The sequence below is a fragment of the Pseudonaja textilis genome, chromosome 2 (assembly GCF_049901715.1).
Source record: "Pseudonaja textilis isolate UNSWEBS1 chromosome 2, rPseTex1.2, whole genome shotgun sequence".
NCBI lineage: Eukaryota > Metazoa > Chordata > Lepidosauria > Squamata > Elapidae > Pseudonaja > Pseudonaja textilis.
Window position 1 is genome coordinate 17,501,001 of NC_141991.1, and position 143,605 is coordinate 17,644,605.

The 143,605-nt window shown below is 41.9% G+C and overlaps 7 protein-coding genes across 11 annotated transcripts in view; 3 read left to right on the forward strand and 4 right to left on the reverse strand.

Annotated features, from left to right (window-relative positions):
* The first annotated feature begins 1,146 nt into the window (after positions 1-1,146).
* On the forward strand, positions 1,147-27,910 carry LOC113449360 (neural proliferation differentiation and control protein 1-like). The gene is made up of 9 exons (XM_026720430.2): positions 1,147-1,219; positions 4,409-4,561; positions 12,360-12,473; positions 15,873-16,088; positions 17,286-17,352; positions 17,613-17,697; positions 19,038-19,114; positions 22,302-22,395; positions 26,783-27,910. The coding sequence occupies exons 1-9, from the start codon at positions 1,147-1,149 to the stop codon at positions 26,846-26,848; spliced, it is 945 nt and encodes a 314-aa protein (XP_026576215.1). The 3' UTR covers positions 26,849-27,910.
* A 26,741-nt stretch (positions 27,911-54,651) lies between these two features.
* On the forward strand, positions 54,652-78,943 carry POU5F1 (POU class 5 homeobox 1). The gene is made up of 5 exons (XM_026720406.2): positions 54,652-55,299; positions 68,893-69,004; positions 70,280-70,410; positions 75,092-75,256; positions 78,564-78,943. Exons 1-5 carry the CDS (start codon positions 54,652-54,654, stop codon positions 78,849-78,851), a joined length of 1,344 nt encoding a protein of 447 aa, XP_026576191.1. The 3' UTR covers positions 78,852-78,943.
* Positions 78,944-84,018: 5,075 nt separating this feature from the next.
* On the reverse strand, positions 84,019-91,553 carry TCF19 (transcription factor 19). Its single transcript, XM_026720424.2, has 3 exons — positions 91,188-91,553; positions 87,655-88,291; positions 84,019-85,914 (listed from the first exon to the last, which is right to left on the reverse strand). The coding sequence occupies exons 1-3, from the start codon at positions 91,459-91,461 to the stop codon at positions 85,680-85,682; spliced, it is 1,146 nt and encodes a 381-aa protein (XP_026576209.1). The 5' UTR covers positions 91,462-91,553; the 3' UTR covers positions 84,019-85,679.
* Positions 91,554-95,347: 3,794 nt separating this feature from the next.
* CCHCR1 (coiled-coil alpha-helical rod protein 1) lies at positions 95,348-121,432 on the reverse strand. 4 transcript variants are annotated; one of them, XM_087923362.1, is made up of 19 exons: positions 121,291-121,432; positions 119,331-119,566; positions 119,005-119,111; positions 118,001-118,208; positions 115,634-116,138; positions 114,493-114,635; positions 114,278-114,398; positions 112,966-113,076; positions 111,773-111,922; positions 110,614-110,724; positions 107,721-107,827; positions 104,320-104,432; positions 101,161-101,233; positions 99,352-99,482; positions 98,190-98,399; positions 96,836-96,937; positions 96,287-96,438; positions 96,104-96,209; positions 95,348-95,539 (listed from the first exon to the last, which is right to left on the reverse strand). In XM_087923362.1, the coding sequence occupies exons 3-19, from the start codon at positions 119,072-119,074 to the stop codon at positions 95,439-95,441; spliced, it is 2,514 nt and encodes an 837-aa protein (XP_087779488.1). In that variant the 5' UTR covers positions 119,075-119,111; positions 119,331-119,566; positions 121,291-121,432; the 3' UTR covers positions 95,348-95,438. The 4 variants fall into 4 exon arrangements, with proteins under 4 accessions (XP_087779488.1, XP_087779491.1, XP_026576204.2 ...); XM_087923365.1 differs by lacking the exon at positions 119,331-119,566 and adding an exon at positions 120,251-120,343 and having other exon boundaries at positions 119,005-119,091; positions 121,291-121,431; XM_026720419.2 differs by having other exon boundaries at positions 119,005-119,091; positions 121,291-121,427.
* A 3,511-nt stretch (positions 121,433-124,943) lies between these two features.
* Positions 124,944-127,355, reverse strand: LOC113449351 (uncharacterized). Its single transcript, XM_026720422.2, has 2 exons — positions 126,878-127,355; positions 124,944-125,443 (listed from the first exon to the last, which is right to left on the reverse strand). The coding sequence occupies exons 1-2, from the start codon at positions 127,353-127,355 to the stop codon at positions 124,944-124,946; spliced, it is 978 nt and encodes a 325-aa protein (XP_026576207.2).
* A 12,050-nt stretch (positions 127,356-139,405) lies between these two features.
* Positions 139,406-141,451, forward strand: LOC113449358 (uncharacterized). Its single transcript, XM_026720428.2, has one exon. The coding sequence runs from the start codon at positions 139,406-139,408 to the stop codon at positions 141,449-141,451; it is 2,046 nt and encodes a 681-aa protein (XP_026576213.2).
* A 2,091-nt stretch (positions 141,452-143,542) lies between these two features.
* Positions 143,543-143,605, reverse strand: part of LOC113449356 (zinc-binding protein A33-like) — a 16,461-nt gene continuing 16,398 nt past the window's right edge. For both annotated transcript variants that reach the window (XM_026720426.2, XM_087923366.1), the window contains exon 7: positions 143,543-143,605. This exon is cut by the window's right edge and continues 1,613 nt beyond it. The gene's annotated coding sequence lies outside the window, so the exon portion shown is untranslated.

Genomic DNA, 143,605 nt, shown 5'->3' on the forward strand with positions numbered 1-143,605 from the left:
CAGAGTCTCTGTTCCTATAGATCAGGGGCTCTTCCAACTTGACAGCTTTAAGACTTGTGGCCTTCAACTCCCAGAATTCCTCCTCCAGTCATGCTGGCTCAGGAATTCTGGGAGTTGAAGTCCACAAGTCTTGAACTTGCCAAGGTGTAGATCAGTGGTGGGATTCAAATTTTTTTTACTACCGGTTCTGTGGGCGTGCCTTGGTGGGCGTGGCAGGGGAAGGAGACTGTAAAATCTCTATTCCCTCCTCTCCTGGGGGAAGGTTACTATAAAATCCCCATTCCCTCCCCACCCCACTAACCTGCTTTCCAGCTCCGTTCTCCTGTGCAGGGCAACAAAAGAAAACCCAGCTGATCAGCTGGGACTCGGGAGGCAGAGAATAGATGGGGGTGGGGCCAGTCAAAGGTGGTATTTGCCAGTTCTCCGAACGACTCAAAATTTCCGCTACCGGTTCTCCAGAACTGGTCAGGACCTGCTGAATGCCACCTCTGTTGTAGATGTATTACCAGGATGCTTTTAAAATCCCATGGGGAATCTTGAAAACTTTAGTTCCGAAATGCAGCGTGAACGCTACCTTAAAGTGGGACCGTCCACATCGGTATAGGGACGTTGAGATTCTAGAAAACATTTACACAAAACGCTTGATGTGGGCACCAAAACGTACAGTGAGAACATCACATTATGGCTTCCCCACCCCCCCACCTTTCTTCTAGCCAAGATAGTAACTGGACGATTCCCAGACCTCTAATTGCCCAACGGTGCATCGATTTTAGTTGGATCCATTACATTTAGTAAAAGCTCATCCAATTAACTTGTCGGTCTAAAGCTACCCGCGCATCTTAATGTCTCCTATACCTTCCCTCCTTCCAGCGAGCGAAATGTTCAGGGGCATTTGTTCTTCCGTCTAATTCTCCATCCTTATCCACCCCACCAGCCCTCCCCATCCACCCATCCATCCATCCATCCTCCAATCCTAGGTGGTTCATTCATAAATATCCGCAGTCCCTCCCCACCGGCCCGGCCAGCGGGTTCTTCTCTCTCGTATTGGGCTCCCTGCCAAGAGCTGCAAAGGGGGCACAGCCCGCTCTCCAGCTTACGACTCACCCTACCCCCCCCCCGATTCATTTATTTCTTTGAAAGGCGACGATGCTGAGCCAAGCCACGGGATGGCTGGGATTTTTCGCCATCCTGGCTACTACAGGGGCCAACTGGGAAGCAGGTGAGGGGGGTGGGGGCGCCTGCTTGGGGTGTGGGTGGGGGGAGGTGGGGTGGGGAAGGGGTGCGACTTGGGGGATTCGGGAAGAGGAGAGGGAGGGGAGTGACCGCCGAAGGGAGAAGAAAGCAGGGAGATGTAAGAGCAGAAGGGGGAAAGGGGTGGGGAGGTAACAAAAGGAGAGAGAAATGGTCCACTCGGAGCGGAAAGGCTACGAAAGAGAGAGAACGGGAAAGCCTTGGGATGAAAGGATAAATGGAGGAAGGGGAGAACGGCAAAGCCTTGGAGTGAAGGAATAAATGGAGGTGGGTTGCTGGTTACTTGGGTTGGGTGGAGAAACAGAATGCCGTAGTTTCGACCTGGGTTGGGTCCTAGGATAAGAAGAAACCGAGGCTTCCTTGTATCTTGCTTGGCTTGAACTTATTCAGCTCATTTCTAAGAGAACTAATGTTGCTTTCTTCAAATCCACCACTCCGTCCACACCACAAGGACCCTGTCCTTTCAGCGGTGTGTGATAAATCGATTCGGGGCTGGATTGTGGAGTCCTTGATAGGTTTCTAGAAATTGGTCTTGGCTCCAAAGATTTGTCTCAGCTGAATTGTTGCTTATTCCCCCTCAAGAATTCTCTGCCCTGGAGGAAGCTAGTCTTTCCTTTCCAAAGGTCTTAAGTTTCTCACCAACCTTCATCATTATAATTCAATGGGTACAAGGCTTGGTGGTAGAACAAAAGCTCATGACTCACCCATTACATGCCACCTTCCTTCTCCATCCAAAAGCTCTTTGTTCCACTTCACAAATTCACCCATTAGTAAGGACTAGCCACTTTCCTCTTTGTTTTTGTTTTTTAACGGAAGTACTTTTTAACACATGGATGATCGGGGGATGTTCAACAGGTGCAGCTCATGTCTATACGAGGGTGCCCTGCTAGCTGCCGCTGGACTAGTTTTATTTCTGCCTGAGGAAGCCCACAACAGCCCTGTAAAAGGGATGGAACGAAGAAAGCAACCTTATCTCATGCCCATCCTGATCTCATGCTCCAAGGTTTAGTTATCAATGGTACCGATCCTCCTGTATCAGTGCATACACTAGTATTAAATGGAGAGGAACGCAAATATATTTTTCAAAGGGGATCTTTGTTTCAAAGGAGCTCCTGAAGAGAGAGGAAAGAATAAAACCGCAGCTTATTCAGCGCCGGTGTCTCATAGATCAGCCTCTCTCTCTTGTTGCAGACTTTTAGGGGAAATTATCTTTTTCTTTTAGTGGGATCAATCCAGCCAGAAAGGATCGCTGTTAAAAGAATGGTGCGCCCTCTGTTTCTTCAGTCTCTTTTTGGATACAGTTCAAAACAATGATTGGATGGGACTGAAGTCATAGAACATTGAAAATGTAGAATAATAGAGCTGGAAGGGACCTTGGAGGTCTTCTAGTCCAACCCCCTGCTCAAACACAAGACCCTATACCATTTCAGAAGGAAGGTTGTCCAGTCTCTTTTTAAAAGCCTCCGGTGATGGTGCACACAGAATATCTGAACGCCAGATGTTCCATTGGTTGATGGCTCTCACTGTTAGGAAATTTCTTCTTAATTCTCGGTTACTTCTTTCCTCGGTTGGTTTCCATCCATTGTTTCTTGCCTTGCCTTGCCTTTTAGTGCTTTGGAAAATAGCTTGAGCCTCTCATCTTAGTCCCTGATTCTACAATATTTCATAAAAAGCTGGTAGTAACGGTGTACCTGTCGTGGAGGTGAGAAAGGTGGGGAATCTGACCTTTCAGAGGTGAGACGGGTGGGATGCCAAGATTTGATCTTTCAAACATTCAAATTCTGGAACGTCTTTTCTCCTGGTAGGATTATCCAGTACAAGTAATTTATTCTCCCGGGGTCTGAGGAAAAGCTTTGCCTTGTCACGCATAGCATGATTCAAGATAATGCAATTGTTTATTTTCTCTTGACACTGTTTCCACATGTCGTCTAACCTTGTTTGGTCAACCCAGGGAGCTCCAATATTTGAGGGGCTGCCACAGAGAGGAAGGGGTCAAGCTATTTCCCAAAGACCTGAAGGTCAGACAAGGAATAGTGGATGGAAACTGAACAAGGAGGGATTTAACCTGGAGATATGGAGACATTTTCAGACAGTGAGAACAATCAACCCATGGAACAGCTTTGCCTTCGGAAGTTGTGGGGGCTTCACCACAGGTGGCTTTTAAGAAGAGACTGGACGGCCACTTGTCAGAAATGGTGTAAGGTCTCCTGCTTGAGCAGGGGGTTGGACTAGAAGACCTCCAAGGTCCCTTCCAACTCTGCTATTCTAAATAAGTCTAAATAAGTCTTCCTATCCTGATCCTTCCACTTCTATATGGTGTCACAGGGAATAGCAATAGCACTTAGACGTATATACTGCTTCACAGTTCTTTACAGCCTTCTATCAACATATTTGCCCTCAACAATCTGGGTCCTCATTTGAAAGACCTTGGAAGGCGGAAGGCTGAATCCACCTGGTTTGTGCAGGTTGAGATTTGAACGGCCAGTCAGCAGAAGTAGCCTGCAGTACTGCATTCTAACCACTACGCTACCGTGGCTCTTATCAGGGGGGAATGCCTTCTGGAAGTTCAATACGGCCAGAAATGGGTCTGTTTCCGGGCTTCCAGAGCGATCTCCGGAGCCCGGGGAGGCTGTTTTCGCCCTCTCAGAGGCTCAAGGAAATCCTCCGGAGCCTGAGGAGGGCAAAAACGCCCCCTCCAAGCCGTGGTGCAGGAGGCCAATTAGGCCACTCCCACCCTGGTCACGCCCACCCAGCAACTGGGCAGAGAACCCACCGCTAAAATTTTTGAAGCTTAAATGTCAGGGTTCCCGAATGTCTGAAAATGGGGAAGGAGTTGGAGGTACTTTGGACTGAGAGTGAAACTTGTTGGCAAAGCACAGAGAACTTCAAGGAATTGGCCTTCCTTTCTTAAAGCTTTGTCCCTAGAAGGCAAAACCATGAAAGTGCACCTCGCTTACTTGGGCCAATGCGATGCAGGGGAATTCACCGAAGAAAGCAATGATCTTGGGATGAATTCAGAGTAAAAAGGAAAGCGGGCCAAGATCGGAAACTGTGGAGAGACCCTGACCAACATTCGGACACGAGTGAATGGAGGGCACCAATGTCATTATCCTTAAAGCAAAGTGTTCCCCATTCCTTTGTGTGCTCTTTTTGGCAGACCCCCTGTGCCCTGCCAGGTACAAGATCAACTGCCTACTTCACCAGCGAATGGGCTGCGGACCAGATGGGGCACCAAGTTGTGGCTCTTGCTTCCCCGGTCACGAAGAGGATGCCAATGGAAACTGTGTGCCGAAAAAAGGCTCTAAGCATGGTAAGTCCTGTGGGGTTTGAAAGCTCGAAGGGTCAGCAGGGACGGAGTTTTCCAAAATTTTACTGGGAAGAGCAAGGCAACCTGACCAAGAGGTTCATGACAGTGAAGAGAACATTCAACCTGGAGCTTAATAAAGGGCGTAGATTAGCAGTAGAACCTAACTTTCAATCAACTGCTGCATTAAAGGAAGAAAAAAATAGTAATGAGGTTTCTCTGGAGATGCTAAAATCCATTTGTGGGGATCGTAGTGAAACTGATCGGGAAAAAGCATGGGAAAGTATATCTCTCCCGCACTAAATCATGGAATTCCAGTATTAAATTGTGTGGGTGCTCTTAAATTATGTTGAAGGATAAGAGCTCTGATGGTAAAAATCTTCCAGAGTCATGGATTGTTCTCCTACGTATCTACCATAGCCATTTCAGGAGAGTAAGATTTGCCACTAAACAGAGCATTCGATTCTGTGTCGTTATTTTGGAGGTATTACTTCTGAGAAACAACAGAATGACCCAGGCAAACCAGTAGTGGGAACAGGACTGAAACTCAACTTCCTGCCAGTTTCTCCATTGAGTTCCCTTTCCTCACGTTTCCTGCTCTCTCTTTCCCTTTCCCAGTAGGTAAGTGACTGCTGCTAGGTGTGGTAGGGAGCAAAGGATTATGAGACTGGCTGGGAAACTGTCACAGAGCATAGAAAATGAAGATAATGTGACTGCAGCAGCAGCATAGCAGCGCTCAGTAGCAGTTAAGCAGCCACAGATTTCCCAAATATTATTCCCCAGAAGTCATGGGTCCTGGATTTTGGAGATGTTCTGTTTGAGGTATCCTGGTTCAAAAATTGTTGCTATCAGGAGTGAAACTTGGACAGCTACACGCCTCTTCATTTCAATTTGCTGTTAGACTAAGTAGGGGGACCTAACCTAACCTAACCTAACCTAACCTAACCTAACCTAACCTCTGTGATTCCACTGAAGACCATGAGAGCCTGAAACTTTTTCAAGGACACTGTAGCAGGTGTGGAGTTGAAGCAGACGGTTCCCGTAACAAAGTGAACTTGTTTACATGGGCTACATGAGAGGTTGGGGGGCTTTGGCTGGGGAAATTATTGTTTAATTCTATGAACTGGTATCTGGGAATCTCAGAGTTAGTTTTGCTTTGACATGACCATGCAGTGTATTCAATAAACAGTAAGATTTTCGGAAACGGAATGAACCTAGAATTTTATTTTTTCTCAAGCTGGAGGTGAAATACGTGTTTTGCTATGTTAAAGGTCATGGCAATGAGAGTTTAGTGGTATATAGATATATAACAGGAATGGGAGATTTAATTTAGAGTAGTAGTTAAGGCAACAGGCTAGAAACCAGAAGACTGAAAGTGACCTTGAGCCAGTCCTTCTCTGTCAGCCTTAGGTGGAAGAAGAAGGGAATGGCAAACCATTTCCAAAATCTTGCCAAGAAAACTACAGGGACTTGTCAAGGCCAGGAATCAATCCCCTCAAAGGCCCAAAACAAAACAAATAATTTCTCTTAATTTTTAGCCACTGTGGTTCTTCTTTACTGTAAACATCCAACATTCTCTGCATCTCTTCTGTACATCCTAACTCTCCTTATTTTCTCGCCTTTGTCCTTTGAAAGACATCATATATTTTAGGAAGATGGCCTAGACCAGGGGTGTCAAACTCAAATTCATTGAGGGCCACATAAGGGTTGTGTTTGATCTTGGGGGGGGGGGGGGTGTTAGGAATTGATAGTCGCCTAACAGTTCGATTGGAAATATATAAACCAGGATAGACATTTAATACTGTCTCTTTAAGGGAATGCTAAAATTGTAATTGGGTGTGGTTCCTCAAACAGTGGAGCCAGGTGGAGGGGGTGGAGCCAGAAACCTGGGTTGTTTAGTCCTGTTGTTGATAGTTGCTAGTTAGTAGATGTTAGTAGATGTTCTGATGTTCACTGTTTCCTGAATATTTCCCTATTGACTGTTGCTGATTGTCATTATTCTTGGATTGATGTGAGTCTATTACTGAACTGTTTTTGATACTGGACTTTGATTTTGGATTATCCCTTGACTGAAAAACTGACTGCTTTAACCGGGTATGACTTGGACTGCTTGTTGGACTTTGCTTAACCGTTTACTAGAAGTAAAAACCTACATTTTACTATACAATGGATCTGTGTGCTGGTTGTGTGTTATTCCTCACCACTCTCACTACGTCTCTCTGTGTGTACTCATTCTCCTAACAGGGAATTACCTCAACAGGGGGCATGGCCAACTTGACGTCACTTGTATTGGGTGCACTTGTGGAGGCCTGAGTGCTCTGCCACTGAAAACGGGCTCTCAACCTTTTCAGCTGTGACAGCTTCCTGCAGCCCTCTGCCAGCAAAAATGGATCTCAGGAGGGGCGCATCCAGCCCTACTAAGCTCCATTTTACCTGGCAGAGGCACAGTGGGCTGGTTCTTCATTGTTTCCAGGATGGCTTGCAGGCCAGATCTAAGCACTCCACAGGCTGAATCTGGCCCCCGGGCCTCTGGGCTAGCCCAAAGGGTCATGGAGGGAGCCAGAGAGAAAACAGTTTGTGGACAAAAATCAAGAGTCACTAAGCCAGCCCCACCTATGTTTCAGTTCCAAAACATCATTCAAAACCAGTCTGTAGGTTTTAGAGAGAAGAGCAACAAAGGTGATTAGGGGAACGGAGGCTAAAACATACGAAGAACGGTTGCAGGAGTTGGGGACATCTAGTCTAATGAAAAGAAAGACTAGGGTGATATGATAGCAGTGTTCCAATATTTGAAGGGCTACCATTCTTCAAAGCACCTGAGGGCAGGACAAGAAGCAATAGATGGAAACTAATCAAGGAGAGAAGCAACCTAGAACTAAGGAGACATTTCCTGAAAGATCAGGGGAATGACTTCCCTCCAAAGTTGTGGGTACTCCATTATTAGAGGCTGTTAAGAAGAAAATGGACAAACATTTGTCTGAAATGGTGTAGCGTTTCCTGACAGAGCAGGGGGTTGGACTAGAAGACCTCCAAGGTCCCTTCCAATTCTGTTATTTTGTTAATGTCAAAAATCCAGAAACAAAGCAGGGAAACTGAATAGGCTTGCAATTTTTACATGGTTGTCTTCACAGCTGAAGGTCAACATACCTGTGTGAACAGTTTACAGTTGGAAGTTTTTGGCCATTAGTATGCAAAGTGGGCTGGAAAAAAATGCTCCCAGCAACCATCTTTGCCTCTGATCATGGCTTATAAAGTGTTCCACAGCGAGCTCCTACTAGTGGTGTTCAGAGCTGGTTAGGACTCTGACACCCAAAGAGATTTTCTCTCCAAGTGATGACCTTGCAAATCTGTCACTACGCTCTCTATACCTCCACTTGGAGATTGGCGTATTATTAAAAGGTCAGAAGCTACTGGTCAAGATCAGAGAACAGGAGTTGAAAATTCTGCCAACGTTGTAAAGACTGGATACATTAATTTTTTTCTCTGATCTAAGCCCTGAGTCAAAGCAGGAACAAATGAAAACTCTGTATTCTCTTCCTTTGATTTCTGTCTTTCTTCCAATAAAAAGGGGGCTGTTTTGTGGTGGAAGGAGAAGGGTCTACATACCTCTTTATTTTTTATGAAGTGATTTTATATTGCTTGTCATAACTCATCACCATCATCATAAAATGGGCAATTTTATTTCCACCAGCTAATAAAAGAGGGCTCGGTGAAATTAACTGCCCAAGAAAAGGATGAGTGGTTGAATTTTTGTGTGTGTGGTTTTTTTTTTCTATACTTAAATTTCATCATGTTCCACTCGACTTCCGTTCAGATTTTTAGTGGTAAAATTTCTGACAAGAAGCAGGTACATCTCAACTTAGGTGCACAGTGCCTTCAAGATAGGCCAGAATAGGAAATTTATGAATGCTAATGTTATAAGGTTACGGTAATACAATCCTACAAGTCTGAATACATTTACACCCTTTCCTCCCCTCAGAAGAACTAGGGAGGGTTTTGTCAGATAAGCTTTTTCTCACATTACAGGTCTGTACCAGACTCCGATTCTTTTATCTGACACTTGTCTTGATTGCAGCTGTTCCTCCTGTTCCTTATGGCTGTTGTCAACTCATAAAACATTTCTATGGCCATTTTATAGCTGCCAACAGAAAGCTGGGGGGGAAGGGGTTTGAAAGAGGAGTGCAGCAGCTTGGAATTGAAGTGCATTCCATTCATAGTTTTTCAGAGATTGTAACTAGGTGACTGAAGTTTTTACCGAACAAAACTCTAATTGGAGAACATGATTGATGACTCTTGGCTATGGATGTGTTTCGTTGGAGAATATGACTTATGATACACCCAGAGGGGTGGGGGAAAACCAAGGTCAAGGGTGACAATGAATTATGTGTCTAAGAGTCAGCTACACCCAGGTCATGTTAACTCCCAATAAATCCTGTTTAGTTTTGGAAGTTTGGCTCGAGACTCATGATTTAACTGGGGAAATTGCAGGAATCCTGACTGCTATTGCTTCTGCTCGACCCAGTATATATGAACCCATTGTTTAAATCAGGGATCTGCAAACTTGACGACTTTAAGACTTGTGGACTTCAACTCCCAGCATTCCCAAGCTAGCATAACTGGCTGAGGAATTCTGGAAGTTGAAGTCCATGCATCTTAAAAGTGTTTTTCCAGTGAGACAACCTGGTCTACCCAAATATGGGATGGAGCATACTGCTTTTGCTTTGCTTGAAATAGCTATACTAGTCTATTTCTTTCATGATAAATTTAAATTGCATCTTAAAGTTGTCAAGTTAGGAGACCCTTGATTTAAAGGCACACAGTATCCTGGCGAAACTATTGCCTTTGTTCCCCTGTGTTTAACCAGGCAGTGATTTGCCATGGCTCAAACAAAATTCCAGAATTTTTCAGCCACAATGTACAGGTAGTCCTGGATTTATCACCGGTCACTTAGTGACTACTCAAAGTTACAATGAACCATCCAAAAGCTATTTACAACTCAGTTCTGAAGTGCCTAATCCGAGAGTCATGTGACTGCAGTTTGGGTACTTGGAAACCGGCCCACATTTATAGCTGTTTGCAATGCCCCACAGTCACATGACTGTGATTTACAATGTTTTTTTTTTCTGTAAACCAACATTCACTTCTGGTTTCTCACAAAAAATGCCCCATAGCAAACGATGGCTTTGCTTAACAACTGCTGCTGCAAAAAGAAAAAAAAAAGGGTTGTAAAATTCACGTTGAACGGTTTTACAACTGTCATGATTCAACTGCCAGGCTCAGTTATGATTGTGAGTCAAAGACTTCTTGTTAGGGAATATCCTGTAAAGGCTGACTCCTTCCACTGTAACATTTTCTTGTGACTCTCATATCTTTCAGCTCCTCTCTTCATTTCCTCTTGACTACACACCCAACTGAGTAGAGATCTGGTTTTATTACTTAACTCCCTTTTGCAAACATCATGATTCAAAGCAGTGCAGCAGGCTAGCAATTAGTGTGATGAAGAATTGTTACCATCTTCATCGTCATTAATTGAAAGGGGCCTTGGAGGTGTTCTAGTCCAACCCCTTGCTCAAAGCAGGAGATCCTATACCAGTTGTGGCTAACCTTTTCGGCACCGAGTGCTGAAATGGGAGTGCGTGCGCACACATGCGTGCGCCAGAAACCGGAAGAGCAGCACCTGTGAGAGCACCGGAAACCGGAAGCTTAGCTTCCTGGCATGCGCATGTGCACCAGCCACCATGTGTGCGTGAAGACCAGCTGGCTGGCACACGCATGCACTCTGGGGAGCTGATCTTCCAGTTTCCAGTGCTCCCATGCATGTGAAGACCAGCGCATCCACGTTAGAAACTCAGAAGAGCAATGCGCAATGGCTGGCATGCCCGGAGAGATAGCTTTGCGTGCCACTTTCAGCACTCACGGTATAGGTTCACCATCACAGCCCTATACCGTTTCAGTCAAATGGTTGTCCGGTCTCTTCTTAAAAACCTCCAGCGATTGGAGCCCCCACAACTTCTTACAGCAAACTGTTCCACTACTTAATGGTTCTCACTGATAGATAGTTTCTCCGTAATTCCAGGTTGCTCCTCTCCTTGATTAGTTTCCATCCATTGTTTCTTGTCTGGCCCTCTGGTTCTTTGGAAAATAATTCAATCCCCTCTTCTTTGTGGCAGCCTCTAAAATAACTGAAACACTGATGTCACGTTCCCCCCTAGTCCTTCTTTTCTCTAGATTGGCCATGCCCAATTGCTGCAACTGTTCTTCATATGTTTTAGTCTCCAGGCATCTTAGTTGCTCTTCTGGGTGCTATATCATTTCGGACAAATGGACGTCCAGTCTCTTCTTAGAAGCCTCCAGTGATGGAGCAGCCACAACCCCTGAAGGCAAGCAGTTCCATTGGTTGATTGTTCTAACTGTCATGAATATTCTCCTTCATTCTAGGTTGCTTCTCCCCTTGATTAGGTTCCATCTGTTGATTCTTGTCTTGCCTTCTGGGGCTTTGGAGAATAGCTTGACTCGCTCTTCTTTGTGGCAGCCCTTCAAATCCTGGAACACTGCTATCATGTCACCCTAGTCCTGTGTTGGTGAACCTATGGCCCATGTGCCGGAAGTGGCACGCTGAGCCACTTCTGCTGGCACACGAGAGGTCACCCGGAAGAGCCCCACTGTACATGCGTGCGCGCCACCGCCGCTTGACAGCTGATTGTCGGTATCTGGCATGCATCACTGGGGAGGTGCGTGGGAAACACATGCACAGGCGCAGAGACGTGCAGCGTGGGTGGGGGGCTTGCATGCACAGAGATGTGCGGTGTACGGAGGGATAAAGCGTGCATGCACTAAGATGCACAACACGTGGGGGGTGATCGCTTGCGCATGCACAGACGCATGGCGCGCAGCAGAGGGATCATGTGTATAGGCGCAGGTGTGTGGTTTGCAGCCGGGCGCATCGCACACGCATGTGCAGAGGGTGTGGGGGGCTCAACACGCATTATCTTCTGCGCACGTGCAATTATCGGCACGGGAGCCGAAAAAGGTTTGCCACCACTGCCCTAGTCCTTTTTGACTAGACTAGACAACCCCAATTCCTGCAACCGCTCTTCATATGTTTTAGCTTCCAGCCCTCTAATCATCTTTGTCGCTCTACTTCAAGGGTGGGATTCTACCAGTTCACACCTATTCGCTAGAACCAGTTGTTAACATTCTAAGGAGTTAGAAGAACCCGTTGTTAGAAGAAATTACTGGCCTAATCCTGTAAGGAAGGCAGGAAGGAAACATTCTGATGTTGCTTACAGAAACTGCCTCTCCATTAACCCTTATTACATTCTTGGCAGGACTAGACTTCCTGTCTCAGGAACTTCTCTGGAGTTTTTTTCCCCTCCTTTGCTGGTACTTTGCTTGTGTGGAGTGACCATTCAAAGGTACAATGGCACTGAAGAAAGTGACTTATGACCATTTTTTGCACTTATGACTGTTGCAGCATCCCCACAGTCATGAGAGGCCAGGAGAGGAGATGCCTGCCTCAATGTGAGTGATATTGAGTTGGCATGCCCAGCCAATAACATGACCACCAAGCCATGTCCACCCAGTCACATGACCACCAAGCCATGCCCATCACCTAAGCCACAGCCACAGAACCGGTTGTTAAAAAATTTGAATCCCACCCCTGCTCTACTTTGCACTTTTTCCAGAGTCTCAACATCAACATGATTCTGAATGTCAAATATTAAACCTTTGTCTTGCCAGTGTTAGTGTAGTATACGTGTGTGTTTAGTGGCTTCACTTCCCTTCTCCATTTCCTCTCTTTCAGAAAGCAAACTCAAAACTCAGAAGAGACCTAAAGATTTGCCGGGCCTTTTGCGTTACCTTTTGGCTAAGCATGAAAAGGCATTGCAGCTGTCCACCATAGAGACCACCGTACCTGGTATGTAAACGCACCAACTCTTGTTTCTTTCCACAAAAGGGAACAAATTATTTGGCGTGTTTCCAGATTTTATACTATTTCCTTATCTAACGCAAGTAACAACACCAGGGACCTAATTCTCTTTAATAATGTCAAACAATCAAGCAGATTAATGAAGGAGCTCCCAAGGAGAAAATCACACACACACGCAGACGCACCCAGAGGTGATATTCAGCAGGTTCTGACCGGTTCTGGAGAACCAGTAGCGGACATTTTGAGTAGTTGGGAGAACCAGCAAATCCCACCTCTGACTGGCCCCGCCCCCATCTATTCTCTGCCTCCCGAGTCCCAGCTGATTGGCTGGGACTTCTTTTATTGCCCTGCACAGGAGAACGGAGCTGGAAAGCAGGTTAGTGAGGCGGGGAAGGAATGGGGATTTTGCAGTATCCTTCCCCTGCCACGCCCACCAAGCCATATCCACCAAACCACGCCACGTCCACCAAGCCACACCCACCAAACCACGTCCACCAAACCACGCCCATCAAGCCACAACTACAGAACCAGTAGTAAAAAAATTTGAATCCCACCACTGCACGCCCCCTAATCCTGGCAGGGCAAGTGTCTGTATACAGATAGTTCTTCACATACAACCATTCCTTTAGTGACCGTTTGAAGTTACACTGGCACTGGAAAAAGTGACTTATGCCCATTTTTTCACACTTACAACTGTTGCAGCTTCCACATAGTCATGTCATCAAAATTTACACACTTGGCAACTGGTATGCATTTGTGATGGTTGCAATGTCCCAGGGTGATATGGTTAGCATTTGCAATCTTCTCAAGCCAGCTTTCAACCAACAAAGTCAATGGGAAGGCCAGATTCACTTAACACACTTAACAACTGTGGTTATTAACTTAACAACAACAGTGATTTACTTAGCAACTGCGGCAAGACAAGGGCAAATGTCTTGATTAGCAACAGAAATTTTGTGCTCAATTGTGGTCATTTGTGGTCAAGGATACATGTATAAGATTAGAGTCCACTTTGCATTCTTTTCTGAGTATTTGCATAATAACGACATGCCTTGGAATGATTCATGTTTCAAGAGATTGTTGGGTCATGTGGCACCTTCTGAGTGCCACTGTCATGGAAACTTTGGCATAGAATTTGGATTGTGTTTTACCCCATACCTCAAACTACTTGGCAATGTCTATTTTCCAATAAAATTTGGTGCAAAGCATTCCACCCACTCTCTAAAGCATTCCACTCTCTCTATATATATTTGATTTCCCTGCTCTTTGACATTTGTACTGCCTGGGTAAGTTTGAATATGTGTTATGATTTTATCCACTATCTATTTTTATCTCTTAGCTGTGTTGGAAAATGAGATCATTTCCAGTCCAAATTGCATCCAGCATTCTCCCAGTCACTCCCCGCATCCAGATGAGAACAAGCATACAACCTGTTCAGTTCAGTATTCCTTAGGCTTATTGATTAAACAGCAACAAATGTAAAATAACAACAACAACAACAACAACAACAACAACAACAACAACAACAATAATAATAATAATAATAATAATAATAATAATAATAATAATAATAATAATAGAAGTATTTGAGAAGCGAATTGAAAAATGGAAAAGCAAAGCTATGCATGGCCAATACCTGAAAAGTATGGAAGGCAAAGCTGACCAAAAGCTTACTTGGAATTGGCTAAAATCAGGAATACTGAAAAAAGAAACTGAAGGCTTTTTGGGTGCTGCTCAAGAACAAGCCTTAGCCACAAATTGCATGAAGGCAAAGATTCAGCATGACACCACCAACAGCAAATGCCACCTCTGTAAATGAGAAAGATGAAATAGGTGACCATTTAATCAGTGGATGCAGCAAAATTTCACAAACTGACTACTTAGAACGCCATAACCGAGTTGCTAAAATCATTCACTGGAAACTATGCCAAAAGTTTGGATTTGAGTATAGTAACAACTACTGGGAACATCAGGTTGAGAAGGTTCTGGAGAATGAAAAAGTCAAGATCTTGTGGGACTTCAGAATTCAGACGGGCAGGCATTTGGCCCACAACATGCCTGACATAACAATAGTTGAGTAGAAAAGGATATGGTTCGTTAACATTGCAACACCTGATGATGCACGAATTGTAGACACGCAAAGTATCGGGACTTACAAATTGAAGTTGAGCGACTCTGGAAAAAGTTGCTGGAAAAAGAAATTGTGTGTTATCCCAATTGTAATTGGAGCCCTTGGAGCAATTCCTAAAGGGCTGCCTCGCTATTTGGAAATCCTGAATTTATCAGACTTGAATAGCCTGATTTTACAAAAAAAACACCCTACTTGGGACAGCTTATATCCTCCGACGCTATCTTAACAGTTCCTATGTGCTTGGTTAGGACTTGAGCTGTTAAGTTACCAACCAGCCCCAAAGGCTGTGAATCTCACTAAAGATTAACTAATAATAATAATAATGACAAAAGGATAAAAGGCAGGGACAATAAGGAAGAGGGAAAAGCATACTAGCTACAGGCAAGAATTTACATTCTCTCTCGATCAAAAGGCACAGCATTTTCCACAGCAATGTTTCTTAAAGTTAGTGATTTTAAAATGAGTGGACTTCAACTCCCAGAATTCCTTAGAACTGAAGTCTACCCATTTTAAATTTGCTAAGGTTGAGAAATCCTGTTCCAAACCCACAGAAAACAGTACCTGAGAGTTTGCATAAACAACCCTGAAGGAAGTGGCCTTTAGTTCTTCCAAGATAGATGGACGGACTGAGGGAGGGAGGGAGAAAGAGAGAGAGAGAGAGAGAGAACAGCCAAATAGGAATAGAAAGTTAGACACCAGGCAATCCCACTACTATTGTATATCTGGAGGAAAACAACTGAATGGATGGGGATGTGTATTATTTTTATTATTTTTCTTGCCTAGAGTAAAATTGGCTCATAGACTAAAGACAGAATGTCACACTTGGCAGTTCTTTATCATCTCTGAGCAACATTGCTAACTGGACTGAATTTCCAAAATGTTTAGAATGGCTTAATGCAGTGGTGGGGTTCAATTTTGTTTACTGCCAGTTCTGTGCGCGTGGCTTGGTAGACGTGGCAGGGAAAGGATACTATAAAATGTCCTCCAGTCAGAGATGGGATTTGCCGGTTCTCCGAACTACTCAAAATTTCCACTACCGGTTCTCCAGAACTAGTCAGAACCTGCTGAATACCACCTCTGGCTTATTGCCAAATTTTAGGCTTAGTTCTGCTGCTGGATTAATGAAACTATTGCAAAGACTTGTCCCTCAGAGAAATTTGCAGGATCTGGTACTAACTAAACAGCACCGAATAGAAAGCAGGCAGAAAAAAAAAAGGCATTCTTTAAAATTAATGTGTTTTTATTTTATTTTACAGGCATTACTGAGGTATTTGAACCATCCAGCTCTCAGACTGACTTCCCAACTTCTCAGCCAACAAGTGTCTCCTATTCTGGGAACACTTCTCCAGTTTCCTCTCAGTCACATGAAATCACTCCAATTTCAGCCACCACACCACCAAGGAGAGTGAGAGTGGACTTCAAGCAGAGGTCGCGTCCTCCAGTTACTAACATGAATAAAGCTGTGACGCTTAGTGAGTAGACTGACTGATTGACCATAGGAAAAGAACAGGCAGAGTCTGGGTGGTGGTGGTGGTGGAGTCAAAACAGTAATCAGCCAAGACTTATTACATTCCCGTAAGCAGTCTAAGGAGAGCCACGGTGGCGCAGTGGTTAGAATGCAGTGCTGCGGGCTACCCTCTGCTGCCTGCCAGCTGCCTGCAGTTTGGCAGTTCAATTCTCACTAGCTCAAGGTTGAGACTCAGCCTTCCATCCTTCCAAGGTCAATAAAATGAGGACCCAGATTGTTGTGGGGGCAATAGGCTGACTCTGTAAACCGCTTAGAGAGGACTGTAAAGGACTGTGAAGCAGTATATAAGCCTAAGTGCTATTGCTATTGCTAGGTTTAACCCATCTTGAATTCTGTTATCTCTTACCTAGCACCAGTTTAGTGCTGACCATTAATTGACTAGATCCTTATATATAGGCATGAGTAATAAATCAACTTAACTAGATCTTAACGTGTGGTCCAGATCAGTGATGGAATTCAAATTTTTTTTACTATTGATTCTGTGGGCGTGGGCATGGCTAGGTGGCCATGGTCATGTGATTGGGTGGGTGTGGCTTTTGGGGGGCAGCACCACCCCCACCCCATTTTTGGGCCTTCTGGCCTCAGGGGAGCCTCTAGTGGGGGCGTTTTTGCTCCCAGGAAGCTTCCCTGGGGCCCAGGAAGGCAGCAAAATGGAGGAAGGCTGTCAGCAAAGCTGGCCGAGGAATTCTGGGGAAGTCCACAAGTTAAAGTTGCGAAGGTTGGAGAACCCTGGTTGGAAGACCTCCAAGGCCCCTTCCAATTGTTATTCTATTAATACCATGGTTTGTTCATCCCTGTAGGTAGGGACACATCACGACGTTTAAGGATCATTTCCAGGGCCTTCATGGCTGCTCTATCAGCTGCTAGCCTGCAGTAGATTTCTTGACTGCTTGTTTACCATGGATGGTTGATCCTGAATGGCAGAAGCTATCTAGCACTTTGGTGACTTCATTGTCAATTCTAAAGCTGCTTTTTGCACCTGTTGGCATTAGTTTAGTCTTCTTTAAGGAATCAGAAAAGATGGGGGGGAAACGAGAAGAGCTGAATGGTGAAATGTTCATGTTTGCAAAGCTAGCAAAGTAGTATTTTGTCGTATCCTTGCGGGTCCAACACTCAAAAGAGTTAATTGTGTTCCTTTCAGCTCTTGTGGTCATGTGCACAGTGACAGGAGTCTCTGGATTGGTGGTTGCAGCCATTTGCTGGTACAGGTATGAATCTGATCTTCCCCCTTTTCATATATTGTTTTTCCATTATTATAACAATCATTATTCTCATGTTTGACGTGGGAGAAACTCTGCCCATGCTTAGTAAATTCCTTCGTTCCTTGTTTTCCCCATTGTTGAGGGTGAACTGGGCTGCAGATTTAATGATGTATGAATCAGGAAAATGAGAACAATGCACTGGAGTTATTCATATTTTTTGTTGCTGCTGCTGTATTTCACTCAAAACATCTATGATTAATTTGCAGGCTTCAGAAAGAAGTGCGTTTGGCCCAAAAGATGGCATACACAGCTACTCGAGGGAACCAGTACCGATACCATCAACCCAGTGCAGTATGTTGGCTTTGCAAAATGGAATTTGTTAATGAAAGATGAAGACCTCGCTTCTAGGACCTGTTAAACTGTAGCATGTTGTGTGAAGCCAGCCTTTATGGTCTGGAAATCATAGTTCATGTTGTATCGTATGAACTCAACCAAATGGGGCTTAGTAAATCGTATTCAATAAAATGGGGAGGAGGAGGAGGAGGAGGAAGAGGAGGAGGATATTCTAGTAGTCATTGCTTTCTCATAGTTTTATTAATTTATAATATGACATACAAAAAGAATAGAAAAGCAACTATTAGGGAAATTAGGAACGAAAAAAGGGAAGTGGATAGTGGGGCAAAGTAAGGGAAAAAGAAAAAAAAAAGACTTTTGACTCATTTGGTACAGTAAAATAAGGCATTAAAGATCTACCCTCAACTTTTTACTTTTTCACAATAATAGAAACTAGCCATTTCTGTAACAACAAATCTATCTAATCAATAAAACCCAAAATCAAATTTTCCAGAAAATATTCTAGTGGTCATGACAGTTGGATAATGTCCCAGAGATCAGAGTTAGGTGTCAACTCATAAAATATTGTCTCCGAAGTATTCTGCCAATTTGTGGCTCCTCTGAAGGACCAGAGTGTATAGGGATTCTGGGATGTAGAATTTTGTCCCTTTCCACGCTAGGTCATGTCTTTTTGTTAAGATGTGTTGATTGTCCCGGAACCAACGGTCTGCTAGCAGTTCGGTTTTTAATTTCTTGCTTAAGTCGTCTGCGGGTTGGTCTTGCCGATCACGGCGTTGTCATCTGGTCAGCAGCTATTTGAGTAGGAGGGATGATGGCGTTTATGACCTCTTCCCTTTTGCATTCATACTGGAGCATGCGAGAAGAGGGCATAAGCCAGAAAGTTCTCCCCCCACACCCCCGGGATATGTTTTAGCATGAAGTAGAATCGGTTGAAGTAATCCTGACATTAGGTTGAATTGGTATTATTGCCTACAGGCTCCAAAAATCAGGGAAGACATATTAAGCCTCTTCTAAACATTTTTTTCTTTATTGTTCCTCACCCATAGACAGAAATCTTGCCAACTACTTGCACCCCAAGACATATATTCCAGGAACAGTAAAAGAGGAGCGGCTTTCACCCCTTTTCTCCATCACAGGCTATTTTAAATTGTTTTGTCTGTTGATTGTTACTCTGGCATGTACCTCCCTCCCTCCTGGGAATCCAGACAACATTCCATAATAATTGTCTTGCTCGTGGGCTTTCAAAAAAGACATTGGGTTGGTGGTGGATGCTTGACTAGATGCTCTGCCTGATCTCATGAGGGTCTCCTTAATCACCTCCTGTTCATTTTTCTCAGTATATGGATTCCAGGCTAGCACAGTCTTGTCAAGTTCACCACTATCAGCATCGGAAGAAACTTCTTACTGGTGAGGAGTAAGTGTTCTTTTCTAGAACTTTCCCTGGAGGTGGGAGGGAGTGGAAGAGCTGCGAGAAACGGAGCAAGTCCCAGAATTTGAAAGACCGTGGCTGCTCGGGGGAGGACAAGGGAGAGATGAACTTTGATCTCTCTCTTACCTCAAGAGAAAAGATCTCTAGGTTGGTGATATCTTTAAAAGATTTGATTCCAGAGCTGGGAAAGAGATTCCTTGCTGAGCAGACAAACACATGATCACTTAGGAGACACTTAACCTCAGGAAAAATTCACTACTTCTAATAGGACTGACTGACTGACTGACTGACTTTATAGGTAGTTCTATCCAAAGCGACTGTCAAACCATAGGTGGGAAAATATTACAACATGTGTTTGCACAATGGTGCACACTCCGTCACACACAAATCTCCACGCACACCGAAGATATTTAAAAACACTCAAGCATCATTTCCTCCTTGTCACAGAAAAGATCTCCCAACGCTGAGCAGACAAACACATCATCATTTCAGGAGACACTTAACTTCAGAAGGAATTCACTATTTCTGATAGGATTCACTTAGTTATTTACTTACTTACTTTATAGGCTGCTTTATCTAAAGTGACTGTCAAACCATAGGCGGGAAAATATTACATGTGTTTGCACAACAGTGCACACTCCATCACACACAAATTACACGCACACCAAAGATAAGATGTTAAAAAAAACACACTCAAGCATGCTTTTTCCTTGTCACAGAAAGTATGTTCACTCCCTACCCTGTTATCATTAGCCGTCTTTGACCTGGAGTAGTATGTATCCAGTGTGCAATACTTAATCACATGATTTGAAATTTATACATTTGTTTAAAATTTGAAATGTTTAAGAAAGTGAAAAAAATTAAAACCAGCATAAATTAGAACAGTTTTTTTCCAAAAAACAATTGAAACAACATATTCGTAGTAGGAACTTCTTTGTTATACCGCTTTCTAATCAATGTTTATATATTAAAAAGTGATTTTACTTGAATCAGCTCCTGCTCTCGTGCACAAATGGCCAGACCCCTATGCAGGTAGTCCTCGACTTACGACCATAAATGAGCCCCAAATTTCTGTTCCTATCTGAGACATTATATGAGCTACTTTTCAAGCATCCAAATTTTGATCGCATGACCATGCAGATGCTGCAATGGTCATGTGAGAAACTGTCATGTCACTTTTTTCAGTGTCATCATAACTTCAAACCATCACTAAATGAAATGTTGTAAGTCGAGGACTACCTGTACTATGTTTGGGGAGATTGAGGCTAAGTAGTCTAATTGCTTAGTGTCTCCCACACTTATATTTCCTCTATATTTCCCTGCTATCTGGGGATGATGGAACTAGGGGATTCTAACTCCAGTTAAGGCAGGGTGTAGACCAGTGATGGCTAACCTTTTCAGCTTGGTGTGTCGAAAATTGGGGAAAAATGTAGCCTTCCTCGGGTCGTGTGTCACTTCAAGAAATATCAATAATTTGGTAATATTTGCAGCCCTAATAAAGGAAGAGTTATATTTTTAATATATTTATTATATTTATTAGTTCAAAAAGCTAAAAGTTTTGGAGATTTTTTTTTGAGGGTTTGCATGGTGCTCTGTGAGGATGGTGAGAAGCAAGAACTGCAAGAGGTGCTATGGAGGCAATTAAAGCTTAGAGGAGCTGGAGAGGGGCTGAATGCTGCAGACTAGACATCCAAGCATTTTACAGTGGGAGAGGAGAAGGGAGAGCCACAAAGACAGAAATGCAGATTTTAGTACTAATTGCACTTACAGGACAGCCACCCGATGCTGCTTATCGTGAGCACTGTGTCTGGTTGTTGTGGTGCAGTCCTCCTGCGATGTTTATGACGGACTGGGCTGGGGTGATCACACAGGGCTGTGAAACTCGTCTCCCTGATCTCAGGGCTGCAGGTGCAGGATGTGGGGATCGGAAGGCCATCTTACAGGACTGTGAACCTCATGGATCTCCTTTCCTCCTGTAGCGTTCCTGGGGTAATGAAACTGACAAACCTCAGTTTATGGAGGTTAAAACTCGTTCTCTGCTGCAAAGATCTCGCGGTAGCGGTGACACCACGCCTCCACGCAACAAGCAGGGAGCAGGGATTGGAGCAGAGCACAGGCAGCCTCTAAATGTGCAGGTTTTCCCCACACCAACAGGCGTGTCAGTCAAAGTGCCTCGGCGTGTCACGAGTGACACGCGTGTCATAGGTTAGCCATCACTGGTGTAGACAATAAGGAAGGTGGCCTTGTTTGAGCTATTGTAATGGAATCTGTGGACGGGAAACAATCAGATAAGAAAGGGAGGAGCCGCCAGTGGCTTCACAGTCAGAGAAAGACACTTAGGAAAGACTCACTTGAGCGAATCAAGGAGTTAAAATTGGCAGTGGGGTGTTTGTACTTTCACACTGGCAAGACTCTGTCAAACGTAGGTTACCACAAGGTAGATTTTGCTCATCTAATGTGTTGACCTGGCAAGGCTGACAGATAGACAGGAACCTAGGCCAAAGGAGCTGAAACACTTTTAAATCCAGAACAACAAGGCAACATTTGGAAGTACCTCAGACAGACAGAGACAGACAGACAGACACACACACACACCCTAATTCACTGGAGTACAAGAAGCAGGAGGAGCTTCATCCCAACCAGACTTGCAAGATTCTGTCACTGTGGTTGATCTCAATAAAAAGAGCTTCAGCCTTCCTGTGAAATTGACTACTTAGTCTGGTCTACCTGATGAAGCTAATAGATGAAGACATGGCTAGTCTTGTGAAGAGAAGAACCAGGGGAGACATGATAGCAGTCTTCCAATATTTGAAGGGCTGTCACAGAGAGGAAGGGGTCAAGCTATTTTCCAAGGCACCCCAAGGCCAGATAAGGAATAATGGATGGAAACTGAACAAGGAGAGATTCAATCTGGAAATAAGGAGAAACTTTCTGACAGTGAGAACAATCAACCAATGGAACAGCTTTGCCCTCGGAAGTTGTGGGAGCACCATCACTTGAGACCTTCAAGAAGAGATTGGACTGCCATTTATCAGAAATGTTGTAGGGTCTCTCCCTTGGGCGGGGGGTTGGACTAGATGACCTACAAGGTCCCTTCCAACTCTGATTATCTGTTGTGTGACTCTGTATCTCTTTAACATTCCATCACTTTATCTTGTGTCCTTCTCCCCAGGAGACAATCTCCCAAAACAGTGGAGCAGAACCCTACAGAATCAGAGAGTGAAAGTGGAGACTACACTGTATATGAATGTCCTGGATTGGCTCCGGTATGTATGTATGGATATATGTATGTATGTATGTACAGCTAGTCCTTGACTTATAACAGTTCGTGTAGTGACGGTTCAAAATTACCACAGCTCACTGAAAAAAAGTGACTTATGAATGCGTTTCACACTTACGACCACTGCAGCATCCCTATGGTCCTGTGATCCAAATTCAGGCGCTTGGCAACAGGCTCGTGTTTATGATGATTGAAGGATCGTGGGGTCAGGTGATCCCTTTTTACGACCTTCGGACAAGCAAACTCAATGAGGAAGCTGGATTCACTTAATGAACTTTTTCCTAAATTAATCATTGCAGCGATTCATTTAAGAAATGCTGCAAGGAAGGTCGTAAAATGGGGCAAAGCTCACTTAACAAATGTCTCATTTAGCAAAAGAAATGTTGGGCTCAGTTGTAAGTGGTAAGTCAAGGACTACCTGTATTGGTATCCTGCCTTTATTATTTTTAGAAATAACTCAAGGCAGTGAGTTGAGTGAAATATTTTGGCCACTTAATGAGACGAGAGGACTCAAGAGAAAAACCCTGATGTTGGGAAAGATTGAAGGCAAAAGGAGCAGGGGATGGCAGAGGATGGGATAGTTAGACAGTGAAATTTGGGGAAACTCCAGGAGACAATGGAGAACAGGATGGCCTGCCATGTTATGATTCTATGGGGTCACAAAGAGTCGGACACGACTTAGCAACAGAACAACAACAGCAAGGTGGTGAACATATCTAACTCACCTTCCTCCTCCTCTTTTCCCCACAACAACAACCCTGTTGGGCTGAGAGAGAGAGAGAGAGTCACTACCCCACGATCTTCCATCTGGCTTTAATGGCTAAGGCGGGTCTTGAACTCATGGTCTCCTGTTTTCTAGCCTGGATCCTTAACCTCTAGACCTATGATGGCAAACCTATGGCATGCAAAACCATTTGTACCGGCACGCGAGCTACAGGCAAACTTACCTCACTGCACATGCGTGCACCTCACAGCTGATTTTCGGCTGGTTTGAGGCCTTTCTAGGCCTCCCAGATGCTTGAGGAAGGCTTCTGCAGGTTTTGCAGACCGAAAACTAGGCCCATTTTGCCACTTCCTGTTTTTCCGGAAATACCGGAAGTGATGAAATGGGCCTAGTTTTCGGCCTGCAGAAGCCTTCCTCAAGCCTCTGGGAGGCCTAAAAAGGCCTCAAACTGGCCGAAAATCAGCTGTGAGGCACAGTGCAGGTAAGGGGGTGGGTGGGGATTGCGCATGCATATGTAGAGGGCATGAGGGTGCTGGCACACGATATGTAGAGGGCATGAGGGTGCTGGCACACGAGCGCGAGTGTGCCAAGCATGTGCACAATTATTGGCACAGGAGCCCAAAAAGATTAGCCACCACTACTCTAGACCAATCAGGCTCTTGTGGATATGTACATTCAGTCTGTGCTGAACAACAAAGATGATTTCCAACAGGCTGTGGGAATGTCCCATCTTAAAAACCTCTTGCTGCTGGAGGCAAATCATCACCCCTCAAAATGCACACCAGTTTATTTTGACACCTTAGAACAGGGGTCCCCAAGCACCGGACCGGGGACCAGTACCAGTCCGTGGAACGTTTTCTACCGGGCTGCCGGTTTGCTGGGTGCCGCCATCTTGTTTGACGAGAAAGTGCTTCCGGGTGAGCTTTTCCGGTTGGAAAGTGGCATTTGGGTCCTGAAGGAATCCTCGCGCCTTAGTTTCATCGAAGGGGGCGGCTTCAAACGAAACTAAGGCACAAGGATTCTTTCAGCACCCAAGGCAAGGTGAGCCAAGCGACCATCCCGAAGCCGTCCCGAAGCGAAGCCCATCGACAAAGGCACAAAGGAGGAGTTGGAAGTGGCGGGGAGAAGCGGGGAACGGCTGGCTGGCCGGTCACTCGGCTCGCCTTGCCTTGTCATGCGTGCTGATGCTGGTACCAGGCCGTGGATCATTTTATGATGCCAGAACCGGGCCGTGGCACAAAAAAGGTTGGGGGCCACTGCCTTAGAAAATCCCACCTTCCAAGCAAGTAAAATATTAGAGCCCTAAGAGAGAGATGAAATCATCGCACAATAACCAGTGGTCTATCTATCAGTAGACCACTATCAGTATCTAATGCTGCCAAGTTGCTTGCAAAGCCCACTTTCATTTTAAGCAAGATCAACAAAAACTCTTGTGGAGGGCATTTTGGTTTGTGGTTGATTGGCCTGTTAATCCCAGAGCTTTCCATGAGTTCGTAAAATGTATTAGTGAAGTGAACAAGGTTGTGTCTCCCCGCCCAGACATTTTACAAGGGTTTGGTCAGAAAATCCTTCCAGGCATGTTAGCTTCTTTCACTTCCTATGAGTAGTAAGATAAGTCAATGGGGAAGTCCACTTAACCATGTTGTTCACTTGATAGCTGCCGTGATTCACTTAACAACTTAACAACTGTATCAAGAAAGGAAGTAAAATGGGGTAAAATTCACCTAACAACAGAAATTTTGGGCTCAGATGTGGTTGTAAGCCAAGGATTACCTGTATTTGCAATAATGGGAAGGGGTATACAAAGATAGTAAATATATAAATTATACCCTTTAATAGCTTTAGTTCAGCAAGACATATTCTAGTTACCTGAGTGAATAAGCAAGGCCCACATTTTACATAATCTAGATAAGCGGTGGCAACAAAGCCCCAGGTATGCTGCTAAACAATAACAACTGGAGTGGAGACACACCTCTGCAGACAGTTCTTAGCCAAATTGCTCAATAAGCAGTCGATGCGCTTTTGAGGCTACCCTTCATGCAATTTGATCGGTATTACTTGAATGAGTTTTTACGTTTTAAATTGTTCTGGAGGCCTTACATCTAACAGGCACTAGAATGACTTTCAAGAGAATGATTATACCGGACTGAATTTTTTCTTTGAAAAATTTTTAGTAATGTGTTAACTTTATCATACTCCCTTTGAGATTGTTGGGATATGTTTTGCATTGACTTCTTAACACACTCCAGTTCTCAGCTCCCCCTACCCCCAATGCATACCCTTAGGAACAGCCGAGAAACTATTCCTAGTTACAAGGCTATAAACCACCATTCATCCACCCTTTCATTCAGCCTTCCGAAGTTGTGGGTGCTTCATCACTGGGGTTTTTTAAGAAGAGACTGGATAGTCACTTGTCTGAAACGGTATAGGGTCTCCTGCTCAAGCAGGGGGCTGGACTAGAAGACCTCCAAGGCCCCTTTCCAGCTGTTCTGATTCTGATTCATCCATCCATCCTTTCCCTGCCTATTTCTGCAGACAAAGATCCTGTCAGGGAATTGTGCAGCAAGTGTCCAAATGAAGTCGGAGACCCTAACATGAATTTGTAGTTTTATATAAATAGATACATTTGACATTTATATTTACAGCAGGCAAGATAGACAGGAACACAGGAACATCACGCAGTAAATCTAAACAGCATACAGAGCACATGGAAGAAAAAGGCGGGAAAAAGGGGGAAATCCCCTGCCTATTTTTGCTGATAAAGATGTGCTGCCTTTTAAGCATTGTAATAGTAAATAGCTATATACAGAGATAGCCACAGTTCTAGAGGAATTAATTGAATATACCAAAACAGTTAATATGTATAGGTGGAAAACCTTTTTCTAGGTATAGCCAGACCTTGGTAAAAAATATTTTAAGCCTTTGAGGTAGTTGGAAGCATTGTTATGTGTGAAAGCAGTACTGACACAATGTTTGATTCTCTTCAGATTTTCCCTTTCCCTTTTAATAAAATAGAAGCATTAAATCACATCTGTTTTTCTAATTACTTTTGAAATAGGGGGAAAACCCCATCATAATTGGACAGTTTGCCATCAGTTTCAATAGCTGGATTATGGATGGCCCCAAGGAATGGAGAAGAGAGGTTGGGGATATCTTGCCTGTGAATCACAGGTTGTGGAGCTCCAGGTTATATACGTTTCATATGATAAGAGTTCAGAGTTCAATGTTACAAAAGGATTAGCAAAAGAAGTTAGTCAGAGTTACAAAAGGATTAGCAAAAGAAAAAAGGAAAGAAAAGAAAAATTTCCCTGCATTGGAAGATAAAGTTAACCTAAAATATTTTCCTTTGAGATGCTATTGTGATATCCATGGGAAGATTATTTATTTTTATCCTGCCCTTATTATTTTTATAATTAATTCAAGGCAGTGCACATACCCAATGCTCCTTCCTCCACCTCTTTTCCCCATAACAACAACCCTGTGAGGTAGGTTGGGCTGATCTCACTGCTTTCAAAGGGATGTGTTCAAACCTGTAGTTTGCCTCTCCACTGATGGAGATGGCAATGTAATAGACATTGACCCAAATCTTGCATTTTCCCCTTTTTTAAAAGAACGCTTTGATGAATTTAGTGTCTTTTTCTCTTTTCAGAGTGGAGAAATGGAGATCCACAACCCTCTTTTCGACACCTCAACCCTCCACCGATGTCCCCCCTAATTACCCCCCTGTTCTCCTTCTTCCTTCATCTTATCTTGCCATCTTCTGGATCCACGTAGGAAAGAGTCAAACTTACAAATGTCCCCAAAGTGCCGTGTGTCCATCCTCTTCCTTTGAGGGAAGATCACATCCATCCCACCTATTCCTATATCCTCTTATGCTAATACTGAGGGAATGCTTTCAGGCTTTTAGGAGATTTTCTATCATAGCTTTGCTTCAGTTGAAGGTCTTCTGACAATGAACTTTTATCCTGGAAGTTCCTATTATCGTTTGAAGATCTTGATTCAAGCTCTCCTGATGCCATCAACTCCTGAACTGGAAGGGTTTGTTACTGTATCCAATCTAGCTGTGGAGATTTAAGGAGCAGAAGACTTCATTTGTCATGTACAAAAAGACAATGGAGAGGCACGCTTAGAGGTCTAAGCGTGGCCCAAAGCATTTCGCTCATCAGTGGTGTCCACTCTTTCCTGGATGAGACATATACATACTCTATATAATATACAAGCTAGTCAATTTGTCGTGTCAACAGAGGCGGAAAATCCCTCAAAACGCCTCCCCTCGGCAATAATATTAATAATATATAATTTGCTGCATTTTCATAATGATAACTTAAGTCTCCTGCCTCCCTTCGCTCCATGGTTGGTACAGCCCTTGTCCCACTCCAGTTGCATAAGTCATTTGGGCGCTGTTGCTGGATAGATATCATTTTAAATGGGGGGGTGGGGAAATGCATACTTCTATTTGAGGCCACCTGTCAAGCACTGGGGAGATCAGGAGATTCAGGCAGTTCAAATGGGTATAAAGATGTATTGCAAGCTAAAAACCTGGCCAAGTGACCGTTAAGGGAATGTGCGGGAGTTAAGAAAGGAATTCAAGGTGGGTTGGACTTAGATCTCTTGTGGGCACGAAAGGACTCATGACTTATGACGGTCTGACCCCTCCCTCAGGCTCAGCCTGGTCATCTCCTACACCACCATTCCTTCTAGATGAGCTTTAGCTTGCAAGTTCAACAAAACTGGGGCTAAGGACCCGATGGTTTTTATTTATGTATGTATTTATGAAACCATGCTGTTGTTTTTAAGAGTCTCAAGCAATGAATAATGCTGAAATATTCCATTTGCAACCCAGCAGCCAAAACATAAGAGAAGCAAGACTCACCGTTCCTGAAGTTCTCTCCACCCATCCTTGAGCCAGCTGAAAATGATGTTTTTCCTCTTCAACTATCTGACAATCACAGAGTGAGGCAGCAGATGCCCTGCGTGGTTTGGATGTCATGCACTCCCTATACAATATAGAACATTATATATAGACTATTATATATAGATATATAGAGTATATCCTAGAGCCGGAAACGACTAGCATGCATGAGTGAGGGGAACCTTTACCCTTTAAACATAGTAACACGTATAGCCATCCAAATCTTGTTTGTTTATGGCTTCCTCTGCAGACCTGACTTATCTTAGATGTTGGGGTCATTGATCACAAGACCAAGAGATCACACTAGTCTTCTCTACAGACTTTGGGATTATATAAAGGAAGGAGAAGGAACAGCAATAAGATGTTTCTGCAGAGGGCTTCATTTTCGGGACTGCAAACAAACTCCCAAAAGTTTGTTAGGGACAAGATGCTCATTGAAGATCATCCCATCCCCAACACATAGACCTAATCTCTCCCACTGTGTGTCAATGTGCTGTTTTTTCTTATTATTTTTCATCCACTGGAGTCAGACGGTCAAGTCAAAAGGAGGATTTGGAGGAATCCAAAACACTGAAAGAACTTTTTTTTTTAACCGATTCATGTCTCTGCCTTGACATGATCGTTCCTTTGATCGTTCCAAATTCCTACTTCGGATGTGTATAAGTCCTGGGACAATTGAATTCCCATCCTCTTAGCTAGAAATTGCCATGAAATAAGTTTTCATTTGTAATAAGTTTTCATTTTCATGTGCTCCTTATGAGAGCCCCGTGGATGTGTTTTGGGGTCCGTGCCTCATTTTGTTGCAACTTTGTTATGAGCATCAGGAACATAGCACTCAAGGTACCCTAGATCAGTGGTTCGCAACCTTTTTGGCTTGGTGGCTCCTCGGCAGGGGGAAAGGGGATGGATCCGTGTGAGTGGCAGGCGCACGCATCTAGTTCCATTTGCACAAGCGATCGGTGCAAGCACAAATGGAGCGCTACCTGTGAGCATGAGCGCCTGTTGCTGGTGCAAGTGGAGCTGCGGGCACTCATCCATTGCTTGTATAGCCTGGTTCCCAATGGGATGCAGCCTGGTAATGGGCCGCAACCCGGGAGTTGGGGACCCCTACCTAGATGGTATAGTATCAGATACTATAGTGTCTTTTTCATCCCCAAAGACCTAGATAGCAATTGAGCAGTTTGTTTAAATAGGTTGTACTTCTACATAAGTTGATGCCCAATTGGTCACCTTCCCACCTTCAACCTGTATTGTGCCGAATCTCGGTCAAACCAGGAGAGCTACACCATCACGCCACAGCTGCCCCAGTTCAGGCATGAAATTGGCTCATTTCCTGGTGGGTTGCGTGCATGTCACAGATCTCTTTTCCATGTGTGCAAACGTAAACAAGGGTATGCATGGAATGCAAAACCCACTGGGTAGCTTGCATGGCCTCAAGACATACAACACCTCAATGTGCGCAGGCGTACACACATACACGCCTGTTATCAGGTTCCAGTTGAATTCCCCCTCCAAGCTAATGTGCAAATGTAGAAACACCGTTCTAAATTAGAGAAGCCTGAGCCTATTTTTGAGAAGTAGTGTGATCGTGTGTCGTAGTGGGAACCATCTAAACCTTAGCATGTTTTTTCCTGTCTTAATAAAAGGCATTCTCTTCCCTGAGAGAAAGGGGAGTAGGCAAGACCTTCTAATTTGCTACTTTAAACAACAGCATTGTAGTCTTACACCTGTCTTGTGAATGGGTTCACCGTTTCTCCTTCCTGATCCACTAATTTGGAGTAGTCTACCTAGATTGTGTGCGCAGACATGGGCACACCATATACATTCGGTGTTGCAGACAAACTTGTTTCAGAGTTTTTATTCCTCCTTATTCTTACAGAACTAAGCCATACGGGGTGGAAAAATGAAATTCATCTGCACATGAGGAATGGCTGTTATTCTAGATGGGGGCAGGCCTGGCAATGTTGGATCCTCCATATATCTATGTTTGTCAACTGTAGCAACAGATGGGTGCTCCCAAAATTCCTCAGCCAGGCTGGGGAATTCTGGGAGTTGAAGTCCACCCATCTGTTGCCAAAGTTGAGAAACAGTGTTTTACATATATCCTCTTCACAAACAAATGAGCATGGCTGGCTGGGGAATTCTGGAAGTTGAAATCCACACATCTTAAAGTTACCAAGTTTGAAAAATACTGGTTTTCGCCTTTAAATATATTTTTAAATTCACGTATAAGTTTAAATTTGCCTTCAGGAAAAAAAAAAATAGGATGTTCCCCTTTAATTTTGGCTTAATGTAGAGTTGCTGGAATTAAACTGCAAAAATATTCATGCCTACTAGAAGACAGAAAACCACGCTTTGCTACGTTCATCTGAATTGAGCGATGCAGATTCCATATATTATGTAAACTGTTATTGTTTTAAAGCCTAATGTGTGGCTTTGTGTAATCCTAGCCCATTGGATTTTGCTCAAGAAACCATGATGAGACAAAGCACAGCTTAGCACATTTGCAACTGAATGGAGTTGAACTAATAGCAATAATTTACAATGTGTTTCTGTTGCTGCTATCAGTGGTTATGATATTGGTTGAGGTTTTATTCCTCTCATTGAGGGGAGCCCCAAATTGGTGTAGAATGGCAGAGGAGGCAATAGAAAGGAAAAAAATTGCTACCCCATCGACTTCAATTTATCGAGTCCTGCTTTGACTCATCCAAGCTGGTAAAGAATAGGCATGTGCCAGACATGCGGGATTAAAGACAGTCTTCCTGAGTATGGCGCTTCTATCATGGAATAGATCCACTGAAAATTCCCCACCGGTTGATGGAAGTAGTAGTCCAACCAATCTAAGAAGTATCACCTTGAAGGAAGTGTGGAATGGTCTCCTGAATAAAGGTGCACCTTGAAGACTTGCTGGGTAATTAAATCAAACGGACATTGGGTAGAATATGGAAATAAAAGGTAACTAAGAACATTCGGGGAGAGCATAGAAAATAATAGCCAATATTGGCTCTCAGTAGCAAGTCACAATAGAAGGGCAGGAATTATGTGTAGGTTAATTGTATGTATACTTTTGTATTATTGTATTATGGAGCCCTAGTGGCACAGTGGTTAGAGTACAGTACGGCAAACTACTCCTGCTGCAATTTGGCAGATCGAATCTGACCAGGCTCAATCAAGGTTGACTCAGCCTTCCATCCTTCCGAGGTGGGTAAAATGAGGACCCAGATTGTTGGGGGCAATAGGCTGGCTCTGGAAACCACTTTGAGAGGGGCTGTAAGTTAAGAAGCTCAGCTGAACCTGACAGATTGTAGTTGAGTAAATCTAGTAGGAATGCAAAATTTTGGGGATCTCTGAAGGACAATTTCCCCTACATGAATTTATTTTATATGTTAGCTTTATATCCTCCCTTTTCTTGAGAAGGTAAGACATATAGTAGTGTTTCCTCCTTTAGTTTTCCCTCAAAATGCCACCACCACAGTGGGACAGCTTTGCCTCCAGAACTTGCGGATACTGCAACATTGGAAGTACTCAAGAAGAGATTGGACAGCCATTTGTCTGAAATGGTATAGGGTTTCCTGTCTGGGGGGGGAGGGGTTGGACTAGAAGACCTCCAAGGTCCCTTCTAACTCTTATTCTTTTGAATTGTAAGAGATTGACTGGCCTGAAGTCATCCAGGAAGCTTTGTGGATGAAAGGGAACTAGAATCTGGATCTCCCTACTTCTAGCTCAATGCTTTCACCACGTTTGCAAATTTAACTTAATAAAAATATAATCAATATGAAATTAAAAATGATTATTTTGGAGACCTGAGGAGATACCTTAATAAATATAGCTAATATGAGTTACTAGAAAGTTATTGTTGACTTCTTTTCCATCTCTTAAAACACCCAGTCTCTTAGATGAGGATTGATGACTCTTCATTCAGGAACACGTGTACACAAGTATTTGCATGTGAGGCACAGGACCTTCTATTATAGAGGACCATTTTTCAGCAGCCAAAGTGCAGATAAACTCTGATCACACGTAGGCTGTGTTTGTATGTCATGTTAAACTGGAATCCTATCTTGTGGATGAATTTAATCTCCTAATCTTGGCATTTCCTGCATTAAACCGACTATACAGGCTTCCTCTGAAGTTAATGTTAGCTTCTGTCTACTCCAGAACAAACCAGAGTTGGAAGCTGAGAAGAATGCACAAAATGATTGCATCAGCTACTCTGAAATTCTGGTTTAGTTAGCATAATTAAGCCATGCCAAAACAAAACAGGTTATACCCTAGCATGATATCCCAAACTAGCTTATTGTGGTTTGCAGACTGTAACATATACTTTAGCGTGTTGTGCCAAACCAAACAATTGTATTTTTTTCAACAAACTGCAGTTAAATAAACCATGACATAGCACAATTTGTCAGGTAATTACATTCTCCTATTATTATTTTTTTTGGTGGGGAATAATGCTTACTGTGGTATTTAAAATCAAGTAAAGAGCAAATTATTGTCAAAAGCATTCAAAAGATTGGAGCTCCATCAATAGGTTAACCTAAACTAACTTGAAGAGCTATCTTGCGTGTGATCCTTCAGAGTTGCTACAAGGATGGTCTTATTTTCATTTGTAAAATGTTGGGGAGAGAAGACAATCAAGCCCTCAACTTTCACCCATCCATTTATTCAATGTATACACTACTCAACTTTGAGGTGACTCAGAAGTAAAAACACGTTTTCCAAAAGTATCACAAGAGACAAAAATAATAATAAAAGATGACAAGAAATGGGGGCGGGGGGGGAAACAAATGTACAAAATCCAAGAGGGATTCCTCCCCTACTCTCCAAAGATCTGGGGGGGAAAGCCAGATCTTCTTCAAGAGCTAGATCAGTGATGGCTAACCTGTGACACGCGTGTCACTCGTGACACGCCGAGGCACTTTGACTGACACGCCTGTTGGTGTGGGGAAAACCTGCACATTTAGAGGCTGCCTGTGCTCTGCTCCAATCCCTGCTCCCTGCTTGTTGCGTGGAGGCATGGTGTCACCGCTGCCGCGAGATCTTTGCAGCAGAGAACCAGTTTTAACCGCCATAAACTGAGGTTTGTCAGTTTCATTACCTCAGGAACGCTACAGGAGGAAAGGAGATCCATGAGGTTCACAGCCCTGTAAGGTAGCCTTCCGATCCCCACATCCTGCACCTGCAGCCCTGAGACCAGGGAGATGAGTTTCACAGCCCTGTGTGATCACCCCAGCCCAGTCCGTCATAAACCAAATTATTGATATTTCTTGAAGTGACACACGACCCGAGGAAGGCTACACTTTTTCCCGATTTTCGTCACACCAAGCTGAAAAGGTTAGCCATCACTGAGCTAGATCTTCAAAGATGCCTTCATCACAGCAGATTTGTGCTTAAGAATATACCCATGGTTACTTTACCGTTGGCTTATGGATACTTTATCGCTTCCTCTCTGCTTTAGGCACTGCAACTCTGGACAAATGTCCCAATGTTCTGGTGCCAGTCCCACCTTTTAAAGAAAGTGGACTCAGGCAAAGCTCAGAGCAAAATCCTTCATTGTTTTTCAACATCTGTGCAGCTGTGCATGCTGCTTGGGAATTTTGGGAGTTGGACACCATGTGTCTACGAAGATACTCAATCGTCCAGGTCATGGTTGTCCCAAAGGTGCTTTTCCAAAAAGCAAATGGACTTCGTTTTTGTTTTTCTTGAGAATGTTTTCCTTCTGATCCAAGAAGAAGCTTCTTAGATGAGAAGCGAATGGTTTTCAAGAAAAATAAATAAATCAAAGTCCAGTTGCTTTTTGGAAAAGCACTTTTGGGACAACCCATCATGTTAGAACAAGTCCAAGCCCCAAACTAAGCTTAACCCAGTTTCAACTTCTTCCCCAAAACCAGTGTTGAAAAGGAGCAGTCCCGACCCACTAACTTTGTGTCATTCCCCAACAATGGGGCAAAAGAGGAGAGAGATTAAAAGTGTTAAGTGTGATTCTTGATCATCAAAACATTGCTGTTCCTACATTGGGCATGTTCAGGAAAATTCGGTTGTCTTTGATGCATTTTTTTTTTACCCTCCTTAGTTATCTCTAAGAGAGAGAGAGAGACCAGATGTCAAAACATTTCAAAATTTTCATATTGCCATCATAGGCCTGATGTGTAGAAAGATAAGATCAAAAATCAGCACAAACTGAATGCAAAAGGAATTGACTTAAAGGAAGTACACTGAGGTGGCTTACTTAGTCCGAGAGAATATATTATGGAGATCAAATTGCAGGGTAACAAAAGAAAAAATGCATTAAAAGGAAAAGGAAGTCCAAAAATATCTTGATTGGATGGCATTGATAAGATCCCATGAAAGTCGAGTGGGATTAAAACAAACAAGCAAAAATTGATATAAGGTATAAGATAGGGAGAGAGGTTGTAAACAGTACTGGGTAAATTAGATTGAATTAAAGTAGATTCCATTTATCTCCTGCCTTTCTACTTTTCAGACTTTTTCTGGGCTGTGTCTAATGAACGTCTACTCCAAAAGAGAAAACAATGGTACTTAAGAGTTTGTGAACCCTTCTGAATATTCAATGATTGTGATGTTATCCAATCAGTTGTGTCTGACTCTTGGCCATTCTGTCGACCAGGTCTTTCCACATCTTTTTTTTTAACAAATTTTATTAGTTTTTAAAGACAAACAAAACATAAGAACATAAAACCTCTTTTCTGAAAGTTATTTGTAAATTTTAACAAAGCAAATAAAACATTATTTTATACAACATTGACACATTTCCTGATAAACACATACATATCCTTTCAAATTTCTCATTATTTCTCCCTTTACTTTTATTCAATTATATTTCTTTTCTATATTTATCTATTTTATATGTTTTTATTCATTATTCTTATATTTTCCTCCGACTTGTTTTATTCTCTTCTATCTTTTATTCTCAATTATCCTCTTCTAACATTCTTCCAAGGTTTTATTAACTCAGTCAAGCATAAACACACAAAGACGTATAAAACATAAAAAAACATCTTTTCTGAAAGTTGCTTAGTCCCGGGTTACAACTCTTCGTACAGACACAAATTCAAATTCATATTCATTTTGTATACCATTCCATATCTTATTACCATTTTCAATTTTCTATATAGCTTCTCATCTCTTTTAAACTTTCTTAGTTTTATTTTATTTATCTCATCTCAATTCAAATCATAATATTTATTATTCTTTGTCTGTTCTATTTCCAGCTATCCATTTATCTTTCTTCTTTGAGCAAAACTTCTCCTATACACTAATTGGAGTATGACGCCTTTATCTCTTTCCCCTACATTTATAATACTTAATATAATTCATAGCTTACATTGGGATTCTGTTTGGTACATTCTAAAATTATACAATATTTTTTATTATCAATGCCAATACAAATCTAATCATTAATATTAGTATTTATTTATATCTTAAACACTTTACATGTTACTTTTCAGTTGAATATCAAACTTTTATGAGAACACTTCTGTTTTCCATAATTATTTCCCCCTCAGATCACATATTTTAAATCATTATTTCATTAAAATGTTCCCCCTTCTCCTACTTCAAATCTCTCATTTGTTTCATTGCCTTCTTTTTCTTCACAAAAGATTTCACTAAAGTTACACAATCTAATCATTAATATTGATATTTATATCTTAAACACTTTACACATTATTTTTCCATTAAATATCATACCTTTATGGGAACACTTATGCTTTCCATAGTTATTTCCCCCCCACATCACATATTTTAAATCATTATTTCGTTAAAATGTTCCCCCTTCTCCTACTCCGATTCTCTCATTTATTTCATAGATTTCTTTTTCTTCACAAAAATTTTACTAAATTACACTAAATGTTTTGTCACATTTTAAATTACATATTGTTTCTAATTTGCTAAGATTATTTCTAAATACAAATATAAAAATACAATCTTATGTACCTTTCCAGAATCCCCTTTTCAATAAAGTTTACCTATTATCTCTAAAAGAATTTTGTTTCTTTGCATCTTGCTCCCCACCAGAGGCTTCTCATCCCTTCCTTTCTCCCTTGCTTATTCTTCTCCTTGCCCTTTTTACCCCCTTGTCTCTCTACCTCCCTTTTCTTCTTCTGCTTTCCTCCTTTCTGTCGTTTTCTAACATAGTATCTACTTTTCACCTTATTTTTTCTCTTTTTTTGGTTGTTTTCCCAAGTCTTAAAGTCCCCTTTTCCTTTTCCTCTTTCTCTTTTCCTTCCCCAAATAAAGTCACTTGTTCATCAAAGATGGCTTCTTCTTCATCCCGGTCATCCTGTTGCACAGTCAGCTTTTCATAAGTACAAACCGCCATTTCTAAAAATTGAAAGAGAGTGCCAAGAGAATCCTTCCCTTCTTGTTCTTCTTTTTTGTATTTTTTGTATTCAAATTTCAATTCATCCACAAACGATGCCATTGTAGAGAGAAAAAGTTTTTCCAAACAACCACCCAAGTGCTTTTAATCAAAGATAGTTCTAAGAAATTCCAAAATCACCAAACAATCCAAATAAGCTGTTTCTTTTAATATTTTCTCCTTTCTTCACTTTCTCTTTCTGGGGTTACTGTTTAGTCACAAAGTTCCATTTAAAATATATCTTTTAGAAGTCTTATTAATGTTTAGTAACTCTTTAAAATTCTAGGCAATCTTCTCCTCATTTTCAAATTCTGCTCCAATTTTTTTTCCTCTCCCTTCCCATTCACAGCAAAAAAGGTTTTTTTAAAAAAAATATATATTCAGAAATCCTTATCCCTTCAGCATTTAGTTACCTCCAATGCAAGTTTTCCGATTTCTCTTATGGTTCCATCCACTGTCATGTTAGGAAGGAGAGTGAAAAGAAAGAAAAAAAAATTTTTCTTTTTAAAATTCCATTCGCCGCTTATAAATCTCTCTGGAAACAATTTATCCTTGGCAAATTTCAAGTTCCAGGGTACTTTCTCTTACTTTATCCCGGTCAGCAAAAACCACTTTCACTTATTCGCGACTCTTCCCACTTTCTTCCTCCTGCACAATCTTGTCCAGCTGCAGGCTTCTTTGTGGCGGCCATTGCTGACCGCCGCTCCTCCGCCTTGGGAAAAGGGGGTTTTGCCGGCTGGGGAGGGGGACTGCGACACCCCCAAACCCCTGTCCGGGTCCCCCCTATCTTCAGCTGCCTCTACGGGGCAGCTATATCCTCCAAATCCAAATGGATTGGAGGCACCTCGGCAGCGAGCGCAGCAGGGATCGCGAATCCCTGCTGCTGCCGAAGCCTTGCAAACCGGAAGCATCTTTCCACATCTTCTGATCTTGCGTTACTTCTTTAAGTGTTTCCATGCTATGGCTGGTGTCAGCTTTGATGGTCTCCAACCACCGTGTTCTTTGACAGCTTTGATTCTTTTTATGAATGTTCATTATTTCTGTTAGTGTTTGGGGATAAACCCCCGAGCTGAGTGCACAGCAGCAGTCAAGCCAGGCAGCCAAATGAGAGAGAGGCTGGGCCCAAGAGTATACACACACTTGAGACAAAAAACACTGTTTGTGGTTTTTAAATAGGTATTTAATTCACACAGAGATTAAGAATAGTCATTCAGTCCAGATGTCAGTATCCAGTATATCAATCCAGTTACCTAGTCTTTTAAACAGTAAATACAATGTCTTTATCTGCTTGTAAAGCTTCTTCTTCTGATACCTTTCTCTCAAATACAATGCTGAGTATGAAACAGCTCACCAAGCAAACAGTCCTTGTGTTCAGTAGAGAGAAGTATCTTGCACAGTAGACATCTCATACAGGAGTATATAGTTAGTAGGCAGGCAGACAGCAAACAGACCAGAGACCAGTAACACCAGGAACCAGGAACTCGAAACCAGGATCAGAAACCAGGAAGTGTTACGTGTCTCTCACTGCCTCTTATTGCAGCTTGCAACCGCACCCATAATTATGCAATGACATTGCAGTTTTTAGCTTAAAGTTGCAAACACTTAAACCTAGGTTTTATATATTCATTCACCCAAACCAGTTGGTGTATTCATATACCCAACATACTCCCCTTTTGGGTGACATAAATATATAATGCCTTTACAATCTGAACCCATATTTTTCACAACTCTCTAGGTGCTTGATGGCACCTTGGGCTTTAGTAAAATTATCAGCTATATTGTCCTCCGACATACAGTACTCTAGCTGTATTATTTTACTATTTACAGATTGCCTTACATTCAGATACCTCAAATCTGTATGCTTGTTCCTAGTTTTTACTGCAATACTTGTGGCCATTTGAATTGCTGCCTGATTATCCTCATGTACAACTATAGGGTAATTTACAGTTATACCCATATCCTTCAACATTTGTTTGTACATAATTAACTCAGTACACAATAAAGATAAACAGGAGAATTCTGCCTCCATAGTAGACAAACTTATATGCTGTTGCCTTATTGACTTCCAGCCAATTAATGTCTTACCCAGCATTATGGCTGTTCCTGAAGTCGACTTTCTTGTGTCTCTTTCTGCTGCAAAACTAGCATCTGCATAAGCACTCAATATGAGATCTCCTTTTGGTTCTAAATACAGTGCATGGTGTAATGTACCTTTAAGATATCTTAAGATTCTCTTCAATGCTATCCAGTGACATTGAAGCGGGTCATTATTGTGTCGTGCCAGCTGATTAATACTAAAAGCAATATCTGGCCTTGACCAATTGCTAATATATGATAAGCTACCAATCAAAGATTGATACAGTTCCTTATCAAATTTGGGACTTTGTGTATCCATTTTGCAAATATCCTGACTCATTGGAGTCTTTGCAGGCTTACAAAGTTCCATTTTATAATCTAATAGCAATTTAGATATCTTATCTTCCTGAGATATCTTAAACCCTTTCTGTGTTTTCAATATATTCAATCCTAGATATCTCTTTATCTCCCCTAATTGCTTGATTTTTATTTTCTTGGCTAATGATGTTATTATTTCATTTGCTTCATCATTAGTCTTAGTTATCAGAGCAATATCATCAGTAAACAACAATATTAATGATATTTTCCCATTCTTTTCTCTCTTAAATAGACATGGGTCGGCTAAACCAGCTTTAAACCCTATATTGGTCAGTTCCTTCACAATATACTGGTTCCATTCATAGCCCGATTGTTTAAGACCATAAAGGCTCTTCTTTAATAACCAACAATCATTATCATTATTATTGTCTCCTTTAAATCCATTAGGCCTTTTCATATAAACAGTATGTCTTAGTGGAGCATGCAAGTAAGCAGTTTCCACATCTAAATGGTTAACTATATATTGCTTGCTTGCTGCCCACACTAATGCTGCCCTTAAAGTTGCTGCTTTCAGACTAGGTGCAAATACTTCATCATAGTCTTTTGCACTTTGTCTAAAGCCTTGGGCTACTAACCTTGCCTTATGGATCGTGTTTCCATCCTTATCTGTTTTTATTTTAAAAATCCATTTGCAGCCAATGGGTTTTTCATTACTAGGTAATCTCACATTTTCATATACCTTCATATCTTTCAAGGATTTCAATTCCTTATTCATTGCTGCATACCAATTTTTCTTTCTCTTTAGAAGGATATATTTTAATCTCATCCACAGTATTTTGGGGTTCTATTTTCCTGGCACACTGTATTAGCCTGGTATCTTTCAGGCGGTCTAGAAATACGTGTAGTCCTTCTGGGTATTACTGGGCTTGGTTGAGTTACTACCTGTTCCTCATCTTCAGCTATTTCTTCCTCTAGGGGCTGTACTTCTTCCTGTACTTCTTGCTTTACATTATTTTTAAAGTTACAGGGATACTTAATGGGATTTCTATGTGATTCAATAATCACCTCGTTATTGCTATCCTGCTCTAACTTATCCCATCCTGCGTGCTCTAGAAATTGGGCATTGGCACTACATAACACCTTAGATGTGCCTTTCTCCCAAAATCTATATGCCCTATGGTTAGCTTGATAACCAACAAAGAAAAATTGTTTAGCTCTGTGTTGCCCTTTACGCCTGAGTTGTGTAGGGATATGCACCCATGCTGGTGCACCAAATGTGTGCAGGTAACTCAGATCAGGCTTCCTGCCATGCCACATGGTGAATGGGATTTCACCAGTAGTTGAGTTAACCACGTTGTTCAATAAATTATTAGCACACATTGCAGCCTCCCCCCACAAAGAATCAGGTAACCCAGAATCAGTTAACATAGTACGGGTCATTGCCTGCAGAGTTTGGCCTCGCCTTTCAACATATGCATTGTGCTGTGGTCTGTATGGTGCAGATGTCTTATGAGCTATTCCAGCTGCCTTTAATCTATTCTGGAATTTGCTGTTAACAAATTCTGTACCATTATCTGTCACCAAGGTTATCAGTTGCCTTTTAGCCTTTCTTTCTGCAAACTTTAACCAGTTGAAGAAATGTTGATATGTTTCAGTTTTGCTTTTCATTAAGTAGCAAAACCCATATCTAGAGTAATGGTCCATAATGCTCAATATATATTGAGCACCCCCCATACTGGGTTTCTTTGGACCAATAATGTCTGCAAATACTACTTCTAAAGGTTCTTTAGTTTTAAAACCATTTAGCCTATTTGCAGGCAATATTTTACTCTTATCTTCACAACAGACATTACAACGCAAATACTTATCACAGGGTTTTAACCTTATTCCTTCAGATAACTCTACTGTACGTTTTAGCATTTTAAAATTCACATGCCCCAAACGTCTATGCAATAAATGGATACATTCATCATGAGGCTTGATATTATTAAATACAGTTTGTGCCTCCCCTTTCTTACTATCATGTAAGACATATAATGTTCCATTTAAAGCTGCAGTTACCTTTTTGTTATTTCTTTCCAGTATGCACTTATTATTCTTTATATCACAATTGCTAAGCATGGCCAGTTCAAAGGATTTCTTTGGCTTCTTTACATTCTGGCTTTTTCCTTTCCTGCAGAATCTTGCCAAATGTCCTCTGCCTCCACAATTAAAACACCTTTTAATTGTGTATGCCGTTGAAGATAACTTCTCTTCTTCCGAGTGCTTTACTTTACACAGCTGATTTCTTTCCAGCCTTGAAGATAATTTCTCTTCTTTATTAGGCTTATCTTCTCTCAGTTGGTCACGTTCAAACCTTCTCCTGGCTTCTTCTAATAGCCTGCCGGTAATCTCAGTTACTGATAAACTGTCTTTTGGCAATACCTCTAATGCAGTCACAAAATCATCATAGCTTCGATCCAAAGAAGACAGTATAATGTATACTTGTTGCAACTCATTAAATATAAGCTCTTTTTCTTGTAATTCTTGAAAAATGCTTTTCATACAGTTTAAATGAGTTAACATGTCTCCATTTTTCTCAAGATGTGTTCTAAACAGCTTCCGTGTAAGATTAATATGAGCTCCTACACTGTCTCGAACATAAACTTTCTTGAGATTATCCCAACAATTAGCAGCACTATCCACTCCACGAATATGAATCAGTTGCTGGTCTGAGAGAGTTAGTCCTATGATGCACAAAGCTTGTTCATTCTTTTGTTTATAGTCCTGTATCTTTTTGGCATCCTCATCAACAGTAGGATCCAAGTTGGATACATCTGGTGGGTTTGTAACTATGTCCCACAAACCTTCTCTTCGTAGCAGTAAACTACATTTCATTGACCATGAAACATAGTTTGTTCCATCTAACCTGGATATCATGGACAGACTTGGCAAATTTACTTGTGCCATTGCTCTGCAGAAAAATAACTATTCAACAAACAGTTTGTCTTTACAGTAATGTGTAACTCTTGACCAAACTCTCACTGGTATATCCTGGTTAGCTAGACTGTGCACACTGCTGGGCCCATAACCAATGTTAGTGTTTGGGGATAAACCCCCGAGCTGAGTGCACAGCAGCAGTCAAGCCAGGCAGCCAAATGAGAGAGAGGCTGGGCCCAAGAGTATACATACACTTGAGACAAAAAACACTGTTTGTGGTTTTTAAATAGGTATTTAATTCACACAGAGATTAAGAATAGTCATTCAGTCCATATGTCAGTATCCAGTATATCAATCCAGTTACCTAGTCTTTTAAACAGTAAATACAATGTCTTTATCTGCTTGTAAAGCTTCTTCTTCTGATACCTTTCTCTCAAATACAATGCTGAGTATGAAACAGCTCACCAAGCAAACAGTCCTTGTGTTCAGTAGAGAGAAGTATCTTGCACAGTAGACATCTCATACAGGAGTATATAGTTAGTAGGCAGGCAGACAGCAAACAGACCAGAGACCAGTAACACCAGGAACCAGGAACTCGAAACCAGGATCAGAAACCAGGAAGTGTTACGTGTCTCTCACTGCCTCTTATTGCAGCTTGCAACCGCACCCATAATTATGCAATGACATTGCAGTTTTTAGCTTAAAGTTGCAAACACTTAAACCTAGGTTTTATATATTCATTCACCCAAACCAGTTGGTGTATTCATATACCCAACAATTTCTGCATAAATATCACCTAAAATACAATAGCGCTATGCCCAAGCCCTCAAACTAGATAAAGAAAACCCAGTTAAATAAACGAGTCCAAAGCATTATACTTGTTCATTTATTTATTCAGGGAAACAATCTAAAATTGGGCCTATTTCCAAAACTGTAGATTCCTTTTCCAATAAAAGTGAAGCTATCCACAGAAATATACAAAGAAAAATAACTGAACCCACTGAATGATGGGGAAGACAGCAGAAATGGAGATAGCTTGGGCTTTCTTGGCAAGAATAAAGGAGAATATTTGTAGCTCAGGGTTGAAATGAGCGGTCCTTGGTGCTTTCTGAGCCTGCTTGTTTTCTTGCAAACGTTTCATTACCCAAACCAGGTAACATCAGCAATGGCAGTAAAGCGGGGAGGGCGGGGAGGTTGCTCTCACTAGCACTGATGGTGTTACCTAGTTTGGATAATGAAACCTGTACAAGAAAACAAGCTACTCAGAGAGCACCAAGAACTGCTCATTTAAGATAAGATAAATAAGATAAGATAAATTTATTGTCATTGTACTCAGAAACCTGAAAACAACGAAATAAGGTGCTCTTTCACAACATACAACTGAACAACACCAAAAGACATATACAAATAACAATGTAAAACAAATTAAAACAAATAACAGTTAAAAACTGTACAACCAGGATATATATATGTTAAGACCACCAGATTCATAACTCTGCATTTAACCTGATCACAGCACTTGGGTAAAAGCTATATTTAAATCTACTTGTCCTGGCTTTCAGCACTCTATATCGTCTTCCTGATGGCAGGATCTCAAACAACGACTGGCCTGGATGCGAAGGGTCTCTCAAGAGCTTTTGTATCTTCCTTCTACATCCCATGTTATACAAATCCTCCAATGAGGGAAGAGGACATCCGCTGATCTTTTGTGCCCTTTTTATCACTCTTTGGAGTGCCCTTTTCTCCGCCTCTGTACAACTCCTAAAGCACACACAGAGGCAATAAGATAAAATGCTCTCTATAGAGCTTCGGTAAAAGGCAACCAACAGACTCTCTGGCAGTTGTTGTGATCTTAAAAGTCTTAAAAAATACAGTCGTTGATGAGCCTTTTTTTCTAGGGCTAAAGTATTTGCCCCCCATGTTAGATCTTGTTTCAGGGTGATACCTAAAAACTTACATTCTGCCAAAACACCATCGATATACAACAGCTGGATATCCAAACTGCTCTTCCTGTAATCCACTATGAATTCCTTCATCTTATTTATATTAAAAATAAGATTGTTTACTTTGCACCGGAGGGACAGCTGACGAACTTCATCCCTGTACGCAGACTCATCATTGTCAGAAATGAGCCCCACCAACCTTGTATCATCTGCAAAATTAATGATCTTATTACTCAGATGAATAGAGGTGCAATCAGACGTATAAATAGTGAATAAAAGTGGACTCAATACACAGCCCTGAGGAGTGCCAGTATTGAGGATCTTCACAGAAGAGATATGTTCATTCATCCTAACCCTTTGTGAACGATGTGATAAAAAATTCAGAATCCACCAACATATGGAGTCCGGTAGCTTCAGATCTTTAAGCTTAGACATCAATCTGTGGGGTAATATTGTGTTGAAAGCAGAACTAAAATCAACAAATAATATTCTGACATACGTTCCTTTTTTCTCCAAATGAGATAGGGCAGTATGAGGAACAGTATTGACAGCATCCTCAGTAGATCTGTTTGTTCTATAAGCAAACTGATAATTGTCAAAGGTAACAGGAAGGCAAGAAATAATATATTTCTGAACTAACTGCTCGAAGCACTTCATTATCACAGAAGTCAATGCCACCGGCCTGAAGTCATTTAAAGCATTTGCAGGTGACTTCTTGGGTACTGGAACAATAATAGAAGCCTTCAGACAAGTTGGAACAATAGACTGTAGCAAAGAACGATTGAAAATCTCAGGCCACACCCCGGCTAACTGATCCGCACATTCTTTTACTACACAACCAGGAATGTTATCTGGTCCTGCAGCTTTTCTAGAGTTTACCGCTTTCATTATACCACCTAACATCATGCTCCTTCACAACAAGAGGAGCACAATGCTCGGTCAACAATGGTAGTGGTGATGGTAACTCCACTTCCAGTTGATTCATCTCAAACTGGGCATAAAAGGTGTTTAGTTCCTCTACCAACACATGTTTTCCACCCATACTAGCCTTCTGTGCTTTAAAATTAGTTAACTGCTGAATCCCCTGCCAAGCTTGTCTCAGATTATTATTAGATAACCAGTCTTCTATCTTTCCCTTGTATGCAGCCTTGGCTTGTTTAATACCATGCTTCAAATGATGACAGTCATTTCTTGGCAAGGACCAGCTTTTCTTGAATAGGCACATTCTGGATGTGTTGGACTCAGCTGATGCTGGAGTAGAACCAATGCTGCATCACTTTATAGCACTGCAGCTGTCATAGCATTGCTCATGACAGGAGTGCAGGGGTGGGATACAACAGGGTTAACTACCAGTTTGGGATTTACGAGCTTCCCTGCCCGCTGTGAGCCCCGCATGTCTGTTAATTGTCATTAGCATGCTGCGTGGCAAGAAGCAGCCTTTGAAACAGCCCTCATTTCTTGTTTTTTTAACTGCAGCTGTGCCTCATTTGGCAGTGTAAATAAAGATCAAGTAAGAGCCTGGGTGGGCAGGTGGGCAAAAACATCAGACGACATAGAGCCAGTTCTATGTCTGATGTTCTTCAGAGCTACCAGTTGTGGACAGAACCGGTAGAAACCCACCCCGCAGTAGTGGCTACCTCAACTTCTCTTCACATCTTCTATCATTCTCCTCAATGGCTTCCCCACCCTAACAATGGGATGTGGCTTGTTTCACTGCAACTCCCAGAATTCCCTGTGAGCATGGCTAAAAGTGCCCATTAGGAACATTAAAACCTAGAGAAAGCTGATGTAAGCTGTTTTAGGGATTGTCATCTCTTGAAGATATGATAACAGCTTAGAGAACATTGATTATCTAAGGCAAATGGAGGCAATGTATCATAGAATTAGAATTGGAAGGAGACTTAGTAGGCATCATCTAATAAAAACATCTGTTCAACATTATACTAACCAGGATTGACTAGAGCAGCGTTTCTAAACCTTGGCAATGTTAAATTGTGTAGACTTCAACTCCCCAGCCAACAAGGCAATCCTGTTGTAAATGTGATCACCACATGGTTTTGAAATCTAAAATGACCCACTGGAACTAAAAAAAAAAACTTCTGAGTTCAGTAATTATTTCTCCTTTAAAAAAGAAAAGAAAGGCTGAAGAGGTGAATATATTCAGCTGGAAATATGGTTAAGTTTGTGGAAGAAGAGTCAGTGTTAGAAATACACAGGAGACATTTATAAAAAGGCAACTCAGCATTGTAAAAAATTAGTATGCTAATGTTAACTGATCAAGTTATTTTTTTAAAAAAAAGAACTGTAATTCTTGTAGAATGCTATATACCTGAATATTTAAGTCTGGTTTTTTTTTCCACTAAAGAACGTCAGTTAATACAGCACAGTGAAGATAGAAATGGCTACTATTTATTGCTGAGGAATTCTGGGAGTTGAAGTCCACAAGTTTTAAAGTTGCAAAGCTTGGACACCCCTGCTCTAAGTATCTGCTGATTTGTGGGAGGAGGGTTCAGTATTCCATCTCAAACTTGTTGTCACCTGTGCATAAAATTATCAAAAATATTGCTATGAAATGAGGACGGAAGTATTATGGACTTTCAGCTCCCAGCATGGCTAGCTGGAGAATTCTGGAAATCGAAGTCCACACATTTTAACCTTGCTGAAGTTGCAAAACCCCTACTCAAGTCATTCTTCAATCTAGGGTCCTAAAGATTCTGCATTGATTTTGACGCCTGTTGTTATGGCTTGAGGCAAGATCTGCTAATACATCAGGGGAAAGATGGGGAAAACCCAAGATTATATTTGTTTTTTTTTTTCTTTCAGTCTTATAGGTTAACTTGAAATTGGGATATAAAAATATTTTTATAAATTAACTCCTCCCCGATATATTCTATATTTATTGCCAGTGCTTGATTTAAATCACCATAAATTGTTGTCAGCCTTCCTAATTATTTTTATTTTTTTAAATTATTTTTATCCCATCTTTATTACTTTATAAGTAGACCGAGATGGTGACAATACCTAATACTCCCTCCTCTTCCTATTTTCCCCAAAACAACCACCCTGTGAGGTAAGTTGGACTGAGAGAAAGAGTAACTGGCCCAAACTCGCTGACTCACCCAGTTTTCATGGCTAAGGCGAGACTAGAAATCAGTTTCCAGGATTCTAAGCCAGCATCTAACCTCCTCAGCACAACCCCTAAGGCACCCCCTAAGGCACTTCTACTTTCCATAGCCACTATGACCACTTCCCTTACTAGCATTCATATGTATGACAATAGAGTCCATTCATTCCAACCAGCAACTCTAAAAGAGTCACGACTCAACACAATGGCAACAGATTTTGGAATATTATTCAGCTGGCCTTGTTGGTAAATAAAGCTGCATATTGCAGTAAATATAGATTTGTAACCTGAGTAATAATACTAGAAATGCTTGAGCTCTTTTGTGTGATTGAAATTTATTTAAGAACCATACCCCACCTTTCTTCCAGCTCAAGGTGAAATACATAGTACAAGACTCTCTTCTTTATATTCCTCAGCTGCATTCACACAAGTTTGTACAATATCCTCAATTAGTTTTAATCTTGGGTAGCTTTTCTGTAGCTTAGTATGTGTTGTCCCAAAAGCAACTGGACTTTCTTGGGATTCCACCCCCCCCCCCTTGAAAACATTTAGCTTCTCATCCAATAAGCTTCTGCAAAGAGACCATTGATTTAGCAGAGGTGTAAGGATTACAACTAGATCCAAATAATATTTGTAACAATTTGCCCATCTCAGTTTGATTTAGCCTTAATTTACTGAATTAACCAAGTTTCCTGGTTTGCACACTATATGCAACCCTAAACAAATGGCAATCAATGGGCCTGCACAACACACACCAGTCTATGGAGATTCTCAATCATCCAGGTCATGGTTGTCCCAAAGGTGTTTTTCCAAAAGACAACTGGAATTTTGTTTTTTTCCCCCCTTGAAAACATTTTGCTTCTTATACAAGAAGCTGTTGCAAATATTATCTGGATCTTGTTGTAATCTTACACCTCTGCCAAATAAACCTGCCTTGGATTCTTTGCAGACAGGTGGGCTTAATCCCAGAGACTGGCTTGCTTACGACCACGATCTGATTTTTGTAACTCAATCTCTTAGCTCTGATGGGACATCGGTTCAACATTAAAATTAAAATAACAAATGCACTGGATAGGTACAGCAGAGCCTGATCTCTTGCAGGAGCACAAATGACCTTGATTTTTGTCAGGCAGAGGATGAAGGTTGTTTACAACTAGAGTTGGATAAATTTGGGGATGAGGCACTGTCAGAAAGCAGGGAGGTGTGAATGTCTCATTGTTGGGGGAAGCTGATGGATCCTTTTGGAAGTGAGCTAGGAGGAGGGGGAGGCTGCAGCCCCCGTAGGCAAGAGAAAATAGGAGTCCAGGAAACCAACCCACCAGGAGAGCCATCAAGGACCTGAGAAGAGCAATTGATAACTTGACAGCCCATTTAGCAAGATAATGGAACCTGAAGGCCCTTTGATACATTGTCCTGGAGGGAGGGGCTGAGAAAAAAGAGGAAGAGACCTTGACTCCCGTGGTTTTATCTCTCAGCTATCTGCTGGGGGTTTTCACTTTATAAGTCCCCAATGAGCACTAGCCAGCCAGGCCAAGCCAGCCTTGTCTTGTCTTCTGGAATGTCTGGGGGCCATGGGGCCTAGTGGTTAGGGTTAAGAATCCCCTGGGGTGGATTGGGACATTTAAAACAGGAGGAAGGTTTTTAAGGGTGGGAAGGTAAGCTGGCATTTACCTCAAGAGTACAAGACCCAAAAGTATTGATTGCACAATAAAAAAAAAAATACCCTAGATTGCAATTGTTGAATGTATTCACCAAAAATCCTCTAGAGAGTTAGTTCTTTTATTTTCCCCCCAATGGAATCTTAAATCATGATCTTTAAAATCTTAAGATATAATAATATCCGTCAGCTTTTATTTTATAAGGCAGGTTGTTCCTTAATAGGTCTAATTTCAGGTGCCCTGAAAGGCTCACGTGGCAAGGCAATTGATATTGGACTGATTTAAGAGCAAACACGGGAGCCTACCTTATGGAGGCTCATATAATTCATTGCCTTAAAAATGCAATCCATCACTTTAATTGAAACTACATTAAGTTTGATGACTGTCAAAGTAGGCAGGTGATGAGTTTTGCAAGCAGGTCTTTTCTCTGCCTTCCCCCAGTGAAATCTTACTGTGAAACACATCTTTTAAGCTGACAACAGTAGGTATCAAAACAAGTTTTCTGAAAGTAAGGAGAGAAAGGGGAATTTTTTTTTAGAACACAACAGAGCTGGGAAGGGACCCTGAAGGACTTCTAGTCCAGAACCTGTACAATCTCAGATAAGTGGCTGTCCAGTCTCTTCTTAAAAATCTCCAATGGCGAAGTACCCACAATTTTTGAAGGCAAAGCTGTTCCACTGGTTAATTGTCCTCACTATTAGGAAGTTTCTCCTTAATTCCAGGTTGATTATATCTTTGATTAGTTTCCATCCATTGTTTCTTGTCCTGTCCTCTGGTGTTTGGAAAATAAATATTGAAACCCCCCCCCCACCTCTTCTTTGTGGCAGCCTCTCAAATAGCTGAATTATCACCCCTAATTCTTCATTAGAAAAAAAAAAACTTCCCATCTCTGCCAGAATTAAGGAGCTAATCCAATCTAGCTCTAGATTCAGGAATGATTCCATTACATCCTGATTCTATAGCAGAGTGAGTCGTAAAGATTATGCTGGAGATAGTACTGAGGCAAAACACTTGTTTCATGATTTATGGCTTGTTGCAATAAAGGGCTAGTGCAGCCACAGCATTTATTTATTTATATCACACCTTTATTATTTTTGTATAAAATTAATTCAAGGCACCAAACATGGCCAAACAGACCTTCCTCCTCCTATTTTCCTCAGAACAACAACCCTGTGAGGTGAGTTGGGCTGAGAGAGCCACTGGCCTGAAGTCACCCAGTTAGTTTTCATATATTAGATATTTTTAACATTATACAGATAGTCCTCGACTTATGACCACAATTGAGATGTTTGTTAAGTGAGGCTTGCCCCGTTCTATGACCTTTCTTGCCACAGCTGTTAAGTGAATCACTGCACTTGTTAAATTAGTAACATGGTTGTTTTAAGTGAATCTGGCTTCCCCATTCAGAAGGCCACAAAAGGGAACCACATGACTCTGAGATATGGCAACCGTCCTAAATATGGGTCACTTGCCAAGCATCTATCTGAATTTTTTATCACATAACCATGGGGATACCGTAATGGTTTTAAGTGTGAAAAAATGGGCATAAGCCACTTTTTAAGTGTCGATGTAACTTTAAATGGACACTAAACAAGCTGTTGTAAGTCAAGGACTACCTCTACAGCAATATTTCTCAACCTCAGCAACTTTAAGAAGGGTGGATTTCAATTCCCGGAATTCCCTAGTCAGCACAGGGAATTCTGGGAGTTGTTGAAGTTGAGAAACACTGGCACATGGCATTAATCTATTAGTTATTTTAACAATCTCCTGCTGTTTTACAAATCTGATTTACATCCTTCAGGAACACAAGTGTCTCTTCCTCCTATTTTTTTCTTGTAACAACCATTCTGTAAGGTAGGCTGAGCACAAATGAAAGTGACTAGGCCACAATCATCCAGAGAGCATTGTGACTGGGGGAGAGGGGATAAATTATAACCTGGATCTTTTCCCCTTCCCAAAGCAGTCCAACATTTTCAACACCTATACCCATATGCTATGTATAGAAGACAATGTAAAAATCTATGAAATAATGTAAACATCCATGAAATTGATTGTTATTATTAATAAGACACCATTGGAATAGTTGCCTAGAGTGCTGAAATTTAGGTTAATTCTTTCTCAGCCTATCTCACTTTACACAAACATTTTCCTCTGATCTTATCGAAGGCACAGTGGGATATCACTCTTTGGTTTCACCTGTAAGGTTGGCTCAAACGGAAAGCTTCCTTTCTATTTATTTACATTAAAAGTATGTTTTTCTCCCTACATTTCTCCTTTGAAGTACATACACATTACTGAAATGGTTTATGGGGTATGAAAGAATATAAAATTGAAAACCTTTTTAAAAGGATGTTGAAAACCATTCCCAAAAACAAAGTCTAATGAAATCTATAAAGCAAACAGGGGAAAAAAAACTATTTTCTTTACCTTTGGGTTTACCTTTGCTTCTTCCTCAACCTCATTTACTTCACAGAGCCACTGTATGGGAAAATGTGAAAGTAAATCACACGAGGCACTCCTCAGAGATGTCTGGAAAGAGAAGATAAAACGGGGCTTCTGTAAATGCAGATTAAGCATTTCTTCACTTTTCATAAAGTTAACTATATTGGGCTTACTCTACAAGTTAATGGATTTATTGATATGTCACAATCAATTTGGTGTTCTAAAGATCCCCCCTTTTTCCATACATAAAACTCCCTTTATGACTAATTCCTCAGTTAAGTGTAGAGTGGGGCAACTGGATAAAACTGAGCGTTTACTGGCTAGAATGCCCTTCCTGAAGCTACACAGAGTATTAATTTTATTAAAAGTTTTAGAAGAGAAAAATTAACACCAAGACAGAATAAAGAAAACAGAAAAAAGCAAAAGGTCAGGGGGAAAAAAGAGACAAAAAGAATTAGTAAGAGGAAGCTTCTGATTTCCTTTGCAACAAATACAATTAGGAAATTCTTTGTGGTGTATTTCTTGACTGCTTGTGAAGGAAAGAATAATTTAAAATGAAGTGGGGCACAATGTAACATATTTATCAGATTATGTACAAGGTAGGAAACTAGGCTGAGAGGCCATTTTGTCTATCTGTCATACTAGAATTCCTGGTCTTATTTCCAAAGAAATCCCTCAAAAGCATTCCCTAATATCACACTCCGAAAGCAGGTTGCAGTTCTCAATCTCAATAACATTCTCATCATTATAGTTGCTGCCCTCCAACACGTCCCAAGGATACAAATAATGCTGTAATGTGCTTACTCCAAAGTAACCCATTAAATTTAGTAATTTACTTCCAAAAAAGCAAATAAGATTATTAAAATGGTGGAGTTTGTCACAGCTGCATCCAAGTTGCAAAAACTGAGTCAAAAGTTGAAGTTTAGGATTTCTGAGCTCACCCAGACCGCGTTCCCCTTATTTATGCAAATAAAAATATGAATTAATACTGCAGGTATAAGTGACATAATATAAAAGGAATCAAGAAAGTGGGTGGTGGAGAAGGCAGAGAAATTATAAATAACAGCTGCAATAATTTGGACCCAATTGCTCAAGAAAAATTCTTCCTGGTCCCTTTGTGAAACAAACTTAATTCAAAGGTTTATAAGCATGATAAGATTTTTTTTTTAAAGTGATGGATTGTAGAGAGATTCCACAAATCCTACTGAAATTGCACAGCACTGTATTCAAACTGTACATTTCTTCCAATAATCACACATAAGATCCAGAGCTTTGGGATGGCAGTGCTTGTACAGATGAGACCCTACCTATTGATTCAAGTTTATGAATTTTCCATTTAAAAATGAAGAAAAAGTCTCTGTAGCATTTGTTGTTTTCTTGCATACTTTCATAATTTTATAAGCTACCACCATATTTATTATTAGCCTCTTGGGTTTTCTTCTGTGATACAAACATTATGGAATGCAAAGCAGTAGGATCCCAAACAATAAAGTTGCCATTTTATTCGTTTTCACTTGGGAGAAAGAATGATTGAACTCAACAGAGCTTACATCCGAGAAAAAAAAAATATACAACTTAATTTTAAGGCTGTGACCTTATTAAAGTTGCCTGGACAGTATAAAGCTCCAGAGAAGTCTGTAACGCTTACTTGTGAATAAACAATTTAGAATTATGCTAAATTCCAACTTTAGAATTACCTTGTAAATAGGTAAGGTTACACACCGGTGAATTGCATTGCAAAAAAACACAGATCTGCATAAGATTGCAGCTGAAATATCCCATTCCAAAACACAGTTAGATACTAGCAAGGGTTCTTTCTAACACTTTCTAGTTCCATTGACCTAAATAGGTTTTAATTTTGAATATATTTTGGATGGGGTCATAAGTAAAAGGGAACAGAGATGAGCACAGCCCTCAAAGGTTAGCAACTACTAGTCGCAGGGACTCTTTTACCTATAAGTAAATTAACAGTAGTATAAAGAAGAGAGAAAATAAAGCTTCTTAAAGGGAGGTAGAACTGAGTAAGATGCAATTAACTGTTTGGGTACCTTAATTGCATAATCTCAGGATTTGAGACATCTATAATCAAGATTTATAAATTATCTCATATATTTATGAGAATTTATAAATATATATATATATATATATATATATATATATATATTTTCATAAATTTTCGTGGGTACTTACATGTATGGTATTCAGCTTTGTTAGGGTATTTTCCCACGTCATGGTTGTGCTTTTACAGTTGTAGTTGTGCTTTTAAAGTTGTATAAAATTATTATTTTATACATACATACATACATACATACATACATGTATGCATAAAATAATAATTAGGGAACCCCAGTCTCTGCAACTAATATGGCCTAGGCAAATCAGATCTAAATATCCACAGCTGTGACATTTTGGACCAATTACCAATTCTTAACCAGCCTCCCTGAAATAGTTGAGAGGTTAGAATACACTCTACTACATTAACTTGACCTCAATGGGAAATTGCAGGCATAAATATAAGCAAATTGTTGGGGGAGGGGAGATGTTTTTATTCGTTGTTGTGAGCTGCCTAGATATGATACACATGGCCACAGATTGGAAGTCCTGTAAATAAATAAAAGGAAACTCCTTCCAAATAAATCAGCCCTTGTTACTGCTTTCAAAGCTATAAGTTGCCCTCCCCTACCTTCTTCTCACTCTTTAAGGTTCTTTCTCTTTTGGACTGCAGCGTAAAAGGCAGTTATCCAACAGATGCAGCCCCTTCCCCTCTGGAAAAGCTCCAAGCCCAATTGGAAAGGCCTCATTTATGCATCTATATACCCTTAGTGCATAGAAAGAAAGCACCCCTTCTTCTCTCAGGGATCCCAAGAGCCGGATCATCCCCCAACTTCTTCTCCCTGGATTGAGGCCCTCAGTGGCCCCTTTGCCCCCCCCCCCACCCTTCCTCCCTTGGCTTTGAAGCCATCCTTGGGACTGCCCCATCCTCTCCAGCCTAGATTTCCCTCAGGGCAGCCCAAGATCTCCTGTGCAAGGATGGGAGTGTGGGGGGAGGTGTCTCCCTGGATCCCACCCTTGACTGGGCTTTGAAGAGGCCCACCTGGGAGGCATCAGCAGGCTGGGCCGGACCCCTGAGCTGGGAAGGCCCAGGGCCTTTCTTGGCCAATACCTGGAGGAGAGGTGGGGCCAGGGCCACTTTAAGCAGGAGGGCGGGTCCCTTCCAGGAGGGTTTCGACCCTCCCAGCTGTCCTGGCCAAGCAATCTCCGCTCTGCGGGGCGGTGGGGCTCCCTGCTCGGCCTTTGGGGGAGTTCGTTGGACGTTGCCCCGGCTCTTGCTCGCCTCTTGGGCTAAAGACAGAGAGGCTCAGCCCTCTCCCCCTTGGACTTGACTCCTCCTGCAAGGATCGGGGTCCCGTCTTGGGACGGCGCCCTGAGACTTTCTCTCGAGAGCTTTTCTGAGTTGCAGGGACGGGACAGCGGCGGCCGCTGCATCCTCCGTCGCCCCTTTGCTCCCCGCAAACATTGGGTCGGAGCGGGGGTCTCCCCATTGCTACCCTCGAAGAAGCAAAGCTGACCAACTGAGCCGTCCAGGGAAGGAGAGCTTGGATGATTTTAACAACCTCCCATCTCTTCCTTCCTTGCTCAACCCAACCCGTCCGAGGGATATTTTCGGCCTCCCCCAATTTCTTCCCGGGGGCATCTCGGCTTAACTTTCCGAGCAAAGCAGGGTCTCCTTTCTAGCCCGGTCACCCATGGCGGGGCCCTTGCGACGAGAGCTAGGCCGCTCCTCCTACCCTTTCCCGGTGCAAAGCCTGCACCTCGGCAACCTCCCGGCTGTCCCCCAGCACGAAACCACCTCGCCCGGCTTCTTGCCCGAAGCCTTCAGCGCCGGGGCCACTGCCGGGCAGGCCTTTGGCTTCAAGCCCGATTACGGCCCCCACCAGGGCGGGGTCGGGGAGCCCTATCCCGGCGGGGGCGAAATGCCTCGCACCTGGTACCCCTGGCCTGCCGCGGGGGAGGCCTGGAGCCACCCTCCCGGGATCCTGGTAAACCCTTATGCCCTCGCTCAGTCCGGAGAAGTCTGCCAGGCTTCCAAGGCCGAGATCAAAGTCGAGCGTGACTTCGAGCAAGCGGGCCCCTATTACGGAGGGCATCCCTGGACCGGTGGGTGTCTGGTCCCTTCGGTCCCTCCGGCCCAGGCCCGTCCGGCTTCTTGCAACAACCACACCAAGGAAGCCGCTTCGCCCAATCCGGATTCCGAGCCTTCCAGCAGCCCCACCAGCCAGCCCGAACAGGTGGGCAGCGCGGAGGAGAACAGTCCCCGGACCGATGCTAGTCCAACCCCCAGCGAGCAGATGGCCTCGGAGGAAGCGAAAGACGAAGAGGGCAGTGGAGAAGAGGTAGGACTGGCGTTTTGCAACGCGGTTCTCAAAGTGGAGTTATAGTATAAGATTAAGAAATTAGCAACTTTTAAAAATGGACAAGGACACAGTTGAAGATCATAGTATAATAGGACTACATTGATATACTTATCTTCTACTCTTTCCTACTGCTTCTATTGGTATCTATGATATCATGTTGTTGTATCTTATGATTAATGACTCTTAACCACTATCTATCTATCTATCTATCTATCTATCTATCTATCTATCTATCTATCTATCTATCTATCCATCTATCCATCCATCCATCCATCCATCCATCCATCCATCCATCCATATATATATATATATATACATACATGCATGTATGTTTTCTTAAGTTTTCACAGGTACTTACATGTATGGTATTCAGCTTCGTTCGGGTATTTTCCCACGTCATTGTAGTTGTGCTTTTAAAGTTGTAGCAACATTTTCGGCAGAAGCCTGATGATGGCAGATGAGATTGCTACAATTTTAAAAGCACAATTACAATGACTTGGGAAAATACCCGAACGAAGCTGAATACCATACATACATACATACATATATAATCCATCACTTTGTTGCTTGTATGGATAGTGAGAGCTTATGCACTGGAGACAAATTCCTTGTGTGTCCAATCACACACCGCCAATAAAGAATAATTGTGTCTTTTTTTTTTGAGTTGCTCATTTTCCTTACAGGATGCTAAAGGTTGCTTTTAAAACTTGCTGGTTGGGATGGGGAGGCATTCCTAGATGTTCTTTTCTTCTTCTTTTTCATTGCATCTCATCCCATCCAGCTGTGGTGTTGCAATCCTGCGGAAGAGTCCCCCTTTTTCCCCCGCATTCACATAACAACCCTGGGTTTGATCTGTTTGGGTGTAGTGTCTGTTTCAGCAGAGCATTTTAGCGGAAGATTTTAGCGAAGGGTTTTAGCATTTGTATCTGCTTGAGGCTTTGGAGACTGTTAGGCAAATGTGGGGAGCAAATGAAGGATTGAGGAATTGTATGAAGTGCTTTGGGACTTTACATGTTTGGAGATTCTCAGTTATCCAGGTCACGGTTGTCCCAAAGGTGGTTTTTCCAACCGGTCTTTCTTGTTTTTTTTTTTCTTTGAAAATATTTCGCTTTCTCATCCAAAAAATGGCTTGGATGAAAAGCGAAAATGTTTTCAAAGGAAAAAAAACCAAGAAAGTCCAATTGCCTTTTGGAAAAAACACCTTTGGCTCTGGGACTTCACATTTATTATGGAGTGGCTGGCTTATGGCTGTGCATTATTGTTTCTGGGTAGGACAAAATGTGATAAAACATGATCTCTGTTGGGACTCCTTGATAAGTATTATGGATACCATTTCCAAGCTGGTAAAAACTGTGTTAAAGTTGGAGTCCATTAAGTCTCTGGAAGATTTGCAATTAGGGTTTTAGATCCCAGCTCAGCAAAAATAGTATGTCTTGCTACCATTTCATGATTGTAACCATAAAGAAAGCAATGTTTTTTTTCCCCAGGTGGTGCTTTTTTTGTCATGTTTGAATGAAAATCTCTTAAGTTTATATTGAAACATAAATAAGTGGTTGGGTTTGGAAGACTGAAACACAAATTAGCTAACTCTGTCTTAGTTTGTTATATATTGTGAACCAGGACTGTAGAATTAGTTGTAGCTCAATGACTGTCTTCTAACCCGGTTTCTTAATTAGCCAGTTTGGGTTTTGTCCAAAACACTGAATCTTAGTTGCCAGTGGTTCTATGTAACATGCTAAATCACAAATCTCTTCACTGAGTTGAATACTAACCAAGCTGACCATGGTATCTGTGTTTGGTGATAACGCTATGAGATGTTTTTAGGATGGGTCTTCTGTAAATCTGTATTTTGGGGTTTTTTCTTCAATCCCACACCCAGCTGTTCCATATATACATTAGAAACATATATAATGGGAAAGTGGATGTTGTGGAATTTGGAAAAAAATGAAATTGAAAAAAAAAATCCAGGTTCATAATTTATACACTGGAAATGGAAGCTCATGAAAGCTCAGGCTATAATGCACAATCACTTTAAGGTGTCACAAATTAGAAGCAGGCAGAAATTATGAGAGTTGTGGTTACTGAGATTCAAGTTGAAAAAAGGTAGTTTTAGTTTCCCCCTTTTAAAAAAACCATCAGCTGTTTCTTTACACCCTTGAACTTTTGGAGATAAAGCTCTAAATAGCCCTCTTTCTTTTAAAAGTAATTACATAGCAAAACTGTGTTGGATTACTCCATCAATTCAAGTATCCTGTGCCTTAGTTGTTGAGAAAGGATGTAAAGCCAACAGCTTCCCTTTTTTCCCCATTCAAGAACTAGTATTCAGATTCTACTGCTCTGGTGGATTAATGGTGATTAATTAGTGCCAGGATGTGTTTAATGTTACAAACAGCTTTGAGATTTTTTTTAATGAGAAGCAGCATATAAAAATGTTAATTAAGGTCCATAAAATCATTGCCCCTCCTAATCCCAACAGCTACTGTTAGAAGTCAACTAATAAAATCAATTACAGAGAATGTCAAGAAGCCAGGCTTGAGTGGCAGAGCTTATAAACTTCTGAAGAAGTAAGAGAAAATATTTTTCTTAATAAATTCCTGGAGAATTTAGAATTTAGTTATTTTCTTCTTCTGACCTCTATTGGGCTTTAAGTTTCACAATGGAAGTGAAGACTTAACTACCTTTAGAAATTGTGGAGAATATCCCGTAGGTCAGGTTGTAGATTTAGGTAGAGGTGAGTTTACTGCTTGACTCCCAGATGTTTCTTTACCAAACTAGGTAACCTCTTCAGCTGCGTTTTGGGTGAAGTGTCTTGTTATTTCATACAGGTACCATATAAAGGAGAATATTTGTAGCTCAGGGTTGACATGAGGGGTCCTTGGTGCTTTCTGAGCTTGATTATTTTCTTGGCAAATGTTTCATTACCCAAACTAGGTAGATGTTACCTAGTTTGGGTAATGAAACATCTACGAGAAAACAAGCACGCTCTGAGAGGATCAAGGACCCATCGTTTATATAGGTCCTGGGCAGCCAGTTGATCTTGTAACTGGTTGAATCACAAGACTGAGCAACCATCCAGGACCTATATAAATGAACAAGATACTTCACCCCAAATCCGACTGAAGATGTTACCCATTTTGATAAGGAACCATCCAGGAGCCAAGTGGCAAACTCTGAGGACAAACCTCTGCCTAAAACTCTTAGCTACCTTTTAAAACTAAACAGCTCCTTTAAGATTTCCTCTTAGGAAATATGCTCAGTTGACTTGGATTTCTTGATTAATTGCTTCTTCTTTTGTGTGTCCCAGCTGTTTTTTCCTCACCCAAGTTAGCTGGATTTATTCAATTGATCAGTGAATAAGCTATACATCAATCTCTAGTTGATTGGGTTAGCCTAACCTGGCATGTCAAAAAAACCATCATGTGAATATGAAAACTATGGTGCTCTGGGCCACTTTTTATAGGCTTTATAGTGGGTATAAAACCACACTGTAAAATGGGTTACAGTTCTTCTGATTTGCTTCTAAAATTCAGAGACTGCAGCATGGGGCGGGGTTTCCCCCTCCCCAAGCAGCCTGATAAAAGTTTTAGCTTAAGGGTCTTCAAACTTGGCAAGTTTAAGACTCATGGACTTTTAACTCCCAGAATTCCTGAGCTAACATGAGAAATTCTGGGAGTTGAAGTCCACAAGTCTTAAAGCTATCAAGTTTGAGGAGCCCTGTATTTATCTTTTATACTGTTCTCCTGCATATCAGCTGTGACAAAAACCCCTTTTTTGCTAACAGACAGGGAGATCCCATCAATGTCCCCAACCTGGTGCCCCACAGGCTGGTGGTGGAGGGAATTATGTGAGGTTTTGACAAGACTGTGATTTGTTCATAGTTTATGACATCTGTATTACAAAGCAAGGTATGAAATCCGTGCCAGTTTTGCAACAAGCTAGCCATGCAGTACAGGTAGTCCTCAACGTACAGCCACAACTGAGCCCACCAAAGTTTTATGTTGCAAAATTTACATTGAAATGTGGTGCGTGAGTTTTGCCCCATTTTACAACTTTTCTTGCCACAGTTGTTAAGTGAATCAATGTGGTGGTTAAATTAGTAACCTGGTTGTTAAGTGAATCTGTCTTCCCCGTTGACTTGGGCTTGTCAGAAGGTCACAGAAGGGGATCTCATGACCCGAGACACTCCAACCAACCGTCATAAATATGAGTCAGATGCCAAATATCTGTATTTCGATCACATGACCATGGGGATGTCACAATGGTTATAAGTATGAAACCTGGTCATGTGTCGCTTTTTTCACAGTGCAATTGAACGGTCACTAAATGGACTGTTGTAAGTCAAGGATTACCTGTTTAGCATTGTTGTCACATGGTGACATTGCTCTCAGTATCTCAATAATTATTACCAAGTTAGTTACCAAGACAAATTCCTTGTGTGTCTAATCACACTTGGCCAATAAAGAATTCATTCATTCATTCATTATTGTTGAATATATGTGTGTGTGTGTGTGTGTGTGTGTGTGTGTATGTGTATGTGTATGGTATTCAGCTTTGTTCGGGTATTTTCCCACGTCATTATAGTTGTGCTTTTAAAGTTGTAGCAACGTTTCGGCAGAATCTCATCTGCCACCATCAGGCTTCTGTATTGTGTTCATCTGTGTGTATGTATGTGTGTGTGTGTGTGTGTATACACACACACACACAAGTGTTTTCTTAGACTTCTCCAATCCTCTCCTTAAAAAACATCCACAATGATGACCATCATCACCCAATGGCTGTGAATTTCATACCAGGCATAGCATAAAAATTATTCTGCTCATTGATCCTGAATCACCGAATATTTCATTTCAATGGGTGACACAGAATTCTAACACTGGGAGGAATAAAACCTTTCTGTTTTCTATGTCATTCATTGATTTCGTATTACCCCCTCACATCCTGGACATAAATGGTTTCCACTTCTACCCTCAAAATTATGCTATAGGGCTCTGCACATCAGAGTAACAAGACACAAGGACAGTTTTTGACCAAATGCCATCACTCTGCTAAGCAACTAATTTCCACAACACTGTCAAACTATTTAGTAAGACTGTATTACTATTCTTCTTCTCATCCTTACTAGTACCTATCTCTTTCCACTTATGACTATGTCCATGTTGCTTGCATCTTTACAACTTTTTATTGTTTCCTAATATGATTTGATTGCTTATTAGTAACCTATTCTTGACTCTTGATGAATGTATCTTTTCTTTTATGTACGCTGAGATCATTTGCACCAAGACAAATTCCTTGTATGTCCAATCACACTTGGCCAATAAAAAATTCTATTCTATGACTATCACTAAGTGTTGTATCTTATGATTCTTGAATATATTTTATCTTTTTCTTTATGTACACTGAGAACATATGCACCAAAGACAAATTCCTTGTGTGTCCAATCATCCTTGGCCAATAAAGAATTCTGTTCTATTAAGCTATCGAAGTTTTTTTTTTAAGCCAGAGAAAACACACAATTGTTGTAGCCTTTCCATATAGGGCAACCTTTCTAACTGTCTCATTCATTGGCATTCTTTTTTCTTTCTTTTTTCTTTTTGCATTCTTTCTAACTTCATAATCATCTTTGGAGATTATGTAAGCTGCCCTGAGTCACTCTGGACAGTGGAATGATTCAGGATCAATGAGCAGAGTATTTTTTTATGCCCTGCCTGGTATGAAATTCACAGCCATTGGGTGGTGATGGTCATCAGTGTGGATGTTTTTTAAGGAGAGGATGGGAGAAGTCCAAGAAAGACAAGAAAAATCAACAGCTGTCGGTCTTCAGGGCTGTTTGCTATTCTGAAATAGCAGCTGCTGGGGAGCTGCTGTGTAGGAGGGCTGTCAATCCTCTATTCATGTTTGTGTGTTTTTGGAATGTATATTGACTGCCTACTGTGAGATACAGAGTGGTGGACCAGATCAGCCCTTGGCCTGGTTGAGTAAAACACTTTGAAGTTTCTCATTCCTTGGGGAACATTAATTAATGAAACACTTGTGATCCCTCTCTCAAAGCCCAGAGAAAGCAATTGTGTGGCATTTCTTTTTTTTTTTTTAAAGTCAGGTTTCCAGAGAAAAGAAGCAACTCCATGCCTCCCGCTTTCCCTGTTCTCAAGTCAAGATCTACCAACAAAGCCAAGAAATCCAACTTGAATTTCTGAGCAGGAGATGGTCAAATTGATTTTCAAGCCCCTTGCTAATGTTATAATAACTGGACGGAGTACTATCAATCTTCCCAAATCTCTGTCTGTAATCAGATTGTTTGCTGCAGAACCAGACAGGAAGAGCGGTCTTCTCAAATCCATTGAATTTTGCTTGACTCCCAAGAGCTATCCATCAGAGTTGGGTATTGAAATTAAAGTCAACGTTTATAAATATTGGAGAGTTGATGCCTATTCCTCTAGGTAAACAATAAAAACCAAACACAGATCACAGTAGATAAACCTAGGAATGTATTTCTGATTTGGGGGATGGAAAGGTGTACTACTTTTAAAAAAACAGCATAAACACTTGACAAAAAGAATATTCTCTCTCCAGTTCCCCCTATGGTTAAGCAGTTGGTAGATGAACCTCGGATGGTGGTGATGTTTTATTAAATTTACTAGCTAAATACCCGTGCTTTGGTACAAAACTATATGGTCGGGCTTAGTTTTTGGGGAGGAAAATAAGGGGAATTTTTTTTTGCCTCTGCCTACCAGCATAGTGTCCAGTCAGTGTGTGAGAGAGTTGAGGGCTGTTTGGAAACTGAAGCAGTGTTTGTGTGAGCAAGAAGGAGACAGCAAGGAGCCCGGGCATGGCTTAGCTCAACTGTTCTGTACTAAAGCTGCTTTGTGCTGTGAAACTAAAACTGAAACTCCTCTCCTCTGCTTGTGTTTTGCATTTGGAAGAGATTTATTTTCAGGTGAGGAGGGTGAATAGAGCTACTTAGCATCAGAGTATGTTAATAAAAAGATATGAAATACTAACGCTCTGATGGTCATTTCAAAAAATCCTTTCTTAGTGAGCACCTAGAAGCCAAGAGGAACATACGTGCCAAATTTCAAGTTTGTAGGCTTTACGGTTCTGGAGATTTTGTGATGATGCATGAGTGATATTTCGCTCTGTGTGTGTGTGTGTATATATATGTGTGTGTTGCCCATCTTGCTATCCGCTGCTTACAATAAAATAAAAGCTGCAAAAACATTAAAAAAAAACTAAAAAGAGAATTAGAATGAACAGGGATCAATAAAATTAGAATTAACAGGGATGAATAGTAATAGCATTTAGAGAGGACTCTGAAGGAATATATAAGTCTAAATGGTTTTCAGAGCCAGCCTATTGCCCCCAACCATCTAGGTCCTCATTTTACAGACCTCCGAAGGATGGAAGGCTGAGTCAACCTTGGAGGGATTCACAGATTTGTACCTCAGAACTGAGCAATATTCTGACTGAGAGTTTCTCTGCGTGAAAGTATTCTTCACCATTTCTATCAATTATTTAACTGATTGTTCCTCAGTCTGGATATTTAGAAGTCTTAAGAGTACTGTGTAGCTTGTTTTTACTCTTTGAAGTTATAGCTGGGGTGATGAGACTCATAATTCAAAATGTGTTGGGGAAGGCCGAGTTAGAAGGTTCTCAAAAAACCAAACTTGGCTTGCTAAATATAATTCAGAAAAAGAAAAAAAAATCTAGAATGCTGTGGTTTTGGGTAGAATAAACAACTGAACTAAGAAGTGCTGTGGTTTTTGGTAGAATAAACAACTGAACTAAGAAGTGAAGCTTAGCAGATAAAAATTTAAAATGCTGTATTTCCTGTACCCAAAAGTGATCAAATACATAGAGATGGGATGAAGAATATTTACCTTGTAATAGGAGAAATATTGGGACTATTAATTAAGCTAAATGTCAATCAGCAGTGCCATCCAACTGCAATAAAGGTTGTGTTAAGAATACTAGCATTTTTAAATTAGATAGTGTCAGCCTTCAAGATTTCTTTCCTTTGCTTTGCATCTTCCGGCTGCCATAGTAACCGGGGAGGGGTGAAATAATTGGGCTTTGTGGGTGTGGGAAATGTACTGGAGGTTTAGAGATGAAGTCTATAAGTTGGGGAAAAACATTCGTGTTTATGCTTTTTTGCTGTGCTATGCACAGGCGCAACTCTTTATCAAAATAGGCCAAGGTCAACGGACAGATTGCCTGCATCACCACCTGAAGATGCCCCACATGACAATATATACAACTTTAATTGGATGGACAGTTTGAACTATTGTGGTTGGGAACGTTGCCATCACTTTGTATATGTGGTTTTCACGCGCAGTTCCTCAGATTCAGAATTCTTTTGATGCTACCACTTGATGTCCAGTAAAAGATATATTTTCTCTAATTAATGGAGTCTAAGCGTTTCTTTCTTGGATTTTGAATGGAGCACCACCTGACATTATTCTGAATCTGAGGAATAAGGAATAAACCTGACAGATAGTTTCCAAATTAAAGTATTCCATTTTATTGTGCATTAATCAAACCTTACCCAGAGTTCTGTGACTTGGTCTGGCTCCAGATCGTTAAATGGAAAGGGGACAATTTGTAATGAATCCAGAGGAAGAGAGAGATCACCAGCGTGGAAAATTATGATCTGTGAAGAAAGGATGAAGGACAGTTGGTGGGGTTAGCCTAGAGGAGAAATGACAAGTGGGAAGGGAAGGGAAACTAAAAAACTATTGCAATATTTGAAGGACTGTACAGGTAGTCCTCGACTTTTAGCAGTTCATTTAGTGACCGTTCAAAGTTACAACGGCCCTGAAAAAAAATGACTTATGACCGCTTTTCACACGACCATTGCAGCATCTCCATAATCACGGGATCAAAATCCAGATATTTGGCAACTGACTCATATTTATGACGGTTGCAATGTCCCAGAGGTCCCCTTTTTGCGACCTTCTGACAAGCCAAGTCAATGGGGAAGCCATTAGTCACAAGCTTACAAACCTTGTTACTAACTTAACCACAATTACAACCACAGTGGAGTCCAAAATTTCTCTTGTGAAGTGAGACAGTTGTTAAGTGAATTGGCCCCATTTTGCGACCTTTTTTGCCGCGGTTGTTAAGTGAATCACTGCAGTTGTTACATTGCTAACATGGTTGTTAAGTAAATCTAGTTTCCCCATTGACATTGCTTGTCAGAAGGTCGTAAAAAGGGATCACATGACCACCACCCCTGGGGACACTTACAACCGTCATAAATGTGAGCCAATGGTCAAATATCTGAATTTTGATCACCTGTGGCCATGGGGATGCCGTCAACAGTTGTAAGTATGAAACATGGTCATAAATCACATTTTTCGGTGCCATTGTAATTTTGAATGGTCAGTAAACGAACTGTTATAAGTCGAGGACTACTTATATTAAGGGAATGAAAAGTAAAATAAAACATTAAAATAATAAACAAATAAATAAACAAAATAAAACTCAAAGGCCAGTTTCGATGAACCACTGCTAGATCGTTTCCTGCTGTCAGTGTTCTGTGTTTCCATGTTTCTAAATATTAAAATATCCAGGGTATGTTTAGAGATAAGGTCTGGTCACCCGATAGCAACCCCGCAGGCAATACTGAAGATAAGATCAATGCAGATTTTCACCATGTAAATTCAAAAGACAGGTGCTCTTATGTTATGGAAGTTGGGGGGGAGGGAGAGGGAGGAGGGAGTTGGAAAGAGGGAGTAGAAAAAGAAAAATGAAGAGAGAGGGTGAGAGAGGGTGGAAGAAAGGGGAGAGAAGAGGGGGAGGGAGGGAAAGAGGGAGAGGGAGGGAGAAAAAGGGAGACTGAGGGAGAAAAAGAGGGAGAGGGTGTGGAGAAGGGAGAGGGGGGAGTGAGAGAGAGGAGTGAGAGAGAGAGAGAGAGGGAAGAGATTAGGTTGAGTTGGGATCAAATTTGCATGAATGAAGGTAGAAGATCATAGTTCATTGAACAAACAATAGCATCTTGGTTCACTTAAGCCATAGACCATGGTTTATACAGTACCCAGTTTTCACATCACGGTGAAAACCATATGGTTAAGGCCAACAGCAAGCTCAGCCTGTGTATTAAGTTTGCCATATCAGGAGGACCTGCTATGGCTTCCCCTGGCCTTTTTTGTGTGTGTGTGTGTGTGGCAACATATACAAACAATGCACCCTTGTGGATCTGATGTCTGCCCTACAACCCTTGCCGATGCTTTATCTTGTCTGCTCCATCCTGCCTTTGGGGCTTTCAGTCAAGACCCCCTCCTGCTCCTACCCCTCCTCCCTGGAAGCGACATTCCCCCAGGGGCTTCCAACACCCCCCCCCTCTCCCAGTAATGTCTGGCTAAGGATTTTGGGGAGCCCCTTGTAGTGCTAAAGTCACTTCAAAGCGCTTTTGTTGGTGCCTTGAAAGAGTTCATCCTCTTTTGCCTCAGGCGAGGTAGACCTTGGGATTGGCCTCCAGCCTATGGAAGGAACCTGGGCTTGGACCTTGGCTTGTTCTTCACCCCTGCACGATGTAGGGTGGCTACTTCTAAGGAGTATAAGCTTCCAGGCGTGGTGACCTTGCTCGATTTTTTCCAAATTTTGAACCCTCCAAGGTTGAGGTTTCGACTTTCACAGTCTCCAGCTCGTCTCAGTTCACGATGAGTTCGGTGGAGAACACTCTACTGGAGAATGTAGGCTAAATTGCTGCAAGAGATCATTGGAGCAGAACAGATCTCAGGAGGAGCCTGACCCTCCGCAAACCCCTTTCACAGTCCCCAGACCGTGCAGAATCGGAGAAGATTCTCTGAGAACTTGCAGAGAAGAGCAACTAGGATGATTAAAGGCCTGAAGACTAAAACATATGAAAAATGGTGGCAGGACCTGGGTGTGGCTAGTTGAGAGAGAAGAAGGACTAGAGGAGACACGATAGCAGTATTCCAGTATTTGAGGGGCTGACACAAAGAGGAGGGAGTCAAAGCACCAGGAAGCAGGACAGGAAACGATGGAAACTAATCAAGGACAGAAGTAACCTGGAATCAAGGAGAAACTTCCTAACAGGGAAGACAATTAAACCAGTGGAACAGCTTTGCCTTCAGAAGTTATGGGTGCTTCATCACTGGGGTTTTTTAAAGAAGAGACTGGGCAGCCAGTCCAGGTACTATAGGATCTCCTGCTTGAGCCAAGGGCTTAGGATTCAGAGATCTCCAAGATCTCCCTTCCCTTATTCTGGTTGATTGACGAATCAAGCATCGTGCTAGCCATAATGCTATTTTTGTAGCAGAAACAAGATTGGATTGGATCAAATTGAATTGAATTGAATACTTTATTTGTAATTAGATACACAGACTTGTACAGAAGCACTCAATACTTATATTTTTTTAATACCAATAAAAAGGAAAGGAAAGAAGATAATCAAAAGGCCAAATAATAATATTACAGTCCTACTTCATGGGTATGCATGCATCGACATTAGACAGCATGGTGAGAATTAGATGATCAGCAGAGCGATGGCATTGCTTTTGGCCTGCAGTGCCCTATAGCAAGGTCCAGAGGGAAGAGGTTGAACCACTTTAATGTCCAGGATGTGAGGGGGACTGCAGATATTTTCCCAGTTCTCCTTCCTACCCACACAATATACAAGTCTTCCATGGAAGGCAATTGCTGGTTCCAGTTGTTCCTTCCACACGTCTTATTTTAACTATCCCTTGGAGTCTGTCCTTGATAGTTAAGAAGAATGTGAGCTTGAGGGGATGGAAAAAACCTGGCAGATTTCTTCTGGGGTAGATATGATTAACTCTGATGGGCAATTAAGTAAGCCCCAGGCTAGAAAGATTGGGTGGTTACTATTTTTGGAAGCAACACACAAAAAAAGCCAAGCCTGTTGGTTGGATTCCTTTATGATAAATAAATGTGTGATTGTCCCCGGGATTGTCTGCTGGAGATTGGAATTGTCTGTTGGAGATTTATCTACTGTGACTGCTCCAAAGAGTGAGAAAGAAATAGATTAGAAACAATGAAAGTGATATCTGAGCTTGAACTCTTGCTTTGTAGCAAGAAATTTAATAAATCACTCCAGCAGGGAGAGGTTCGGGTATGAAGAAGCATTGAGATCTGTTGATGTGATTGATTTCTAGTGATTTGAAAGGAATCCATTGGATTCTTCTGATTTACCAACTACCCATTTGTCTGGCATGGAATCTTTTCATTCAAGTCTCTTACAACATCGGCTCTTAAACAGATTATGAGAATTAAAACCACTGTTCTCAAGTCTTGAGTTTGGTGGTTTTATCCTGATTAGTATGAGATTGTATATGTACCTATATGATATAATGTGTACACACACACACACACACATTGCATCATGTAGGTACATATACAATCTCCCTTTTATACTAATCAGGATAAAAGTACATTTATATATATTTATATAATATAATATATATTAACATTTGTTTAATGGTTAGATGTCAATCCCTTCTTCATCAGGTTTCCCCCTAATGGGTGTAGGTAAGAAATAACCGAACGAATGAATTCTTTATTGGCCAAGTATGATTAGACACACAAAGAATTTGTCTTGGTGCAAATGCTCTCGCTGTACATAAAAAGAAAAGATACATTCATCAAGAATCATATGGTACAACACTTAATGATAGTCATATGTGAGGGGATGGGTGATAAGGAATGATGAGAAGATTAATAGTAATAGTAGCACAGACTTTGTAAGTAATTGGACAGTGTTGAGGGAATTATTTGTTTAGCAGAGTGATGGCTTTCGGGGAAAAAACTGTTCTTGTGTCCAGCTGTTCTGGTGTGCAGTTCGTTTTGAGAGAAGGAGCTGAAACAGTTTATGTCTGGGATGTGAGGGGTCTGTAAATATTTTCACAGCCCTCTTTTTGACTCGTGCAGGATACAGGTCCCGATTGAAGGTAGCAATTGTTTTTTCTACAGTCCTAATTATCCTCTGAAGTTTGTGTCTGTCTTGTTCGGTTGCAGAACCAAACCAGAAATAGTGACTGGTTCAAAAATCACTCAGGGAGCTTCTATATAGGAAGGTGGTATTGAACCTGCCCCCACCCCCCTTAATTTTTTTACAATTTAAAAAATAAGTAAATATGCAGTATATTCCAGATGAGGTAGTAGGAGCAAAAAATTTAAAAATCGCCCAAACAAATTCCAGATGAGGGAGAACAGTTGTCCCAAAGGTATTCCTTTTCCAAAAAGCAACTGGACTTCTCTTGGAGGTTTTTTTTTCCTTTAAAAATGTTTTGCTTCTCGTCCAAGAACCTTATTCAGTTCTGAACTGAATAGAAGAAGCTTCTTGGATGAGAAGCGAAGTATTTTCAAAGGAAAAACCAAGAAAGTCCAGTTGCCCTTTGCAAAAAAACCCAACAAAACAAAAAACCCCACCTTTGGGGCAACCATGACCTGGATGATTGAGAAACTCCATAGACATTTAGCCAAAAGTTCTAACTTTTCTGAAAAATGAGCGTGCATCAAAAAGGCCTTATTGCTGTCTTGAAATGGACAGCAATCAATCAAAGTGCTTCTTTTTCTTTGCTTTTTTTTCCCTTTTAGGAAACAACTACTACAGAAGAGCTGGAACAATTTGCTAAGGAACTGAAGCACAAAAGAATTACCCTGGGCTTCACTCAGGCAGATGTAGGACTGGCTCTGGGTTTACTGTATGGTAGGTACAAGCTCTTGAGGTTTTAGGGTTGTGAACTATCAAATAAATGAACATTTTTGGTGTGTGTGTGTGTGTGTGTGTGTTTTACTAGGATGAGAAAAAACTCAACTTTTTGTCTCAACTAAGATTAAGAGTCTTTCTGTGGCACTTGAACAGCCCTGGCTCAGAATGATAGAACTTGTGGAACAAAAGAGTTGGAGAGAGGCTTTTTTTTGTTTCTCTGAGCTAAAGAGATGTGTTGCATTGAATTGGAATTAATCTTGATCTGCAGATAAGGTTGACCCATTAGTCCAAACAATAGTTCCATAGTGGGAAACATCTCTTCTTTAAAGGCATTGTTATCTAACAAGGTATGCTTCTTTTATAGCTTTTATATTAACAGTTGTAACTGGCACCTGATTTCCAGGGAAATATTTTTTAAAGTGTGTTGATTAATCCAATCAATTAAATCTCTTGTTGTAGCACTTTCAGAGGCATTTCTCACTGTCTATTCTTGTTGTAGGAATTTTTCTGTGACCTGGAATCTTATCTATTTTCTTTCTTTCTTTCTTTCTTTCTTTCTTTCTTTCTTTCTTTCTTTCTTTCTTTCTTTCTTTCTTTCTTTCTTTCTTTCTTTCTCTCTCTCTCTCTCTCTCTCTCTTTCTTCCTTCCTTTCTTTCTTTCTTTCTTTTCCTTCCTTTCTTCTTTTCTTTCTCTCTCTTTTCCTTCCTTCCTTTCTTTTTCTATCTCTCCCTCCCTCCCTCCCTTCCTTTCTCTCTCTCTCTCCCTCCTTTTTTTCTTTCTTTCTTTACTTCCTTCCTTTCTTTGAAGTAGACAGTCTAATTTTATTTTGATTTCTACTGAAAATAATTGGTGCATTTGAATCTAAAATGTATGGAAAACACACTGGGCCAGAAGTTGGCTTAGATTGCTTTCAAAGATTCTTCCAACACTTGAATTATTAGCAAAGTAATTGCCAACAATATTGAATATTCCCTATTTTTCTTTAGTTGCTACAAAGCATGAACGCTTTACAAAAAGCCCCTTGAAGTCAATGAGACTGAGAGATCGAGACCCATAGAATCAACATCTGACCTACCAGATCAGGGATCTACAACCTTGGCAACTTTAAGACTTGTGGACTTCAACTCCCAGAATTTTTCTGCCAGCTGGCTGAGGAATTCTGGGAGTTGAAGTCCACAAGTCTTAAAGTTGCCAGGGTTGGAGACCCCTGTACTAGATTCCTGTTCTAAATATCAATCTGGTTGTTCTTGTTTTTCCACTTAACTCATGCAGGGAAGATGTTTAGTCAAACCACCATCTGCCGCTTCGAAGCTTTGCAACTCAGCTTCAAGAACATGTGTAAACTGAAGCCCCTCCTTCAGCGTTGGCTTCAAGAGGCTGACAGTAACGAGAATTTGCAGGAGGTGAGTTCCTAGGATGGATGAATGGCTATCCTGTCTCCAGGACCTGAACGAATTCTTCATTTGGGAGACTAAGTTTTATTCATTGGTTCCAATAATTATTAATAATGGCATTTTGTTGAGAGTTCTAGGCAGATGTGAACTTCCCTCTTTCCCAAGGAGTATAAAATTTAAAGGGTTTTGTTTTAACATTTGAAATGAAAAGAGCACCATTCAGAATTGGGGTGGTCCAGAACATCACACACAAAAATTGCTATTTCAAAAGATCTGCTCATTGGAATGTTTTTCAGTACATCTCCTAAATGATGAGGTTGACCCCAAATAAAAGCAGGAATACATATTATTTTGAGGGTGAAAGTTCATTCTGCGAGCTTGTGGGTTGGCTTCAGAATGTTTTATTACCAGGCTAAGTAACATCTTCAGTTTGTAGGATGTCAGTGTCAGTATTCCTCTACTTATAAAGGCTTCAGGAATAGGAGTGTCCATTGAAGATGTTACTGTGAAGACCCGGAGCATAGCACAAAGGCAACATAGTCATATAAGCAATAAGAGTCCCTTTATTATCTCCAATTTTGCCCCCAATGTCCAGGCTACCTTCGGCTGGAGAAAAACTCTCCCAGAAACAGCCTTTCACTGTAGAAAATTCAGTCCAAAACAAGGCACATACAAACTGTAACTAAAAATCCAAACAAACCAAGCTGAAGTAATTAGCTTGACAGGGCAGGAGAAGGAATTTCAGACTTGAAAGCACAGCAAAACTCACACAATTGGGAAGACAGGAACACAGATAAGCCATAACGATGCAAGATAAAGTCATGTTTGCTCCCAACAGCTTGCTGTGTGCAGCTTCCTCTTTTAAACACTGTGTTCCCAGCTGCAGCTAATGAAGGAAATCAGGGCCCTTTCCTCCCCCGTAAGCCATGCAACTCACATTGCTCCCCTCTCTGTTCCTCCCTGCATGCCCTAGGATGAAGAGGGGGGTAGGCTGGGGTCTTCCTCTGAATTCCCTCCCCTTGCTCTACCTCTCCCCTGCTCTGCCCAGCTGGACTTTGCCCTTCCCCAGTTTCTTCCACAGCCGAAGGAGCCACATTCTCACTCCCTGTCACCTGTTCGGCTTCCTCCTCTGAGTCAGACTCCGACAGGGGCATGACAGTTACCTAGCCTGGTAATGAAATGTTCGGAAACCAACCCACAATCTCGGAGAATGAACCACCCTCATCCTACACCCAACAAGTGAGAGCAATCAACCAATGGAATAGATTGCCTTCAGAAGTTGTGGTTGCTCCATCACTGGAGGCTTTTTAAGAAGAGACTGGACAGCCACTTGTCTGGAAAGATATAGGGTCTCTTGCTCAAGCAGGGGGGTAGACTAGAAGACCTCCCAGGTCCCTTCCAGTCCTGTGATTCTACGTTCTAAGCATGGGAACAGCAGGCTGGTGAAAAAATTGCAGTGCCTAGATTTTAGTTGCAGTGGCAAAGGAAATTGGATGAATTTTTGCTATATTCCTCAGCAAAGATACAGTTTGGTTATACGAATCAGCGTCCTCCATTCAGTATTTCTGCAGATTCATTTATTCATTCATTCGTTCATTCATTCATTCACTGGGACCTGAATGGTTCTATAGGAGGGTATGATCAATCTAGAGGAATCTCGATCATGTCAATATTTGAAGCTCTCTAATTGTATTCTTTAATTCCTTAATAATCAGTTGAATGTTCTGTAAATACGCTAGCGCAGCATTAAAATCCACACTTTTTAATTACGCAAACTGAAATAGCCAAAAATGCGCATTTTATAAAAATGACAAAACAATTCAACTCAAAAAAGACACAGTGACCAATAAAACGGTATGCATATTGTGGAAAGGGAAGGGAACAGGAAGTCAAGACAGAATTTGAAGGTGCACTAAAAGAGGAGAGAAGAAATTACAGTAAACCAAATAAAGGTATTTATTCTTGCCTTCATTTTTGAAGATGTAGAATAGGGGTGTGAAACTCGCACCATCCCATTATTGTCACATGATTTATCGTGATTTTCCCCCTTCGCTAAACTGGGTGTGGGTGTGGCCAGTGCAAGATGCATCCAACCCGCAGCCCGCGAGTTTGACACCCCTGATGTAGAACAAGAAGGAAATCTGATGAGCTGAAATAAAAATGAAGCGAGAAGCCTAATGGATTAATTAAAAATCAGCTTTATGTCCATTCTGGGTTAAAAAGTTGACAGAGGAAGTTTTAACTTTCCGAACAAATCTTGCTGAAAAATAAACTAACATGCCCCCCTCAAAGTCTTGTCTCATTCACTTTCTTTTTAAGATGTCAGCAAAAATATAGATGGGGTAATTTAATAGGCAGCATACCTGGGTGTTCAAAAAGCTTTTGAGTTTCTCTTTATAAAGTTTATAATCAAAATTCAACAGTCATTAGATAAAACAGAGATGCTGCCTAGAAAAACAGAAAAATAAAAATGAACCTTTTTCAAATTAGAGATTTGAAAAGAGTCCTTCATGGTTCAATTACTTTTTAAATAGTTTCTATATGTTCAGGTGAACAGTAAGATAAGGAGACCACATTCGTTGATGGTATTAGACACTATCCAGGATAGTAAAATCTAAGAGTACAGAAAATCCCATAAGGATTTCCCTGGGCTGGTGAATGGACTTCAGAGAAGCAAATGCAGTTCAATGCATGTAAATGAAAATTGATGCACACTGGCACGAAAAATCCAGCTTGCACCCAATATTGGGACTTGAGAGGGCCCTGATTTGGGGATCATGGTGGATGACATGTTAACTCACAGTTTGCTGCTTTAAAAGGGGACATTCTATGCTTGGAATCACTGAGAATGGAATTTAGAATTAAATGGAACAACGAATGGAAAGATCCCTCTTGGACTATTGCATCGACTTTGAAATCTCCAAAAGTATATTGTAGAGCTGGACAAAGGTATGAACATGACACGGCTATTCCTTCACTAGGAAAGGGTCAGGACCATCCTTTAAGAAAGGAGTTCCAGAGAGATTCAGAAGCATGTCACCACCCAGGGTTAAACTGTGAAAGTCACTGCCATCAGACATGGTGATAGTTGCCAATTTAGATCATTTTGAAAGGGGACTAGACAAGTTCAAGTAGACCCAAGTTATCCACGGTTACTACTTTGTGGTCGCGGCTAAGATGCTTGAGCTTGTTGATCAGAAAGGTCAGCGGTTTGAATCCCTGGTGTCGCGTAACGGAGTGAGCTCCCATGACTGGTCCCAGCTTCTGCCAACCTAGCAGTTCAAAAGCAGGTCAAAATGCAAGTAGAGAAATAGGGACCCCTTTTGGTGGGAAGGGAACAGCGTTCCGTGTGCTTTCGTTGTTTAGTCGTGGCGGCCACAGGACCACGGAGACGTCTTCAGACAGCGTCTTTGGCTTTGTAATGGAGATGAGCACCGCCCCCTAGAGCTGGAAATGACTAACACTTATGTGCAAGGGGAACCTTTACCTTTACTCTTTCCTGAATCATGGGTAGCAGATTTTAAATAACAGTTGGTTGATTAACAGTAGAACAGGGCAATAAACCACCTATGTGGGCTTGTGAGCTTTCTAAAAGTATCTGGTGGACTTAATTTAGCAGAGTTGCTCATTTAACTTGACATGTGAAAGAAATTTTAGAAGGAGGAGTTGCAAAATCGGAGAGAGTGGAGGAAATTGGCGACTGGAAAGATTCATAGGTTTGAAGGTGAAAGGAATATCCAGTTTGGATACGTCGCTCATTGAAACATGGGTCAAAGGGACGGCTTTACAAAATGGAGGAGAGAGGGCATCCGGTTTGAATGGGGTAATGGGATAATGTTAGGGTGCTAGGACAGGTAGGCCTCGACTTGCAACCGTTCATTTAGCGATCAGAGTTAGAGCAGCATTGAAAAAAGTGATTTAAAAACCGTCTCGGAAACCTCCATGGTCACATGGTCAAATTTCAGGCATCAGCAATCATCATGCGTTTACAATGGTGGCAACATCTTTTGGTCATGTGATCGCCTGTTGCGACCTTCCTAAATTTGCTCTGACTTCTGAGAGCAAATTTAACGAAACCAGATTCACTTAATGGCCACGTGGCTCACACTTAACAGTGAATCTGCAGCCCTACGCTTAATAACCATGGCGAAAAAAAGGAATATAAATTCCAGTGTGATGCACAGAACAACTGTGCTGCTTAGTGACAGAAATGCTGAAATTTGACTGTGATCATAAGTCGAACATTACCTCTGTTCAGAAATGACAAAGATAGAGGGTTAAAAAAAACCAAAAGGTAGCCAAGGGAGACGTTTAGATTGTTGCAGTGGGACTTATCACAGCATAGAATTGCTTAATCTTGTAAGTAGCAGATGCTGGAGATATCTAAAGCGGGACCCAATCTGGGTCAGTCACCGGAACCAGCAGAGGGGCTTCAGCATGAGTCCAAACACTCGGAAGACAAAACCGCTGGTTCCGGTGACCGACCCAGATTGGATCCTGCAACATTATCCTGGGACACGTATATTTGCCTTCGTTCTGTGACATCCTAAGCCATTATTTTTTGCTCCCTCCGTGGCTGTGATAACTTTAAGCGGAGGTGGAGAAGGTGCTGTCTTAATTGGGTGGGTCAGAAGTGGTTGTTGTGCGCTCCAATCGGTGATCCCAAACATAGCTCTCGTCCTCTGTTCAGCAACTGTGCTCCATGGAGTCGGCCATGATCCAGGCTCGGAAACGCAAGCGCACCAGCATTGAGAACAACGTGCGGGGTTCGCTCGAGTCGTACTTTCTGCGCTGCCCCAAGCCTAACCTGCAGGAGATTTCACAGATTGCTGACGACCTCTGCCTGGAGAAGGATGTGAGTGACCCCTTCCTCCCGTCTTACTGCATTTCCCCCAAAGCAGCCACCATCTCGGTGCACGAAATCCTAGCTCTCCAGGGTCAGATTTTGATATCTGATTCAAAAGTGGGCACGCTTTGATTCAGAGCTTGGAAGAAATCAGACTGATATTTTTGAATGAATTGAATTCCAAAAGAACAAAAAACTTTTATATGTTTATTTATTTTTGCCTTAGCAAACAATGGAAAATTAAACTTCTTTTTATGTCCTGGGGCCAAAGAAGAAGTGATAGTCCGAAAGGGCCAGAAAGGAATTCCTCAGTAGCATGTCACCACACAGAGTTAAATTGTAAAAGTCATTGTCATCAGACATGGAGATAGTTGCCAATTGACCGGTCTGAGTGGGTTGTGTTTCAAAACACTTATTTATTTATTTATTTTTGCCTTAGCAAACAATGACAAATTTAAAATTCTTTTTCTGTCCTGGGACCAAAGAAGATTAGAGTGATAGTTCATTCTGGGTATTTCCAGCCACCTAATTCACAGAACTGTCTCACTTAGCAACAGAAATGTTGGGCTCACTTGTGGTTGTAAGTCGAGGAGTTCCTGCATATATATTTCAAATCTACTATATGTACTCTTTCCCAATTTGCTTTCATCTAATGGTTTGGATTCTAATCCTGAAGAAAGGAAGGACAACTCCGAGAGTGCTCGGTCTTCTGGATTGTATCAGTTGTAGCCATTTTGCATCCCTGTTGTTCATTTACAAATGACACAGCACTCAAGCTACAAATTGTTGTGTCGGTATCTGATGCATGTCCAAAGCACTCTGGTGTAGTCTTTTATCGTTACCACAATTCTGAGGTGAATGAAACTGGCAGAGAGCAAATCCCTTGGAAATAAAATTGGAAAGCTTGTTCGGAGTATTGCAGTGTAAATTCAGCACCAGAAAAATAAACACAGATGGCTGAGGTTTCATTTAACTTCTTTATAAACATATAAAGTAAATTTTATAATACCAGTTGTAGATTTCTCCAACATGGAGCAAATTGAAATAGAAGCAGACATGTTACAGGTTCGGAACAGAACAGCAACTCAATTTCACCTCAGAAACAGACATCAATTTTATTTTAGTCCAGAAGGCAAGCAAGACACACAGCAGAGGAGAGAAGCAGTTTCATCTTCAATAGACAGATCTTAACATAGCTGCAGAGCTTAATAGAGAGCCAGGCCTAGGCTACTTCTAGTTTCAGTTCCCAAGCAGTCCTCATTGGCAGACTTAGTTGCTATGCCTGTTCATTGGCTGACCTTGTTACCATGCTCTGTTCTAGTTCACGAATATACTCTGACAAAGCTGACAGGCTTTATTATGGTCTTGTTTTCATTGGGTTCACATTTCATTACGGTCCATATGACTGGTTGTTTTTAAGCTTACTGTGTTGTGTGAATCTAATCACTGCCAGCTGGAAACCATGGATTATTGCTTAGCTGGTGCAGACTGAATCATGAAGGGTCCTTGGTGCTCTCTGAGTTTGGTTGTTTTTCTTGCAGATGTTTCAGTACCCGGAATAGGTAACATCATCAGACTAGCACTGATGATGTTACCTAGTTGGGTAATGAAATGCCTGCAAGAAAACAACCAAACGCTTGAGACCAGCAAGGGCCCCTCATTTCAAGCCTGAGCTACAAACATTCTCCTTCATTGGAAATGGAATCATTGGTGGTTTATTAAACCCAAGTTCCACCTGATGAAATAAACCAAGCTTGATTGCAATGTGTAAAGCCAATTGGGATGTCTCCTTCAACATTTGTCTGTGGAGATTCTCAGTTATCCAGATCATGGCTATCCCAAAGGTGTTTTGTTTTTGGTTTTTTCCAAAAGGCAACTGGATTTTCTTTGTTTTGCTTGAAGACATTTCGCCTCTCATCCAAGAAGCTTCTTCAGTTCTGCATTGTCATTTAAAATCTCCCGTGACTCCCATTTCAAGGATAGGAACTAAGTGCTGAGAGAGCTATGGCCGCCCTGTTCAGTAGATGTAGGGTTGTTAAACCCAGAGATAAACCTCAAGGGTTTCTTCTGCTGTTGCAACATTCAAAGGGCAGGCCACGTAGAGCCCTTCTAGAGCAGTGGCCCCCAACCTTTTTTGTGCCACGACCCGGTACTGGCATCACAAAATGATCTGCGGCCCGGTACCGGCATCAGCACGCATAACAAGGCAAGGCGAGCCGAGCGACCGGCCAGCCAGCCGTCCCCGCTTCTCCCCGCCACCTTCAACTCCTCCTTTGTACCTTTGTCGATGGGCTTCGTTTTGGGACGGTCGCTCGGCTCGTCTTGCCTTGGGTGCTGAAAGAATCCTTGCGCCTTAGTTTCATTCAAAGCCCCCCTCTATGAAACTAAGGCACGAGGATTCCTTCAGGACCCAAACACCGCTTTCCAACCGGAAAAGCTCACCCAGAAGCACTTTCTCATCAAACAAGATGGCGGCGCCCAGCAAACCAGCGGCCTGGTAGGAAATGTTTCACGGACCGGTACCGGTCCGCGACCCAGTGGCTGGGGACCCCTGTTCTAGAGGATGGGCTGTGCAAGGAGCTATGTGGAGAAGGCCATTGCAGAGAGCATTAGCATAGTGATCGACTGTCCCTCCTTGGTGGTGCAGTGGTGAGAATGCAGTACTGCAGGCTACCTCTGCTGACTGCCTGCAATTTGGCAGTTCAAATCTCACCAGGCTCAAGGTTGACTCAGCCTTCCATCCTTCCGAGTCAGCAAAATGAGGACCCAGATTGTTGAGGGGCAATATGCTGACTTTGTAAACCGCTTAGAGAGGGCTGTAAAGCACCATGAAGCGGTATATAAGTCTAATTGCGATTGCAGGCCAACTCTGCCCACAGCCAGGAGTTCGATCCTGAACAGCTCCACCCATCTTTCCTTCCATCCTTCCTTGGTCAGTATAATGAGGGCCCAGAGCGTTGGGGACATTGTAAATCAAGAGTGCTATAAAGCACTATGGGACAGTATATAAGTCTCAAGTGCTCTTGCTAAGAGCTGTGGTGATGCAGTGGTTAGAGCGCAGTACTACAGGCTATTTCTGCTGTCTGTCGGCTGCCTGCAATTCGGCAGTTCGAATCTCACCAGGCTCAAGGTTGACTCGGCCTTCCTTCCATCCTTCTGAGGTCGGTAAAATGAGGACCCAGATTGTTGGGGGGCAATATGCTGACTCTGTAAACCGCTTAGAGAGGGCTGTAAAAGCACTGTGAAGCGGTATATAAGTCTAAATGCTATTACTACAACTTACATGTGCTTTGTCTCCTGTCTCTCATCCGTGTAGGTAGTACGTGTCTGGTTTTGCAACCGCCGTCAGAAGGGCAAGCGCAACTCAGGAGCTGGGTCTCGGGACGAGTCCGATGGCCCCATTCTACCCCAAGCTTGTCCTCATGGGCCACTCCAAGCTCCGCCCCATGGTCTTGGCCCCGTCCACCAGCTGCCTCCACCGCCTCAGGGCTACAACACAACTACGTTTGCTGCTGTTTATGTGCCCCAGTTCCACGAAGGAGAAGTTTTTATCGCTCCCGCCTCGACCTCAGCTGTGATGGGCCACCCAATGCACTCCAGCTGAAGAGCCGGTCTAGCAAATCTCGGCGTCTTAATTTTTTAATCTCAGGGAGGTCCTCCAGCCATTTTCTTTCTTCTTTCTTAGATTTTGTTATCCTTTAGGAAAGGAAGGGCTCAAAAGCTCAGGAGCTTTGACCCTCTTTTATACTCAGGGATACAAAACGTCTTGGTAAGGCTTTTCTAATCAGGGTTTAAAAAATATTTTACAATGTTTTTTTTTATATATACATGTCTTTTGATAAAGCAAAAACTGCTTCTAAAAGCCGCTTTCATTTCCAACCCTTTTTGGTTTCTCTAGGATCCTTTAACAGCTGGTCTTTATTGAGTTTGGCATGCATTACCTTTTTACCCACCCCAAATCCAGATGCTTCTGTCCCTAAAGGACCAAGCAGATAGTCGGGAACTGACCATAACTGGGTATCATTGCCCACGTTCAATCAACGCATGTTGAGATGGTAATGCTTATAAAAGGGGTTTTGTTCTCATAACTGTCCAACACAAAGCCAGGCGATTTTGAGGTCCACTTCTTGGTGAACCTCAAAACCGCACGGCTTTTGTCATTTTCTTGGTGGATCACATCTCCCCTGCAGGTAGAAAGGACTTGAGTTTTCTCCCCCCCCCCCCAATTTTCTCTCCCTCCCCATCCTATAATTTAGTACAAAATTTATTCAAAACGGGAGCTAGGTCAAAAGCATTCTTGTGTCTGATCCAATCAAGAAAAGTCTTTAAAAACTTCCTGAATTCTTGGTTTGGTTCTTTGACCATCCTGACACCCCAAGATAGAGAGGCCTTAATGGTGTCCCCAGAAAAACATTCTCTTTTTGGCCTTGGTTGCCATTGCAATCCTCAAAAAACAAACAAAAAACACCCAGATTTTAGGCAATGCCCAGATTTTAGGCAATGCCCAGATTTTAGAGGATGCAAGAGGCTGGATACACACCGTCTCCCTCTCTGAAAGTCCACAGTAATCTTTAAGACACAAGAACGCATGGTGTAAAATCTGTTTTGAGGAGGATTCTTCCAAGCACCGGGTGCCCCATTTCGCTTCCCTGCCCTGCTACAAATTCAAAAACAGGCCAACACATCAAAACTAAACGTGGAAAGGAAGCTAGCAATAAATATTCAAAGCCATACCCCGTTCCCCATTTGTCTTTCATAACCTTACTATTGTATCTGGCATGGGAGAAGAATGTTGGTGGTTGTGTCATTTTAATCGTAAACTCGTATGATTTATCTTTGTATTTTGATTTTTTCTAATTTGCTCAATTGTTTGCATGACATAAGAGGCCTCTATTAAAAAAAGTATTGCTGATCGTAGGTGTGAGGGTGATTTATTTGAAAAACCGGAAGTATTTTTGTATCATGGTTGACTGATCATAATCCATTGGCCACAATTAAATCAGCCAAACACCCTTTTTGGTTTTCATGTCCTGTGGACATCATACTACTTCAAATGGCCTAGTTCAGGGGTGTCAAACTCGATTTCATTGAGGGCCGTATCAGGGTTGTGTTGGACCTGGGGGTGGGGGGGGTGAGTGGGTGAGGCCAGCTTGAAGCCACTTATCGAGGCTCCATTTTCGGCCACAATAGCCTTCTGGAGCCCTCCCCGGCAGTGGTGGGATTTTAATACATTTTTTACTACTTTTTCTAGTCTCAACATTTTTTTTTTAAGTGTGGTGACCAAAACTGGATGCAGTATTCCATGTGTGGCTTTATAGAGTGGTATTAGTACCTCCCTTGATCTTGATTGTATCCCTCTATTAATACAATTTAGGACTGCATTAGCTTTTTTGGTGGCTCCTGGCTCATATTTAGCTGGTTGTCCACTAAGACTCTAAGATCCCTCTCAGTTACTGCTATTGAGCCTGGTTTCACCCAGTCTATATGTGTACTTTTGGTTTTTCTTGCCTAGGTGTAGGACTTTACTTTTCTCTATATTGAATTTCATTTTATTAGATATGGCCCAGCGTTCTAGTCTGTCAAGATCCATCTGGATCTTGAGCCTATCTTCTTGGGTGTTAGCTATTCCTGCCAGTGTAGTATCATCTGCAAATTTGGTAAGTTCCCCTTCTATTCTCTCATCTAAGTCGTTAATGAAGATATTGAAGAGTACAGGGCCTAAGACAGAACCTTGTGGCACCCCACTGCTTACCTCCCTCCATGTAGACCTTAGACCCATTAAGGACTACTCGTTGAGTACGATTTGCCACCCAGTTGCGAGTCCATCTAGTGGTGGTGCTATCTATTCCACTTTTTTCTAGCTTACTAAGAAGTAGGTTGTGGTCTACTTTGTCGAATGCATTGCTAAAATCTAAATATCTAGTATCTAAAAATATCTAAAATCTAAACTGGGAGGCCTGTGTGCGGCCTCCCAAAAACTCTGATTTCACTGGCAGAGGGTTGCAGGAGGTCATCGCAGCCGAAAACACAAGCATGCGCCCCTCCCAAGCTGTTTTCTCTGGCAGATGCACCATGTGCCGGCCCTTCACTGTTTCCAAGGCAGGCCCCATGGGCCAGATCTAAGGACCCCATGGGATGGATCCAGCCCACGGACCTTGAGCTTTGACACCCCTGGCCTAGTTTGTACCCAACACCAGCGCTGGTTATGGGATCACTGTTGCAAATCAAGGCATCAGTGGTTACTCCAACCTTAGGCTAAATGTTGTGGCCATAGATTTTATGGCTTACAATACCACTCTGTAGATTAACATGATTGTCCTTCCACATCGTTTATCCACACCTCTGAATCCAGATGCCTATAGTTTGGGGTGAAGGAGGAATGCAGCGTTCAGCACATTTACAGTTTTCTATACAGTTAGTCCTCGACTTAGAACAGTTCATTTGGTCATTGTTGGAAGTTGCAACTGCCCTGAAAAAAAGTGACTTATGACTGTTTTATACCCTTATGACAGTTCCAGCATCTCCATGGTTGTGATGCAGGCAACCGACTCGTATTTATGACGGTTGCAGTGTCCTGGGGTCATGGGATCACTTTTTTGCGACCTTCTGGCAAGCAAAGTCAATGGCGAAGCCAGATTCCTTTGACAACCATGTTACTCAACAACTGCAGTGATTCAGTTGACAAATGGGGCAAGAAAGGTCATAAAACGGGGCAAGGTTCACTTAACAAATTGTCTCACTTAGCAGCAGAAATGTTGAGCTCCATTGTGGTTGTAAGTCGAGGACCACCTGTAATTGTGAACTTATGTAATGTTGAGTATTCTTTCATCAGGTGAAACCCCCAGTAATTCTACTGCCATAAGATCATTGTCAGGGTTCCCGCAGTTACTCCAATTAAATCATGAGCTTCGAGCCACACTCCCAAAACTAATGAGGAAGCTACCATTCTACATCTGGCACTAACCTGGGTGTAGCCAACTCTTGAGATGTGTAATTCACTATCACCCTTGATCCTGCTTCCCCCACCACACCCCTCGGGTGTATCATCCAATGAAACACGTCCATAGCCAAGAGTCATTGATTATGCTCTCCAATTAGATTTTTTTTCCTGGCAGAAGCTTCAGCCCTCTAATCAGTCTCTGAGGAAAACATGAATGGAACGTACTTTCGATTCCACACTGCCGTCTGCTCTTTGCCGCTTCTTTCTGTTGTCAACTATAAAACGTGTATACAAAATGTTTTATGAGTTGACAATCCTTTTCAAGGAAAAGGAAAGGAAAGAGAATTTAGTTTGAACACAATCAGCCTTATGACATTTACGCAGCCATTAAGTTTGCAGTTTAGGTTTATTTCAATGCTAAGATCAAGCCTGTTGCAAGATGAGAAACATTTTTTTTTTAATAGGAAAAGGATATCCTTCCTTCCTTCCCCCTAAAAAGACAAAAACAACCTTGCCAAGTGCACAAGAATAGTAATAATAATAATAATTTTAAAAAAAATGAATGCCCCTTTCCTAAACCTACAGAAGTCTTTGGTTGATTTTCTTGTGGCTTCTGTGGCAGCAATTTCCCTGTGAACCTAACAGGAGTAGCTTATTTTTCATTTTGGCATATTAAAAAGCAGATTTTTTCCCCCCCCCCAGACAGAGCTGGTAGAGGCGGCAAATGCGAGCATACGTGCTGCTAAGCTGGATAGTGAATGGCAACAGGACGGAAGCTTAAGAATCGCCTGCCTTTTTTGTAACTGCAAAGTGCTTTAAGTTGAGACATTTTCAGAAAACAAGGCAGAAACGATGGTTTATGACAAACATCCTTTTTCGAGACGGGTTCCGTTTTTTTTTATCTTGTTATTTCTTTTGCTAGCAGGCGGCTTGTATTTGGCATTTGAACAGATCTCCCCCCCCGCCCCCCAAAAGATGGCGCCTGCTTCTGGCATTTCCCCAGGTTGAAGGTTCCTCATTCTGTGGCTTGACTCCTAAGCTGGAAGATACGGTTCGCTTCCTTCCAGATGTGTAGCCCCCAGATGTTATCGCTGAGGGAGGTTGGGACCTGCTGTCCAACAGATTCCCTGGCACTGATCTAAGTACGTAGTACAGTGATGGCGAATTTTTTCTGCACCGAGCCAAACGGAAATGTGCGTGCATTTGTGTGCGTGTCAGAGCGCTGGAAAACACAAGACCAGCTGGCTGATGTGCGAATGCCTGTTTTGGGGCCGTTTGGGGGGCTTTTTTCTAGGCCATTTTCAGACCCAAATGGCCTGGTTTGGGCCATTTTTCAGGCTGTTTTCCAGCTGTTTTGGTGGCCGTTTTCAGGCCGTCTGGGCCCAAAAAACCCAGCCTGAAAGTGTCCTGAAAAAGGCGCGAAAAACGGTCTGTTTTTTGGTCGATTTTCAGGTCGTTTTCCAGTGCTCCGGCGCCCACGAAGACCATCTGGCCGACGCACATGTGCACACCAGAAACCAGAAGAGCATCTGGTGATGAGGCACAGGCCCCCCGCCATCCCTGGCATGCGTCCCGTAGGTTCACCATCACGGACCTAGCAGAATTTCTCCCCAAGGGGAAACGGTACCTCTCCCAGCTTTCAGTTAAGTGAAGTGCCTCATCTACCTGGGAGGCCTTGTGCATACACATCTGCACACATCTGTCTGTTTCTTAGGAAAACCTGCCACGTTGCTTTACAGGCTTACGGGCAGATTTTTTAAAAATGGGTTTCAGTTTCCATGCTAGAAATCAAGGCTACTGAGCATTCTTCAAGAAAGATTTTTTTTTTAAAAAAAAACAGCAACTTGACCCCCCTACGCCACCCCTTTATCAGGTGCAAAGACAAATAAAACACTGGTCAACAAACTTTTGGGAGTCTAAACTTTGGCAGTTTGCCATCTTGACTAGAAGAGGGGTCTGTGATATCGTTTGATCCGGGAGGGCCTGTGGATTTGGTCTCCCTTCAAAACCGCCAAGCTCGCTGCTTGTCTTTCATTTTCTTAAGAGTAGCTTCACCCTCCGCCTGCAAATATACACAACGTACCCTGAGGATAATGCTGTAGGAACCTTCTGAGACCAACAAAGCAGGACACTCGCCTTCACAAGGTGCCACAAGACTAGTATTTCTTAGCTTTGGCCGCTTTAAGATGTGCCGGCTTCCATTCCCAGAATTCCCCATCCAGCCATGAATTCTGGGAATGGAAGCTTGCACATCTTAAAAAGCAGCCAAGGTTGAGAAATACCGGGCCTGCTTCTTTTAAAGAGGAGCTAAGTTAAACTAGAAGGAGCGCTCCGTTGTGTGTCTCTTCCTTATTTGCGTTATAAAGTGCAAGAAGCTTTTTTTAAAAAAGTCAAAAAAAGCGATTGCTAAGAGTAATAATCCTCCGCTTCTTTTCCCCACTAGACTCAACCCAGCGCCGGGAGGCGAGAACAGAGGGTGCAAAGGGAAGAGGAAAGAAAAATCTTTCCTTCCTGGTTGCTTTCGGTGTAACATCCAAGCAAACACAGGCGCTTTAAATACGGACAAAGCAGACGGTGAACGGTACCAGCCTCAGCCTCATCAATTTGAATGTAAACCCATTCATCTCTCTGGGATTTAGAACTCGTGGGGGTCTTTTTTCATTTACTTCTTCATCTTTTTAACTCCTTGCTTGCTTCCTTATCTGCCATCGCACCAAGCCCAAAGGCTTAAGAAAGACAGCAGAAGGCGTCCCTCTTTCAAAGCATACCCTGTTCTTGGAAAATCGTCCCAGACGTGAACTCAGTGAAGATTTGAAAAGCCCCAAATCTCAAATCCGGAGAAACAATTCTAGGAGCTGCCTTCCCAAGTTTGCTTCTTCTTCTGTGTTTTGGCCAAGAGGGTTGACCCTCCAGGAAGCAGCTGGTGGTTTCCACACACGCCTTTTCCCCCCGTTGCAAGTAAGGCACAGAGCCATTTGGTGCGATCAGAAAACTGGTGCCAATCTGACCTTGGGAATGAATATTCGGCTGTTTTATGAATTTGTTTGTCCAGGTCAACGGATAATCCGGATTACTCTTCCCTGCACATCTTCTGCAGGGCTTGAAAAATGGGAGTCTCAAGGAGAGGACTCTGCACTAAATGGGTCCATTGCATTGATCTCCAGGCTCTTGCTGACCTTCTCCAGGTGGTTATCAGGTAGCAATAGACAGCATGATACATTCCCACAAATGCTTGCTTGGCATGTTCCTCAGCAAGGCGATGATTTCCAAAGAAACAGGACGGATAACGACGTGTAAAAGGTCGCTCACCCCAATTCCATCTACGGGGTTTCCTTTGCACGTACTCACAGTTCACCCTATTCAATACCTGCTTCCTAAGGAAAGCTTACCCTGTGCAAATTTTCAGTAGTCCACATGCGTCACATCAGGGATCTTATTTTTAAAAGAATTCTTTTCAGTCACTGATGGGATCCAGAGGAGGATTATCTGGCCTTATGAACGGCAGGCAACACACCGGAAATCTGCCTCTTTCATCACACTGTAACTGCAGCCCACGCAGGCTACGTGGTACCAGGCGTCACAGCCATCGCACTGAACCCACTCCACTATCTCATCCTGGGGAAGGTGGCACCGGGGAGCCGCACATGGCTCCAGAGAAGACAGAGTCTGAGAGAAAACCTGGCCAGTGCTCCCCAGAGGATTCTTCCGAGGCCGGCCACGACGCTTCCTGGAAAGAAGCAAAAAACAGAGATGACATATTTGTAACACATCATAAGAACCCAAGCGCATTCCCGAGATGGTGTCAGACTTGCCCCGACTTAGATCCTTAGGAAAGAAAGACCCTCGACTCCCATGTGGTTGAAGAGACAGGTTCCAAGGCAAGTAGTTGCATCAAAAGTAAGGCTAGATCTGAGTATTGCCATGCAAAAGTATTGCCCTTTTCCTTGGCCCCTCTCCCTGGACCAGGTCAACGGTGTCCAATAGCATCACTACTTGGTGTTTTTGGGAAACGCTTTGAAGCTGGGCACTTCTTAAAGTAGTTTCACATTCCATTCCCAGGCCAGGCATCCTTGGTGGTGAATTGGGCTGAGAGAAAGAGTGACTGGCCCAAGGTCACCCAGCCAGCTTTCATCCCTAACGCAGGAGTAGAACTCACAGCCTTCTGGTGATTAACCCAAAGTCACCCAGCTAACTTTCTTGCCCAAGATTGGACTAAAATTCAGTTTCCGGGTTTCTAGCCTGGTGCCTCTCAGACAGAAGTATTTTGTTCAGAGAAATAAAAAATGGTAAGGGTTTCCCTGTCTAGTGGTGTCCGACTCCAGGGCACGGTGTTCGTCTTGGTTTCTTGGCCGAGGGAGCCAGCGTTGTCCGAAGACATTTTCTTTGGTCATCTGACCAGCATGGCTATACACCAAAGGCACACAGAACACTGTTACCTTCCCACCGAAGTGGTACCTTTTTTATCTACTTGCATTTGCATGCTTTCGAACTGTTAGGTTGGCAGGAGCTGGAGCAAGGAACGGAAGCTCACTCCTTGCAGGAGCAAGGTCTCGAACCCAGTCTGTCAGTTTTCCAGCTAACACGCTCAGCATCTTTAACTATGCTCCTTTAAGAAAAGTAATGTTGCATATAACATAGAACTCAGGGGTGGGATTCAAGTTTCTTAACAACCGGTTCTGTGAGCGTGGCCTTATTTGTGGGTGTGACTTGGGCATGGCTTGCTGACTGGGCATGGCTTGTATGTAAATATTGTAAATATTTATGTAAAAATGTAATTTATTTTAAAAAGACCAACTTTTATCCAAAATCAGGCAAAGCAGGCAGGCAGTTTGAGTTGCTCATAGAATCACAGATTCACTTAGAGATCAATCTTTCTGCAATCTGCTACCTGAGTCTGTCACATAAAATTTGCTTGCAAATAAACTCATAAAATTTGCTACAAGCAAACTCACAAAATTAACTCACAACACACCATGTATGTAAATATTGATTTTTTTTTAATTAAAAAAAGAGCAACTTTTATCCAAAATCAGGCAAAGCAGCCAGGCAGATTGAGTTGCTCACAGAATCACAGATTCACTTAGAGATCTATCTTTCTGCAATCTGCTACCAGAATCTGCACTGAAAAATAGAAGCTTCAGTCCTAAGGAAGATTCAGCTCTGCTTTTAGATTAGCTAAAAAGCAAGAAATCCAATGATTTCCTGCTTTCTAGCTAATCTAAATCTCCCGGCACAGCAGAACAGCTGATGGTCGGGGGAAAAATAGAGGAAAAATAGCAACTTAGCAGGTGAGTTTGATGGCGCGCATGCCAGGTAAAGAGTGAGTAGGCAGGGAGGGGAGAGGCAGGGGCAGCCAGTTGGCGCAATTTACCGGTTCTCCAAACTGGGCAGAATCATAACAACCAGTTCTATAGAACCGGTCCGACCAGGTAGAATCCCACCCCTGATAGAACTTAAAGGGACTCACCCACTCGGTGTGATATGAAGCTTTGGTTCTACATCTTCCTGGGTGTTTTTGCTTCCTTCCTGCACTCTTCGCTGGAGCCTCAAACTGCTACTCTGGCAACACCGATAAGTCCCCAAGCGCTGCTCTTTATCTGGGGGTGGCTGTTCCTCTTCCAGACGGGCAATTTCATCCTCCAGTTCAGGAAGCACCGTATGAACCGATTTACGGCGATTGCGGGATGGTTTTGGCTGGGCGGGAGGATCTGTGCATTGGCTCCGGCTCAAGGAAAAAGTGAAGGGCTGGGGCTTTAGCTTGCTAAGGCTGCCGATGGAGGTGAGGATGAGGGTGGCTTTGGGGCGGCACGAGAGGGAGGTGGGCGAATGACGGGACAGGGGACGGATGCGATGGTTGTCGGAAGGCAACACTGGCCGGAAACCAGAGGAAGAAGCCCACGGGGCTTTGGGTTCGGTGATAGCTGCAAAGTCTTGCGGCCGAACACGGACTTTCTGGAAGAGGAAATAAAACTCAGAGTTGCCGTGGGGCGGTGGCAACACGCAACCCTCAGGCACCGGGCTAGGATGGCCGAAAGTCAGAAGGTCTCCATCGTTCAGATCTACCCGCTGGCCGTGGGACAAGCGGAGAGCATTGATGTATGTACCTGAAAAGATAATTACACAGTGAGGAAAAATGTTATGTGTAGTCTAGTCCTCACCGTATGACCGGCTGCTAAACAATTGTGTCCATAACTGCAGCGCAGGTGGTTAGATTCTGCGCAGTAGTATTGGGGGATTCGTCGGAAACACAAGACTAATCCACCATTGCTATTTTATTCAAAAAATGTGGCAAACCCTTTGCACTGCTTATTCCTTTCTCTTTTAGTATTAAACTTACTATGGGCCACACCGTTTATGAATTGTAATTTTAGTATAGTTAGACCATGTGTAATTTGACAGGCTGGATTTTCTCATAGATTTTAGCAATCATACTAAAAATTGTATATTTACTGAGTGTTTTTATTTTCTCTGGTCTATGGTTTATGTAATAAACATAATAACCACAAGAAACACAAAAATAATGAGGATGATGATAATAATAATAATAATAATAATAATAATAATAATAATAATAATAATAATGTGTTATCCCAATTGTAATTGGAGCCCTTGGAGCAATACCTCAAGAGCTACCTCGCTATTTCGAAATTCTGAATTTATCAGACTTGAATACCCTGATTCTACAAAAACTACCCTACTTGAAACAGCTTATAACAGTTCCTAGGTCCTTGGTTAGCACTCGAGCTGTTGAACTATCAACCAGCCCTGCCAATCAGGCTGTGAGTCTCACTAAAGATTAAATAATAATAATAATAATAACAACAACAACAACAACAACCACCATCCCCAAAGGCTGTGAATCTCAATAAAGATTAACTAATAATAATAATAATGACCATCCCCAAAAGCTGTGAATCTCACTAAAGATTAACTAAAAATAATAATAATGACCATCCCCAAAGGCTGTGAATCTCACTAAAGATTAACTAAAAATAATAATAACCAGCCCCAAACGCTGTGAATCTCAATAAAGATTAAATAATAATTATTTTGTTGATAAGAAAGACAAAAAAAGTCTGGAGAGTGGATGTGGCAGTGCCTGAAGACAGCAGAATAGAAGAGAAAGAACTGGAGAAGATAACAAAATACAAAGACCTACAGATAGAAATAGAATACGACTATGGCAAAGGCAAGCAAGGGTAGTACCAACAGTAATAGGCACTTTGGGTGCAGTCCCAAAACAACTGGAGCACCATTTGAACACCATAGGCATCGACAAATTTGCCATCAGTCAATTGCAGAAGGCAGCTTTACTTGGAACAGCTTCCGTCCTGTGGGGATATCGGTAACCCCATCAAACATCCAGAATTGCCTGTCCCAGGTCCTTGGGAAGGACTCGATAGGTAGACAAAAATGCTAAACCCAGTCTGAACGTCTGGCTGACGGTGCAATTAATAATAATAACAATAATAAATGCTATCCCACTCTCACATGACCCTGATTTATGATGGTTTTCTGTGAGAAATTAGCATTTATTTCCAGTTTCTGGCAATGGGTGCAGACAATGGGTGCAGCATTCACTTAAAAATTGTTGCGAAAAAAAAAAGTTGTAAAATTAGGCCAAGCCTGTGATGACCTGCTTAAGGACAGATAAGACTTACAACCACAATTCTGAGTTCAATTATGATTCTTAAGTTAAGGAATATCTGTACAGGTAGTCTTCGACTTACAAGAGTTCACTTAGTGATAATCTGAAGTTACAACAGCGTTGAAAAAGTGATTTATGATGTTTCACACTTATGACCATTGCAACATCCCCATTGTCACGATTTACATTCGGATGCTTGGAACTGACTCACACTTATGACAGTTGCAGTGTCCCAGGGCCACACAAACCCATTTTGCAAACTTCTGATCTGTGGGTAAGTCTATGGGGAAGCCAAACTCACTTAACCATGTTAATAACTTAACAACTGCAGTGATTCATTTAACAACCGTGGCAATAAAAGTCATAAAATGGGACAACTCGCTTAACAACTGTCTCACATAGCAGTAGAAATTTTGGGCTCAGTTATGGTGGTAAGTTGAGAACCAGCTGTATTGTAGTTTGTTTCAGGCCTTTTAGAATGTGTGTTTCTCCTTCACAAATGAACTTGACTTTTAAAGTATAAAGTTGACTCCTCTTATATAAATATTAACTGTACTGCTCTAGGCAGTTATTCAACTTCTGAGTTGTGGGTTTTGTTTTGAAGTCCTCGAAAGAAATGAATAAATAAAAGCAATTCTTAACCCTCAAAATATCCGGCCGTGCTCAAATTCAACACATTTAGGAAGAAGTGTCCGAACTCTTTGGTGTTGTGGTTAAGGCTTGAAACCAAGAGAGCCTGAGTTGGACCGATCGCTCTCTCAGCCCAACCCACCTCACAGGGTTGTTGTTGTGGGAAAATAAGGAGGCCGAAAAAGTATTATGTGTGTTGGCCATCTTGAGTTATTTATACAAATAATAAAGGTGGAATGTAAACAAACAATTGAGGCCAGGATTTAGCAGCACAATACAGGTAATCCTCTACTTACAACCACAATTGAGGCCAAAATTTATGTTGCTAAGCAAGACATTTGTTAAGCGAACTTAGCCCCATTTTATGACCTTTCCTGCCACGTTAAGTAAATCACTGCAGTTGTCAAATTAACCAAACACAAACATTAAGAGAGAATCTGGCCTCCCCACTGACTTTGCTTGTCAGAAGGCTGCAAAAAGTGATCATATGAGTGCGAGACACCGCAATCGTCATAAGTACAAGGCAGTCGGACAGGCATCGATCTGAATATTGATCACCAGGCTGCTGCAACGGTCATGAAGCATGAAAAGTGGTCATCGGTCACTTTTTCCAGGGCTGCTGTAACTTTGAACACTAAACAGTCCATTTAGTGAGCTTTGAACACTCCACTAAATTGAATTGTTGTCAGTCAAGGTCTACTTGTGTGTTCACAAGAACTCACCATAACTGCTGCAGTCCACCAGGCCCACTCGCCACTCCCCCGCCATGGTGTCAGCATCCCGTTCTGCGTGTATCTCTGCATGGACCCGGGAGATCAAGGCCGGGGTCTGCTCGGACACCAGAATGATGTCACACACTTCAGCTCGGCGACCCAGACGATAAACGCAGCTGGGCGTGGCAGGTCGGAAAGTGTAGAGATCCCGGTTTGGCAAATCCCCCGAAGAGGCCGGGCCCATCCGGAGTAACTGAAAGCAGGGCAGAGCTTCAGAAAGCATGGCTGGATCTGGCCAGGGGTTCAGTCACTTCTACCTGCAAGTGGCAAGTTGACTTACAGCTGTGAAAACTTTTTGTTTTTGTTTTTTTTAAGGGAAAGGCAGCAGGAGCAGCAGCACTGGATGTAATTACAAACTGGGATTGCTACAAAATGTCCCCAATCCCAGGCTGTTGTGTCATGACAGGTTCATCTCTACCTGAAAGAGGAGGGGGAAGTCAGGGTGGATTGTTCCCTCAGCACAGCTTCCTTGATTTAACCCCCATTGATTTAACTGCCAAAAAAAAACAACCCAATTTTTTTTTCCAGTCCTGCAACCCGTTTCATCTCATCCCGACACGCGTTTCAAGACGGGTTCAGACGTTGTTGTTTTTTTAAGGACAATTATTTCCCTCAAGAGCAATTTCCAGGCAATCCAGTCCTGCAACCCGTTTCATCTATCTCATCCCGACACGCGTTTCAAGACGTCTTCAGACGTTTTTTTTTAAAGGACAATTATTTCCCTCAAGAGCAATTTCGAGGCAAACTGACTCCTGACCCCGCATTGCGGGTGCCAACAACACCCGTGTCTGCAACTCGCCATGGGAATCCTTGCGGGGAAGTCTCCCCACCCCACGCACGCCCCCCCACGCCCCCTGCAGGAAGGTTCCAGGTTTCCACTGCCAGGACAATAAATCATCCGCGATCCTTAAAAACCACGCCCGCAGGTCCTGAGGTCGTGGAAATCAGCCCCGCCGGGCTTCTTCGAGCACCCTCGGGAAATCCGGCTCTCGGCTTTCTCAGCAGGCTGAGGATCCTGGAATGAATTGCGGATGTCTTGTGGCCGTCGGGCACTCCGGTTTGCCCGGCCGCGAAGTCGAGCGCCCTTCCTTTGCAAGCGTTCTGGAACCTCCACGCCCCGCTCTGCCCGGCAACGCGGTTCGGTTCTAGAACCCGGGCGTCGCCCTAGCAACGAGCGATCTGGGGGGGGGAGGGAAGCCGTCTCCTTGGCGACGCCTCGAATTCCCCTCTTCTGGAATCCTCCTCGTCCGCTTCGCTTCTCGGCCCGAGGCTTTCTCGCCTTGTCAAAAGCCGCTCCCCGGGCGCTCCGAGCGGCGCGCGCTGCCTTCCGATTGGCCCCGGCTGATGCGAGGTGGAAGGAGGAGAGGCCGTAGCCTCCGATGCCGATTGGCCGCTCGATGAGCAAGCCTTGCTGCCCCGTTGGCTGGGAAGGCTCGAGGGAGGGTCGGCGAGCATAAGCGCGCGAGGCCCGACGCCAGGCTGGGGCGGAGGAAGGCTCTGATTGGTGGGAGCGTCAGGGTGGGCTTCGGCCTCGTTGGCGCGTTCGGCCGGCGGAAGGCGATTGGGTGGCGGGCAAGTCAAGGGCGGGGGAGGGAGGGAGGAGCGATAGCTATTGGCGGGATGGGCCGCTTTGGCCCCGCCCCTCCGAGCTTTGCTTTCTAGCTAGAAAGTTGCCAAGTAACAGGAATCCTCGATTTACTTCGTTTAGTGACCGTTCAAAGTTACAACGGCACTGAAAAAAAAATGACTTATGACCCCAAAGTGCTTTTTTTCAAGAGGCAACTGGACTTTCCGGTTTTACTTTGAAGACGTTTTGCTTCTCATCCAAGAAGCTTCTTCAGGGTCTTCAAAGAAAAACCAAGAAAGTCCAGTTGCCTCTGGAAAAGAAGGACCTTTGGGTTATATATGTTGTATGATAGACTTAATTAGGATGTATAACATGATGGAAGGGGGAAAAAGAGAGACAGGATGTAACCTGTATGCAAAGACTTTGTAAAATTGGAACTAAGGAAACATTTACAATAAAATTTATATTTTAAAAAAAAGGAAAAGCACTTTTGGGGCAACCATGACATGACCTGGATGACTGAGAAGCTCCATATGTTTGACATAATGACCCATTTTTCACACTTATAACCTTTTAGTATCCCCATGATCAGGTGATCAAAATGCAGCTGCTCGGCAATTAATTCATATTCGTGACCATTGCTGTGTCCCAGTGACTTGTGATCACTGTAAAAAAAACTGATTTATGACTTTTTCACACTTACGACCGTTACAACATTCCCATGGTCATGGAATCAAAATTCAGAGACTTTGCAACCGACTCATGATTGCAGTGTCCAAGGGCCACGTGATCACCTTTTAAAGGCTTTCTGACAAACAAAGTCAATGGGGAAGCCAGATTTACATAACTGTGTTACTAACTTAGCAACTGCAGTGATTCAGTTAACAGCTGAGGCAAGATAGTAAAATGGGACAAAACTGACTGAAATGTCTCGCTTAGCAAGAGAAATTTGGAGCTCAATTGGGGTTGTAAGTTGAAATCCTCAAAGAATGGGCAGGGAGAGGTGATGTGACATGGGAATCCGCAATGATTCCTTATTTGAAGGAAGACCTGAATGTAGCCACTTTGAAGGAATGAACGGAAACTAAACAAGGAGAAAACCCTAGAACTAAGGAGAAAATCCCTGACAATTAGAACAATTAATCAGTGGAAGGGCTTGCCTTCAGAAGTTGTGGTGCTCCATTACTGGAGATTTTTAAGAAGACTGGACAGCCACCTGTCTAAAATGTATTGGGTCTCCTGCTTGAGCAGAGTTGGACCTACCAACTCAGTTATTTTGTTATTTAAGGGGGTCACCAGTCAACAGTCAAAAGAACACCCTCTTCTGTCTTCTCACACTCTATTAGAAAAAATAAGCAGCAAAGAGGGAAATACCAGGCTGGGAACCATTTCTAAAGGGCCTCACCCTGCCCTCTTCCTAGTAAACAGAGGAAGACAGTTATTTCTCTATAAAAGTAATGTACAAAAGATGGAATAGGGCCCTAGATACTTTTAAAATACAGCAGGTGTCATAAATGCTGGATATGCTAGAGAGAAAATAAAAATGATCTGTGTTTAACAACTTTTGAGCCTTTAGTATGTTTAACACACTGAAATTATTCAAAGCAAGACAGGAGCGTTGGAATACACATTTCCACCATTCAAACCAATCAAGATTCAGTCAAATCCAAAGATGGTTAAGGATAAAGTTTAAGTATCCCAATCCCTCTAGTAGGCAGAAACAGGATGAAATTCCCTATTCCCAATGCTTGGCAACACTAGGATGTGGAATCTCCATTTTCAATTCTTTCTGCTTTTCCCAAAGCAACAATTCCTTAAAAACAAGAGATGTATGGAGTAGGTCAGAAAGGGAAGGTTTATAATTTGGAGCTGTAATGATCTTTTTTTGTGGGGAAATGGTAAACATGATTAAATAAGCATGGTGAGCTTATTTAATTTATTAGCAGAGGTTCTTAAGCAGCAAAAAATAGAAAGCTGGTTGTCTTAAAGAAATTAAATGGTACTATGTGTTATTTGTTTTTTCTAGAGAGTAACTGGTTCTCTTTTATCTTGCTGACAATTCCTTTCAGAGCATAACTTCTTATTTCTTTTTTATCTGGTCCAGCAAAGTGAGTGTTCAGACTGAATCTAATGTTTGTTTATTTAACATATGGCATTTACAGAGTTTGTGCACACTGATATACAAATTTAGTATAAAATTTCAGAATGCGTGTGCGTGTGTGTGTTTGTAAGATATATGAACAATACAATATAAGAGATAATATATTAAAGTAAGACCATTATAAAAATCACCATAATATGGAGCTATAGAATTATAATGGAATAGATATTATAATTTGTTATCTAAAGTTAACCATCTAATTGCTTCTGGTGTGGCTGTGGTAAAATCATCCCAGTTGCCTTAAAACTGAAGGTAATTGATTAATCTATTGTTAAGAACAATATAGCAAGGAATAGGCCTGAATATAGCAACACGTCCTGAACTATTTTCCCGCATCCAAAAATAGTTTTTGAGATAATCAGAACTTGATAAAGGAAACCGAACATTTCAAATATAAATTTATTTACATCAATTTTATTACAAATATCTGCTCTTTCATCCTTGCTTCTCCCAATATCTTCCCATTGTATTTTTAAATGTCCATAATGATGTTTGTATTTTTGTCACGCTCTTCCTCCTCCAAAATAGCAGCTCCCAGAGTTTGTAAGTCATCCAACACAGCAAATAGGGATTCTGTGAAAAGGAAAATCTTTAAGGATATGTCTTAGGAGCAGGAAGACACCAACAAAATCCTGGATCAAACATCCTTAAGCCAGAAGAAAAAGGGAACACCAAAATTTAGGAAAAACTCTCAAACTTTTACAAATAAGCTAACAATAAGAATTCCAAAGGATTACAGGAAGCAACATGTGATACTTATGTTAACTGGAAATAGCACAGGAAAAAAAATGAAGAATGGATTTTCAAATTGACTGAATTAGCAGAGATGACAAAATTAACTGCTTTGCTTAGAGATAATGGATTAGACAGCTTTATAAGAAACTGGAAAATGGTGGCGGACTTTCTATGAGCTAAATTTAATAACAGAGGGATTTGAAGATTAGTATAATGTTTAGTTTAATCTGTTGACTACTTTTGATAGATAGATAGATAGATAGATAGATAGATAGAATATGAATATATGCTTTTCGTTTGTTTCATTTTGTTTGTTTGTTTTACTGTTTTGTGTTTTCTTTTTTATGATAATTTTTTTTTAAAAAAGGGAAAAAATAGAATTCTCAGACAACAAATCTATACCTTTAGATGGAGGACCAGTTCCTGTCTTTCCAATTGATTTAGCTGGGACTGCCGACAGCCGATTCTGTCGATACTGGGCTAATAGCCCTTCTTGCCTCAAGGTGGCCTGTAAGAGGAAGGAAGCAATCTTAATGAAAAGCCAGCTATGGGATAAGCCATTTCCCCCTTATCGCTTGAACATACCATTAACACGTTTTTGTCCCTCTCAAGCTCTTTTAGCCGTCCTTCCAGACGGGCCATTTCCTGTTGTGTTGCAGACTCCTGAATCTTTGCCAGTTCCTCACTCCTTGCTTTGTCTCTGCCTGCCTGCCGTTCAGCTTGCCTTAGGGCAACCACTAAAGATACAAGCACATTTAAAGAGGAATTCTTGTTGCTGAGAGTGAGAAACACAAGCTTCTTGCCACCATATACCTGACTGCCCTAAGGTCAGTCAACTGATACAGGCCATCTACAGTAGGTCTTTGGAAGTTCAGATAAAGGTCATTCCAAGATTTCCCCTCTGAATTGCAATCTGCCATCCAGAGTCACTTGATAGTAAGACAAGTGGCATATAAATTTAATATATTTTTTTAACATGGACCCAAATCGTCCGTCTTGCAACCCTAACTGTAGCTTGGCCTTGTGTAAAAATCTTCTATTATCCCTTTACCACAAAAGGCTTTTTAAAATATTTCTGCCACAGATAAAACATCCTCAGCCTCTTCCCATTGACCACAGTATGACAACTCTTACCTGCTTTGGCGTGCTCTCTCCGAGCTGTATTAAGTGCTTTTTCCATTTCTGAGAGATCCTTCCGCAGTTGCGTTTCAACTTCTGATACCTTTTCCTGCAGGGCTGAGAAAAAAATGGCGTTGACCTTAAATAAATGCCCCTCAGTACTGCTCGTAACCCCTGTTTTTCTAAACTTAATACCCCAGATTCCATGTGATTTCTGCTGTTGGGGAATGCTCCTTGATCATTGCCACCGCCTGCTCTCCATGCTCAAATGCAACTACTGAACTGAAATAGAGCCCTTATCATTATACATAATTGTTCATCAGGTTCATTAATTATACCTACCCCTATCCATTGCTCATAGGTAATAAGCCTCCAATCTCAATTATATAATTTTTATATTTTAACTAGGAAGGTTTCAGAGATTTTGTATACACCCCGTAAGGACTCCAGCAATGAATGGCCCATCTAGTATATATATTCAACTGTTGGGGCACCCATTATGGCAATAGCAATAGCACTTAGACTTATATACACCACTTCACAGTGCTTTACAGCCCTCTCTAAGCAGTTTTACAGAGTCAACCTATTGCCTCCAACAATCTGGGTCCTCATTTTACCCACCTCGGAAGAATGGAAGGCTAAGGCAACCTTGAGCCTGGTGAGACTCGAATTGCCAAACTACTGGCAGCTGGTAATCAGCAGAAGTAGCCTGTAGTATCGCATTCTAACCACTGTACCACTGTGGTTCAATATATATGGAATATATTAATAGCCATTTTGTTGTTACATCATTGGTAGTTTTTGAGATTATTACTGCATCTGGGAAGTCAGAATGAATACTAAAGAATGAAAGACTTGGAAAAGACTTTGGAAGTCCCTCCAATCTGATCACGTTCTGTCAGCCTGAAAAATTGACCTAACCATCTCAGAAGGAATAACAGCAAGGGGAAAAAAACCAAGTGTCCATTAAGAGGGACTTCAAATAGATTGAACCTTTAAAAAAAAATCTCCGTATCTCAGGTGTATCTTCAACTTAGCTAAAAAAGCTTTTAAAAACCCACAATTGTTCACATTCAGGAAAGAAGGGACTGATCCAATATTTTATGAAGGAGTAAGTCTAGGAGTAAGTCTCTGATGCACCACAGAAAATTCAGTGTACAGATTATATACCTGATATACAAGACAAATCTTAACACAGAGCTATAGCTCTCAATGCATTTTGGTGTTACAATTGCATTCCTGCAGCTACAGGAATTTCTAATTACTTCTAACTCATCATAATAGGGAAAAAAAGAACCTTCTAATGCAAGAGCTTGTTTTATTTATCGCTAGAAATAGATTCTTCCCAACTCTGAAGAACTTAACGTACCTCTCTCATACTCTCCTCTTAATTGCCCCACCTCCTGTCTCAAACTATCTGCAGCTCCAGCAGTCCTCTGGAGCTCACTGTTGGTTGTTTCCAGTTGCTTTTCTGTAGCCTCCAACTGTTGCCTCAGTTCCTGCTCTACCATTGTCTTTGCCTCTAGTGTCTCCTGCAGGTGCTGCAATGTTCCCCTCATTTTGCTCAGATCAGTCTCCACTGTTTGGTAGAAGAAGAGAGAGAGAAAAAAGAAAGGGTTAAAATGAGAAGAGGAGACAGCAGACCAATATTGCTATATCCCTTCCCCAGAACTTGAAAAAAAGCTGTTTGATTCAGCCTTAAAAACAGGGAAGCTTCAGTGAACAAACAAGGCCTCACTGCCACATTATTTCAGATTCCAGCTGTGGATACAGATGAATTTTCTTCCATATGAAAGATTTCTTGTATCTCTGGGCAAAGAACAGGCTAAAACTGCATATATATTTTTTTTCACTTGGCTATTTTTTAAAATGTTGATCTGTGTGGAATATCCTGCCAGCTGTTCTAACCCAAACCTTATTCTAAGGAAACAAACACGAAATAGAGGTAACAGCAAAACCTTTTAATGATTCTTTACAAATTCTGTTCCTTCCCTGTTAAAAAGCTGTTTCAAACTAATGGTCTCTGATAAGAACGAGCCTTGCCAAGGTTGTGCAAGGCTGCCAAGAACACTAGATAAAGTTGCCAAGAAATATTTCAAACAAAAAGAGTCTCCAAACACCAGCCAAGATAGTCTGAACGTCCACAAGGCTTGAGTGCAAAAACTTCTTTGCTTCCTGCAAAGAACTCCAGTTTCTCAGCTGGCTTTTATCTCTTAAGGGAGGGGCCATCACCTTGCAGCCTTACTCCTGAGTCACCCGTGCTGCTGCAGCTGCTCTTTCCTTTGAGCAGCCCTGCGTGCACATGCACTGGGCACAGGCTCCTCGGGGACCTCTTCATCACTGCTGCCAGCCTCCACAATCTCCGAAGGCAGCACTCCACTCCCTGATGTTCCTGGCCCCATCCCTGCATCACACACAGGCCCCTCATCTGAGTCCTCGCTCTCCGAGACCTCAGCCGTCCGCACCTGATGCCAACAAACCACAACACCAGCCTTCACCAACTGTCTGAAATACAATAGTAAAGAAAACACCTCTCTCTCTTGCTTCTGCCACCTTCTTCTCTATCAATTGAGCCCCATGTTTAAGCTCCGCAGAGAGTCGGTCTCGTTCATCATGCAGCATATGTAACTCAGCTTGTAGGTCTTCATACGATGGCTGAATCCTAGAAAGAAAGGGCGAAGAGAACAGTTGAATCCTACCCGAGGCTTTCTAATTTGGCCTTGTCTGTGAACATTTATATTGTGACTTCTGCGCCGACTCTTAGAAGTTCTGGTTTTTAGCTCTACCTCCCAAATACAGGTAATCCTCGATTTACAACAGTTCATTTAGTGACTGTTCAGCATTACAACGGCCCTGGAAAAAAGGGACTTTTGACTGTTTTTCATACTTATGACTGTTACAACATTCCCATGGTCACGTGATCAAAACTCAGAGGCTTGGCACGTGCGTTTAATCAAGTATTTTGTGAAATTAAAGCATTAGAAGAACGAAGAAGGTACCATAACAAGGCAGATCACGTCAATGTTAGGGGGGGAATATGTAACCATTGTTCAATTTATGCTGCAAAATGTATATATGTATATATATTTGTTTGTTTGTTTTTTAAATGTTTTAAATGTATGAAAGTTAAATAAACTTTATTAAAAAAAAACAACTCAGAGGCTTGGCAACCGACTCATTTATGACAACTGCAGTGAACTGGGGCTACTTGATCGCCTTTTAAGGCTTTCTGACAAGCAAAGTCAATGGGAAAGCCAGATTCACTTCACGACCGTGTGACTAACTTTAACGACTACAGTGATTCACTTAACAACTGTGGCAAGAAAGGTCGTAAAATGGGGCGAAACTCGCTTTAACAAATGTCTCACGTAGCAACAGAAATTTTGAGCTCCACTGTGGTCGTAACTCGAGGACTACCTGCCCTCAAAATATCTGAGGCATTCATTCTAGCTTTTCTTTCTCTGATATAATTCACCATATGGGTATATGGATGGGAAACCTTTTTCGGGGTGTCGAGATTTCGCCATATTTGTCTCCTGTAAAGGAATCTGGATGAAAAATCAACAGATGGGGACTTTTAGCCACGTTTTTGCATACGAGGGGGAAATTTTAAAAGTTACAAAATGTCACCCCATTCTAGAGCTGTATGAGGGCACAAATGGGTGCTTCGGCCTACAGGAGGTCTAACACAAGGATGGGGTCAATTCACAAAATATTTCTATGGTCTTTTTAGAGTTGCCAACAGAAAGGGAGGGGGGAAACAGTGTGGCAGCTTGGAAAATTTTCAAAGATAGTAACTAGGTGACCGAAGTTTCTGCGGGGAATATTTAACTAGAGAACATGATTGATGATTCTTGGCTATGGATGTGTCCCATTGGAGAATATCAATTAATATACACCCAGGGTGGGGGGGGGCGGGAGGAAAACCAAGGTTAAGGGTAACAGTGAATTATGTGTCTCAGAGACAGCTACATCCAGGCAGCGCTGGACATTTTAACTCCCAATAAATCCTTTTGAAGTTTTGGAAGTTTGGCTTGAGACTCATGATTTAAATAGGGATAACTGCCGGGATCCTGACAGCTGGGCTATTTGTAATAAAGTATAGCACTTGGTTGGAACTCAAAACTCCATTTTAGCCATATATGCGCTGAATTTTTCAGCCTCAATTTAACAGCTTCAATATCCATATGTAATACCCGAGTCACAATAATCTGTAATATGCAAAAGAGTGGAGAAAATAATTGGCACTGACCCTTTAAATAAACATACAGAATTATTAAGAACTTAACCAACCTGCCTTTTACAGCAGTTATTTCTGGAACCTGGAACTTTGAACTTACTCTTGGTCTCTCCCTGCAATGTGTTTTTCTTCTCGCTGAAGTTTTGCCAGTGCTATTTTCCGACATACAAGCCCTAGAACGCAAAATAGAAACTGAACTGTAAAAATAAGCTGCTCGAACCGAGATGTACGTAAGTGTATAATTGCAGCGTGGGAAGGGAGCGTATCATATGAAATAGAAAGGTTATTTGAATGAATGCAGAAATACCAAAGTTCAGGAAGCCATCTCATTACACAACTACATTTAATTAAAAGAAAATTATCCCCGACTCCCTAATACACAAAAGTCTGAAAGAGTTATTTTTACTTGAAGATGAAAAGAAACAATAATTAGTGATCGTTCCAATGACAATAAGCTCAATCCTCCACAAAAGAAATACCCCAAATTAGGGGGCCATGTTTATTTATTTATTTAGCGTATGGCATATCACATATGGACTAGTAATCTATGTTAACATTTCATCTAGATCAGGGGTGTCAAACTCGATTTCACTGGGGGCCGCATCAGGGTTGTGCTTGACCTTGTGGGGCTGGGTGGGCGTGGCTGCGGTGGGCGTGGCCAGGGTGGGCATCCAGGGCTCGGTTTTCAGCCTCAACGGCCCCCTGCAGCCCTCTGCCAGAGAAAACTTGAGTTTGGGGGGACCATGTGCAGCAAAGGCTCCACGAGCCAGTCCTTTGCTGTTTCCAGGGCAGCACCATGGGCCAGATCTAAACACCCTGCAGGCTGGATATGGCCCACAGGCCTTGAGTTTGACACCCCTGATCTAAATCAGTAGAACACAATAAAATATAAATGATAAAAAAATCTATGTCTAAATGCCAGTGTCTAGGACAGAGTTCCACAGAGTTTCTGGCTCTATGGACTGGTGGGGAGGGAGAAGGGATGGTTCTGCGCAAGCAGCTGGCAAGCGCATGTATGCGCACAGCTCCATTTGTGTGAGCAGCATGCCTGCACACCTGCCACTCACACAAATGGAGGGTGCGTGTACACACTCACCCGCTGCTCGCGCAAGGAGAGATGCATGGGCACACGCTCACCTGCCGTTTCTGCAGACCACTTGCAAACAGCTCATAGCTTGCTAGTGGACCACGGCCAGAGGTTGGGGGCGCCCGGTCTAGGCCATCTAACCAGTGAGGTGAAAAAAAACTCCAAAAGACAAGCTCCAAAAAAAAATAAGCACTCTAAGTGGATCACAGTAATCAAGTTTTGTTTTGACAGCAATCACTGACTGCAATTATCCAACCATCTGTCCATCCAACAATGCTGCCCATCTCACCAAAGGTGACTCTAATAATTGGATAAGAAGTGGTAAGCAAGCAGCTGTAATGGTTTTAAACAAGGGAAAGATTTCTGGCATACCACAAGTTCATCATCTGGTTAATATCAGTTTAATATTATGGCTTCCACAAACTGTAGCTTAATAAAGAAGGTAAGATTTCTATTTGCATTTATTTCGCACCATAGTTAAGGTGTAGTCCATCAAACCTATTCTGGAGATTGTTAATGTACACAATGCACCACAATTATCCCTTATTTTTGTCCTTGTTTGATTTTTTTATTTTCATTATCTTATTTTTTTCCCTGTTTGCTTTTTATCTTCATTGCTGGTGTTATTTTATATCACACCATAAATGCTTTAATTGTTTTTACAGTTTACAAATATTATATTATAAATTACTGATCATAGTTACATTGCGGCAGGATACACGTATACTTATACATATTTATGTGTGCACGTCAAACTTGATTGGGCTAATTGCAAGGATAATTGCAATATTCTAGACTACCTTTTTGGAAGAGGTTTGCCACTGTCTTCTTCCTAGGTGCTGAGAGAAAATGAGTGATCCAAAATAACCAGTAAAGGTAGGACTAGAAGTCAGATTTTTCTGCTCCTTATTGACTTCACCAGACCAGCCAGCAAAAATAAATGTTTAATATTAGGATTGTCTATGTATGCAGGAATCCAAATCCACCACCTCACTTGATAATTGGATCCAATGTTTAAATATTCATGCTTAAAATGCTTTTTATACTACTCAACTGGAATCAGTTTTAAAATTTCATGTCCTGCACTCCATAATGAGAGAAGAAGGCCTGTACTTCTCTGTGAAACATGTTGCAATACTCGGTACTATTATAACAAAACAAAGCACAAAGGGAATTTCCTTTATTTGAATTAGTATTTGTATCGCAATAAGCCAAGAGAAATGTTTAGAATTTCCATTTCAGTGCCTTCAACTGACAATACCAGCAAATTTCTAAAAATAACACCCACCAGAAGAGGAGGAAGCTTACTTGAAAGCAATAATTCAAAACAAACGTTTTGTAAAATCACAGCTGAATTGTTTTTTCTTGTTGTACGGGAAGTTCCTGTTGTACAGGTAGTTTTCAACTGACGTTCATTTAATGACTGTTCAAAGTTACAAGGGCGCAAAAAAAGGGACTTATGACCATTTTTCCCACTTACAATGATTGCAGCATCCCCATGGTCACATGATCAAAATTTGGCCGCTTGGCAACTAGATCATATTTATGACGGTTGCAGTGTCCTGGGGGCCATTTTGTAACTTTCTGAAGAACAGAGTCAGTGGGGAACCCAGGTTCACTTAACAACTGTGTTACTAACTTAACAAATGCAACAATTCACTTAACCACTGTGGCTAAAAATGTTGCAAAACGGGGTGAACTCACTTAAATGTTTCACTTAGCAACATAAATGTTGGACTCAACTGCAGCCGTAACTCAAGGACTATCTGTAATGATTTGATGGTATAAACTAAGCAAAGGTGAGTAACCAGGGCACTTTTATGACTGGGAGACTTCAACTCCCAAGAATCTTGAGCCATTATACTACGGGAAGTCAGCAGGACTGGCTCAGGAATGCTGGGAGTTGGAAGTCCACCAGTCATTATGTAAAAGGGCCATGGTTCCCCACCCCTGCTTTATACAATTAAATCACTGTATCACTAAATCGTTAAATCATATTAACTAAGGAATTCTGGGAGTTGATGTCCACCAGATATAAAAGGACCATGGTTCCCCATCCCTGGTATAAAGAATGAATTAAATCGAGATGGGAGACTATAGAAATTGAATAAATAAATGAAAGAAAACATGCCAGTCAAGATTACAGTGAAGATCAATACCCAGATGCCTTACCTTGGATGATATCAACTCTTTTGGTGGCAAAACTGACCCTATTTCCCAGGCCCAGAAGCCGCAACAAAGCTGCCTTCCATCTCTCTTCCTGCCCCATCAGCTGCTGCTTTAGCCTAAAAAGCAATTGGTTTGAATTTCAAAACTTTTCCAAGAAGTATGGGATCTCTAACTTGGAGAGTAGAAGGCTCGTAATATACACCAAGGTTCTAAACCGGTACTATCTGTACTTAAAATCAATTAACTCTCGCAAAGCACAGTGTCTAATTAACTGGGAATGTCTTGTAAAGACTAGTCTAATTACTGATTTCCTAACCAGTTGTCCTTCTTTAAAGGGAACAGATGTGTATGTACGGTAATGAATTATTTTTACACTTTCATTGTATTCTAATATTGAGACTCTTCCCTAGGGTATATTCAGCGAGTGAATTATTTCAGTGTGCAGGAAACGTTACCCCGACGGTGACAAACATCCAGATGGGGAATTTGGGCCCTTCCGCACTTCAGCGTATATACAATCTCCAAAAACTGAATGTGAATCTCCAGATTAGCTGGTAATTGACAGAACGCATTGTAGATATTGGATCGATTCTGTCAGTAATTGAAAAAGAATACCGCAGAGTCGGAAAAGATGCAAAAAAGGCAAGTAAAAAAACATTGCTCAGAAGTACAGATTGTCCTCAACTTAACTTACGACAATTCTTTTTGTGACTGTTAGAATTTACGTCCACACTGAACAAAGTGACTTATGACCAGTTTTGACAAGGCCTTTGTAGGATCCCCATCTCCCATATAATTATGACAGTTGCAGTGTCGCAGGGTCATGTGATCCCTTTTTGTGACCTTCTGACAAGCAAAGTCAATACAGAAGCCAGATTCACTTAACAACTATGCTATTTATACAGACTAACAGAATTGAAAGAGACCTTGTAGGTCATCTAGTCCAACCCCCAGCCCAAGCAGGAGAGCCTACACCAGGGATGTGAAACTCAATGCCTGGAGGCTAGATTTGGCCCGTGAGGTGCTTAGATCTGGCCTGCAGGGCCACCCTGGAAATAGCGAAGGACTGGCCCACTGTGCCTCTGCAAGCAAAAATGGAGCTCTCCATGGTTTCGCCTTCCTCCGCTGGAGACAATGGATCCCCCCAGCCCGCCCGGGGCACCATAGGTGCCCCTGACACAAGTGACATCAAACTGGCCATACCCAATCTGACCATGCTCACCTGGCCCCAGAGGTCAACCACAACCCTGATGTGACCCTCAATGAAATTGAGTTTGACACCTCTGCTCTACACCATTTCTGACAGATGGCAGTCCAATCTCTTCTTGAAAGCCTCAAGCGATGGCGCTCCCACAACTTCCGAAGGCAAAGCTGTTCCATGGCTTGAGTGTTCTCACTGTCAGAAAGTTTCTCCTTATTTCCATGTTGAATCTCTCCTTGTTCAGTTTCCTTGTCTGGCCTTCAGGTGCTTTGGAAAACAGCTTGACCCCCTTCCTCTCTATGGCAGCCCCTTAAATATGGGAAGACTGCAGCGATTCACTCAACAACTATGCAACAAGGTCATAAAATGTGGCAAAACTCATTTAACAACTCTCTTGTTTAGCCACAGTTTTGGGTTCAATTGCAAGTCGAGGACTATCGTACTCCAATGAAGAACTACAACGACTACAGTTTTTTAACATGGAGTAAGGCAAGTATGGGATAAAGACATCAAATCATTCAAGATACAGAATATGTAAGTTAGGAACATTTCCCCCTTGCAATACTAGGTTTTTAAAATAATCCACTGAAACTAAATGCAGAGAGAGTCAGGATCCCTCTGGATCAGAAGCACTTCTTTTCCCAACAGATAATTGTGGAATCTGCTGCTGTCATTATTTTACTAACGTGAATTGTTTTTAAAAGACTGGACAAATTCATGAACCATTATGCTGCTGATACCATCTCCAAAATTATAAGCATACTTTTAATATACCAGCTGCTACGATGCAACAAGAGAAAAGGGCTAGGCCCTCCTGTCCATCCTTGTAAATATTCCAGATAGACTTGGCTGGTCAATATTGACACAGAAAAAAACTAGAGTAGATGAGTCAGCTTCAGTGATCCTAGATGGCTCTTCTTATGATTAAGAAGGGAGAAGACCAAAAAACAAGGGGAGTAAAACTCACAGTGGATCCCATACAGTTTATTATTGTCCAATAAAATGTCTCACAAATGAAAGAGGTGCCACCGAAGACAGCTAATCTGTTATCAGATTTACAGTATATTGTGCCTTTCCTCTAGGACCGTGATGACGAACCTATGGCATGCATGAGACAGGTGGCACACAGAGCCATTTGTGCCGGCACACGAACTGCAGGCAAACTTACCTCAATGTGCATGTGTCCGCCTCACAGCTGATTTTCAGCTGGTTTGAGGCCTTTTTTGGTCTCCCAAAGGCTTGAGGAAGGCTTCTGCAGGCTTCTACAAGCTATGCAGGCTGAAAACTAGCCCCATTTTGTCACTTCCGTTATTTTCGGAAAAACAGGAAGTGACGAAACGGGTCTAGTTTTTGGCCTGGAAAGATTGCAGAAACCTGCAGAAGCCTTCCTCAAGCTTTGGGAGGCCGAAAAGGCCTCAAACCGCTGAAAATCAGCTGTGAGGTGCAGTGCAGGTAAGGGGGGCGGCGGGGGTAGGTGGGTGGGTGGGTGGATTGTACGCGCATGCGTAGGGGGGGTGCACATTGCATGCTGGCACACGAGCTTGCAAGCACGTGCACAATTTTTGGCACAGGAGCCGAAAAAGGTTTGCCACCACAGCTCTAGGTCTACTTATTCAAGGTCTACTTTTTGTTATTTTGCAATAACAAAATAATTTTATAAGGATAAAGGTGAGAGACAGAGAGAGAGTGCAAGGCACCCTACAGCATCAGGTAGAGGCCAATGTAGCTGAGAAAGCCAGCAAAAAGCTACAGCTACTCCTTGGCTTATGACCACAACTGAGGCCAAAATTGATGTTGCTAAGTGAGACAAACATTTGTTTTAAGTAGATTTTGCCCCATTTTTATGACTTTTCTTGTCACAGTTGTTAAATGAATCATTGCAACGGTTAAATTAGCGATGGGTTGTTAAGTGAATTAGGCTCCTCCAATTACTTTGCTAGTCAGAAGGTGGCCAACGGTGACCACATGAACCCTGGGACACTGCAACGGTCATAAATACAAGTCAGTGGCCAAAGCGTATGAATTTTGATCACGTGACTATGGGGATGCTCCAATGGTATTAAATAGGAATACGGTCATGTCACTTTTTTCAGTGCCATTGTAACATTGAACAGTCACTAAATGAACCGTTGTAAGGAGAGGACTACCTGTATAAACTGAATCGGTGTTTGATGAAAAGCCCAGGATCCATTCTCCCCATTACCTGCTAACAAAGTCGGCCAGTTCCTGAAGGGCTTTTTCACCAGCCTCTGCCCGCTGTTGAAAACCATGCATTTGTTCATTGGAGCGCAGCATCTCTGCTTGCAGAGTCTGTAAGAAAAGGAAGGTTCTTTGTTGAACAGGCCAGAACATGAATTCTTGTGATCTCTTCAGAATATACCAGTGGTGGCTAACCTTTTGGGGGCTCCTGTGCCAAAAATTGTGTGCACGCTTGCACACTTGTGCTCACGTGCCAGCACACAGAAGGCAATGCCCGCCCTCCCCCGCATGCACGCGCAATCCCTACCCACCCAGCCTCCCCCTTACCTGCACTTCCGGTATTTTTGGGAAACAGGAAGTGATGAAACTGGGTTAATTTTGGGCCTGCAAAGCCTGCAGAAGCCTTTCTCAAGCCTTTGGGAGGCCGAAAAAGGCCTCAAACCCGCCGAAAATCAGCTGTGAGGTGCACACATGCCCAGTGAGGTAAGTTTGCCTGCAGCTCGCATGCTGGCACAAATGGCTCTCTGTGCCACACGTGCCATAGGTTCGCCATCACAGGAATATACCATACAAGGTAGAAACTCTTAATGCTACTGCAAGGCCCTATTTTAGAATTAAATAACTATAATAATTAAATAAATAGCAACAGCACTTAGACTTATATACCGCTTCATAGTGCTTTTACAACGCTCTCTAAGGAGTTTAGAGAGTCAGCATATTGTCCCCAACCATCTGGGTCCTCATTTTACCTTCAGAAGGCTGGAAGAGAGCCGAAGTGGTGCAGTGGTTAGAGTGCAGTACTGCAGGCTATTTCAGCTAGCTGCAGTTTGACAGTTCAAATCTCACAGGCTCAAGGTTGACTCAGCCTTCTATCCTTCCGAGGTGGGTAAAATGAGGACCCAGATTGTTGGGGGCAAATATGCTGACTCTGTAAACCGCTTAGAGAGGGCTGTAAAGTACTATAAAGCGGTATATAAGTCTAAGTGCTATTGCTATTGCTGGAAGACTGAGTCAACCTTGAGCCTGGTGAGATTTGAACTACCAAATTGCTGTCAGCCAGCAGACAGTAGCATCTTGCAGTACTGCACTCAAACCACTGTGCCACCAAGGCTCTAAATAACTATCTTTCTCATTCTAAGTTCCAATTTTAACCGTGCTTCTGGGTGCACCGGTGGAAACTGGCCTAACCGCCTCAAGGTTGACTCTCCTTGATTTATTAGAGCCATGGTGGCTCAGTGGTTAGAATGCAGCATTGGAGGCTAACTCTTGTCACTGCCAGGAGTTCGACCCTGACCACCTCAAGGTTGACTCAGGCTTCCATCCTTCCGAGGCTGGTAAAATGAGGACTCGGATTGTTGGGGCCAATTGGTTGACTCTGTAAACCGCTTAGAGCGTAAGTGTAAGGCACTATGAAGTGGTACGTAAGTCTAAGTGCAATTGCTTGATCAATTTTACTTTTTTATTTTATTTACCTCCCATCTTCGGGTGGCTACCAAGAATTCCTAACAGCTTTTCCCTAACAAATAGCAATAGAAAGTACACGGATTGCTCTTGGCACAGCCATTTCTTTATTCAGGAGCAGGGACTGCTATCATCTATTTTGATTGGAAAGAATGTTAGAGGTGAAATGGTCACCTCTCACGGGAATGCAGGAAGCACCAAGGATCAGAATTGCACGCTCATTTAGAATCTCTTCCTTGTTTAAATGAAAGACCCAAAATGGTGCTGAGCCATCGATAATAGGAAAACGTGACAACTGAAATGCTCCAATCTTATGCTGCCAAGAGAACCCTGTAAGAACCTGATTTCCCTGTAAGTCTTCAACTTACAACAGTTTATTTAGTGACTGTTCAAAGTTGGATCAGCACTGAAAAAAAGTGACTGATGACCATTTTTCACACTTACGATCGTTGTAGCATCCTTGTGGTCCTATGATCAAAATATAGATGTTTGGCAACTGGTTCACATTTATGATAATTGCAGTGCCCCGGGGTCCTGGGATCACCTTTTCAAATCTTCTGACAATCAATGGGGAAGCCAGATTCACTTATTAATCGGGTTACTAACTTTAGCAACTTCAAATGATTCATTTAGCAATGGTGGCAAGAAAGGTGGTAAAATGGGGCAAAAACTCCCTTAACAAATTCGTTATTTACATAAATTTTGAGCTCAATTGTAGTCATTCATCGAAGACTATCAGTATTTTGAATTAACAAAAGAAATTCTTCATCTATCACGCTTGAAATCTGCCCATCCTCAGTGCACTGGAAGTCCCAAGTGATTCCTACAACTCACTCCAGACCCACAGAAGACACATATCTTCTTACATCCCAAGAATGAAAACAGTGGACGACTGTAACAGAATAATCCATTAAGGCCAGTCAGCATGCTGCTCAAATAATAAATCAAGGAGAAAATAAATTACGTGGAACTTTGCAAAAAGCCCCAATTCTTAGAGCAAGGCAGAAGGTAACTAGAATAGAAAGACCTTTCCCTCAATCTAAGGATTGTGATAAGCTTTTTAATTTGGCCACATTGCAGTGAATGGGAGGAACAACTCAGCTTTCAGAACACCCTCCTCCATGGGAAAGTGAATTGTTCAATCAAGAATATAAAACACTATTATAATGCATCAACTCTGGTTATCCAAATGGAATAGTAGAGAATAAGTAGACTGCACTTAAGCAAAATTAAAGCCACAGCCCTTCTCTACAGTGGTTATACTTTCCACTAAGAAAATCTCTCCTAAAACATAGTTAATTCTCCTCCTTTTATTTTCTCCCATCAATTACCAATTACTATCGGTCACTCCTGGGACAACCATTTTCAAATAATACAGAGGGATCTGTTGTCACAAATCTTTCTGTTTGAAGATAGGTTGTGTGAGAATAGATTACCTTGTTTCTTACTCTTTCCATATCCGCTTCAGCAGTTTTGTCCTCAAGACTGTGGAGCAACAACACTGCTTTCTGTTCTCTAGAAGCCACGTCTTCTTCCATCTCTTTCACCTGGGGATAGTGAATTATCCACTTATAAGTACCTTAAGGCAGTGAATATACATAATACTCCTTCTTCCTTGATTTCCCCACAATAATCCTGTGAGGTGAGTTGAACTGAGAGGTGACTGACACAAAGTCATCCATTCAGCTTTCATGCCTAAGGTGGGGCTACAACTCATGGTCTCCTGGTTTTTAGCCCAGCACCTTAACCACTATACTAAATTGGCTCTTATTTTTAGGGTTTCAAGGTTGCCCAACTCCAAAGAGACTCTGGAGGATTTGCAGTTTTTCAAAGAATACATAAGTCTAGGCACAATGCTGCTTGAGTTTTATAATGTACTTCCAAGCATGTAAAGGCATGTGAAATCTTTTACATGCCTTATATATTTCACTCCTCACACATCTGCCACCAGACTATAAAAACAAAGATGAATAAAACAATAAAACAGAAGAAACAATCAACCAAAATGCCAGATCGGCAATTTAAGGGGCATATTGTGAGCTCCAGTTCAAATAACACAGGAGCCAGTGAAAGCCAAAGGCACAGCTATGATCAAAACATATCACATGAAAACAATTGTATAAATATGATTAACCCACAATAGTTCTTAATAACTTCTCCCCTTCTGTAACGTTGAAACATACAGTTCTGTGATAACTTTTCAGAATATTTTGGGAAGCTTTGAGAGTCAAGAGGCTGTGCACTCTTGATTTAAACGTATTCTAATGCAGATAATGTAGGAGCTGAGGCTGAAATTGGCTTGCCTAGTAAATCATGGTTAAAGGCAAAATCTATACATTTCTTGATTCAGGTTCAATCTCTTGGCCGCTAACCAGATTCAACTCATGAATTTTTCATATAACCTCTTTAATTAAATAAAGAGCCTTTCCACATAGTGGTAAGTACTTTTATTGCCCAAGGCAATTATAATTTTTCGTATCCACCATTCACATCTCATCAGAAAATCTAGGTGTTCAGCATTCTCTCCCCACCCTCCACCCCCACAAAAAACTTTCTGAACAAACCTAGAAGTCCCTGTTCATGGATAGACCATACCTTCTTCTCCAAACGTTTAGTGTCTTCTCTATGGCTCAGCTCCTGAGACTTCAGCTGCACCAGGAGAGAAAATACTTTCTCCCGCCATCTGGTCAGCAGGCCCTGAAGTTTTTGAGATGACTCCGACCGGAGAGGGTCCTGGAGATGTACCTGAGGAGATAAAGCACAAACTCAGACATCCAACATCATCCCCTTCTATTTGGAATGATTTCAGATACCAGGAAGGACAAATGTACCATTGGTGACATATAGAAAAAAGCCAAAGACTTGTTCTCATAAATGCTAGACTTTTCAGATTCAAGATAAAGCTTCCATTCACAAAACTCAAAACCTATCCAGATATGAAAGCCCCTGGGAAATCCATCAATTTTAGCAGGGCTACATCCCTTCCTCCAAACTTTTTAAGGTTTCGTGCCAGAAAGCTGCTCTTCCGGTTTCTGGAGTTCCTGCACGTGTGAAGACTGGCCGCCCCAAACCCATGAGAGCAACAAGTGACAGCTGGCGTGCCCAAAGAGATGGCTCTGCATGCCATTTCCGGCATGCATGGCATAGGTTCGCTATCACAAAACTAGACAATCGACAAAGTCCCCTCTAGCTCTTACATTCTATGGCAGGGTGTCAAACTCAAGGCTTGGGGTCCAGATCTGGACCGGCCCGCGATGCCACTGTCAGCGAAAACTGAGCTCTGTTTCTTTCTGGCAGAGGGTTGCAGGAGGCAATCGCAGCTGAAAAAGGAGCTCAGGAGCTCGTTTTTGCCAGCAGAGTGCTTGGGCCACCACAGGCACCCTGACAGGGGTATCAAATTCACGGCCCATGGGGTGCCAGCCTGGAAATAGCAAAGGACTGGCCCACGATGCTTCTGGCAGCCAAAATAGAGCATGGGGGGGACTGCATGTGGCATAGGGAGTGCACTCCCCCCCAGATTTTGGCCAGCAAGGTGCTGCAGGAGGTATCCATCCTGTCCGTCCGTCCGTCCCCCAAGCTGGCCCATGGAAGACTATTACAATGCTGATCCGGCCCTCAATGAAATCCAGTTTGACAACCCTGCAGTACAGTATCCAGATCTTACATTGTGTCGGCTTTTATATTCCATTACAAGTACCGGTATTACAGCAATGCTGTATGGATCATTATATTCTAAACCCCAGTTAGACGAGACATCGGACTTTTCTAAAGTGATCAAATGAAACCACCTTTTTACCAAGCTCGGTCTCCTGTAGAGTCAAGATATCGCCTAACGAAGCCACACGAACTTCCAGAAGTTCAGCTGTCATTTTCAGAGCCCCCTTCTCATCCTCAAGTTGCTGAAACAAAAAGAAAGAAAAATGGTGCCCAGGTAGTCCTCAACTCTACAGTCCTTCATTTAGTGACCGTTCCAAGTTACAATAACACTGGAAAAAAAGTGAGTTTTGACCAATTTTCACATACAACCATCGGCATGGAATTCAAGGAATGTTATGACTATTAGCTTTAACAGAAGTCAGACTGCCTTCAAAGTGGCAGGGTTCCAGTTAACACACCCAGCGGAATCAAAACTCCAAAGCAGGCATCTTCCTCAAAGTATCGATTTATTAGTCATGTCATATTGGCACGTCTGGGGGAAACCCGACTCTAAACCCCCTTCTGGTTTCCCCCTAGTTAAAAGTAAATTTTTCTTTTCCCTGCCCATGCAATCCATCACGTTGTCCAATCCGGTCACAGTCCAAGGGTCAGTTGGTTTCAGATCCCACCTTCTCGCACCTGGTGGGAATGTCCCTGGTTCTCAAAAGAAAGAATTTTATTTTGGCTACAATCCCCCAGCTATCTCTACCTCCCTCCCTCCCTCCTGTTCCCACAGCACTACTCATCTCTGTTGTGGCAGCTGTTAGGAATATAAGTCACCTAACAGATATTTGGGTTAGAAATATATAAATCGGGATAAACATTTTAAAACTGTAACTTTAAGAAAATGCAAAACTGTAATTAGATGTGGTTTCTCAAATGGCCATAAGATGGAGCCAGAAACCTGGGTTGTCTCAGCCTTAGTCTCAGAAGAGAGTGTGAGTGTATCTCTGTTTCCTTCTGTTGGAAAGAGTTGCCGTTCCTCCATTTTTCCTACTTGACTGATATTTTCTGGATTTGATGTAAGTCTGATACTGAACTGTTTTTGACACTGGACTTGGTTACTGGATTATCCCTGGACTAAGAACTGACTGATCCTACCTGTGAATGACTTTGGATTGCTTGTTTGGACTTTGCTTAACGTTTCTGGAAGTAAAAACCTACATTTACTGTACAGTGTGTCTGTGTGCTGTGTATGTGTATTATTCAAACACTACTCTCAAATACGTCTCCCTGTATGCACTCATTCTCCTAATGGGGAATTACCTTAACAGCAGCCCTGAAGGGGAAAATGGCTTCAGGGCTGACACGAAGGCCATCTGCTTCCTAGTGGAGCTGATCAAAAGAGCAGACCGCTAGACCAGATGGGTCAGAGGACCAAACCAGCCGCCCTTATAGTCTCACCTGTATTCGATTTATCAGCTGCTCCTGTTCAAAACCAGGTTTATTTGACTTCTGCTCCCCCACGTAGGTCTTAAACTGCAGCACCAAAGCATTCTGGGAAGCCAGTTCTGCCTCAGTCACACTGGAAGAGAGAAACCAGGGACTACCTTGAATAAAATCTCTGTACCAGGGAAGGAAAATGGTGAGAAGAGGCAGTGAAGAAAAAATAAAGCAACCTGAGTTGGTTCTGGAGCATATCTTTTTTCTCTCTTAACTGACTGGCTTCCTTACGCTGAGCTTCCAAATCCTGCTTGAATGCACATATCTGATGCTTCAAGGAAGTCACCTCAGCTTCGTAGACTTCAGACAGCTTATCCAACTATGGGAGGAAAAAGAGATGCTGGTAGACTTGGTACATAAGCTCACTTCTATTACTCTATTTGAAATTACAGGTAGTCCTCAAGTTACGGCTACCAATGGAGCCCAAAATTTCTGTTGCTAAGCGAAACAGTTGTGAAGTGACTTTTGCTCCATTTTGTGACCTGTCTTGCCACAGTGGTTAAAGTGAATCACTGCAGTTGTTAAACTGTAACATGGCTGTTAAGTGAATGTGGCTTCCCCATTGACTTTTCTTGTCAGAAGGTTGCAAAAGGAGATCACATGACCCTGAGGCACTGCAACCATCGTAAATATGAGTCAGTTGCCAAACGTCTGAATTTTGATAACGAGACCGTGAATTTCGAGCAACGTTGATGCTGTAACAGTTGTTAAGTATGGAAAAATGGTCTTAAGTCACTTTTTTTTCCAGTGCCACTGTAACTCTGAATGGTCATTAAACAAACTGTTGTAAGTCGTAAACTGTTGTAAGCAGATACAGCAGTCTGTTGTGACAAACTGTTGTAACTGCTCTCCAATGCTTTCTTTTCCAGAGAGCTTTGCAACTTATTTTATTTGATGCCTTTTCTAAAAAAAAAAAAATCATTTCTCAACATGTTTTGTTAGAGCCGTGGTTAGAATGCAGTATTGCAGGCCAACCCTGCCAACTGCCAGGAGTTCGATCCTGAAAGGGCTTAAGGTTGCCTCAGCCTTCCATCCTTCCAAGGTGGGTAAAATTAGGACCCAGATTGTTGGGGGCAATAGGCTGACTCTGTAAAACCGTTTAGAGCACGGGTCTCCAACCTTGGCCACTTTAAGACTTGTTGACTTCAACTCCCAGAATTCTTCAGCCATCAAAGCTGGCTGAGGAATTCTGGGAGTTGAAGTCCACAAGTCTTAAAGTGGCCAGGGTTGGAGACCCCTGGCTTAGAGAGAGCTGTAAAGCACTGTGAAGTGGCCTATAAGTCTAAGTGCTGTTGCTATTTTTCATTCTGCAGTTACCTTTGTTTGGTACTCTTTCAGCACTGACTGTCGGCATTCTTGAACCATGGCCTCCTGCCTCCTCCGCTCCACCTCTCTCTCTTCCCTCATCTGCTGCAGCTCTCCCTGGGCCAGGGTGATTTCATGGATGCTCCTTTCCTTGGTTGACTCCAGTTCCTCCCTCAGGAAATCTGTTTTCAACTGATTTTGCTTCCTGAGCTCTTCTAATTCATTCCTTAGGGCCTCTTTCTCTTGCTGACTGTTTTTCCTGACTTCTTCCAGTTGGGTCTTCAGGAGAGCAACTTCAGTAAGGTTCTGACTTTTGAGGAAGGTTAGTTCTCCTTGGAGATTGGACAGGGTACTTTCCCGAGCAGCTATGGTTGCCTCCTGTTGGGCAGAGGAAACTCGGAGGGCGCTAATTTCTGACTCCAACCGCTGGATCTCGTGGAGCTGATGGGCGATGATTTCAGCCTGCTGAGACATTGCCAGGGTCACATTTGAAGGCTCAGCCAACCTATCCAAGGACCTTGAATAGAAGAGAGGAAGATGTCAGGATGTTCTCCTATCTCAAGGGAGAATGCTCTAGGCCAGGAGTGTCAAACTCTATTTCACTGAGAACTGCATCAGGATTGTGTTTGACTGGGGGAGGGGGGGAGCAGGGGGGTAGCTGGGGTGGGCATGGCCAACTCAACATCATTTGTGTCAGGGGCACTTGTGGTGGCCAAGTGCTAAGGCAGGATTTTCCTCAAACCCTTCCTCCCTCCCTCCCTCTCATCTATCTATCTACCTTCCTTCCCTTCCTCCCACCCTTCCTTCGGCCTGTGGGCTGGTCCATTGCAGTTTCCAGGGAGGCCCCATGGGCCAGATCTAAGCACCCTGTGGGCCGCATCCAGCCCACAGGTGTTAAGTTTGACACACCTGCTCTAGGCAGACTTCTCCATCTGGATTGCAACCTTCCAGATTTGTGAACTTCAGTTAATAGAATTGTCCAGCCGGCATAACTATTGCCGTGAATCCAGGTATTGGATGTCCATACAATCTGAAGGGCATCTGTGAGAGTAACTGTGAGACGGATCTTGGAGTCTTAGTGGACAACCAACTAAATAGGAGCCAGTAGTGTGCAGCAGCAGCCAAAAAAGCCAATGCTGTCCTAAGTTGCATTAACAGAGGGATACAATTGAGATCAAGTGAGGTACTAATACCATTCTATAAATCCTAGAGCACTGCATCCAGTTTTGCTAACCACATTATAAAAAAGATGTTGAGACTCTACAAAAGGTACCGAGAAGAGCAACCAGGATGATTAGGGGACTGGAGACTAAAACATATGAAGAACTGGGCCTGGCTAGTCTAGTGAAGAGAAGGACCAGGGGAGACATGATAGCAGTCTTCCAATATTTGAGGGGCTGACACAGGGAGGAAGGGGTCAAGCTATTTTCTAAAGTGCCTGTAGGCCAGACAAGGAATAATGGATGGAAACTGAACCAGGAGAGATTTAACCTGGAAATAAGGAGAAACTTTCTGACAGAACAATCAACCAATGGAACAGCTTGCCCTTGGAAGTTTTGGGAGCGTCATCACTTGAGACTTTCAAGAAGAGATTGGACTGACATTTGCAGAAATGGTGTAGGGTCTCTCGCTTGGGCGGGGGGGGGTTGGACTAGATGACCTACAAGGTCCCTTCCAACTCTGATTATCTGTTATCTGCATTAGGAAGGACAATTCTAGGAACTGCTCACTCAATAACAGAAACGGAATGCATAATATTTCCCCGCTAAAAGCCACGAGTCAGAGACCATAAGTGGCTTGATCTTCTGTACAGGTAGTCCACAACTTTACATTCGTTTAGTGGCCGTTCAAAGTTACAATGGCACTGAAAAAAGTGACTTACAACCGGTTTTTTTTTTTCATACTTACATCCATTGCCCACAGCCCCATGTTCATGTGATCAAAACTCAAGATGCTTGGCAACTGGCATGTATTTATGACAGTTGCAGTGTCCTGGGGTCACGTGATCACCTTTTGTATCCATCTCACTAAGCAAAGTCCACGGGGAAGCCAGATTCCCTTAACGACCATATTACTCATTTAACTGCAGCGATTCACTTAAACAACTGTGACAAGAAAGGTCGTAAAATGGGGCATACCCCACTTAACAGCTGTCCTAGCCACAGAAATTTTGAGCTCTATTTTGGTAGTAAGTGGAGGACTACCTGAATAGGGTGCAAAGGAAAGAGAACAAAACTAGAGAAACAATGAAGGTGCCGCTCTCCATCGTTTTAGCTAAGAAACAGTTCAAAGCAATGTGCTTCTTAATAGTCTCCTCTCCCAGGTCAACACAGAATTAACAAAGTTCAGAGAAAATGAATAAAATGCAGAATTGTTCACCTGGTTTTATCTTTTGGGTCTTCCGTCGTATCCACTTTTGTATTCCACCTTTGGAGTTCATCTTTCAAATGCAAATTCTCTCGTCGGAGTTCAGCAATCTCCTCCCAGTTAGGGTAAGCTGCGGCCCCCAAGAGCCCAGTAGGAGATACTATTGGAGGTGGTGCTGATTGGCTCTGGAAATGTGAAGGTGGAATCAATTCTGTAAATCCTAAGGGGTGGGGGGAAAACACAGAACACACCTAAGACCATGATTTTCTATTTGGATATGCAATGGCCCGCACCAGATAAAAAACCATTAGTCGTTCATGAAAGCACAGAACGGGGATCTTAAGTTTTACACAGACAACGGTTCTGCTGGTTTAAGGAAAGAAAATTATTTGATAAAAGAAATTAGGAAAGAAATGGAAAACACAAATATCTCTTTGCTCTTCTGGCCACCTGATCAATTTCTCACACTGTAGCAGAAAATCTTCAGAGGTCAGAGAGATAGGACTGTTTTCTTAAAGGGTATGGTGTGCGTGTCTGTGTATGAGCACAAACACATCGTCAAGTCAATATTGACTTCTGGTGACTTCTTGGACATGTCCCGCCGTTTTCTTGGTAAGATTTCAATAGTAGTTTGTTATTGCCTGCTTCCTAGGGCTGAGAGGCAGTGGCTAGCTTAAGGTTACTTAGCTGGCTTTGGGCCTAAAGGAGGACTAGAATTCCCAGTCTCCTATTTTCTAGCTTAGTGCCTCAACAACTATGCCAAATTGATTTTGTAAAGGCTTTATAAGCACCATTTTAAACTGCAACCAGAACTGGATTGTTCTCATAATATAACAATTGGCAAGTTATGCTCTTTGTAGATAGTCTCAGGAAATAATCTAGAAAAGTTACTGAGTGGATTTCAGGTACATTTCTACAGAACACACATAATCCATTAAGTAGGCTAGCTTAGAAGTTGCAACCATAGCAATAACATGGTTAGGTTATCTCTAAGAAAGAATTTGCTGATTCTTTACCAGTTGGCCTCGTAATTTGGAACACAGCAGGGGGGTCCAGGTGCTTGTTTGAATCTTTCCTCTTGTCCATGGTCTCACTTCAAGGTCCTTCAAAATGTACAAATACACTGAGCAATAATAATTTGAATTCTACTCATGACTATTTAAATTTATTATTAAAACAAAATTTCACTATCAAATGAACAAAATATTCATGTGAAAATTAATTAAATCTATTACAATTGAAGGCCTTTTTCCACGACTCCAAAGAAGCTAGACTCCTGATTAAGGAAAAATGCCCTATAACCCTAAAGGCAATGACTGAGAATAACAGAATTGGAAGGTACCTTGGAGATCTTCTAGTCAAACCCTTTGCTTAAGCAGGAGACCCTACACCAAATGACTCTTCGATGACAGAAGATGTACCACAAGTCACAATCTGGTGAGTTGATGGCACTCAGGAGTATCTTTCCAGGTAATTCCACTATCTGAGAAAGATTACATAAAGCAGTGTCTCTTAAAGGGTGATCCTGGCATTCCAAGATCCTCTCAGTGGTCCATGAAATCAAAATTATTTGCCAGCCTATGTTGAAAGATAATACAATATTAAAATCCTATCAAACAATTGTGAGAAGCCGTAACAATGAATGCATCAATTTTAATCTATATATACATATATACATATACACATACACACACACATATATATAACCCATACAAATAAATGCTCTTTTGTGCTCTCCATAATTTTAAAAATGGGAAAGAATCCTGAAAGAAAAAACATTTTAAAAAGATTGACATAAAGAAATAGCTTACTTTCCTGTTATTGCAATGAGCAGTGGAGATTATATAAAAATGATCTTTCTTACTGTTAAATAAAATTAACCTAATTTAGGTATTTAAGAGGACAGCCAATGCTTTATACAGTATTTATCTGGAAATCTGCAGGAAATCAGTGTAACTATTTAAGAACAGAAAAATCACCTTTTTTTCCTAAATAAACCTATAAACATTTTTTTCTGCCACCTTACTGAAAATTACATGCAGATATGTATGTGTGTACATGTGTGTGTATACACACATACCATGTAATTCTCAGTAAGGTGGCAGAAAATTTTATTTATAGGATTATAAACAAATATCACACATACTTCACGTATACCACATATTTCATATATAGAACACATTGCAACATTGCATTTTGCAGGAAACCTTATGATGCATCATTGTTTAAAAATCAGTTATTTTCAAAAAATAGATGAGCTACCTCAGGCGATAAAAGCTTCAACTTGAAACACTGAGTTCACTTTTTTTTTTCCTTTGGAAAAGGAGCAGGCTTCCATCTTCCTGATCATGCCCCCTTACAAAAAAAAAAAAAATATTCCAGTTGGCTTGAATACATTCCAATTTATTTCTCATTGAGCCTATTACTGCTGGTAGACAAACACTGGCTGAGATCATTCCACTATGGAAGGATAACAAACAGATTTGAGTGTCTTGACCGGGGAATTCTAGGAGCTGAAGTCCACACATCTTAAAAATTGAAAAGCACTGGTTTAGAGTCTAAACCAGAGGTCTTCAAACTTGACAGCTTTAAGACTTGTGGACTTCAACTCCCAGAATTCCTCCTCCAGTCATGTTAGCTCAGGAATTCTGGGAGTGGAAGTCCACAAGTCTGAAAACTTGCCCAGTTTGAAGACCCTTGCTCTAAACCAGAGCCTCACCAACCTCACAATCTCAGATGCTTTAGTTATGCAACCAACCTGGGACTATGCTATGCAACCAACCTGGGACTCCACATGACTGGAAGCTGCAGTCTCCACATTGGGGAACATGGTTTTACTTTTAGCCACATGATTCTCAGTTATAGTTCCTATATGGGAAATTCCAGGATGTCCCCGCCCCCATTTATTGGATTTTTAAACTTTCTGAATCTTATGAGCGTCAGTTATTTAAAACAATCTGATAAAACATCCATCACTTCATTTCATGCAGTGCTTTGGCCTCACAGTTCATTTATATATTTCTGATCCTGGTTAGTAAATCCAAGCATAAACCGTACCCTAAAGCCAAGGATTAATCAATCAAGCTGGAAGGGACCTTAGAGGTCATCTAGTCCAACCCCCTGCCCTGCTCAAGCAGGACACCCTATACCATTTCAGACAAATGTCTGTCCAGTCTCTTCTTAAAAACCTCCAGTGATAAAGATTCCCTTAACCAGTACTGGCGATTCAGACAGCCCCAATGCCCCCACATTAAATTGTAATGTATTTTGCTTAGCTATGTTGCCGTACATTTCATAGCTACCTGCGTATGAAGCCTCATTAAGTTCAATTCCAATTTTTTTGTCCCCCAGCTCTTAATGAGAGACACAATAAACCCAAATAAGAAATAAGCACTGGCGATTCAAGGCAACGTCCGCCCTTCCAAGCAGCTTCCCTTAAAGACAGACCTTTCCCACGTTTCAACCCACCCAGAACTCGCGAGTGTTCTGATTGGCTGTGAGGTGCTGGAACTCCGGTTCCTCAGATTCTCCCGTCTTTTCATTGGTTAGTTCCTCGTCCCTCCCCCCCCCGCTCCCCGCCCCTTTCGAATCTTCACCAAACGGTCTCTAACGTTTGGTCAACATACGAGGGTCTCAAACTGCTCATGCGCATAGTGCCGCGGGCCGGATTGGAATTTGGAGGGGGCGGGGAGGAAAGCTTCGGTTGCCGAGAGAGGAAGCAGTAGCTCCGCCTATCTCTGCGAGTGCTAAGCCAATGAAAACGGAGAAGAGCAAATATAAGGGCAGTAAAATAGGCGGGGATGGGTTTCTTTAAAAGTGAAACGAATAGATCCCGTCCAATAAGAGAACCTTATTCTTCTGCTCCAAGTTTCTGCTTCTGCTTGTATACTTCTCGTGACAAGACAGTTTAACTGAAGGGCCTTCAAACTTGGCAAGTTTAAAACTTGTGGACTTCAACTCCCAGAATTCCTGAGCCAACATGACTGGAGGAGGAATTCTGGGAGTTGAAGTCCACAAAGTCTTAAAGCGGTCAAGTTTGAAGACCCCTGGTTTAACTCAACATGAAAGATATTATCCAAATTAGATTTATTTCAGGCATCCTTCTCGTAGATATGACTCAAACGATAAGATTCTTCTGAAGGCATCAATAATCTGATCTTAGTCATGTAGGTAAAAAGAGAATGATTTCATCCCCACATTGAGAAACGTGCAGCCATCGGTGAGTTGGAATTCAAGTAAGCCTCGCTTGCTTACTCGTAATCAAGGCTGCTCCTCAGCCAATCAAAAGACTGACCCTGTGGTCAATCAGAGGTACAGATGTAACCACGTGATAAAGAACTACATTTCCCAGCAGGCAATGCCTTAAAGAGATAGCACCTAATTTCTGAGCTAAATATACACTCCAGCTAGCACACTTATATTTAAACGGCTGCTTCCATGGTTCTGATCCAAAACGGTGAATTAAGAGAAAAAGAAGTGCGGCTTATTCTCTTAAACCTGTACTTCTCATCCTTGACAACTTTAATTCGTGTGGACTTCAACTCCCCAAAATCCTGAGGTAGCATGACTCTGTGGGGAATTCTGGGAGTTGAAGTCCGCAAGTCTTAAAGTTACCAAGTTTGAGAAACAATACTTTTTAAAAAGACTAACCAGAAACTAATGGGGGAACACAAGGATTCGAAACCTAGCTTGTCTAGTTGTAATCTACTTCTTATCTCAGTGGACTCTTCAGTTGGCTTGCTTTCATTAGGAAAAAGCACAGCTGTGGGTGGAAGAGTTTTGCAAAAGGAGAAAATATCATTCCTGAAATGCATTTTATCGCTTCTTTGACCTTCATTATTGTTGTGTTGCAATTCTGCTTTCTATCACCTGGCTGGGATGCCCAGCATTGACAACAGTCATATTAGTAACACTGCAATAAATAGCACATGACTTATTACAGTTTTGTTGCTAAGAATCTGAGTTATTCATCCATTATGACATTTAACATTTAATCAGAAATTTTGTTCAGTATCATTCAATGAAAGTAATGTGAAGTTTGATAAAAGGGATTCATTATAATGTAACTAAGATCCTCTTTAGCATTTGAGGTCAACAAACTCATATAATTCAGAATGCCCATTTTTTTCCACTTTAAATACAGTCAGTGTCTGTAATATGCCTTCCTCCTTCAGCTAGAAGAAAAGTATGCCAGCCAAATTGAACATATTTTTCTCTCTTAAATGGTTTGTGTCATCAAGCATTGCATGAATGATCAAGAAGTTTATCTAATAAACTGAATAAACAACATGAACCATCTTTTATTTCCAAACCATGCTCCTCTGTGGTCACCTCTCCCTTTAAGGGTTGCTGGTGTTGCTATTCATTCAAAGAATGACAAAATAATGTTTTTCAAAGTTGGCAGCTTTAAGCTGGGGAATTCTTGGAGCTGAAGACCACACATTCTAAAGTTGCCAAGTTTAAAACACACCGAGTTAAAGCTATTGATAGAGAACCTCTTTTCTCTTTCCTCCTAGCAGGTACTGTTTTATCTGCTGAGGGGAAAAAAATACTGTTTTATGGGTGTTGGGACTTAGTGAAAGGAGCCTGGGATAGCACTTTTAGTTACCTGTCAAATTACCTGATATTTTTCCAAATATGGGACTGTTCCTTTCTTGAAGGAATGTTGAAGCTGCATCTAAAAGATACTTGGGTCGATAAGTTAAGGTGTGGCAGAGGGATATATGTTCATAAAGCAAGAGGGAGCTTGTCACTGAAAATCTGGCATTTTTCAAAGCCTCAGTATTTCCATCAAATAGCCTTGACATTTTACAAACCAACAAATTTATTGCTGTGCAAGCAGGCTTCAACAAATATACGAAAACTGCTTTTCAGTGTTCAGAGGAATGCAAATAAAACAGTAAATGCAAGTATTCAGTCACATTTGGGTTATCAAAAGTACAAACCATACAATTTTTATTACAATGGACTTCCCCATCTGGAAGTTCAGAAGTGTTGGACTTGTATTTCCAAAAACGCTAAGTCAGAAAGGAGATTAGGGTGGGAATACAAAGACACTCTGCATTTGTTCTACATTTCTTGCCTGAAAAGAAGTATTTTCTTGGAAGAAAAAAAGGCATAAGTGGCCAGGAAACACAAGAGGTTTCCAAACTGAAGACTGTAGCATCTACCTCCATGATAAAGAGGACATTTGTATAATAAAACTCTAATCTTGGAAGCACCTGCTAGAAAAATATTCATTCATGGATAACCTATCTTGAAGTTGTAATTCAGCATGGCTATAAAGCAAATAGGTGAGAAAAGCTACGCCAGCAGAATGCATACAAAATTTGAAGGTCATTTCAATGTTTAGTTCCATATTGGCACTCTATAAGAAACTTGTAAATAGAATGAACACAGGTAATCCTTGAGTTATGACCAATCAGAGCCATGGGGACACAGTAGTTAGAATGTAGTATTGAAGGCTAACTCTGCCAACTGACAGCAGTTCAATCCTGACCAGCTCAAGGCTGTCTCATCCTTCCGAGGTTGGTTAAATGAGGATCCAGATTGCTGGAAGCAATAGGCTGACTCTGTAAACCGCTTAGAGATGACTGTAAATCATTGTGAAGTGGTATATAAGTCTAAATGCTATTACTGTAATGGAATCTGCCCAATGGTTTACTCTGGGCCAGTTTTATGAAAGGAAATGCCGGTTTCTGGTAAAATCGCTGTAAAACATGTTCATGGGACCGCAGGATATTGCAAATGGCCACAAATGTGGGCGGATTGCTGAGAGCTTAAAATGGAGTCATTTGACTGAGGGGAAGGGCAGCCATCAGAACTTCGAATCTGGGTCATAAGTAGTTTTCGGGGGGGATCGATCATGAGTTTAGCTGTTAAGCAAGTGGTGATAAGTTGAGGACCACCTCTACCCAGTCATGTTAATGAAAGCAGGAAGGAGGGCATGGAAACATTAATAATCTTGCAATGTGCTCTTTCCTACTCTGCTTTTCAGAGTCTTCACTGCTTTCTTTATTTCCAGAACTGAATCCTGGATTTTCTGATTCTCAAGGAATGCTTCCCCACCCTTCTCACCCATCACTTGTGCAATATCTCCTAAGATGTCCATCAGCAGCTCAGGGAAACAAGCATGGTGAGACATGATTGCAGCTACATGAACCTTGCCTGCCAATGCATCCAGCAGTGCAAGGCATTTTCTGATCCAGGACTGCTTCATTAGAACATCCCCTTGGAAAGCAAGCAGCTCATCACATTGGATTTGGGTCTGGGTGATCTTCTGATTCATGGCAGTTATCCCATCTTGTAATTCCTGTTCCTTTTGGGAGAAGTGTATGAACTTATCGTGGTAACCAACCACTTCTGCTGTATATTCTTCTACTGCTCGTTGAGCTTGGGTGACTAGATTTTCAGCTGACTCCAGGGCTATTTGATAACCAATGAACACACTAGCACCTAGAAGGAAAGATAACTTAGTGATATGGATTTTGACTCACAATTGTTTTCCAACCACAAGAACAGCGATAAAAAAAAATCCCTCCAAATTCAGCTACTGAACTAAGAAACGTTTGGAGGGAGTTTTGTCTGAAAGGACCGGAGGCATTGTGTCAGTACTAAAACTAGTTAGTCACCAATTATCACATTAATAATCAATTGCTTGTTAGGGACTCTGTTTTATAGGGTGCTGTACAGATTGTGTTGTGTCCAAGTCTATATAGGTGGCCAGAGGAATCAAAAGGTTGTGTTTTTTTTAAATCGTTTTGAATCTGCTGAAATAATTGTATTCTGAATCAAATAATCTGAATCAAAGTTTCACTTCCCCCTTTTCCCTTCGTTCAGCTATGTTTTTTCTTAAAAAGATACATTCGTGATCTAAGGTATGTACCTAAGGCATCCTCTTTCATTATTCTTCAAAATATCTGCCATGAACCACAGTTTTATATCCAAATCCCATAAGAATGTCAAAGTTTATTTTCAAAGTATGGCATTTTCCTCCACCTGCTGTAGTTGGATCGTCTATATATAACACAATAATTAGGTTTTTATCCAACTTTTATTGTATTACTTTATAAACAAGCAAACATACACAATACACTTTCTTCTTTCTCCTATTTTCCCCACAACAATCCTGAGAGGGAGTGACTGACTCCTACCTAAAGTGAGACTAGAACTCAGTTTCATGGTTCCTAGGCCAGAACTTTCACCACTCTACCAAAGCCTGTTACTATATACTATACATATGTATTATATACTATTATGTTTTATATTAATCTTTAATCATATGTGCTAATTTTTGTATTGGATTTGTTAAGGTTGCCTGACTCCAAGAAGACTGGGTGGTGTATACGTCCAATGCACAGATTAAAAAAACATTTTTAAACAACACATAATTGCCCAGTCTAAAACAACAGTCCCCAATACATGAAAATTCACCAGGCACTCTGTAGCACTCTAACCCCAAGCTTGGGAATAAAACCAGGTCTTAAGAAAATTCCAGAAACTGTTCTCCCAGGTACAGGCTACGAGTCAATCTACATTTAATTGAAGGGATATAGTAATGAATGATAAACAATATTTTTTATCATCTAACTAATGTTGCCTTAAACATTAGTTATAATGAAAACAGTACCTCAGTTTTACTTGAGGGAAAACAGATGTGCTATAAATCTCTACAGAGAAAGAAGTTATAGTTTTAAAGCAGGGTTCTTCAAACTTGACAGCTTTAAGACTTGTGGACTTCAATTCCAGAATTCCTCCTCCAGTCATGTTAGCTCAGGAATTCTGTTTGTTGACGTCCACGAATCTTAAACTTGCCAAGTTTGAAGACCCTTGTTTTAAAGGAATCCCTTCAGATTTAAAATCTATTGGTTTGGGAATTAACTGACTTACCAACGAGTGTCCCAAGTCCTGGAAGGATCATCAAGTGCATACCAATATCTCGTCCCGCACGTTTATTTTCCATTTCTTCATGAGCTAATGTGAGCTTCTCCTTTGTGTTTTCCAGGTGCAACTCGGCGGTTTGCAACATTCCCACTGATTTCTCCTCAGCTTCTTGAAGGGCAACTATCTGGGCTTTCAAATCCACCAACTTCGTCTGCTTCTCCCTCAGATCATCTTGCATGAGTTTCTTCACTGTTATAAGGGCCTCGGATTGAGAATCAGCCAGCAGCAGTTGAGATGCTACCTTCTCTTCAGCCTCTGAAAAATAGCTAAGGGCTGTGTCAACACAATCACGGATTTTAACACAGGTCTCTCCATCTGGCCATAGAAGGAGTAGAAGCTCAGCTAGGAACACAAGTTGTTGCATTCCTGCCTCCAACTGTTCCTTGGTGGACTCATTACAACTCTCATTTTGCAAAGGAGCCATGAGAAGTGGAGATGGATTCCGAGCTAGGAGGCAAAATACAACAACAGATTGGTTAAACTTAAGAACACTTGTTTATTTGTGTTCAATATCTGTTCATTTGAACTTTGGAAGGGATGTCGTGTGGTGAGTAGCAGCATCTAGAAGTCCCTCATTGAGTTCTGAGTACTGTCATTATTATTACCTTTCTTGTCAGAGTACAACATGTGTACAGTGAGATTGACTGAGCCTCCCTTTGTGCACCCCCACACAACACAACTCACAGTGAAGACAGAAGTCCCTAACCCAGTCCCAATCCTATTACGCTATGTGACCTTGATGCACAACACGCCCGGCTCTGCAAATCTGTCACACTATGTTGATATGAAGTTATTTTCCGTTCAGAAGTCTGACAGCCCATGGGTAGAAACTGTTTCTTCAGCCTGTTGGTGTGGCTGGCTATGCTTTTATATCACCTACCTGATGGTAGAAGAGTGAAGAAGTGCTGACCGGGATGTGAGTCTTGCCTGAGGATTTTCCTCACTCTTCTAAGGCAGCGAGCCCTTGCGATGTTATCTAGTGGTATCAGGGAACAACCCACGATGTTTTGTGCTGTGATGTGTTTCTATCCGCGGCTGTCAAGCCAGCATATCACACCGTAATGCAATATGTGAGGATGCTTTTTATAGTGGACCGGTAAAAGGAGGTCATCAGTCATTGTTCCACTTTATTCTTTCGCAAGACCCTAAGGAAGTGGAGTCTCTGTTGGGCCTTTCTGGCCACCTGGGTTGCGTTGGTTTTCCAGGTGAGATCTTCGCTGAGGTAGACTCCCAGGAATTTAAAGGAAGAAACTCTCTTCACACAGCCCCTCTCGATGTAAAGTGGAGCGGTTCCTCTCTTCTTCCAGAAGAATAATGCAGATCAGTAATTCTCAACTTTGGCAACTTTCAGATGTATAGACTTCAATACTTAGAATTCTTGACGTACAGGTAGTCCTTGATTTACAATCATTCATTTAGTGACTATTCGAAGTTCCAGCAGCACTGGAAAAAGTGACTTCTAGCTGTTTTTCACGCTTATGACCATTGCAGCATCCCTATGGTCACATGATCAAAATTCGGACACTTGGCAATTGGTTCATATTTATGAACAGCTGCAGTGTCCCTGGGATCATGCAATCACCTTTTGTAACCTTCTGACAGGTAAAATCAATGGGGAAGCCAGATTCGCTTAACAACCGTGTTATTAACTTAACAACTGCAGTGATTCACTTAACAACGGTGACAGGAAAGGTTGTAAAATGGGGCAAAACTCACTTAACAACTGCCTTGCTTAGCAACGTAAATTTTAAGCTCAGTTGAGGTCAGATGTGCCTTCAAGAAGTTGTGGGAATTTCTGTTAACTCTGTTAATCTGTTAAATCTGTAAATCAAGGACTACCTGCATTTTTTTCATTTACCGGACTTAAACAGACCGCTCTTCCCCATTTGGTCTCCTAAAATAAGATTTCCTGCACTTTTGTCATTCCTAGCCCAGCCAATCCTTCTAAGCCAGTGTTTTTCAACCTTGGGAACTTTAAGATGAATGGACTTCAACTCCTATGCTGGCTGGAGAATTCTGGGAGTTGAAGTCCACACGTCTTCCCAAGGTGGAGAAACATTGTTCTAAGCCAAGGGTCTTCAAACTTGGCAAGTTTAAGATTTGTGGACTTCAACTCCCAGAATTCCTGAGCTAACATGACTGGAGGAGGAATTCTGGGAGTTGAAGTCCACAAGTCTTAAAGCTGTCAAGTTTGAAGACCCCTGTTCTAAGCTGAAAACCCTAAACCTGCACTTCTGTCTGTTAGGGCTCCAACAAATTCACCCTCATTCAAATCATAAGTCTCTAGGCGCATCTCTCAGAGTAAAAAAAAATTGATTTATTAAGAATGGCCATGTTGGCATTAGCCGGGTGCATCCGACACTAAAATACACCATTCATTTCCCCCTTGACCCTGGTCTTCCCCTCCCCCCTGGGTGTATATTCTCCAATGGGACACATCCATAGCCAAGAGCCATCAATCATGCTTTGGGCTGCCAAGGCAATTATCTAAGGCATTTAAGGAATGCACTGCTTTCCTCCACTTCCTTTCTGCTCGCAACTAAAAAGCCCAAAGGAGCTTTTTTTTTTTAAAGTTGACACTGTCATTCCTAGCCCAGCCATTCATTCTGAGCCAGTGTTTTTCAACCTTGGGAACTTTGAGATGAATGGACTTCAATTCCTATGCTGGCTGGAGAATTCCCTCCACATCTTCCCAAGGTAGAGAAACATTATTCTAAGCTAAAAAGCCTAAACCACTGTAGTCCCTCTTCAGTGCTCCAACTTCGGATAGATTCAGATCCTGTTTTTTTGTTTTTTTTTTTGCAGTGTTTCCAGTTCTGCATGGCTCCCTTTTCAAAGTGATGGCCAAGGTTATATGGACAAGAGACCCAGTGATTTCTAAAAAGCTGGGAATGATAGAAGTTGAACTGCAACACATGAGAAGTTCTCAGCAATCTGTCAACCCTAGAAGCCTTGTTTCTGTTCCTGTTCTTTGACAGGAGGGGAATTCCCTCCTCGAGGATCTGGAAGGAAGTACTGGTTTCTGAACAAGAATTTCCCCTGAGATCAGCACTTTTAAGATGTGTCAGCCCTCAGTCCCTGAGGCAGCCTTCGCATTCCTTTAACTTTAAGAGGTTTGTGGCAGAGGTTATCGCCTAACAAATAAAAACTATAATAACACTGATAAGGAACACCTTAAATTGGCTCTGGAAGGACAAGAAAACAAATAGAAGAGGATATCTGAAGCTCAGGGTTCAATTGTGGAGGCCTTGGTGCTCTTGTGGTTTGCTTGCAGACCTCTAATCACTCCTCTAACATCAGTGGGAGGGAGTGTGGGGTTTGGACCCTATTTATGTTGTAGTTTATGTACAATATAGTAGCTTAGATATTGCATATCGTGTGTGTGTACACACACACACACACACACACACACACACACACGATATCCTAGGTCATTTGCTGCATTGCAACTTCCTGAGTTCTTGTGGTGTAATTTCCTGAGTTTTCTGATGTAATATCCTGAGCGGGTGGCTGTGATGTAGCATTCTGGGTTTTAGTCTGGCTTCAAGTTTGGGGTCTGGGTCTGTGTTTTGGCGTGTGTCAGCTTGTTTGGTTTTGGGGTTGGGGGGTGCGACTAAAACCCAGGATATCACAGCACAAGACCAAGGATACCATAGCAATAAATCTCACAAGGTCATCACACAACCCATTACCCAAGCCGTTAAAACACGAGAGGCTAATGGAAAAAAGATCACTACAAAACAAACGACCCAGGAGATTACAGCACAAGATCCAGGATATCTCCACAACAAAATTTACAAGGCCATCACACAGCCCATTATACCAACATCAACACCATCAACCAATCAAGAGGCAGCAGCACAGCCAACGAGCCCAGCACACCAGCCCCCACCACCAGTATTTATAGAGAGATGGCAACTCTGATATATATGTGGATCTTTGGTTATTCAGGTTTTCTCCCACGTAAGATTGGAAGTATCTAGGCAACGATGAAGTCTCATTCATCATCTTCAGGCTTGTGTCTTCGGCTCTGTGATTCTCAGAGTAAATGAGAAGCATTACTATATAGGAAGCATCCATACACACACACACACACACACACACACACACACACATATGTTTTCTTAAGTTTTCGTGGGTACTTACATGTATGGTATTCAGCTTTGTTCGGGTATTTTCCCACGTCATTATAGTTGTGCTTTTAAAGTTGTAGCAATGTTTCAGCAGAATCTCATCTGCCATCATCAGGCTTCTGTATTGTGTTGGTCTTTGAGTCAGACTTTCACAGCTGTTTCAGTTTTCAATTTGGGGCTAGCCTACTGCTGTCCCAGAATGGTTTTTTTCTTCATCCTGATTGGTTGGGAGTCGGTCTGTGTTTATTGGTCTTGGAACACAGCAAACTCCAACATAGCAAACTTTAAAAGCACACACACACACACACACATATAATGTAAAAGATATATGAACAAGCAGCTCTTGTAGCAAGTGCAAGATCTCTGATCCTGAATTAACAGTTGATATTGCAGAAAAGAACTGTGAAGATTACCTGTGACTTGCAAGCATTTTATGAACATATCGATTTGGTCTTCCATTATATATGGCAGAAAAGATATTAAACACAGTAAGAAACTAGGAATGGACTTGTGCTAAAATCAGAACGACCACCATACTTCTCAGTGTGTTTCACATCTTGTCTAAAGCCTAATGCATGCTTTCCAAATTTAAAAAAAAAAACATTTACAACATCTTTTTATATATTTTCCAAATATGAACATATTCTCTTTCTCCATCTACTTGAAACTTCTGTTTTCCCATCTGTCACAACTTTCAATTCCCTGGTCATTCATGCCACAGAGAGATTTGTGGCACGTTTAGTCTGCTTTGAGAAGAACTATGAATATTATATGTGTTCATAGAATATTGTAGGGAATGTGTAAAATGTCCAAGAATTAATAATAGAGTTTAATTAATTAATTTGTTATGGAACATTGTTTTTACTATACTATAAGCTTATTATGTTTTTTATTTTAAAATGTTACGTAGAACGTATTAAGCAGAATCAGAATGGAAATTATGTATTATTTTAAGTGTTAAAATTGGGGGAAAGATAGAAAGGCGTCATACTTCAACCACTGATTACAGGAAAATTTTTGTATTAAAGAGAAAAGATAAATAGACAATTGAAAAAGAACAGACAAAAGATACAAGTATAATGATTTAAATTGAGATGAAGTAAATAAAATAGAATTAAGAGAGTGAAAAGAGGGGAGAAGACATATAGAAAATATCGAATGTTAAATAAGATTGAAATAGTATATAAGGTGAGCATGAATCTGATTTATGTCTGTACAAAAAGATGTAACCCGGGGTTAAGCCGCTTTCTAAAAAGAAGTTTTATGTTTTCATGTTTCGTGTTTTGTTTGTTTATGTTTGTTTATTGAGAATTAAGATTGTTGGATGAGCACGTATGAAATCGTAAATAAGACAGACAAAAGTATAAGTTTAATGAATAAAATTGAATTAAAGGGAAAAATAGTGAGAAGTTGGAAAAAGAGTAATAAGATATGAAGCTGAATACATAAGATGCATATTAAATCGTGTTTGTATGGAAATGTGATAATTTGGAACTATGCTGTACTTAAATAAGATGTTTTATTTGCTTTCTTAAAAGATGTTCTGTGTTCTTATGTTTTGTTTGTTTGTGTATTGTCTTTGAAAATTAATAAAATTTGTTTTTTTTAAAAAAAGAGAAGAACTATGAAAATTGCATAGAGAAACTTGATATCAAATCAGATTTCTTGCTCATCAGTTGGATGACCAGAACACAAGCAAACATTTTCACATCCCCTACTATTTAGTCTCTCTCGAGTTTCTTTTTTTTTTTATCAGAGAAACCTGCTACTTTCTGCACAAGAAGCTTGTATGGTGCCTAAGATACGATTCCTCCCCTGTTCATGTGTATACCAAGTTCTTTCAACCAAGGCATATATGACCTAAAACTTATTTTTAGTATCAGAAACAAAATGCAATCACCCACCTACCTCTTGGAGTAGTACTGTAAAACTTACTCCATTGAAAATATTGAGTGCATTCCCTTGTCTCACTTTGCAATCTCACTATTCTTTCCAATACCACCTTTTTTCCCCCTCAGGAATAAGGATAAAAATCAGTGACTGATGAGACAACCAACCAATCAGATCTCCGCAACTTGGGTATTTGTGCTAATTCCTTGGATATGACACTTTTCCCTCCCTCCTCCCACCAGCCTTTGGAATACTTTAAATCTCAGCTTGGGAGGAACTAAAATGTATATTCCTGGTGTGGCCAGGTTATTTTGAAAGATTTCGGAAGCTTGTGTATCTCTGCACACGCCCTGTATACGCTTTTGCCCTGAGACCTGAGCGTATTTTATCTTTATCTTTTGCTTCAGTAAAAGGTGAGTGAATTCTGGGCAAGGGGTGGGGGGAATACAAATCTATGATGTGTTGTCAGACTTAGGCAAAAAGAAGAAAAAGTTGGCAAAATGGGAGGTGATGGGAGAATGCACTAAGGTTATGAGAACCTAAGAATGAGGACTCCAAGACTAAAGGAGACCGAAGCAAAAAAGGGACAAATGGCTTTGAAATATAAGAAAGAAAGAAAGAAAGAAAGAAAGAAAGAAAGAAAGAAAGAAAGAAAGAAAGAAAGAAAGAAAGAAAGAAAGAAAGAAAAGGGTGGAATTGAAAAAGGGAGGGAGATAAAATGGCATCCAATTATTTATTTGATTATGTTCCTAAGGAAACTACTTATTCTTCCATAAACAGTTTCTTTTGGAGCAAAATGGGGGGGGGGGGAGGCTAGGGCGATCTTGAAATTGAGTTCTATTACAATATGATTTTCCATAGAGAAAATAAGTTTAGGAAGAATAATATTTCATGCATTTATATTATATGGGATGGGGGTGGGGAAATGCTAAAAGCTATACAGAGCATCTAAAGTTAAAATTATTTGGCAAGGGAAAAAAGCTAGAATCAGTATTAAGGCCTTACAAGATGCAAAAAGTAGAGGTGGGCTAGCGCTTCCAAACTGGGAATTATATTATTGGGCAGCCAACTTATTATGGTTAAAAGACTGGGTCAATTTACGGAATAAAAGAACTCTAGCCTTGGAAGGGCACGACCTTCAGAGAGGATGGCACGCATTTCTATGGGATGTGGGGAAAACTAAACAGGCGTACTTTCATAGACATCTTATTAGAGATTCACTATTAACTAATTGGAAAAAAATATGTAAAAAACATTATTTAAAAATTCCGATTTGGCTTTCAACAATGGAGGCAATGGTTCATCCCAACAATTTGGATATAACAAAAATGACTAAATATAAAGATTTATTAGACCCTTTAGGAAAATTAAGAACTCGACAGGACTTACAGGAACAGGGATTTAAAATTGATCAGTGGTTATATATACAAATCCATAGTAGATACAAACAAGATATCAAAGAGTTTGGAATCTATAGCAAATTACAACACTTAGATAAAATCTTATTAGGATCAAATAAAAAGAATATCTCTAAATTTTATAAATATTTATTGGAGGTAGAATTAGAGCAAGAGATAGTGAAAGGAACATGATAATGTGGAGTAGGAATATTGGAAGAAGCATTACATTAACAGAATGGGAAAAGATCTGGAATAGAATCATTAAGATTATGAAATCTGCGGCGTACAAAGAAAATATGTATATAATGTTATATAGATGGCACTTACCCCTTCGAGGTTAGCAAAATGAACCCAAACTCTAGTCCAAAATGTTGGAAATGTAAAAACATAGAGGGAACCTACTTTCATATGTGGTGGACCTGTAAAGAAGCCCAGAAATACTGGCAAAAAATTAGAAAATGGCTGGAGGAGATAACCAAAGAACAAATTGAGTACAAACCAGAGTTCTTCCTACTAGGGATCTCTGATAAACATTTTCCTAAAAAGACGAAATATATAATAATTCGTATTCTAACTGCGGCCAGATTAGCATTTGCCCAGTGCTGGAAATCATCCCGTTTACCTACAGATGAATTGGTCATTCAGAAAATATGTGACTGCGCAGAAATGGACAATTTAACCATAGCTCTTAAAAATAAAGAGTCTTCAGCATTTGATAATAATTGGAATGCGTGGTATAACTGGTTATATCAGAGATAAACTGTTCAATGAGCATAAATAAGCATAAATAACCATAAATAGTGATAAGATGTGTATATTTAAAGTAAGGTAGGAGAATTGGATCTTGTAGACTGTCAAAAAGAATATCTGTCTGGTTTTAACGTATTTTCTTTTTTCTTCCGTCTCTCTTTTATACTTCTTTTTCTCCTTTTTCGGTCGCAAGACCGAGCGTTTTTTTTTTTTCTTTTTCTCTCTCTTTCTCTTCTTTCTTTCTTCTTTTCTCTCTCTGTTTCTTATGTAATGTTGTTATGTTATTTTTTTAATTGTAAATTCAATAAAATTTATATATAAAGTTAAAATTGTGGAGCCATGAAAAAGCTTCGGTCAACCATTAACGTGTAATAAATTGTAAGCATTTTTGAAGCCTAAATTAGAGATTTCTTTGACAATTAATAGGCACATAGGTCGGAACTACCTCCTCCTCCTCCTCCTCCTCCTCCTCCTCTTCTTCTTCTTCTTCTTCTTCTTTCTTCTTCTTCTTCCTCCTCCTCCTCCTCCTTCTCCCCCCTCCTTCTACTTGTACTGTAACTTAGGAGTCCCTAACCACCTCCTTGGTCCATGGACTGGAACTGGGGCACGCATGCCAGAAACTAGGCTGCATAAACAAGCAAGGCCCCATCCACTGGATGCAAGCAGCACATGAAACCATGCCCTTCCAGTCCATAGAAAAAATATTCTCTCCATGGAACCGGTCCTTGGTTCATCTGCTGCAGATGACATGGATCTGCAAACCATACCACTACATTTCGCTCAGGAAAGCAAACTTAGCAAACTCAGCATTAGAGGAAAAAGCCTTAGCTTGCAGCTTGAATGGGCATTTAGTAGCTAAAGGGCCACTTCTCACTTTCCCCATAGCTACTTATTACGCTATAGGCATTTCTTAGAGAATTTTCTTCAGTTCATATAGAACCTCACAATATTTTAATCATTATTTCCTTATACCTAAAACTTTTAACAGTCAAAATCAGCTCTATGAATTGAGCCTACACCACAAATTAAAAGTACATTTTAATTGTAATTTTACGGTCAGAAAATTATTCACGTTGGTTGCTATATTTTTTTCTTGTGGTGTTTGCTTACATTGCATATATTTTTCATTCACTTGTACTGCCCTTAGTTGTAAAGGCACGCTAAGTAAAAATGGCTATTCCAACACAATATGAATTTGCTGAGAAACAAGACCTTAACCCAGCCAATGCTTTTGTACCACTGTTACAATTGAATTTAAAACCACTTAACTACGGACAAATCACCCATGTCTCAATGTCGGCTTGTATGCGTAGTCCTTAACTGATTACATTCCCTTCTTATGACCGTCCCTGTCAGCATAAAACATTTTAATAGCCAAGAAACAGCCCTCTTTTGCTTAGTTTTTATGAGGGCATATTAAGCAAGAACTAATAAACCCATCCAGATGGGAAGAGTTAATGGTTGGCCTCTTTCCAATCTGCTGCCCTAATGCATCTCAGGGAAGGATGACTAATAGCCTCTGCACTGCTGCAATCCACAGGACTGTCAATCTTTGATCCAGAGTAAACTAAAAAAAGAAAAAAAAAATCAGATGGCAAATGATGAGGTAATCATGGCCCTAGGGCTGTTTGATCCCTTCCATTCATTAATCAAATTGTAGATAGGCTTAACAACCGAAGAGAACAGTGAATCAGTTTAGGACAGAGACCTCCAAACTTGGCAACGTTAAGACTTGTAGACTTCAACTCCCAGAATTCCTCAGCCAGCATGGAGACGCAGAGTTTAGGAACTAGCATAATAGAGAACTTGTTTTAAAAAGATCACTTGTTTTTAAGAATCACCGTAGGTTCCTCTCATTTCACAAAACTTATTCAAAAGCTATTCTGGTTCTAAAGCTCCTTTATTGGTTAAGCAAATTGAGCTGCTCAGTGAAAAATTAAGGATTTTTCTTTCCATGTTTACTGGCCAGATAATCTAATAGCTTTTTGGAGATCATCACTTAGAAACTTCCAAACCTGCTAATTGCCAGGTTTTCCACTCTTCCTCTACTGTAAGCTGTAAATGTAGCTTTAAATTCTACCCTTGTTCCATTCATCAAGAGAAATCAGGATTTGGTAATTGCATCCTTTAGATTATATTGTAATAGTACAGTTGTGTGGTGTTTTTTTTTTTGCAGAATCTAGTTTCTCTCACCATATTCAAATCTGTTCTAATGAGTTCTAGATCTCTCTACATGACCTACAAGGTCCCTTCCAACTCTGATTATCTGTATCTGTAGCTCTCCATCTACCTGCTTCTGTGTTTTCCTATCCACCCATAAGGAATGTGAACTTCTGAAAGTCCTTGGAAGGTGTTGCAAGGGACTGGAATACGTGCAATCAACCTTAATTTGGAAAGTGGGGAAGAGAAAAGAATAAATTATTTCTTCTAACTAGAAAGGATGAAGTCATCAGATCCAACCCCTTACACTCAGTGGTGGGATTCAAATTTTTTTACTACCGTTTCTGTGGGTTTGGCTTGGTGAGTGTGGCAGGGGAAGGATACTGTAAAATCTCCATTCCCTCCTCACCTCACTAACCTGCTTTCCAGCTCCGTTCTCCTGTGCAGGGCAACAAAAGAAGACCCAGCTGATCAGCTGGGACTTGGGAGGCAGAGAATAGATGGGGGCGGGGCCAGTCAAAAGTGGTATTCCAAACTACTCAAAATTTCCATGACCGGTTCTCCGAACTACTCAAAATGTCCACTACCGGTTCTCCAGAACTGGTCAGAACCTGCTGGATACCACCTCTGTTTGTACTCTATAGTATTCACTACACCACCCCTAAGAGATAACTTCCAGCCTTTGTATGAAAACCACCAGGGAAGCTTATCAAAGCCTGTTCTGCTGATTGGCAGCTGTTCCTGAGCTTCTTAAACTTCTCTTCTTCTTCTGAACTTCTTTCTTCTTAAGAAAAAGAAACTGGACAGCCACTTGTCTGGCATGATATAGGGTCTCCTGCTTGAGCAGGAGGTTAGACCAGAAGACCTCTAAAGGTCCCTTCCACCTCTATTATTCTGATGTGTGATCTGTATCTACCTCCTTGAAGTTTCATCCCACTAGTCCTAGTTTTGCCCTCTGGAGTAAGGAAGAATCGTTGAATGAATGTTCTGAACAGCTCTTTCATCTGTGACCATCTGGGATAGCAGCCAACAGCACCAAAACTTGAGGAGGAATGATCAAACCAATATGAAATTTCAAGCCCTATTCCTTAAGCCTACTGCTGCTAATCTCAGATTTCCCATTCTGGTTCAAGATTGCATATTTTAGGGTTCTGGTGTTCGTATCTCCCTGGGGCAATTGGTTCATTCCTTTTACAAGTAATCCTCAACTTACAACCGTAATTAAGCCTGGAAGTGAATGGTAAGTTGTTGCAGTAACAAATTTAAGCCAGTATGTGACCGGATTAGATTTTTTGAAATATTTTATGGTGGTCATTAACCAAATACCATGGTTGTTAAATGAATCAATTTTTCCCTAATGGGATTTTTTTTTTTTTTGCCAGAGATCAGAAGTAAACACTGGAAACCAGGGGAAAAAAAGTCACAAATTGTGGTCATGTGACTGTGGGAAGCTGCAAACCACCATAAAGGTTGCTTGCCAAGTGCCCAATTGTATGATTGTGGTTTGTGAGTGTGTGTGTGTGAATGTGCAGCTCTTGTAACTAACAACAGGTTGTAAGTAGCACTGGGCAGGGAGTGGGATTCTACCGGTTCGGACTGGTTTGGGCAAACCGGATGTTAAAGTTATATCGGGATTGCCAAACCGGTATTTCAACTGACCGGCTGGCCCGGTCTACCCCTCCCCACCCAGGAGTCTCCTTGCGGCCCATTTTCTGTGGAAGTAAGTACAGGATATGCATGGAGGCTCTGGGAGGGGGAAAATTAGCCTTCTTGAAGTCCAGAAATGGGCCTGTTTCCGGCTTCCGGAGGGCCTCCAGAGCCCAGGGGAGGCTGTTTTCGCCCTCCCATAGGCCCGGGGAAGCCTCCAGACCCTTGGGTGAGTGAAAACGGCCTCACCCAGGCCCTGGAGGCCCTCCGGAAGCTGGAAACAGGAAGTTCAGGTAGGCCACACCCACCATGGCCATGCCCACCCAGCAACTGGGCAGCGAACCAGTTGCTGGCAGTTTTGAATCCCACCCCTGGCTCTGCAGGATGTCCGTCATAACCTAGATTAGTTGTTAAGTGAGCGATGGTAGGCTGAGGACTACCTATAAACACCTTTGTTAAGAGCGATGCCCATTTTCCTTTGCAGGCTATCCACTATGGCATCAGCAGGAGAGTCCCAGGCGGTGGTCCAAGCCATAGAGACCCTTAGCAGAGGGCAAGATGTACGGAGAGAGACGGAACTTCTCATGAAGCCTTACGCCAACTGGGAGGAGTTTCTCATGCCAGCGCCCATTTCCATCGCTATCCTAGGGGAGCTGATCTTCATCTCAACAGGACAGGGGGATTTCTCCATCAACATGTTACCTCCCGAGGGAGGCTTCCGGCACCTCAAATATCCGGAATCCTTCAAGGCCTCCTTGTGCCAAGTCAGCAATCGAGGCTGGACCGCCTTCAACGAAGCCCACGTCAACATGGATCAGATTAGACTGCTAGCCAGCAGCATCCCCGAACAGATGAAAACAATCATACGGACTCTCATCCAGGAGACGGAGGTTGTCACGGCTTTGCTTCCCAATCAGCTCAAAAACCTCCAGGCAGTGACGGAGAAATGCGGTGAGTTGGCTAAGGCGGTCAGGTCCAAATTCACAGATGTGATCCACCTCATCCAAGAACTCCTGGAGGCCTGTCTCAATGCCAAGCGGGGCTATGAGAAAGAGCTGAAGGAAGTGCAGATCGCTCTGGAACAAGCCAAGATCCGAGAAAAGTCCGCCAAGGAAGCCAAGGAGATGGCCGAATGGTACCATCATCAGATGAAGGAGCAAGTGGAAGAGTCTTTTCAACAGTATAAAGAAGCCATGGACTCCATCCCTATAGGATGGGATGCGGTCGGAATGGAGCTGGTCATGACTCTCACCCAAACTCTGGGGACTTTTTCGGTTGAGTTTAGCCGGATGCTAGCAGGGAAGCAGAAGATACTCGGAGAAGTAGCTGAGATGGGTGGAGGCGAAGGACTGACGAGGATGATTCCTTTCATCTCAGCCAGCGTCATATGTTCGAAGTCAGCTGAGCTTTTGACCTTTGCTACTAGCTTGAGGAACCTCTTAGATGACCATGGAGGCCTTAAGACCTCCTTGATTCTCGATGAAAAGAGCGGGGAGATCAAAACAGAGTGGGTGAAGAAGAATTTACAAAGGCTGAGAGACTCTATTGCAAAAGAGGACGAGTGTGACCCCAAAACCAAGGCCCAGGAGATTTGCCAAGCTGCCTTGGATATTTGTCAGCAGCTGGAGCAAATGGCCGTATCCGTGGGTAGCATCGGGAAAGTGGGGAAGAGTTTGCTGGATGGAATACACCAGCTCCATAAGAAGGCTTCCGAATTCGACTCCTACAGTAAAATGTACACTCGGTCTCCGGCTTTTTCGCCCAAACCCCCCAACGTGTCCAAGATGGGGGAAGTGAGAAACCCGGGAGTGGAAAACGCCCGCCTTAAAGCCCAGCAGAGCCGAGAGGCCTTGAAGGCCACCAGAGAGGAGTATCAAAGAAGCTTTGAAAATTTCAAGAAGCAGAATGAAGAACTGACCGAGACCCTTTGCGCTATGAGAGGGTACCAGGTTAAGGAAGTGGACTTTGACACGGCCAGGAAAATGCTTATAAAGGGCCTAGAGGCCCTCAGCCGGGTAAAGGAGCAGTGGGAAAAGATGGTGAGGTTTTTCCAAATGATCTCCAACTTAATCGAGACCTGCCTGGTGTGGAGCGTCAAAGAATTTGCCGACACCGTGGATGGGGCCCAAAAGGTCTCCAGCTACTCGTCCAAAGCTTTCGTGGCTGACCTGGTTTATGGACATATTTTCAATGCCTCCAGTGTGGCTCAGCTGGTGGCCATGATTTCAGAGACTTATACTCTGGTGTCGGAGAAGTACCTGATGGAGCGGGTGAGCCACTTAGGGCACCTGCTGGCCATGGAAGCTGAGGAGCCGAGTTTAGCTGCCGAACGAGCCACCTTGGCTGAAGGCTGCGACGCAGCGCGGAACGCCGTGAAGGAGCTGGTCTTGCAGAAGAAAGCTGAGTTTGAGAGAAGGTTGGAAGCCAGGGCTGTGGCCATCGAAAAGGAGATGAGAGCCATTTTACCTGCAAACAGGGAAGCTGCTGCTGACCCTCAGCTAAGAACGGTCAGCCCTGAAGAAGAAAGCAAGTTCATATGAATCCAGTATCTTGGAGGAACAGGGCAGCCCTGGCAATTATAACCCCAAAATTGGATCACTGTAGTTATATTTGGCTATTATCCTCAATTTATGATCACAATTGAGCCTGTGGTGAGATTCAAAATTTTTGTGACTGGTTCTGTGGGCGTGGCTTGGTGGGCAGGGGAAGGATACTGTAAAACTTCCATTCCCTCCCCACTCCCGGGGGAAGGGTACTGCAAAATCTCGTTTCCTCCCCACCCCACTAACCTGCTTTCCAGCTCCGTTTTCCTACGCAGGGCAACAAAAGAAGAGCCAGCCAATCAGCTGGGACTCGGGAGGCAGAGAATAGATGGAGACGGGGCCAGTCAGAGGTGGGATTTGCCGCTTCTCCGAACTACTCAAAATTTCCGCTACCGGCTCTCCAGAATCGGTCAGAACCTGCTGAATACAACCTCTGAACTGAGCCCAAAATTTATGCTGCTAAGTGAGAAATTTCTGCAGTGAGTTTTGTCCCATTTTACGACCTTTCTTGCCACATTTGTTAAAGTGAAATCCCTGCAGTTGTTAAAATAGTTCCCATGTCGTTATAAGTGAATCTGGTGTCCTCATTGTCTTTGCACAAGATTCCAGATCACAGCAACCATCCTAAATGTCAGTCAGTTGTCGGGCATCCAAATGTAAATCACGTGACCCTGGGAATGCAGCAACGGTCATAAATGTGAAAAATGGTCATAAGTCACTTTTTTCCAGTGCTGTTGTAACTTCAAACAGTCGCTAACTGTTGTAACCGGAGGACTACTTGTATGTTTTCCAGTTTCTTTGAAAAAGTGACTTTATGACCGCTTTTCATACTTACAACCATTTCAACATCCCTTTGGTCATAGGATCAAAATTTGGATGCTTTGCAACTGGTTCATATTTGTGACGTTGCATTGTCCTGGGGGCGGGGTTTGTGTGTCATGCGATTAGCTTTTGTGACCTTCTGACAAGCAAGGTGAATGGGGAAGCCAGATTCTCAGAACGATGTTGCTAATTTATCAGCTGCAGTGATTCACTTAACAACTGTGGCAAGAAAGGTCATAACATGGGTCAAAACTCACTTAATGGATGCTTCACTTAGCCACATAGATTTTGGGCTGACTTGTGGTCGTAAATCGAGCACTACCTGTATGTTTTATGTGTAATGAAATAGTAAAAAAAAAAACCATTGTAGTTTGATTTATTGATAGATGTTCTCACTTGCTTATTTAGTTTGAAGAAATAAATACAGTTTAATAGTTTCATCACAGTTGGGTTATTGCATCTTTTGGTAAGACCAATTATTTTCTCACAATCTTGGTTTACTTTTTTCTATTTTATAGTACCTTTAAAAAAAACTGCTTTACTTCCACAAGAGCATTAGATGCTTAGGATGGCTGGCTTTGTTTTGAAGGACAAGCAACATCTTATTGTATAGGCTATTCTGGGTCACATAACCAGGAAGCAGGTGAGGGCCGTGGTGGGATTCAAATAAAACTGGTTCTCTGGCCTAATGACTGGCTGGGTGGATGGGTGTAATTGGGTGGTCATGTGACTGGGTAGGTGTGGCCAATGCGACATCACTCTTGCCACTCATCACTACTCTTTGTCATGCCTGGCCGTTCATCTAGCTGGAGCGAATAGTTTTCAAAAAAGAATGCTAGCCTTGTGCAAATAACAAACATCTTGACTTCAGGTTTGATGCATCTGAGTATTAGAGTTCATCCTAGTCTCCTTTCCTACTAACAGCTCCCTCTCAGATTATAATTTGCAACAACCTCTCTTGTCTTTTGCATCATTCTATGGGAGATTATTCTGAAATGTTATCTGTGATGTTTGCAGCTCCTATACAGCTATCACAGCTATACAGAACACCCTGGTAAAGCAAAATATACCTCTCCCAAACAGAGTATACAAGATCAAGAATTCAGAAAAAAAAATGAGGCTTCACAATTTCTTGGCATGTGGTATATACGTCTTTTTTAATGTTCCTTTCCATTCTGGTCTCTGATCCAACCGTTTGCTGCTGTCATTATGTGATATCAAATTGGTGTCAACTCTCAGCACCCATATAAATAGATCTTCCTCAGATTGATCTGGTATTTATTTATTTTATTTTATTTGTCAATTGTTTACAAGATAATAAGTATAAGT

Excerpts from the sequence above, each read along its gene's own strand:
- TCF19 (XM_026720424.2), bottom strand. The coding sequence starts at position 91,461 with ATGCTTTCTGAAGCTCTGCCCTGCTTTCAGTTACTCCGGATGGGCCCG. Across the intron at positions 88,292-91,187 it reads GGTGGACTGCAGCAGTTATG|GTACATACATCAATGCTCTC; the intron begins GTGAGTTCTTGT and ends TTATCTTTTCAG. Across the intron at positions 85,915-87,654 it reads CTTCATATCACACCGAGTGG|GAAGCGTCGTGGCCGGCCTC; the intron begins GTGAGTCCCTTT and ends GCTTCTTTCCAG.
- LOC113449351 (XM_026720422.2), bottom strand. The coding sequence starts at position 127,355 with ATGGCTCCTTTGCAAAATGAGAGTTGTAATGAGTCCACCAAGGAACAG. Across the intron at positions 125,444-126,877 it reads AGGACTTGGGACACTCGTTG|GTGCTAGTGTGTTCATTGGT; the intron begins GTAAGTCAGTTA and ends CTTTCCTTCTAG.
- LOC113449358 (XM_026720428.2), top strand. The coding sequence starts at position 139,406 with ATGGCATCAGCAGGAGAGTCCCAGGCGGTGGTCCAAGCCATAGAGACC.
- POU5F1 (XM_026720406.2), top strand. The coding sequence starts at position 54,652 with ATGGCGGGGCCCTTGCGACGAGAGCTAGGCCGCTCCTCCTACCCTTTC. Across the intron at positions 69,005-70,279 it reads GGCTCTGGGTTTACTGTATG|GGAAGATGTTTAGTCAAACC; the intron begins GTAGGTACAAGC and ends TAACTCATGCAG. Across the intron at positions 70,411-75,091 it reads GTAACGAGAATTTGCAGGAG|CAACTGTGCTCCATGGAGTC; the intron begins GTGAGTTCCTAG and ends TCCTCTGTTCAG.
- LOC113449360 (XM_026720430.2), top strand. The coding sequence starts at position 1,147 with ATGCTGAGCCAAGCCACGGGATGGCTGGGATTTTTCGCCATCCTGGCT. Across the intron at positions 17,353-17,612 it reads GCAGCCATTTGCTGGTACAG|GCTTCAGAAAGAAGTGCGTT; the intron begins GTATGAATCTGA and ends ATTAATTTGCAG. Across the intron at positions 19,115-22,301 it reads AAACTTCTTACTGGTGAGGA|GAGACAATCTCCCAAAACAG; the intron begins GTAAGTGTTCTT and ends CCTTCTCCCCAG.
- CCHCR1 (XM_087923362.1), bottom strand. The coding sequence starts at position 119,074 with ATGGACAAGAGGAAAGATTCAAACAAGCACCTGGACCCCCCTGCTGTG. Across the intron at positions 116,139-118,000 it reads GACCCAAAAGATAAAACCAG|GTCCTTGGATAGGTTGGCTG; the intron begins GTGAACAATTCT and ends CTTCTATTCAAG. Across the intron at positions 96,439-96,835 it reads GAGAGAGCACGCCAAAGCAG|TGGTTGCCCTAAGGCAAGCT; the intron begins GTAAGAGTTGTC and ends TTGTATCTTTAG.